Source organism: Dromiciops gliroides, chromosome 3 (assembly GCF_019393635.1).
Source record: "Dromiciops gliroides isolate mDroGli1 chromosome 3, mDroGli1.pri, whole genome shotgun sequence".
NCBI classification, from domain to species: Eukaryota; Metazoa; Chordata; class Mammalia; order Microbiotheria; family Microbiotheriidae; genus Dromiciops; species Dromiciops gliroides.
In genome coordinates, this window is record NC_057863.1 from 142921873 (window position 1) to 143066051 (window position 144179).

The window sequence follows — 144179 nt, forward strand, 5'->3', positions numbered from 1 at the left end:
TCATGGGAGAATTAGAGAAAAAAATAAAATCAATCCAAGAAAATTATGAAAAGAATGTTAACCAATTGGGAAAAGAGACACAATCTTACAGAAAAAATAACTCTTTGAAAACTAGAATTGGGCAAGAGGTATCAAATGACATTATAAGACACCAAGAAATAATTTAACTAGAAAAAAGAAGATAATATGATGAAATATTTCATTAGAAAAGCAACTGATCTGGAGAACAGATCAAGAAGAGACAATATAAGAATTGACAGACAACACAAAACTTATGATTTTTTTGTTTTGGGTGAGGCAATTGGGGTTAAGTGACTTGCTCAGGGTCACACAGCTAGTAAGTGTTAAGTGTCTGAGGCTGGATTTGAACTCAGGTCCTCCTGAATCCAAGGCCAGTGCTCTATCCACTGTGCCACCTAGCTGTCCAAAACTTATGATTTTTTAAAAAGAATCCAGATACAATATTAGACTGTCTACTTTTTTAAAACTATGTAATAAATACTCAAGTTTTCAAAGCTACTCTGTGTTATGATGCTTCCTTCTGAGTTTTCTTTTATACTATGTTGTGCGCTTTTCTTTTCTCCTTCACTACCCATCCAATCACAAAGAAGGCTAGAGTTGAACTCACATATATGTGTGTATGTATATGTATGCATCTATGTATGCACATATGTATGCATGCATGCACTGTGTGTTTGTAAAACTGTATGATACATAATTTTATTACTCAGTTCTTTCTCTGGACATGGATAATAGCTTCTTTCATAGGTCCTTTTTAGTTGGTTTGAGTATTTATGATACTCAAGATAAATTGGTCATTCAAAATTGGAGATCAGGTATATTAGGGGAAAATTTCTGGTACTATATAAAACATTTTTTTGGTACTACTCGGGTCACTTTTCATTATTTCATGCCAGTCTTTCCATTTTTTTCTAAAATCAACCAGCTCATTATCACTTATAACAAAATAGTTTTCCATAATAATCATATACCACAACTTGTTTAGCCATTCCCTAACTGAAAGTCATGTATCATTTTAGTTAATCTGAAAGGTGTAGGATGATATCTCAACATTGTTTTACTCTGAATTTCTCTAATTGGCAATGAATAAGTACATTTTTCGTATAGCTATATTTAATTTTTTCTTCATCAAAAAGCTACTTGTTGGGGCAGCAGGGTGGTGCAGTGGATAGTGCACTGGCCCTGGAGTCAGGAGGATCTGAGTTCAAATCCGGCCTCAGACACTTAACACTTACTAGCTGTGTGACACTGGGCAAGTCACTTAACCCCAATTGCCCTGCAAAAAACAAAACAAAAAACCAAAAAAAAGCTACCTGTTGTAAAGAATTAATTGTTATTTGAGGTTTTTATGACCCCATCTTTTGGCTAGAATTAAAAAAAAAAAACCTCCGTGTGTACTGGCCTGGGGCTCCACAAACTGCATGGTGCTCCACCCACTGGTTGTAGCCCTTTCCATGGAGCTGGCACCTCCCGTCATCACCACTTGCTGACGCCTACAAGAGCCTAGCAAAATTATAATGATTGTAAACCTAGTGAGGGCAGTCATTTGACTGTCAGAGTGGCCAGCCAATTGGCTGGAGGCTGTGTGGAGTATGCTGAGAAGAAGGGAGCTTTTTCCGACATTCTAGCTGGAAGCTGGAAGGTGACAGGAGTGCTGCTGTGTTTTCTCAGATGATACCTGGGCGGTGGTGTATTTCAGGTTGTATAATTTCCCTTTCCCCATTTTATTTCCTTTCCCTTGATCCTACTGATCCTGTTTGTGTTTTTTTTTAAGTTAGTTCTTGTTAAAAATAAATCCTGCTCTGTTTTGAGGGAGGCTGTTGGTCTCCTCCTTTGCCCCAATATTGCGGCGAGCCACTTAGCTAACACTCCTCACTTAAAAATTGGTCCCCACATTGTTCATATCTTTTGGCCATTTAGAAATTGAGATATGACTCATATTCTTATAAAGTTGAGAAGGGTCTTTATATATTTGACAAATGAAACCTTTATTTGACAGAATATAAAACATTTTCTCTTATGTTCTGCTTTCTTTCTCATCTTAGCTACATTGCTTTATTTTTACAAAACTTTCTTATTTTAATGTCATTGAAATTATGAATGTTATGCTTCACAATGTACTCTATCTCTTGTTTATTTATAAATTTTTCTCCTATCCAGAATCTGATGGGTAATATGTTCCACATTCCTCTGATATCTTCCTTTATATCTAAGCTATGTATGCATTTTGACCTTGTCTGGTAAATGATTTAAAGTGCTGGTCTATGCCCAAATTTCTGCCACACTGCTTTCCAACTTCCCCATCAATTTTTGTAGAGGTACACATTTTGTGTGTGTGTGTGTGGGGGGGGTTATGGGGGTTAAGTGACTTGCCCAGGGTCACACAGATAGTCAAGTGTTTGAAGCCAGATTTGAACTCAGGTACTCCTGAATCCAGGGCGGTGCTATATCCACTGAGCCACCTAGCTGCCCCCTTCAACATATCCTTTTTTTTACAAATAATAAATTCTTAACTCCAAAACTTAAGTCTTTATACTTGTCGAACATGTCTACTATAGTCATTTGCTTCTGCAAATTTTATGTCTACTCTGTTCCACTGATCTACCTTTCTATTTCTTTGCCTATATTAGATGGTTTTGATTTCCGCCCTATTATATACTTTAGGACCTGGTACTGCTAAACCTCCTTCCTTTACATTAGTTTCTTTGAAATTCTAGAATTTTTGATCTTCCAAATGAATTTTGTTATTATTTTTTCAAATTCAGTAAAATATTTTTGATAATTTAATTGGGATGTCATTAAATAAATAAATATTAGGCAAATTTGTCATTTTTATTCTATTGGCTTTGCATGCATTGGAATGAACAATTAATATTTCTCCAACTATTTAAATTTTACTTTATTTGTATAAAAAGTGTTTTTTCATTTTGTTTATTGTAGTTTACTGATCTGTTCTAGCAGATACACACTCAAGTATTTATATTATCTATGGTTACACTAAATGGAGTATCACTTACTATGCCTTTTAAGGTTTTATTGGTGATATAGGAAAATACTGAAAATTTATGGTGGTTTATTTTATATTCTACTACTTTGCTAAAAATTGTTACATTGTTTCATATATCTACAAAAAGAGATAGGTTATTAATTTGTTTCCTATTCTGATTCCTTCAATTTCTTTTTCTTCTCTTATTTGTATTGCTAGAATTTCTAAAAGTAATATTGAATTATGTTGGTGACACATATTATGGTTTCCTTGATTATCTATTTTAATTAAATCTAATTAGCATTAGCTTTGTCTGAGATCATGATTGCTGACCTTGATTTTTTATATCAACTGCAGCCCAATAAAATTCTTTTCTAGGCACTTTTCTTCACTACTGAATGGGTGAGCTAAGGCTAGTAGTACCTAAGGCTAGTACCTCCAGCTATGTGCTCACTGCAGATGATTTTGTGCCATTGTGGTTTCTCTTGCATCTGGAAACTTCAGTTCACCCCTATATCTGGAATCTGAAACTAAAACCACAGATTTAATCCTCTTCCAGTGCCCACAGCCAGAGGGGTCTCTGACTCTTGGCTACCTAACTCACTACCTGGCAAGTGGATTCCATCTGGTCAGTTAACCTGTGCCTAGCATCTCTGGACAGCAGATAGTCCTTCAGTCTTCCTTTCTCAGCTTTCCCACAACCCGCCCCCCCCAGGCTGATAAGTGGAGCAGTGGATAGAGCACTGGTCCTGAAGTTGGGAGAACCTGATTTCAAATCTCAGGCACTTACTAGCTCTGTGACCCTGGACAAGTCACTTAATCCCAATTGCTTTAAACATCTGGAGCCATCTCCAGTCATGCTGATATATGTCTTGGCACTGAACCCAAATGGCTTTGGAAGAGAGTGAGGTTGATGACCTTGTACAGTTCTCCGTTGCTTAATTCCAATTCACTGCAGGTCATGACATCACCTTGATGTCATGGTCCTTTTCAAGAAGGACAAAGAACAATGTGCCACCCCTACAAGATCCATAACTTGAAAGTTTCTGCATAGGTTGCTGCCTGTCCCTAGGGTTTGTTGTTTGTTGACTCAGCAGAGTTGCCTGGAGGTGTTTACACTTTAATCAGGCCAGTCCTCTGCCTCTGAAGATGGGATTTTCCTAAGGTTCTCCCAAGTTTGAACAACTACTTTACTCCAAATTTAATTGTTTCTGCTGCTCTAACTTCACTTTGAAGCAATATTTTTATTATGTTTTTGGAAATTTTCCGAGAGGTTGGTATTTACCATCTTGCTCTGCCTTCTTCCCAGGTATAGCTTCTTAATATACAATGCTATTTCACCACCACATCCTCTCTTTTACCTATCCTATTGATTTGATAATGTATACTCTTCCAAAACCCTTTTCCAATCATGACTTACCCTTTCAATTCTCTGTGACATTAATGAACTCAAAATTGCATCCTTGAATTAGGATCTCTAGTTAATTTTCCTTGTGCACTGTTATATACACATCTGAGTTCATGGGTTTTATCAATGGCTTCTTCTTTGAATTATCTCTCTTTTGAGTTTGAAGATGTCTCTATTGCTATTTTATTTCCTGCTCCATAGCTGTCTTCTCTGGTCTCTATCTTGAGGAATTATACTGTCTTTCTTGGGGCATCCAGACAACACAGGGGATAGAGTACTGGACCTGGAACTGGCCTCAAACACTTACAAGCTGCGTAACCCTGGGCAAGTCACAACACTTTTTGCCTTAGTTACTCATGGTGGGGTGGGGGGAAGAGGGGAAGGAGGGAAGAGAAAGAAGTTTGGGGGAGGGAGCTGTAAAAAGTAAAATAAGATAGAGAAGAAAATGGCAATACATTCTAGTATCTTTTCCTAGAAAACCTCAAATGAAGTAGTGAAGAGTCAGACACAACTGAAAACAACTCAACAACTTTGTACTAGTGCTGACCTACTATCAAGGACAAGTTTAAGACAATGTATGTTGATTTATAAATTGTCTGGTGCCCCATGTAGATTTTATTTCCTGCTTACCATGAGGTGTAATGTCTATTTTGAATCTTGATAAGCATCTTTTGCTATGAACAGTTGTCTCACTATTTTCAATTCAATATGCACTTCATAAGACTCTTGAAATATAAGAATAGGAAAGCAAAGGAAATAACAGCTTTACATCATGTTTCTTAGCTGTTTTATAGATTTTTTCTCTGAATTTCTTATTTCTAGTTCAGTTCTTTTATCTGTTAAAGACACTATGCCATTTTTTTCACTCTTTTCAGTTCCTGACCATGTGCAATAGGTGTAATATTGGTATATTTCTCTTTATTCATTCAATTTAGCCATCATCTGTGATGAAAGTTGGCTTCCCCTCCAGGTGTGGTCAGACTTTTAAAAATATAATTGTTTACTTTGTAATTGTTGACTCAGTCTTGTACCCATGGAATCAAATAATTTTCATTTATCTAATGTAAGTTATGAAGATTTTTAGAGGCATAAGACAATCTTTGCAATTAATGAATTTACAGTCTAATTAGAATGCAAAGTGAAAGTTCCTAGTAATTTATTGTTATTTCTTTTATTGTCATATTATTATCATTTGGACCAGAAATATTATGTCTTTGGAGACTTCCCAGTGTAGAAACTAAAGCAATGAAAACTGGCCATTCATCAGTAATATATAGTCTTAGAATGTTGACTGTAGGTCAGAAATAGGACTTAAACAGCTACACGGCTTCTCATTTACAATACATTCCTTCCTCCCTCCCTTCTTTCCTTTTTTCTTTCCTTCTTTTCCTTCCCTCCTCTCCCTCTTTTTCCTTCCTTCTTTCTTTCATTTATTTCTTCTTTCCTCTTTCTTTTTCTCTCTTATTTTTCTTCTTTATCTTTTCCTTCTTTTCTTCTTCTTCTTTCCCCCTCTTCTTCCTCTTCTTCCTTCCCCTCCTCCTCCTCCTCTCTTCTCCTCCTCTCTCTCTCTCCCTCCTCTCTCTCTCTCTCTCTCTCTCTCTCTCTCTCTCTCTCTCTCTCTCTCTCTCTCTCTCTCTCTCTCCCTCTCTCATGATTAGAGACAATGTGGTATAAGGAATATAGAGATGTCCTTAAAGTGTGAGCATTATTCAAATCCCAAGCTACGATACATCCAGGTTCTGGAAAATGTAATCTTCAAGTGTCACAGGCAACTTTCTCTGAGAAGAAAAATTGCAGATAAAGGTTGCATCTCCCTTATTAAAGGAAGATCTTCACTGTGAGCTTCATTTTCTATTTTGTGTGTGTGTGTGTGTGTGTGTGTGTGTGTGTGATTTTTTAGTGAGGCAATTGGGGTTAAGTGACTTGCCCAGGGTCACACAGCTAGTAAGTGTTAAGTGTCTGAGGCCACATTTGAACTCAGGTACTCCTGACTCCAGGGCCGGTGCTCTATCCACTGCACCACCTAGCTGCCCCCCACTGTGCCACCTAGCTGTCCCCCACTGCGCCACCTAGCAGCCCCCATTTTCTATTAATAATAGCTAATGCTAATAGTTAGCTTCTCCCGTCCATATGCTTTTCTTTATTCTGAAATCACTCTGGATTTAAGAATATTTAGTTTGCAGGAATTGTCATATTCTTAACTGAATTTTTCCTAATTCTTAACTTTAGTAAAAGGTAATTATTATATTCTCCTTGCTTGTATTCATTATGAATACACAAAGCAAAATATGCATGTTAAATTAGATATTCCTCAGTTTATTTGTGTCATTTACCACTTTCAAGCTTTGGTGAAGTCTATGAAATCTTTCTCCAAATAATATTTTAAATGCATAAGATGAAAGAGATAGGATCTCCAAGGAAACCAATTATATGGAAATGCAAATATCAAAATATTATAAAATAAATAAAAAGAACTTTATTGACACTAGATTAAGAAATGCTAAGCTAGAGTAAGAAATAATTTATGATCAGTTAACATTTTTGTTTGTTAATTTTATGATGTCAAGATACTATGAGAAAAATTTCAAGAATATACATGGATGTCACTAAGGATATGCAGGTATAGATGGATTCTAGTCTACATTAAGTCAGGGATCACTCACATCAATAAGAGAATATAAGTACATTATGCATATAATGTGAAATTTTATAAGAGGCTGGGCTCTTATAAAGAATAAGATGACATATTGATATTTAACTAGGAAATAAGCTGTCATTTCCAATCTAGTGGGATGAATGAAATAGTGCTCCATTAAAATGTTTTGTACCATGTGATTATAGTATGTTTCTCCTCCATCAAATATATACTTCTGGTTTTAAATAGCTAACTCTAATAAGTATCTATCCTGATGCCTAAGAAATACTTTTTTAAGCAGGGTGAAAGCTTAGAGATTGATATCTAAAAGGATGTAATATACACATATGTACTTAGATATGTCTGTATGTGTGTGTACATGTATATGTGGGCGAATGGATGGATTTGTGGACAGATATGTATGATGATGATGAGGAAGAAACATATTTTAATAACACAGTGAAAAAGTTTTGATGCAGGACTATCTCAGCAAAGCTACTTGAGTAGAAAATGTCAGCTTATTTGCCAGTTATATATTCATATTTTAATGGATCTGGAATATCATTTCACTGGTACAAGTGATAGGTCATCCATGCCTTTTTTCCATGATTCTTGTCTTTATTCTTCCATAAAACATCGCTTGAAGATTGATCAAATATACAGGATGCCTTGCTACATGACTTTTAATAGTTTTTTATATCAAGGCAGAGTAGTAGGCAGTTATCATTCACCCTTCTTACATGACCAGTCTATTTCCATTTCTTATCAAAAATGTCTCTAAGAAGTTACCATATCATTGATTTGTTTATTTTTGTTCATTTAATATTTTTTTAATTAATAAAGCATTTTATTTTTTTCCCGTTACATGTAAAGATAGTTCTCAACTTCCATCTATACAGGCTTTCCAATTTCAGATTTTTCTTCCTTCCTCCCCCACCTCCCCCAGACAGCAGGCAATCTGATATAGGTTATACATATACATATATATATATATATATACATATATATATATATATATATGCAAATAATAAAATTAATCCTATTTCTGGATTAGTCATATTATAAGAGAAAAATCAGAACAATGATGAAAAACCTCAAAATAGAAAAAACAACAGCACCAAAAATCTTGGATTTGGAGATCCTCTTCTATCATGAGTTCCCTGGAACTCTTCTGTAACATTGCATTGCTGAGAAGAATATAGTCCATCACAGTAGATCAGCACTCAATGTTGATGATACTGTGTTCAATGTTCTTCTGGTTCTGCTCATCGCACTCATCATCAGCCCACGCAAGACCCTCCAGGTTTCTCTGAACTCCTGCTCATCGTTTCTTACAGCACAATAGTATTCCATTGTATTCATATACCACAACTTGTCCAGCCATTCCCCAATTGATGGGCATCCTCTCAAATTCCAATTCCTTGCCACCACATAAAGAGCAGCTATAAATATTTTTGTACATGTGGGTCCCTTTCCCCTTTCCATGATTTCTTTGGGAAACAGACCCAAAAGTAGTATTTCTGGGTCAAAGGGTATGGACAGCTTTATCACCCTTTGGGCATAACTCCAAATTGCTCTCCAGAATGGTTGGATCAGTTCACAGCTCCACCAACGATGCATTAGTGTTCCAATTTTCCCACAGCTTCTCCAACATTTATTATTTTCCTTTTTTGTCATTTTAGCCAATCTGATAGGTGTCAGGTGGTACCTCAGAGTTGTTTTAATTTGCATTTCTCTAATCATTAGAGATTTATGGCATTTTTTCATATGGGAATAGATAGCTTTGATTTCTTCATCAGAAAACTGCCTGTTCATATCCTTTAACCATTTCTCAATTGGGTAATGACTTGGATTCTTATAAATTTGATTTAGTTCCCTATATATTTTAGAGATGAGGCCTTTATGAGAAGTACTGGCCACAAAAATTGTTTCCCAGCTTTCTGCCTCCCTTCTAATTTTGGATGCATTGCTTCTGCTTGTACAAAATTTTTTTAATTTAATGTAATCAAAATTATCCATTTTGCATTTTATAATATACTCTATCTCTTCTTTTGTCATAAACTGCTTTCCTTTCCAAAGATCTGATAGGTAGACTATTCCATTCTCTCCTAATTTACCTATGGTATCATCTCTTATGTCTAAATCGTGTATCCATTTTGACCTTATTTTAGTATAAGGTGTAAGATGTTGGTCTATGCCTAAATTCTGCCATACTAACTTCCAGTTTTCCCAGCATTTCTTGTCAAATACTGAGTTCCTATCCCAGAAGCTGGAGTCTTTGGGTTTATCAAACACTACATTACTAGTGTCATTTACTACTGCATTTCCTGAGCCTAGCCTATTCCATTGATCTACCACTCTATTTTTTAGCCAGTACCAGATAGTTTTGATGACTGCCACTTTATAGTAAAGCTTCAGGTTTGGTACCGCTAAACCCACCTTCCTGTGAATTTTTTTTCATTATTTCCCTGGATATTCTTAATTTTTTGTTTTTCCAGGTGAATTTTGTTATTATTCTTTCTAGCTGTATAAAATAATTTTTAGGTAGTCTGATTGGTATGGCACTGAATAAGTAAATTAATTTAGGCAGCATTTTCATTTATACTATATTAGCTCTGCCTATCCATGAGCAATTGATATCTTCCCAATTATTTAGATCTGATTTGATTTCTGTGAAGAGTATTTGGTAGTTGTGTTCATAGAGTTCCTGGGTTTGTCTTGGCAAGTAGACTCCCAAGTATTTTATATTATCTACTGTTACTTTAAATGGAATTTCTCTTTCTATCTCTAGCTGCTGGACTTTGTTGCTCATGTATAGAAATGCTGATAATTTATGTAGATTTATTTTATATCCTGCTACTTTGCTAAAGTTGTTAATTGTTTCAAGTAATTTTTGAGTTGATTATCTAGGATTCTTTAAGTATACCATCATATCATCTGCAAAGAGTGATAGTTTTGTTTCCTCCTTGCCTATTCTAATTCTTTTAATTCCTTTTTCTTCTCTGATTGCTAAAGCTAACATTTATAGTACAATATTAAATTGTAGGGGTGATGATGGACATGTCTGTTTCATCCCTGATCTTATTGGGAAGGCCTCTAATTTATCTCCATTGCATATAATACTTGCTGATGGCTTTAGGTAGATACTGTTTATTATTCTAAGGAAAGCTCCCCCTATTCCTAAACTCTCTAGTGTTTTTATTAGGAATGGGTGTTGTATTTTGTCAAAAGCTTTCTCTGCATCTATTGAGATAATCATATGATTTTGGCTGGTTTTCTTATTGATGTGGTTGATTATGTTAATAGTTTTCCTAATGTTGAACCAGCCCTGCATTCCTGGTATAAATCCCACCTGGTCATAGTGATCACTTGCTGTCATCTCCTTGCTAATATCTTATTTAAGATTTTAGCATCAATATTCATTAGGGAAATTGGTCTATAATTTTCTTTCTCTGTTTTTGCTTTGCCTGGTTTTGGTATCACCACCATATTTGTGTCATAAAACAAATTTGGTAGAACTCCTTTTTCACCTATTTTTCCAAATAATTGGTATAATATTAGTTTTATTGATTAATTCTATAGGTTTTTTTCTTTCAATCTTATTAATTTCTCCTTTAATTTTCAGGATCTCTAGTTTAGTATCTAATTGGGGATTTCTAATTTGTTCTTTTTCTACCTTTTTAAGTTGCATGCCCAATTCATTAATTTCCTCTTTCTCTTTTTTATTCAGGTAAGCATTTAGAGCTATACATTTTCCCCAAAGCACTGCTTTGGCTGCATCCCATAGATTTTGCTATGTTGTCTCATTATTGTCATTCTCTTGGATATAGTTATTGATTGTTTCTATGATTTCTTGTTTGGCCCATTCATTCTTTAGAATGAAATTAGTTTCCAATTAATTTTCATTCTACTTTTCCCTGGCTCTTTCTTACTGGTAATTTTTATTGCATCTGAAAGGATGCATTTGCTATTTCTGCCTTTCTACATTTGACTATGGTGTTTTTGTGCCCTAATACATGGTCAGTTTTTGAAAATGTGCCATGTACTGCTGAGAAAAAGGTATATTCCTTTCTATCCCCATTCAATTTTCTCCAGACATCTATCATGTCTAACTTTTCTAGTAATCTATTCACCTCTTTCACTTCTTTCTTATTTATTTTTCCAGTAGATTTATCTAATTCTGAGAGGGGGAGATTCAGATCCCCCACTAGTATAGTATTACTGTCTAATTCTTCTTGTAACTCATTTAACTTCTCCTCTAAGAACTTGGATGCTCTACCACTTGGTGCATACATATTTAATATTGATATTACTTCAGGGGGCGGCTAGGTGGTGCAGTGGATAGAGCACCAGCCCTGGATTCAGGAGTACCTGAGTTCAAATCCGGCCTCAGACACTTGACACTTACCAGCTGTGTGACCCTGGGCAAGTCACTTAACCCCCATTGCCCCACAAAAACAAAACAAAAAACAAACAAAAAAAATTGATAATACTTCATTATCTATAGTACCTTTAAGCAAGATGTAATTTCCTTCCTTATCTCTTTTAATGAGATCTATTTTTGCCTGCACTTTGTCTGAGATAAGGATTGCTACCCCTACTTTTTTTTTTTTTACTTTAGCTGAAGCATAATATATTCTGCTCTAGCCTTTTACCTTTACTCTGTGTGTATCTCTCTGCTTCAAATGTGTTTCTTGTAAACAGCAGATTGTAGGATTCTGGTTTTTAATCCACTCTGCAATCCACTCCATTTTATAGAAGACTTCATCCCATTCACATTCACGGTTATTATTACTGACTGTCTATTCCCCTCCATTCTATTTACCCCCTTTGTACTTTTCCCCCTTCTTTCACCCTATTCCTCCTCACCGATGTTGTACTTCTTACCCTGCCTCCCTCAATTTGCCCTCCCTTTTTATCACCCCCATCTCTTTTCTTTACCCTTTTCTCCCTTGCTTTTGTCCTCCCTTCTCTCAGCCCCCCCTTTCCCTTCCCCTTTTGCTTCCCTAAAGAATGAGCTACGTTTCTTTATCCCAATGAACGTATATGTTATTCCCTCTTTGAATCAAATCCAATGAGAGTAGGGTTGAAACAATGTTCACCCCTCCTTTCTTTCCTTCTATTGTAATAGTTTTTTTTTCACCTCTTCATATGATATAATTCATCTCATTCTACTTCCCCTTTCCTCTCCTCCCCATCGACTCCATTTTTATCCCCTTTCTTTTTGTTGTATCATCACATCAAAGGCAATTTATATTTATACCCTCCCTGTAAACTCCTTCTCTCTGCCCAAATGCATTTACAATTCTTTTTTTTTGTTTGTTTATTTGGTTTTTTAGTGAGGCAATTGGGGTTAAGTGACTTGCCCAGGGTCACACAGCTAGTAAGTGTGTGTTAAGTGTCTGAGGCCAGATTTGAACTCAGGTACTCCTGACTCCAAGGCCAGTGCTCTATCCACTGTGCAACCTAGCTGCCCCCATTTACAATTCTTAAGAGTTACGAGTATTATCTTCCCGTGTAGAGATATAAACAGTTTAACCTAATTGGGTAACCTTTTTTTTTTCTCTCTGTTTACCTTTTTAAAATTCTCTTGAGTCTTGTATGTTAAGATCGAATTTTCTATTCAGTTCTAGTCTTTTCACCAGGAAAGATTGAAAGTCCCCAATGTCATTAAATGTCCATCTTTTCCCCTGAAAGAGAATGATCAGTTTTGCTGGGTAATAGATTCTTGACTGCAATCCAAGCTCCTTTGCCTTCTGGAATATCATATTCCAAGCCTTGCGGTCCTTTAATGTTGAAGCTGCCAGGTCCTGAGCAATCCTGACTGTGGCTCCATGATATTTAAATTGCTTCTTTCTGGCTTCTTGGAGTATTTTCTCCTTCACCTGATAATTCTGGAATTTGGCTACAATATTCCTTGGAGTTTTCCTTTTGGGGTCTCTTTCAGGAGGTGATTGGTGGATTCTTTCAATGATGATTTTATCCTCTGATTCTATGATATCAGGGCAGTTCTCCTTAATAATTTCCTGGAATATGGTCTAGATTCTTTTTCTGGTCATGGCTTTCAGGCATTCCAGTGATTCTCAAGTTGTCTCTCCTTGATCTGTTTTCTAGATCAGTTGTCTTTCCAATGAGGTATTTCACATTTTCTTCTATTTTTTCATTCTTTTGATTCTGCTTGACCGATTCCTGGTGTCTCATGGATTCCTTATCTTCCAACTGTCCCATTTTAATTTTTAAGGCATTCTTTTCTTCAGTGAGATTATGCATCTTTTTTTTTCCATTTGGCCAAGTGAATTTTTTAAGGCAGTGTTTTCTTCAATGAGATTATGCACCTTTTTTTTCCATTTGGCCAAATGAATTTTTTAAGGCATTGTTTTCTTCAGTGAAATTATGTGCTTCCTTTTCCAAGCTGCTGATTCTTTTTTCATAGTTTTCTTGTTTTGCATTCATTTCTCTCCCCATTTTTTCTTCTACCTCTCTCAATTGATTTTTTAAATCCTTTTTGAGATCTTCCAGGAAGGCTTTTTGTTTTTGAGACCAATTCACCTTCCCTCATGAGACTTCACATGTAGGCAATTTGAGGCTATTGTCCTCATCTGAGTTTGTGTTGTCTTCTTCCCTATTGATACAGAAGCTCTCAATGGAGAGTGACTTTTTTGCTTCTTACTCATTATTGCAGCTTGTTTATTTATTTTTTAAGTTGAGGTCTGCTCTGGGGGCACCAGGGTCCCTGTTTTGGGCTTCTTATGCAGGTGTATAGGTGTTGTGTGATCGGCTTTTTACTCTGAGGCTTTTATAGTGTGTGCAGTTTGACCCTCTACACTTCCTGTCTGGGTGCGCTCGGCCAGGTACCCGATCCCGCTTGTCCCATTTGTGACGCTACAGCCCACCCTCCTGGCCAGTGCAGGCAGGTTTTTCCACTGTCCTTCTTGGCCACCAGATTTTTGAGCCGGGTTCCAGGGACCTCAGTTGTTTGGCTATGGCCTGCAGCTCCTGCTGACTTTCCCTTTCCCCCTCAGTGCTGGGCTGCTGCCTTGCGCTGGGCCACCCTTTTGCCCAAGTCAGACCGACCTTTTCCTGAAGTCTTCTAAATTATGTCTGGTTGGAAGACGGTGTCTCTTTGAAGGTTCTGTAGTTTCAGAATCTGTCCAGAGGCTTGATTTAATATTCTTTTTGAGGGAACAGAAGGAGAGCTCAGGCAGCTTGCTGCTTCCTCTCCGCCATCTTGGCTGTGCCCCCCATTTCATATTTTTCAAGTCAACAACTTTCTAAAATATTTTGGGTTGTCAGGTGTGGTAGTACTCATTTGCATTTCTTGTGGCTGGTAGATTGCTTGATTTTGAGAGTTTTTAACTACATTAAGGCTAAAGCTGATTGGATATACATACTATGTCTGTCACTAATATGGTAAGCTTTGAGAATAGAGGGCCAAGAGACTGCCTAGGTAAAAAGGTCAAGGTCAGAAAAACTAAGCAGGATAAAGTTACTGTGCCTAACAATATTGTGATTGGATTGTAGTAGCTTCTGAACTTCCAGTTCCGGGGACTTAGAGTAACCTTGTCTAAAAATAAACAAATAGATAAGCATGTAAATAAATAAATAAATAAATTGTCACAGATATGAGAAAAAAATTAAAATTTGTCTGGGGTATATAAGGAGAAATGCTTAATATTGCTGTCTTCAGGTATTTCAAGGATTACTTTGTGGAAGAGGGATTATAGATGTTCCATTCAGCAAAACAAGAAGCAAATATGACAGTTGAAAAGAGGTAGATGTTGCCTTAGTATCAAGAGAAAAAAATAGTTATCTGAGTTGGAAGATCATAAAATGAAGCTTATATAAAATTTTGCTGGAGATAATATACTTCTGCTTTATATACATCTAACTCTCCCATGCAGCAAAGGTATTTGTGTCAGTGTCTTTCTCTCCTACTAGATTTTAAACTCATTTAGACCATGTCGTTTTAAATATTTATTTATCATTATATACCAATTCCTAGCACAGTTTCATGGCCATATTAAGTGTTTATTAATTTTTTTATTTGAATTATAATATTAGAGATAATTTGTAGTAAATGGTATTAAATGTCCCTTCCAACTCAGAAACACTGAAATGGGTAAGAATTGTAACAAAGAAAAGGGCTACTTAATTTTTGCACAGAAAAATCTCTAACTTGATTTCAAGTAGAGTAATAGATTGTTAAAAATATATTTTTTTAATTTTCATTACTGTTTTTACAACTATTTCCACATGATTAAAATATAGTCCATGTTGTTTTTAAAAAGAGAGAGAATATCTTTTGAAGAAAATTCAGTTCTTTTCCAGATTGGTTAATTGAGTAATGAAATAATTTCCCAAACCACAGAACAAATCATTGGAAAATATGGAAGATTTATTGATATAAACCAGCAATTCTAACTGCTTGTTAATTTTTCTAGGGAATACTCCCTCCACATGAGTAAATGATGTCCTTCTAATCACTTTTTAATGTTAGGTTCAAGGTTTTGAATAATTACATTTTTTTCATGTTAAGTTTTTTAATAAGTTTTGACATATGCAACTGAACAAGACTGAAATTAACAGTTGGTGATATGATTTACCAGTCAGAAGAAGAGTAACTTGCAAAAAAATCTTTTTTTTCTGCCTCAGTAAACTCAGATTACATGCTAACATTTTATCATGAGGCATTAGCTTAAATACAAGTATTAAAGGCTTTTGACAATTTGGAATCTGTAGATACAATTGTTTGTTTTTTTTTAATTTTGTTTTAAGTATATAAATAAACAAATTCTGTAGAATCATCTATTGCTGTCAACTTAGCAAATATGAGTGCAAAGAGATTTCTGGCTGAGTCTTTCAATTAAAGAAAAATGTTATGGAGAGGAACTTGCTCTTGCAAGAACACTAACCAAAAAGCTGTTTTTCCCCTGTGGGTTATGTGGTACCCATAAGACTAAAAAGAGCATGATTCTTTTATAGATAAATGTCTAGATATTACTGATTACAAACCCTGAGCAGGCTCAGATTTATTCCTCAATGCCATAGCTTCTGATTCGAGTTTGCCATTGAATTCAGTTCAATAACTATTCATTAAGTGAAGAGTACATACTTGGGACTGTGACACAAGACAAAAAAATTAGATATGGTCTTTGTCTCACTGAGTTTATATTATTTATACTGATTTAAGTGACACCACATCTCCAACATAAGAGTTTTAAGAGATACTTTTTATAATGAGTCTTTTTGTCTTGTTTTCTACCTTCCCTCATGATATTGTCTTGATATTTACTACCAATCGAGAAGAAAGGGCCTTTAAAATATGCACTGAATTTTCGGTGATATTCTCTTCCCCTCTTATCTGACTTGAAATCCATAAACTCAGTTGTTACTATTGTCAATGACAAAATCAGTGATGCAGCCTCCTAAAGACCACTATATATATAATACTTTATAATATATTATATTAATATATAACATATATATTTCATAAAAGACTGTGAAAATTGCAGAAACAATACCTAGGTGTCATAGACAGCATGGAAATACTAAGGCAGAACCAGAGAGATGAGAAACATATGTGTGTATACATGTATGTGCATATATCTATACATATACATTTATTTATATGATCTTCCATGTACATATAGGTGTTGCCACATGCTCCTATATATGTATACATCTATGTGCATGCATGTTTGTGCATATATGGACATGTACACACAAGTTTCTCATCTTTTGTTCAGTAGTATTTCACATTATTGTAGTTATTATACCCAGTGCTAGATGGCACAGATTAGTCTGTGTGTGATAGCACAGACTATATGCTGGTGCGATATCATAAATCAACCATCTAGGTCCATAACAAACTGTCATACACATGTGCCATCTAGCACTGAATCTAATAATATAATAATTTGAAGTACTGCTGAAAAAAAGGATATGTTGAAGGGGGCAGCTAGGTGGTACAGTGCCCTGGATTCAGGAGGACCTGACTTCAAATCCAGTCTTAGACACTTGACATTAGCTGTGTGACCCTGGACAAGTCACTTAATCCTTATTGCCTCAGAAAAAAAAAAAGGATATGTTGAGATGTCTAAACAACTATAATATGTTATAAGGATAAAGTGATTTTTATTAATGACAGTCATGGGTACTGCTGATACTTCTGTGGTATGTTATTTACATTCATAATTTTATAAAATGCTATATTTTAGTTAGAGGCTAATAAAAATAAAGTTGCATTATTTTTTTCTCCTTATTCAAAGTTTATACAGAAAACCCAAGTTAAGAACCCACAGTCTATATGAATATGGAATATATCCCCTACTGCATAGTAAATGGGGGTGGATAGTACTTTTTCCTGTCACATAATCAGCATAGACAAAAACAGTCAGGTGGTTCTTACAAGTCTTTATAATACTTTGTGCTTTGAATTAGAGTGGGCTCATAATTTGGTAAGTTAAAAAAAACAATCACTGCCCTTAGAATAGTGGTGTGTTTGTGTATGTGCGTGTGTGTTAATGGAACTTGGTGTTAGTTTCCAGTCATGGTCAATTTCATTATTGTTGCTATAATCATTAGATTCAGTCATGTTAAATTCTGGTCCATTACCAAAGAAATTGGCCTAGGAAAAACAAAGATCTGTGAAAACATAAATCTGGAGAAAAAGGCAAATTCAAACAATTTGGGTACATAAAAGCCTTAAATAATAATGGATGGAAGATTAGGTAGATTTCCAAAGTGTTAAGGAATTTATTCCAAAAGATAGTTTGGGGATAGAGCACCAGCCCTGGAGTCAGGAGTACCTGAGTTCAAATCCAACCTGACACTTAACACTTACTAGCTGTGTGACCCTGGGCAAGTCACTTAACCCCAATTGCCTCACTAAAAAAAAAAAAAAAAAAAAAAAGATAGATTGGCCTAGCATTGTACCTAGAATAGGAGTGATTCATAAATATTTGCTGAATTGAATTGAAATGGATCAAATTATGTTGAATTGAACCTACCCCTGATATTATAAGAAAGGCCAAGGCAGCCTTTGTGTGAGCCTGTCTGTGGCTCAGTGTTTTTAGAAGATTAGTTGGAATGGAGATTCCAAGTTAACTGCCACAATCACACTAAGTTTCTAGTGTTTATTATCAGCTCACTTACAATAAGTAGATGTGGCAACCAGAAGAATGGTCTATCAGTATATCTAAGAGACGTCTAACTACTTCATTCAATAATAAATTATTCACTCAGGGATATAAGTTCTAAGGGATGACAAGAATTAAGGGGGTAGAGAAGGAACTTATATATTTTGAATAGGAGCATATAACAGGAATTTGTTGTGTCAGTTGTGTCTGACTCTTCATGACCCCATTTGGGGTTTTCTCAGGAAAGATACTGAGGTCGTTTGCCATTTCCTTCTCCAACTCATTTTACACATGAGGAACTGAGTCAAATAGAGTTAAGTGACTTGCTCAGCGTCACACAAGTGTCTGAGCCTAGATTTGAACTCAAGAAGATGAGTCTTCCTGAGTCCAGTCCCAGTGGTCTATTTACTATACCACCTAGCTGGCCTATGGAACTAAATACAACCATGGAGGATAAACTGAGGCATTTATCCTGATGGAAGACCTCACTCCATTCATTCTGAAATTGGCCATACCAAAAGATATACTTTCATATTTAGTGCAAAGGCCTATCAAAGAATGTGGTATCATTTGGTCAGAGACAAGATAAATTAATAAAATATTGAACCAGATTATTTTCCAGAGTAAAGGCATGCTGCCTCTATAGCAGTAGGAAATCCAAGGCAAAGGAGTTAGCTGATCTTTTCTAACTGTCCGGATGTCTCTCTAATCATTAACTGGGAGACTGGTAGGGAAGAGGTAGGGAAGTTCAAAGTCTCTGAACTTGGCTATGCATTGTAGGGCATCAAAGTATAACTTTCGTCACCTGGGAGATATAGCAGATTCAGAAACTATATCATTTGAAAAAAAAAAAAAAAAGCAATTCATCATACTTGTTGCTGGTTTTATTTTCAACTAAACTTGATGTGCTCAAGATTATGTTAGACATTCCATACGATAAGTAAAAAGAGATTCCTTCAAGTTGATGACCCTAGATATCTTGAAAGAATCCTTAAATATGAGCAATTGCTCCTCCCAAGCCATATACGTATACTTTATTGCTCACTCATGCTCTCGCACTCTCTGTCTCTCTCTTTTTCTCTGTGACTGTGTGTGTGTGTGTGTGTGTGTGTGTGTGTGTGTGTGTGTGTTAGTGAAGAGAGTACAAGACTAAAGCACAGTGCATTTAAAGTTCATCTGGGAGAGATTGACACTTATGACTACATTTCAGGCATTATCTCCATCAAGAAAGTATATTTGAGATCGTTTTTTCAATTTCCTCATAAAACACAGCGCCCAGAATGAGCCACATTGTTCCACCTATGGCCTGGTTACATAGAATACAGTAGAACTATGTCTTCTATTTAAATATACATATATATATATATATATATATATATATATATATATATATATATATATATATATATATAATTTTAGTCTAAAATCTGGTTAGCTTTTTTCCTCTACTATATCAACTCATTGGTTTACACTTAACTAAAACCTCTCCCAAAATTACCTTCACATGAAGATTTTGTTGTTGATTGCTGAAAAGTGTGTCCTTCCCTAGTATAAATAGGAGGTGAAACCATGGGGAAAAATCAACCAACAAAAAAAGTTCAAAAGATAATAAACAACTTCAAACTAGAAATGCTAAAAAAAAAAATCCTCAAAGAAAATGAAGGCACTTATAAGATTCACTACAGTTATGACTTTCAAAACAGTAGGAGTGAAGTCTGGATTGCCCTCAGAAAATTGGCAAATACTTTCAGTGACCCCAATCCCTCCCTTAAGCAAAATCCATAATGTTAATAAAAACATTGAAAACATCAGGGAGATATATGCTTCTTAAAGTCACTTGCCACTGGAATAGAGGAATACAGCTCAGAATCCAAGTTGCTGAGAGTTTCTCAGTGGATGGCGAGGAGGTCTTCTCCAGGTGTTACAGTGTGAAACATTGTGTTGGTTGTGTCAAATCCTGGGATCCTGCTGACACTCCTGAAAGAAATTCATAAAGATTCAGTAGTATGGTTTTACCATCCAAACAAAAAAACCGAAATGGATAAATAATTCATATTGCCCAGATTACAGCATGTATTTGGTTGAATAGCAGTCCAATAGTATATGTGTATGTATATATGTGTGCATGCATGTGTGTGCGTGTGTATATGTATATATATGTATATATATATATAGTTTGTGTGTGCACACATATATGTGTATATATGTATCTTGTGTTATAGTATATGCACTCATTCATACACACATACATAAATACCTCAAACAGAGAATACAGATAGAACATGAGTTGATATCAGGTTGTACAAGAGAAGGAGAAAAGGGTGCACTACCTTCAGGAAATTTTGAATCTCCTTTAATAGCCCCTACCTTCTCATATTAAAAATCCATATTTTAATACTGTTTATACAATTTAATATTATGCCTATAGGCAAAATAGGCAAATGTACACAGATAGGCATAATATTCTACTGGTGATATGTGGCAGAAAGAGATAAAATATAATAGTCTCTGAAAAATTAAAAACACATATCTTGTGGAAGTAACCAACAAACAGAAATGAAGGGAAACATTTAAATATGAAAGACTAACCATATCATATATGAGACAGCAAAAGTAAAAGCTGTCATCAAATAAATTTACGAAAGGAGAAGAAGATGGGATGATCATAAGTGTCAGAGGTGACAAATAGACAGAGTCCCCTACTCTTACTATCCAATACCTGGAGAAAGCAAGGAACACCTCTACTACAAGAGTAGGATTCCTGTGGACATGGAAAAGAAGTTTCACAGAATGGGAAGGCATAGGTGGATAGTAATCTGTACTGTTGGACAAAACTTCCAAAAATCACATTGTTATTTCAGTCGCGTCCAGCTCTACCAGATACATTTAGTGTTTTAATATACTAACATGTGTACCTCTTGGCTTTGTATCTCAAGGACAATGCCTGAAATGTAACAGATGTTGAATAAATGCTTGATGATTGTTTGATTAATTAAATTGTAGTCTGGAGAAGTAATGGTAGGGAAATTTCTTAGAATGCATTCTTGGTAGCATTAGGGCACTAGAAGATATTGTTTCAGCTGTTTTCAAGTCAATTAGAGAACAGCTGATGTAAATTCCATGTTGAAGTGATGGCTGTGCATGGTGAGTCACAAGGATTTCTTCTGGTCCTCAGTGTTTACAAAAGTTATATACCTCAGGACACTGTCTAAAGTACATATCCATGGAAATTTTGTTGTAGTGGGGTGAACAGAGATGTGATTACTTTCACTCTCAAAAGTTTAGCCCATATGAAGAAATGGATATATCAGTGAGGGTTCATTCTTCACTAGCAGCCCAAAGTAATGTAATAGTCAACAAATGGGTTCACTCTTGTCAGAGTTGCTGGATCTCTTTGTTTCGACTTTGTATCCAGAAAAAATCTCTAGAAATATTTTAGAATTCCAAAACAATATCTAAGAATTTTCTCAGAAAGGGTTTATTTCAGTTATAAATTATATTATCCATGAAGATGTCTGCACAATGAGGCAGAAAATCACAAATCCTGCCCCTTTTTGATCAGTAATGAAGTCATAAGACTAGAGTAAGTATAATTAAGAATTAGTCTTATTGGAGCAGTTAGGTGGCACAGTGGATAAAGCACTGACTCTGGATTCAGGAGCACATGAGTTCAAATCCATCTCCAGACACTTATCACTTACTAGCTGTGTGACCCTGGACCAGTCACTTAACCCTCATTGCACCACAACACCCCCCCAAAAGAATTAGTCTTATTGTCACTCTAAATGCTAGTAACTCCCCAATTTTGGTGTCAAAGTATTTTTCTTTTATAGTTTTATTGAGCTATCTATAGCTACCTTTAGCTATCATATCGAGCTATTTATAAACTACAATCAGTGCCTACCAGTTTTAATAACTCCATGTAGTAAGTGTATATCGATATGTATATATACATATTACACATTCACATATAGAATATGGATATATAGATATATCATATATTTGTGAATATGTACACATGTATACATGTATGTGTGTATATTTACAAATTGTTATCCATTGACTAAATAGGAATCTGTTGAATGGTGTTTGAGTTTTGAGTCTTTTTTTACTCAAACTCACTGAGTCTTTCTTTAGTGATGATAAATAAATGCTGATTCATGCTCATCCTCTCACTTTCTAATCTGTTATGGTTTATTACTATTGACACATCCTTATGAAACTTCCAACTAGATCTGCATTTCAGTCTGTGGATATGAAACAGAATAATGGTAATTCTCATGTAGATATCAAACTACGGTTTGTATATTAATCCAATATCTATTAATCAATTAACCAATTAATGACCATTAAAAAAAATTTCTACTGTATGCCAAGCATTGTGCTAGGTATGGAGGGTAAAAATCAAATGATAGTCCTCCAATCAAGTTTAATTTGCCTACACAGAAAACTTTACAAAGACATGGTCTGTTATAGAACTCCTTAATGCTTTATTTTATCATATTTATAATTTTTGTTTTCTCTTCTAAGGATTATTTTTTTAACGTCTTGTCTAGTTCTCACTAGTTTTACAGAACTTTTTTCCCAAAATGATTTCTTTCTTGTAGTTTACAGGATTATAGGATTTAAACCTGGATGATACTTTCTACAACATCTAGTCCAAACTTTTCATTCTTGAGAAGGAAGCTGAGATTCAGAGAGGTTAAATGACTTTTTAAAGGTCATGTCAATATATAACAGGACAGAGATGAGAATTTAAGTCTTCTACCTCCAAATGCATTACTATTTCTATAATACCATGGTAAGAAGTTAAAACTTTGAGTAACTACCAGGATATAGTTTTCTACATGGTCTATGCTGAAGGAAATCAGAAGACAAAAGGCTTCAAAATTACTATGGTTTTTTTTTCCTTTCTGAAACTCTACTGTTATGTATTAATTTCTCGGGGTTAATATAATTAATTGCTATCATTTTTTAAAGAGAAGACTTGTTAAAATGCAAATGCTCCTGAAAGGGCAACATTTTATACCAATAAATCATTTATATCTCACAATAACTTAGTGTAATCTTTAGCTAGTTGTACCTTTGAAAAACAGAAGTATATGATAATAGGAAAGTTAAGTTTTGATGGCAAAGGAAAGGCAAAAGCTGGGGCATTGTAACCACATAAACATGGTAACCTTTAACTAGACACCATAATAGGACACCCTAAGAAATATGAGTAAAACATTAGGGCAATGGGTTGTGATGGTACCAAGAATACTGATAGGTAAATAAGTGAAAACCTTCTGAAATTTGCTTAAGATGTACACTAATGACTGAATCATAAACATTTGGATGAAGGTTTATTACATAAAGTATATCACAATAAGCATGAACATCACTCCTCATGGATGAAAGGCCAAGCTGACCTATTCATAACATTGAGTTTTCGTATTCATTTATAGGTATCCTTAAATTTCATTATAACTCAACCTTTGATATCCATGTCATGTGCACATTTTATAATGAAAATGCTTTATAATGAAGTCTCTCAATACTTCATTTAGCAATTAGTTTTTGAATGTGGTCTTTGGTTGACCCATCAAATCAAATTCCAGTCTGGTGAGTTGTATTATTTTGAGTTTCCAATCTGCAAGGAATTAAAAAAAAAAAAAACTAAATAAAAACAATTTGCTAAACTTATCAAATTCAGGTTTTATCACTAATCTAGTTATTACAAATTACAAATTGTGTTCCTAATTAGAAACAACTAAATTTAATTTAAAAGTTAATAGAAGTCTTCTTACATTCATACATCTAAATTGTTACATTTTGAAATGACACATTCCCTTTTTGATATTCAGCTCTGACCCAAACCAGGCAAATTAGAGACACAGACATCTGTTCCCACTTCAGTGATGAAGAATCACCACTGAATTCAGACTTAAATTACAATTTAGCACAGGAGAGAAGATAAGAATCCTGCTTTTTTTTTCCTGAAAAGAGAATAGATTTGTGTAGACTGCAGAACTTAATTGACAGGGATAAAACCAAGCACCCATCATTCTCTTTTCTATAGATAGGCAGCCTAACATTCTACCATCTATAGATAGGCAGCCTAACACTCTACCAGTAGAGATTTTTCCAGATACCTAATCTGATTTGAAGAGATATATAAAGGTAGGAGGGGTTTGGTATAAGAAGCAACTAAGATCAAAAACAAAGAAATACAGAAATTCTGGCTTATCCCAAACTATCTTGAGACCATAAGATATATCTGTCACTAAAGTTATGGTATCAAGTCCTCTTTTCTCAAAGATGGAAGAGGAATATCCACCATTATCATAAAAAGCTGAAGTAGAAAAGATAAACTGTGATTTAAGGGTTGGATTGAGGAATCCAATTAGAATTCATTTTAAATAATCCAAAATTACTTAATCTTTAATTTATTTGTTTATTAAAAATGAAATGAAGTTAATAAAATCATCCAGTTAATTTTCTTTTTTCAAACAACAAGGTGGACAATTCAAGCATAAATATTATTGGGTTCTTTTTGTGGATTATTTAAGTCTTCACATTCTAATTCTTCTTGGTAATAAATTGCATGTATTTATTCATGTTTTCATTAACTTCACATGTATTTAATGAATACCTACTATGTAATAAACATGGTGCCTTTTATTTTTTTATTTTTTTTTTCCGGGACAGTGGAGGTTAAGTGACTTGCCCAAGGTCACACAGCTACTAAGTGTCAAGTGTCTGAGGCCAGATTTGAACTCAGGAACTCCTGAATCCAGGGCCGGTTCTTTATCCACTGCACCAACTAGCCGCCCCCTTATTTTTTTCAAATATAACTAAAAGATGTAACATGTAAGTTTGGATTTTCTCTTCCTTTTTGTGAGGAGAAGTGAGAGAAAGAGCTAATAAAGGTTCATTTATTGGGGGAATTTTTTAAAAGTATTACAATGTGACAGTAAAAAAAAATTAAGAAGAAGTTCTGGGTTTAATTTGGACTATATTAAATCATGGCACACACACACACACACACACACACAAAACATTTTCAGATTAATCAAAAAAATACTTGTATATTGTAAGTAACAGGAGAAAAAGCACAGCCAAGACAGAAACAAGAAAAGAAACTCTTTATTTTTCAGCTAAGGAAATTGAGGCCCAGAGAATTTATATGATTTGTCCAAGGTCACAGCTAGCTTAGTTGGGAACTTACTTGTGAGTCTTCATTCATATGACCAGTAATCCAGTATTCTACCTAGTATATAATAATAATCTTATTGTGCAATATCTTCAAAGAATGCAAAAAACAATTGTCAAAGACTCATGTTTGTTATGATTTAAAATATAGGTAGGGTTGCTTATTGGATAGTTTTGGACTTGAAGCCAAGGACACCTAGATTTTCATCCTCCTTCAAGTACCTATTTATTGTGTGATCCTGATGAAGTACCTTAATATCCTTTGGCTTTGTTATCCTAATCCATAGTATTGGAATAATAACAATTATAGAGGTTATTTCATAGGAGACAATGCGTGGAAATCCCTTTGCAAAACTTAAAGCTATATAATTGTCTAGTTATTTACATAATATAAGGGTTATTTTTAAGATCAATTAATTGTTTAATCTTGAGGGGAAAAGTCATATCTTTAATAAACTTAATTTAAAGGCTTGGCTAGTAAAATGTAGTTCTAGTTGTTAAAAAGAAGTTAACAATATTATTTAAATATCCTCATATCTTTATCCATATTTCCAAAGGATTTATTTTATAATGTGAGTTTTTTTAAAACATTGGGCATTGATAAATTGTTGTCATGGTTTCTCCAAAGTTTTCTGTGCTCCTAAGAGTTAAAACATCCTTGCCAACTTCAATATCTTAGGGATTCATTTGAAACATGAGTGTAATTAACCAGGTTGGGGGGAAAAAAAAGGTGTCAATAAAGTCACTTTCTCTGATGAATTTAGGAGTTGGTTTCTATTAAGGCACTCCCCAGAATGTGTTTTTCAAGGTTGGATCTAGGCAAAATGGTAAGATAAAGTATATTTAAGGTACTTAATTTATCATGCCTTTTCTAAACCACCTAGATTCCACCAACTTTTAATACTCTTTCCTTCCCCCTTAATAACCATATAAATAAACACAGGAATAAGTAAAATCCTTAACCTGCCTTAGTGTGAAAATGCTGGGGCCTCTATGTAAGCTAGGATTAGTTTCTAAAGCCATTAGCTTTGGAATCTGTTTGCTCTCTATCCACATCCTTCAAATCCTTTCTGATCTCTGAATTTCATTCAAATTTAACACTATCTATGTAATTAGACAAAAATTAAACAAATACTTTTTTTTTCAAAATCCTTGTTTGTACAAAAACCCAGCAGCATTTTCATTAAATAATAAAATATATGTCCACTGATCAGCAAACGATGGAAAGAACTGTGGTATGTGTGTATGATAGAATATAATTGTGCCATACCACAGATGGATATGACTTATATGAAGTGATATAAAGTGAAGAGAAAAGAACATAAAAAACAACAAATGGCTGGCTTCACAATGCTAAGACAGTGCTAAGACAGCAATAAAAGCAACAGAACTCAGGTCAAGGAAACTGTTGGTACCAAATATTAAAGGCAAAGCATGTACCCCTTCTTGGTGATTAAAATGTGAAACTACAAAAGCATAAAGTAAATTATATAATTAATCCCTTTAATTCTTTCAGGTGGTCTTATCTAACTATTTTTCAGGAATGTACTAAGTGGAAGAGTATTGGATTATTTGACAGGTATTAATATTAATTGCTTGAAAAACATAATGCATCAATAATTATTTTTAATATTGCCTTGACCTCCTAACTCAGACTAGATAACTAAGAAGCAAATTTTAAAAAAAAGTCATTGCTAATGTAGCAATGTATTCTCAAGTTACCATTTACCTTTTAACTTGAGTTTGGAGAATATCATGACTTAATCCAAATGAATACCTTTAATAGGAGTTTCAAGCACTTTGGCAGGTTGTTAGGAGGAAAACTGGGGTCCAAGTGGACATTAGTAACTTGAAATCAACCTCCTCCCCACCCCCAAGTGAGGAGGGAGTGCTCAGAGATGGGAGATGAAATACCACGTACATGGAAGTAAAAGGGAAAGTTTGAACTTCAGAAAATACCTGATAAGTAAATAGTACTGTTTCCGTTTTACAAATAATAAAAAGTGGTCTATACATGGTAGGCTTTCAAGAAAAGTTTCTTGACAATGAATTTCAAATGATGTTTCCTTTTTGTTTAGAATTGTATTTTTGTACATTTACCAAATGCCAAATAAAACAATCATTTCCAGAGTGGTGTTAGTCAATCATTTCCCTCATGCCTGGCTCTTAACTAGTTAGAGTTTGAGGATTTTATATGAAATTGTTAATCCCTATTATATGTAATTTTTTTTCTGTTTAAATATATAATAAATCAAACATGTAAATCTCAAAGTTGTTTTGCTTACCTATGATTTTTCCCCTCCTTTCTCCTGTTATGGGCCTGGGGTACCTCAGAAGTTTTCTGGGGGAAATCAAGGAACCTTCTCCTTGAGAAACTAAACAAAAGACAGAAGTACCTAAAGAGATGAATGGCACAGTATCTGACCTGAGAAAACTCCACGACCACCACCCTTCATTCCAGTCTTCCCCACCCCTGAGGGAGATAAGATTAGGTGTGGCTGCTGCCTTTGTGGGATGACAGGGATAGAAATGGCTGGAGAGATCTGAGCCACCTCTCACCCAACTTCCCCCAGCCACCATCAGTGGGGGATGGTTCTCCCTCAATAAGGGAATTTTCCACAGTCAAAATTATCACTTCATAGGTCCTATATAAAAAGTATCTGCCTGCCTCCTGCTTGAGGAGATAGGTATCTCAGAGAGCCATGCCTCTGTGCCATGCTGTCTCCCCATGAGAAGTCCAAGGACTTTTCTCTTGGTTTCCTTTCCCTAGCACCTAAGTAAACTATTATTTTATTCTAACTGGATCTGTGTGCAAAAGGTTGTAATTTTTAAAGAGAAATTCCTAAGAACCCCTACCCCAAACTTCCACCAATTTCCCCCCATAACATAATTGGTGCCCAATGTCGCAAGGTATGGGAAATTCCTCTTTCCTCTTACCATACAAAACCTAGAGGTAGGAACCTCCCTTTGGGGTTTGTTTTGTTTTGTTTTGTTTTGTTTTCTCTCTCTCCTACCTGATTCAACCTCTTGTTTGAGTCACGGGGAGGCAGAGGTGGTCAGCTTTTGCATGAGACAGTGTCAGACACCCTGGGTCTCCCTCCCTCCCTTGCCAAAAGCTTGGCCAGATGTCCAAACCACTCTAAGACCCTGGACTCCATGTTTCTAGGTAAGAACTTTTGTTTTTGTGTGTCTATATCTTGCCAGCATAAGACTGGAAGATATCTGGGTACACCCATGGGACAGAAAGGGAGTGTTCCAAAAGGTTCACCTCTGGGTTGCATCCTAAGAAATTGGACTAAATTGGAACTTAAAAATTTGAAAAAGATATGTATGATCTATTATTGTAACATTTTGGTAAAACATCAGTTGGAATCCCAAGAAAATTGGCTTTTGCATGGAACTTTTAACTATAATACCATTTTGCAATTGGACTGGTTTTGAAAGCATGAAAGGAGATGGACAGAAGTCCCATATGTACTAGCCTTTGTGACCTTAAGTCACCAGGCAAAACTAACCAAGCCTAAGGAGGCTATTGATAACCCTAAGAAGCCTTCTTCACAGGATGTCAATGATTTCTTAATTTACTTTCTCCTGCTGTTAAGAAATCACCAAAAATGATTAGCTAACCTTTCTGACACACCCTCCTCCTCTGGGACTCCATCCCCTCCTGTTCCTCAGCCTCATTCCCTACCCATTCCCTCCTTCACCCCTTCTTCCCTGCCCTCTTCCATCCCTATGGGTCAACCCCTGTTATACCACTCTATGACTGGGACTCCTCTTTGCTCACCAGCTGATCTCAGAAGCAATCTCCTATGCCCTCCAGAGCTGAGCTCCTGCCACACTTGAAGTAGATGTCAGTATTCTTCTATTTGTCCCACCCAACAGCTGTCTCCACAATCTGTCCAGCTATACCCCTCACAGCTGTGCCCCTGTCACAATCTGGGGGAAGGGGGGGGGCTCAAATACATTCCCTATTCTCCTATTTTTTTTCCATTCAGCAGTCGCTCCCATCTACTTTACCTAATCTGCAGTTGCTTATACCCATTCCCCTAGTTCCCTTTATCCCTCCACACCTCTGCCCCTGCCACTCCACAGACTACCCTGGATCCTCCACCTGATCCTCTGGTGTTACTGTACCTATTCCATCAGCCCCCTCCTCCCCTCCCCACTTCACCCAGTGCTTCCACTGCTTCCCTTCTTTCATTATGGGAATTTCCCATTGGGGAGGATACAACCTGTATACATGTTCCTTTTTCCATGAGCAGTTTGTCTCAGATTAAAGAGAAATTGGGGTGTTAGTCAGAGAACCCCACAAAGTTTGTAGATAGCTTTAAATCTGTGACAATGCCTACCTGCAAATGATTCTTGTCAGCTGTTGTACCCCTGATGGGCAAAAATGGAATTGGGAACTGGCTTTACAAGTGTGTGATGAATACTCACAGGTTCTATATTGGACTGGGGTCCCTGGAACTACAGCAGTTCCAACTGTGGACCCAAGATGGGACTATTATGATAGAGTAGACAGAGCCCATAGAAACCACATGATCACTTGCCTTGTTGAGGGAATAAGAAAGGGGATTAAGAAACAGGTTAATTATGAGAAAGTGAAAGAGATCACTCAGGGCCCTGATGAGAACCCAGCCCTCTTTATGAGTCACCTCATGGACTCTCTGAAAAAATATACTAATCTAGATTCAGAAAGGCATGTATGAATAACAGTCCTCAATATACATTTTATCAGCCAATCTGCGCTTGATATTAGGAGAAAACTCCAGAAATAAGACTGAGGTCCCCAAACCCCACCCTCACAACTCCTTGATATTGCTTTTAAGATTTTTTTATAAGAGGGACCTTGCAGGAGCCAAAGAGAAAGAAAAGAAGGATTGTGCTTACTCCATAGAACAAGCCTCCCTAATAAAGTCTGCCAACAGAATATTTCTGGGCATCTGAGATCCTGGCAGCTGCAGTAAACTGGGACACTGGAGTAAGGAATGCTCCTCAAAATTGAGGCCACCTCCCCTAACCCCCTGTCCCCAGTACAGCCCCAAGAGTTTGGCCTAGTGAAAACCCAGATCTCTGCAGTCCAATCCCCTTTGGACATGGAATTTGGGGAGCAGGAGAATGGCCAGCCCCCTGTTATTGATATCTCTATGGTCAAGCTCAGGGTCATATTGGATGTAGGAGGTAAGTCTATGGATTCCTTAATAGACACAGGGGTGACCTCTGCCTTACTCTCTCATTCAGGTCCCACTTTTTTTTAATCAAAGCAGCAGGTTGTGGGGAGAGAGGGAAGACCCCTTAAATATAGACCGACACTGCCTTTAATCTGTATACATGAGAATCACAAATTCCATCATCCCTTCCTGGTTTTACTGTCTTCACTTTGGCCCTTAATGGGGCATGATGTCAAGAAAAAGTGAACATAGGATGACAGCTTAGTGAGAAATTCCTAGTCTATGGGCTCTTAGTTCACTGCATAGAAATCTTTCATAGTAAAATAGTTTAAAATCAGGAATTATTTGTAACGTGTAGAAGTTGCAAAAAAAGAATATTTTTAAAATCCCTAACCATTGAACTGCACTGAATTAAAAATTTTTTTGGCTTTGGTTTGATTACTTAACTCTGGTATGTTAAGGGCTAAAATTCTAGCTAAACTGTCTAAAATATCTAATGAGTGGTCACCAATCAATTACAAGCTTTAGCAAGAGTTAGACTTTTAAGCATTTATTAAGGAGAATAAGAATTTGGTAAAGAGAGAGAGAAAGGCCTAGATTCCTATCTATTAAAGGGAGAGCACATTTCTAGCTCCGCTCTCCACCAGAGTCCAAAGGAAAGAGCCCGAGACCGAGCGCCAGTCTCTTCCTTCCTCCTCCCACTCGTCCGCGTCACTTCCTGATGCCTGGTCTTGCCCTCAAAGACCTTCGCTTCATGGGCAGAACTCCTCCACAGCAAGTCTCCAGCAGGTGGCATCATTCCAATCGTTACAGTCCCCCCTGTTGTTCCTCAAGAAACAAAATGTTTCCTTGACGGAACAGTAAAAACAATATAATAACTATTGCTAACTAATAATATGTGAACAACAATATAGAAAAGGAAGAGAGGAAAGTTTTGTCCAGAGGGGCGATTTTTTGTCCTCATGAACCGACGCTTTGACATTAGTCTTGCAAAGGGAGGGCCTCTGCAGAGAGTACATATTACAGATGGTGTATATTATAACAGAAAGAGAAAAAAAAAACAACAACAACAACACAAAACTGTTCATTTAAAGTCTCTGAAAGTCTTTTCTTAGATGTCCTCTAGGTGTAGTCGTGGAATGGAAGTCTTTTCAGGGGTTGAGGTGTGGATGCTGGTAATCAGCCAGGAAAACTTCCTACAAAATTGAGCTTAACACAACTTTAAAATAGCTTTGTCAATAATCAAATCAAACAATGAAAGTTCTCAAAAACATGTCTAAGGGAATTCAGAATCTTGGTTGTTACACATGAAACATATAATAAAACAAAAATTGAAACATTCTTTAAAATTATAATATTACTATAGTCCCCCCTTATGGAGGGTAATTGAGAAGACAATTGCTGCCATATTAATTTTTAAAAATAATTTTTATCGTTGTTTCATCACTTTTTGCATCATCTGCCTAATTATCCTCATGCCATCATGAGAAATTAAAAAAACCTAATATAATTGGTAACAGATGTCAAGGCCAAATTCAACACTGTTATTTATCATGACATCTGAGATAATTATGGGGGTTACCATAAAAGAACAGAAAAATGATGGGATATGAGCATTCCCACACTTGAGCAATATGTACTGCTCATACAGTATGCCAGGCTTAAAATAGGTGGATGGAATATATGTCCAAGCCACCGAACATATTGGAAGAAACTGAGTCAGACTTAATCAGATGCATGGGATTGAGATGTCCATGGCATCAGGCATATAGGAGGGAGCATAGAAGCCAGGTGTAGAAGTGAGATGGGTGGGATGAATACTTCCAGCCATCTGTACAATATTGTGGGGAAAAATAAAATAAATATTAAACCAAGAGAATCCAACCTCAACATTTTTCAAAAGCCGTTCCCTCAGCCATACCTTAACTTCGTGCATGTCTCCCCTCATGTAACAGTTCAATGTCTGCTCTTTGCATGTATTCCTCTTGTGATTGGATGGCATCTTGGCCAACTGGCATCTGATAACTCAGAATAAAGGCAATTAATGTCTTAAATGATAAGTTCCCATAATCCAAGTCTCATATGGATTTAAAAATTGAGGATAGTAAATGATTGCAAAAAATGTGAATACATCTTGACTCAGAATATAATATATAATTATGCAACAATTTCAAATAATACCCCTTTTTTTTACTTAGTATACAATTTCTTTTTTGAAAAATCATAACATTTAAATATAAGTTAAATCACAACACAATCTCAAAGAAAACTTCTTTTTTGAAAAAAGAAAACTTTTACAAACGTTCCCCTCTTTTTTTTTTTTTTGGAATATGCTTATCAAAAATAATACTTCTAGAATCAATTTACACTTGCCATGGCAACCAATTTGCCAGGGAAATGCTTTGAAGAGTTTGATCAAATAATCAGTTGAGAAAAAAATAACAAAAACAAACAACTCAGAACATGGGAGCACAATACTCCTAGAATTAACATTGTATTATGAAATCAAAACCATCTTGCAATTTTTTAAAATTAGATAAATGTATAGAAGAAAATACACATGGAACAATAAAAGACAGTGAAATTCAAACTAAGGAAATCTAAATGAGCATGAACTTAATATTAATGAGTATTATAAAATATAAACTTGATCACATGACTATAAAAAACTTTTACAAATATTCTCCTTGTTTTAGAAACTAAGTATAAGACACAATCTCAAATGCATGAAAATCTCTATGAAAATAAACCCATACCATTAATTTCAAAATGTATATATAATAGCATAGAAATCCTATGTAACCTCTGAACTGACATTAATAATCTGAGTGAATTCAGAACACTCTTGATTCCGATATCTAAAATCCCCAATACTCATATCAATACCTTGCTGCTTACTTCTACATTTCTGTAAAATATATACCCTTCCATGGCAAAAGAAGCAGAGTCTTGAACTATGTTGATTGTCATTCTTATTCAGCTTAAGTTTTTCTTCTTTAACCCCTCTATATTGTCTGTCGGGCTTTTCACCATACAAATGCTTTATAAGATTACTAATTAAAGACAAAAGCAGGTTAGCAAAATTATGAACAAAACGAGCATATCTGGAATTTAAAGAGTTTTCTAAGATTGTCTCAAAAGCACAGCCAGGCCGGGGAAGGGCTGAGCCTGAAGCTGCAAATGCAGGTAGAAAAAGTTGAGCATGCGCACCAGATCTCTGGACTTCCCAGGCAGGGGAAACTATGGGCTTGGCCATAGGAGGAGTAGAGGGTGGGGTCTGGAGAGGAGGGGAGGGACCAGAGCAATTTGAATCAGACTTGATTTTGAACTCAGGCCTGGATTCCTCTTCCCCCACTTTGCCTCCAGGTGCTAGGGGATTAAAAGCTTCTAGAGGGTGGGTCATTGCCTCCAGGCATGCAAAATTAAAGCAACAATTACTGTTAGAACTGGGAAAAGCTGCGGGAATCTCTTCAGGTTTCTCTGAAAAAGCATGGTTGGGAGAGGGAGAGATATTTCCTTGTGTGAGTAAGTTGCTGGCTCTTTTAACAAAAATAAAAAGAAAAATAGAAAATCCACAAAAACAAAGCATTAACATGATCTTATCTCCCATTTGTCTGGTTAAACAGACTAAAATCAAAAATAGGGTAATTAGGGAGTTTAAAAGGTCCATTGGAAAAAATTTAAAGGGAAAACACAGCCAGTGCGCCAGTACTTAGCAGTTAAAGGGAGAGGGAGGGGAAATTTCTTACCCAACCAGAAGATCAGAAGAAGACTGAGGTTTAGCTTTCCTCTTCGTGGTCAGCCATCTGTTAAGGGCTAAAATTCTAGCTAAACTGTCTAAAATATCTAATGAGTGGTCACCAATCAATTACAAGCTTTAGCAAGAGTTAGACTTTTAAGCATTTATTAAGGAGAATAAGAATTTGGTAAAGAGAGAGAGAAAGGCCTAGATTCCTATCTATTAAAGGGAGAGCACATTTCTAGCTCCGCTCTCCACCAGAGTCCAAAGGAAAGAGCCCGAGACCGAGCGCCAGTCTCTTCCTTCCTCCTCCCACTCGTCCGCGTCACTTCCTGATGCCTGGTCTTGCCCTCAAAGACCTTCGCTTCATGGGCAGAACTCCTCCACAGCAAGTCTCCAGCAGGTGGCATCATTCCAATCGTTACAGGTAAAACAGGCCATGTCCCGTCTTGCATTAGGTGGGGAAAAAAGCACCTACTCTTTAACTCTACTCTTTATCTGATAAGCTTCTAAGGTATGGGCAGAAAGTTTTCTGTATGAAGTAAAGTCCATGTGACTAAATTTTCTGAATTACTTATCCTTTAGCAGAAGTACTAAAACCAGAGCAAAGAGATAATCCTTTCTCTATCAACCAATTAATTAACATGCATTTTATGAAACTTATTTTGTATTCTTATATTGATTGGGAAAAGAAAACATGCAGCACTTATCAAAGGGAATTACTTTAAAATAAAATTCCTAAATCTTTTTTATCAATTTCAGTGGGATTAAGACCATCTCTGAAATCTTTTCACATGTCCAAAACCCTTGACTTTCAAACCCTGAATTTATGCTGTCAGTGCAAACAAGTTCCAACTTTCTTCACGCATCTACTAGTTTTTAACTTTTATTATTTCCTTTTGCAATACTACTCTTTCTTCTACTTAATTCCTCTAGCAAACCCTTTTTTGATTTTTTGGTGGTTATAAATGCACAGTTCTTACCAATTTCCTTAAGGGCTTTTTGGAAAGTAGAATCAGTTATAATCACATAGTTATTTGGGAGTGATAGGCAAATAGACTCAGAACAACTCACTCAGCATAAGTTCCTCATTATAGGGTATTCCAGTAAGCAGGATGGCTTTGGAGAAGAAATCATCTACCTCCTCAGAGTTAACCTCTTTTATGCTGGAAAAGCATTCATTCAGCTATTTTGGCAATGTCCAAGGGGATCGGCCAAAGCCCAGCTATGACAGAGAAATGTTACAGATATTGGTACCCTAAAAGATTCTCTGCTATTCTTCTCACAATAGTAAGTTACTATTTTTACTCTATTATGAACTCAATGAAACACTGAACAGTTTTCTCAAAGGCAACTTCCATTTTTTTGTTTATTGACTGTGAATGATACATACTGTCTCTTTCTTTTACAAAGTTTTAATATTTCCCCAAATTGTACTTTCCCTGTTAGGAATTTTATGTTTGCCTCTCATCAAGAGGAGCTAATTTCCTAATGGTTATAAATTAACAAAAATGCTCTTTACACTAATTTAATTGAATTTACCTAAATGAAATATAATTAAATAATTTTAAAATCTCAACTTCAACAAAAGCCATTAACTGCCAAGATTTCAAATTTCAGAGCACAATATCATCCATATGATCCTGCATATATATATTTGACATGATTTGAATTAGAAATATCCTTTTATTTGGAGCATAGCAATTTATTGATTTAAAGTTTCTTTTTTTATTAAACAATTTTTTAATTAATTTAGAGTTAACAGGAATTGCACTACCTAAAACTATCTGATGGAGATTGTACTTTTTTTGAAAGGTTCAAGGTACAAAACTATTTTACCTATTTACTTTCAAATCACTCAAAATTAAGTCCATTTATTTTGTGTTTTTTTCACCTAATACTATAAGGTATCATTTAGTAATGCAAAGCACTGTTTGTTTCATGATTTTGCAAGCTTTCAACTGAGAATTTCTTTCATATTGTGTTTCCTTATTTCATCCTATGAAATATTTATTAGTTCTGAGATAAGGTGGAAGTTCTGCTTTTGGCTCTTAAGATTTCAATATTTTATCATTTTATATGCCATATGCACATTTTAATTTGATCTTTTGTGATAAGTATACTTGTTCATTTATGACTATGATCATTTATGGCTTTTCATGGCTTTCAGAATGGCCACCTTACTTAATAAGCTGCTATCACTGAGAGCTCTTCAAAAAGGCCTTGTTGTGGCTGTAATATGCCCTAATACCATGAAATACATGAAAGCTACTGAAGACATTTCTGTTCTGTTCAAGGGTTACAGGGCTCTACCACTAGCCCTTTCTCTCAGGAACTGGAATCACAGTGCCCTGCTCCTCCAATCATAGGCCAGGCTGCCAGTAGCATTCTCCTTTCCTCTTTTCCCTTTCTACATAAACTAAACTATTCCCTGTTATTGTTAGGGTTTGTGAAATAGGGGTCCCAGTCCTGAAGAGTCAAGTGGTTCAATCACCTTCAGCCTTTACGAGAGGTTTCCAGAGATCTAGTCATAGACTTTCTGTCCAGGCTCATAAGATTAAAAGATCTCCAAGGAGGCCCTAAATGGTGGCACCCTCTATTAGGTGTTCACAAATTTAATTTATTTCTATATCTATCTTTTTTATATATTCTTGTTTAGCTCTATCTGCAATAGTTCTTTCTGTAACTTACTATAGCTTTATTTATACAATTTGAACTTATTTCACTAACCAATTGATTCCAGCACAAGTTTTTGTTGGCTTTCTAATTTACCCAAACAATTGATTTAAACTAGAGTATAATGGTTAAATTTCACTTACCTTCAGTTTCTTTCTGATTTCAAAATAAGTTTCCTTCTTTTGGGAGCACTTTGGGATTCACCTTCAATCAAGAGTCCCAATCAAGATTTACTTGGGCCCCATAAATTGGTTGTTTAAAAGCAGTAAACAGCAGAAGAATAAATGAACTCTGATTCTACACGCATTTATTAGTTTCTGAAGAGGATCTAACATTTCCCTGTTCTGCCTTCTAATAATAAAAATTCCTTCCTATGATAAACTTATCCCAACTTTAAGTACAGTTTTAAAGTATGCCTTTATTTTACACAAAAATTAAAACCAGTTTCACAAATTTATACTAAAAACTTCAGATTTAGAGATTGGCTAACTGTAACTTCTTTAGGCTTAGCAAATGTGTTTCCATTTTAAATTTTGGGTTGTGAAATTATTTAAGCTCACAAGTTTTAATCTAATTTTTCCTATACTGTTTCCTAATTTTTTCTTATTTTAACACTTCCATGAATTCCTTTTTTACTGAATCCCTCCTGAACATATCTCATGACTGAACAGACAGTTCATAAAATGCAAACTTCAGCTTTAAATCAATCCCTAAGTCATTTAAAATGTCTTTTTTTCACAATAACTGACCTTCTTGTTGTTTTCATTAAATTCTACAAAGTTTGGTAATATCCTATAAGATCATTAAAGTACTTTCTAAAGAGATAAAATTATAATTTTAGAAAAGAAAGAAATTTAATTATTCCTTTCTCACAAATTTGGTTTCCAATCTTTTTTTAGTATCTTAGTTTTCAATTAATTTCTGTATCTGTCTTTGATCTCAGCAATCTCCAAATGGCCAATGTTGGAAACAGAGAAAAAAGAAAAATCTGTCCTCTTTTAAGCCTTTTTTGAAAGTCTATTTTTTATACACTGTTTATTTTGGTTGATTATGCCAAAAGAAAAGACATAGGTAAAACACCTGTTGGGTATGGCTTAGCGCAAAGCATGAATAGCATAGACAAAACAGACACTTATTTCCCATTCTCTTTAAGATTTTTTAATTGTATAAGGTTGCTTTACATCTCAAATAATGAATACACTATTCCTAAACTTAGTTTCATCATTTACAAAATGGGCATACACAGAATATATAACAACACATAGCATTAAATCAGGACTGAACTTCTAAGTTTTTCTCTGGTAGATTTTGAAGTCAAGATCGTACCTATCTCCTCTATTAAGTATAGAACTTGTGACTGGGGTCAAGCTGTCAGTCAAAGATAATTCTACTGTTTCCTAATTATGTTACTTCTTTTAGAATCTTAGCAAGAAATTAATTTAGTAACAATAAAAAAATGCTTTAGTTTAATTTGCCGATTGGGTATACCCATTAAAAGTGCACTTTGTATTTAGCACAAGTCCCTAATAGATAGATCTGATTAAAGTTCTAGTCCTCTAGACTTTTTGCCAAAGTATAATCAAAGGAAGCAAAACAGACTGATTAAGGATTCAGCAATATCAAGAGTAATTTTTTTTAAGTTGATTTGGGAGATTATTCAATAAAATTCCATAATTTTCTAAGGAATCAAAAGTTCAATGCATTGGCCAAAATAATCCCCTAAACTCTTTGTATTCTCAAGCCAAACTTTACAGAATTTAATTGCTCTTTAGTCATCCCCAAGAGGAAGTTCAACCTAGTCCCAATAGGGATGCTACAGGACCTGACCTCATCTCTTCTGGGGGCATCCCCAACCAGGAGTGGCACTCCTAGAAAGAACTTCTCCTGAGAAAATTGGACTAGATTCCTGAGGTACTTGCCTTTTGGGTTATTCCTTCTGGGAAGTTCCCCACTGAAGACACCAGAGATAGCTTCCCTTTGATTATTAATTGATGGAGGTAATCTAAGCACCTGAGTTGCACCTATATGGAAGTTCTTTTCCAACAGCTAACACTGCAATATTCAGGGATTTGTTTTGGCAAATTCTACAATACTTCTGTAATGATTGGAATCATGCCACCTACTGGAGACTTACTATAGAAGAGCTTTGCCATGAAGTGAAGGTCTTTGAGGGAAAAACCAGGTGTCTTTTCTTTGGTGTCAGGAAGTGATGTTTGCTTGTGGGAGGAAGAAGGGGGAGCCTGGTGCTCTGGCTGGGGCTCTTCCCTTTGGACTCTGGCAGAGAGCGGAGCTAGAAATGTGCTCTCCCTTTAATAGATAGATAAATGTAGGCCTTTCTCTCTTTACCAAATTTTTATTCTACTTAATAAATGCTTAAAAATCTAACTCTTGCTAAAGCTTATAATTTATTGGCAACCACTCATTAGATATTTTAGACAGACTAGCTAGAATTTTAGCCCTTAACATTTCCAATTCTTAATTTCTGGACTTAAACTCTAGGGTCTTAAGACCTGTCAAGTAGAGGTTTAAGGTCCTTTATAAGTGAATACTCAGCAAAATTTATACTTACTTTTTAAAAATTTACAAAAACAAAATTAGCTTTGCTTGTCAATGACTGACTTAATCCTAAGCAAATATAAGTAAAAATAACCTCTTCCTTCCCTCATTTCTGTAAAAATAAACAAAACAAAACAAAACAAAAAAAACTTCATCTTAGGTCAGAAATGGGTGGGGTTGTTTCCAGGGTAGTCAGGCACCTAGATAGTTTGCCACTGAGGTGGGGAATCTCTCCCTTAAGGCTGTTAGGTCTAGCCCAAAGTATTGCTCCCTCAATGTGGTGTCAGAACTCTAGAGTGAGGAATCACTCCCCCAATCCCCCATCAAGGGACTGATCATAGGTTCCTCTAGATGGGTTCCTTGCCCCACTGTGATGCACACTAAAAGTTCCTTCTCAACCAATCTGAGAGAATTCCCTACTGAAGGACAAAACTGCTTTAATTACTTGTAAAGAATTTAAAGGCAAAAAGTCAATTTTAACCGTGACAACAGGAATTTTAAAATTAGCTAGGTAGCCAGCTGGCCAAAAATGAGAAACTAGAAATTCCATTGCTAAATATCTCTGGTCTTAACAAAATGAAAGTAATGTGAGATTTAGAGCACTATCAACCTGTTGAGAAAGATATGTCAGGGAAACTCTGACATGAGAAGAAAGCATGTGACTTAGAAACTATGTGACTTTAGTATCTGGAAGTTACCTTCTGTTAGTTGTGTCAATCAAAGTTACCAGCCAATTAGCTTGGAGCTCTGAGTATGTGGATGGCCCTGTTTCCTGTTTCACAAGAGGTTCTGGGAGAAGCTGATGAGGTGAGGGCCTTTTGGTTCCTGATCTTGGCTTTGGTGGGTAAGATGCAGGGCGCTCTCTGAGATAGTTAGATGAAGTTTGATTTTACCTCTTTCTCTCTCCTCACTAACTTCTGATGCACTTTAATAAATACTTAAAAGTGTAAACTCTTGCTAAAGCTTTTAATTTAAGATGACCACTCATTATATTTTAGACATCATAGCTAGAATTTTACAGTAAAGAAAATTGGCGGTGGGGTGTGGGAGGGGAGGAGGGGAATTTATATGGTGATAAGAAGTAAATAGAGTTGGTTTAGTAGTATGGTCACAAGGTCCTATCTGCATTTAAGCAAGAATACACAGGAAGCAGGGTTTAGAAGGAACTGGAACTTTAAGAGACATAAGGAAGGGAGATCAGTTAAATTGTTAAAATACGCTAGGAGAAATATGATGGAGCCTGAACTAATAAGCTAGCTGTATTTGTAAAGAGAAGTATTCAGATGAAACATATATTAGAAATGGCAAGATTTCTAGAGGAAAGAAAGAGTTACTAGAAATTCATTCAGCAAAGAAATAACACAATCAGACCTGTGTTTTAGGCAAATCATTTTAACAGCTATGTGGAGAATGTATTGGAGAGGGGAGAGATATGAGGTAAGGAGATCTCTTATGAGGCTAAAGAAGTTCAGGGAAAAGGTTATGAGAGCTTAATTAAGTGTAGTGGATGTGAAAGTAGAAAGCAAGGAAAAGAATCAAGTAATGTGGAGCTAAGATCTCTTTTTATTTATTTAAAATTTTATTTTTTTACCCAATTACATGTAAAAACAATTTTTAACATCCATTTTTAAAACTTTGGGTTCCAAATTCTCTTCCTTTCTCCCTCCCTCCCCTCTCCCCCTTGTAAGATATAATGGGCTTTTTTTTCAATGCCCAAATGCTCCAACAAGAGTAGATTAATCTAGACTGATTGAATTAAGTGAGACTGACTGAGAGCTAGTTGACTTTGCTGATTAGCCTAATTAAAGTTAATTAAATTAAAACCATACTTGCCTAACTCCCAAGAGGGAGTGTCCTCAGAGTCTGTAGACTACAACATCAATATGAGACCACCCTCAACCAATCAGCTTCAAAGACAGCCCCTTCTGGGGTGGGAGACAGAAAGTAGGAAGGGAGACTGGCTCCATAGCTCTGGCCTCTTTTATTCTGGATCCTCGGGTTGCTGGCTGAAGTAATGAGAAGAAGTCCATTCTGAACCCTAGGGTAAAAAGGTTTTCTTTCTCAATTTTCTGAACTCCACAGTTTCTCTCTTTACTAAACCCTAATATACTTTAATAAATGCTTAATGCCTAAACTGTTGTTGAAGCTTCTAACTTATAAGTAAATCCTAGCTAGTTCCCCCCCAACCCCCAACACTGGGGGCAGAAAAGGGCGACCACACACATTAGATTTTAAATGTCACACCCTTAAGAACTCAAGTAATTCAATATAAGTTATACATGTAATAGTCATGAAAAACCTTTCAATATTAGTCAAGTTGTAAAAAAAAAAAAAAGAAAAGAAAAAGAAATGAAAAAGAATTATGTTTCAATCTGTATTCAAACACCATCAGTTCTTTTTCTGGGGATGGGTCACATTTTTTCATAAGTCTTTGAGAGTTGTCTTGGATAATTGTGATGCTGAGAATAGTTAATTGATTCACAGCTGATCATCTTACAATATTGCTGTTACTTTGTAAACAGTACATTTCAGCTCATCTTAGTCTTTTCCATGATTTTCTGAGAGCATCTTGCTCATCATTTCTTATAGCACAATAGTGTTCCATCATAATCTCATCGTACAATTTGTTCAACCACTCCCCAGTTGATGGGCAACTCCTCAGTTTCAAATTCTTTGCACGAGAAAATAGCTGCCATAAATATTTTTGTACATATAGGTCTTTTCACTTTTTGGTTTTTTCCTCTTTTTAGATACTGACATAGTAGCGGTATTACCAGGTCAAAGTGTATACATGGTTTTATAGCCCTTTGGCCATAGTTCCAAATTGCTCTATAGAATGCTTCAATCAATATACATCTCCACCAAAAGTGCGTTAATGTTTCATTTTACCCATATTCCCTACAACATATGTCATTTTCCTCTGCTGTCCTATTATTCAATTCAATAAATATGATGTAGTACCCAGAATTATTTTGACTTGCATCTTTCTAATCAATAGTGAGTTGGAGCATTTTTTTTCATGACTATAGATGCCTTTGATTATTTCATTTGAAAATTCTTCATATCTTTTGATCATTTATCAATTGAGGAATGGCTCTTATTTTAAGAAATTTGATTCAATTCTCTTTGTGTTTGAGAAATGAGGCCTTTGTCAGACAAACTTGCTTCAAAAATTTTTCAGTTACTATTGCTAAATGTATTTCCCTCCAACCTATTCCCTCCCCATGACATTTACTATATTCTCTCTCTCCTTTCACCCTGTCCCTCCTCAAAAATTTTTTGCTTTTGTCTCCTCCTCCAATCCGTCCTCCGTTCTATCATGCCCACCCTCCTTATCCCCTTTCCCTCCTACTTTCCTGCAGAGTAAGATAGATTACTATACCCAATTGAAGTATATGTTATTCCCTCTTTGAGTCAATTCTGATGAGATTAAGGTTCACTTACCCACCAGCAACTCCCCCATCTTCCCCTCTACTGTATAAGATTTTTCAATTTAACCTTTTGCTATCCCTTATGATTACTTTTTCCTCTTTACCTTTTTTACACTTCTCTAGAATCTTGTATTTGAAAGTCAAATTTTCTATTCATTTCAGGTCTTTTCATCAAGAATGCCTGAAAGTAGGGGCATCTAGGTGGCACCGTGGATAGAGCAATGGCCCTGGATTCAGGAGGACCTGAGTTCAAATCTTGACACTTACTAGCTGTGTGACCCTGGGCAAGTCACTTAACCCCAATTGCCTCACACACACACACACACAAAAACAACAACCTGAAAGTCCTCTTTTTCATTGAAGTCCAATTTTTCCCCATAAAGATTATATGCAGTTTTGCTGGGTATGTGACTTTTGGTTGTAATCCTAATTCCTTTGCCCTCTGGAACATCATATTCCATGCCCTCTGATCCTTTAATGTAGAAGCTGCTAGATCTCGTGATATCTTGACTGTAGCTCCACAGGACGTGAATTGTTTCTTTCTGGCTGCTTGAAATATTCTCTTCTGACCTTGGAGCTCTGGAATTTGGCTGTAATATTCTTGAGAGTTCTCATTTTAGGAACTCTTTTAGCAGGGGATCAGTGGATTCTTTCAATTTCTATTTTACCTTCTGGTTCTATAATATTAAGGCAATTTTCCCTGACAATTTCTTGGAATATGATTTCTAGGCTCTTTTTTTGATCATGGCTTTCAAGTAATGCAATAATTTTTGAATTATCTCTCCTGGATCTATTTTCCAAGTCAGTTATTTTTCCAATGAAATATTTCTCATTGCTTTATATTTTTTCATTCTTTTGGTTTTACTTTATTGTGCCTTGATTTCTCATGAAGTCATTAGTTTTCATTTGCTCTATCCTAAATTTCAAGGAGTTATTTTCTTCAGGGAACTTTATTATCTCCTTTTCCATTTGTCTAATTTGACTTTTCAAGGAATTCTTTTCCTCATTGGCTATTTGTAACTATTTGACCATTTGACCTAGTCTCTTTTGTTGTTGTTGTTGTTTTAATTTTAATTTTTTGTTTCATTTGGTTTTCATTTTGGTTTTGGTTTTTAGGGCAGGGCAATGAGGGTTAAGTGATGTGCCCAGGGCCACACAGCCAGTGTCAAGTGTCTGAGGCCAGATTTGAACTCATGTCCTCCTGAATCCAGGGTCGGTGCTTTATCCACTGTGCCACTTAGCTGCCCCCCAGTCTGTTTTTTAAGGTGTAATTTTATTCAGTATTTTTTGTCTCATTTAATAAGATGTTTACTTTTTTTCATGATTTTCTTGTATCACTCTCATTTCTCTTTCCATTTTTTCCTCTACCTCTTTTGCTTTATTTTCATAGTCCTTTCTGAGGGCTTCCATGACCTGAGACCAATAAGTATTTTTCTTGAAAGCTTTGGATATAGGCACTTTGACTTTGTTATCTTCTTCTGAGTGTATATTTTGATCTTCATTGTCACCATAGAAACTTTCTATGGTCAGCATTTTTTTTCTGTTATTTCATTTTCCCAGCCTATTACTTGACTTTTAACTCTTTGTTAAAGTGGGGCACTGCTCCCTTGGTGGAGGGTGAACCGTCCCAAGCTTCAGGGGGTTCATGCAGCTGTTTTCAGATATACTTCTAGGGATTTGTAAGTTTTCAGTCCTTCCAAAGTGGTATGATTTAAGGAGAGATATGTTTACTACATTCCTGGCCTGTGTTCTGGTCTGCAAACATCGGCAGGTCTGTTTTTCTGTCCTGCAACTATGAACAAAATCCCACTCCACTGTGTCCAAAATCTTCAGGGTGCTTGTGCTGCTCCCACACCTGGGACCACCATCCAAGGCTGTGATCTGAATCCTAGTAAGGGTAAAGTAACAGGGTCCTGCCTCAGTGCTGGCAAAGAAATCCCTGTAATCTCCTTCTGGCCAATTGTTTAAGTCACTTCCCATCTGTTGGCTGAGTTCCAGAAGCAGTTGCTGCTGCTGCTAATTCAGAGGCTCCCAAGCCCTGCTCCGGGTTTGTTGTGGTTGGGACTGGGTCTGTACTGGTTGGCCTGCATTGGGCTGTACTCTACTCTCAAACCCATACAACAGACCTTTCCTGACAACCTTCTTTTTTTCCAGCCTTTTGCTGGAAAATTATTTCACCCTGTCTTTCTGTGGGTTCTGATGCTCCAGAAATTGTCTTATGGCATTATTTGATGGTACTTGGAGGAGTCTTGGGGAGACCTTGGGCAAGTCACTGCCTTTCCTTTGCCATCTTTGCTCTGCCTACCTCCCCACCCCCCATGGTGTTAACATCAATAAGATACGGAAAATGTTTGGAGATGTGAGTTAAGGAATTATCAGGCATCCAAGATGATGCCTGTTTCTCTGGTATAGGATGATCATGCTCTCAAGAGAAATGGGGAAATTTGGAAGAGAAATGGGTTTGAGGGGAGGTGATTGTGAAGAATATAAAGAATTCTGATAGAAATGTAAATGAAAGAAAAAAAGGAAAGTTATTCATAAATATGTTTGAAGGAACCCATGTATTAGGTTGAATGTCACACAGTAAAGATATGGTGACTTTTTAAATATGAAAACAGGAATATATTTATGTGTGTGTTTGTGAGTGTGTGAATGTGTGTATATGTGCATATACACAAGCATAAACAAGGTTGAGAGAAGAAGAAAGTCATATTGATCCACATATTATTTATTTTAAACTGACTTCCACTTCATTTGGATTTGGGAAGTGATTTACAAAAAAAGAGAATAAGGGACAACTAAGTGGTGCAGTGGATGGAGCACCTCAGGAGTACCTGAGTTCAAATCAGACCTCAGACACTTAACACTTACTAACTGTGTGACCCTGGGCAAGTCACTTAACCCCAATTGCCTCACTAAAAAAAGAGAGAGAGAGAGAGAGAGAGAGAGAATAGCATGTGAAATTGTATCAGACTAAGAATAAAATGAGCCTGGTCCCCAGGGACATGAATAAAACAATAAGGTGTGAGGATTTTCATCTACCAACAGCCGAAGAAATCATGAGCAATCTAGCAAAGGCAATGGAATTAATAGTGCTGGCTGACATCGAGGCCTATGACATATTTGACTTGCTTAAGAAAAACATTTAGAACCTTTTAATGCTATATAACAATGTAATTGTAAAGATGTTTCACATTTTTAAGGACTAACAGTATATCAGAAATTTAATGAAGCAAAGACTCAGAAACAATGCATTCTACCAAAGTTCACAGATTGAATTCTCAAAGGTCAAGACACAGGAGAACATGGAAATATACTCAGAGAGGGGAAAAATATTTTGGATACTGAGCAGAGATCAACAATTATGATATTGTAAAAGAAATTCCAATTAATAGAAGTTAGGAATGTGGGAACCCAATAGAGGTAGGAAGTCCTAAGTTAGAAAGACCATGGTTACCCATTGCAGTCAATTTACCTTAAGTTTCACCACTCGTCTTTAATGACTCTGGATGAGAGAATGAGGCTGATAACTTTACACAGCTCTGCCTCACTTAAATCCAATTCAAGACATCACCCTCATTATGTCACTGGTCCTTTTTGAGAAGAAAGGACTAACAATGCCATTGTAGATCTCTCTGTTGAATGATTTGATATTAGAAACACAAGAAAGAAAATAAAAAGTATTTTTATATAAACTGACATGTCCTTAGAGTTAGTCCTTACTAACTCTAACAATAATGAATTTTCTCTGTTAAATATCTATTCTCAAATTTTAAAGAATCATCATCTCAGACTATATTACATTTGTATTTGTAGAGTGACTAGGAAAATTCAGTAAAATATAAAATGAAATCTTAGGCCTTATTCTCCACTTTTGCCCACTGAAACACTGCTACACATATATCATTGTCAGTGTTTGATAGACAACACTGTTAATGCTAATCAGGTTGATATCTATGTTGAAAAATGACATTTTGATCTAAACACATTAAATCCTGATATGGCATGCTTTAATTAAAAAATATTTAATATTGCAATAGTGCTCTGGTATGTAGCTTTTTAAATTGTAATTTATAATGGAAAATGTTTATAATTTATTTAAAATCTATCATGAAGGCAATCTTTTTCAATTTATCCTCCAGCATTTGAATTGTGCTTATTCGAGCATTTGGAAGACTCTAAAATCATAACCGGAAGTATCCCTGATTGCTCAGGAAGAAGATATTTATCATGATGTTTTGGTAGTGCTGACATACAATAGTGAGATATGGGCTTTGCTTGCAATGATTGAAAAGAAATGGAGGAATGACACAAGAAATTTTGAAGTCTTAAAAGTTTGGCATATAGTAACAGATAAAATAGCATAGAATGATTAAATAGCAGTCCAAAGCAGAGGATCCAATTTTGTAAGTATGAAAATGAACCACAGAGAACTGAGAGCAGTATTTTTAAAGTGCTTTAGAATAAGGACTTTCTATTATCTGAAAATGACTGGATTTGAGTTATCAGCCTTAACAAATTCAATCAATCTCCTGTCATTTTGGTGCTTAAGGGTAACTTGGGACCATTTCTCCAAGTATTCATCATGGTCAACCAGGAAGAGTTTTGAACTTGGAGTCACAAGTCATTTGAGTTAAAATCCTAATTCTTACCAGAAAATGCCTGAATGACCTGGAGAAACACATTTAGCCTTCCTGGGCCTTATTTTCTTTATCTGTAAAATGAAGGAATTGAACTCAATGATCCCTTAGCTACCATCCAGCTTTATAACTATCACCTCCTTCCAAAGTATTTGAACTCATTCTGTACTGCAGGGAAATCATATAAGTCCATATATTTGTTACTATTTCTTAAGGTATCCAGAAAAAAAAAAAAAAACAACTGATAATTTCAGAGACTAAGGTAAATATTTATAGTTGTAATAGGAGTTATAGAGAGTTATATATTCACCATCAATTATGTGTATGCAGATTCTCTGCAACAATATTTGTATCTCAATCTAGTGGCACATTGGAGAGTGTGCTGCGTCTGGAGTCAGGAAAACTCATCTTCCTGAGTTCAAATCTGGCCTCAGATACCTATTAGCTGTGTGACCCCAGGGAAGTAATTTACCCCCATTTTTCCTTAATTTCCTCACCTGTAAAATGAGCTGGAGAAGGAAATGACAAATCATTTCATTCTCTCCACCAAAAAAAAAAAAATCACTAAATAGCATCACAAAGAGTTGGACACAACTGAAAACAACTGAACAACAACAAGTTTTTCTACCATCTCCCAAATATATTTCTGGCCATCTTTTTTTCCTATCTCTTGTGGGTGCTCAGGTAATTCAAATTATTATTAGTATTAGTTTAAATTAGGAAAGCAAATTACTGCCCTTCGTCAACTTCAAATTAATAACTGTATCAAATATAACATTTTTGTGGCTGATCATAATGCAAAACAAAAGTTAATAATGTTACTGGGAGGAAGAGGGTCAAATTTATCAGCCCTTTTATGCTTCTCCACATGGCCTACACTTATGAGTTGCATAGGATACAAGGGGACATGTTGGAAACTTAAATACAATCACCCCACCATAGTTTCACCCCAGTACTTTGCAGCTTGTAAAGTAGAACCCTGAGAAATGACTTCCCAAGGCCAAATGCATAAGAAGTAAAAGAAATTTTACAACCATAACTTCATGGCAGATAGAAAAAAATGCCCTCAGAGACAGGAAGACCCTGGTCAGGTCCTGCCTTTGTCATAAAGGCACTTAATCTCTTAATTCTCTAGACAGCTCTCTGACACTATGATTTACAATGAAGTTGCTGACCTGAATTGGTAGAGGAAGTTCCTCACCAAGAATTCCCTATGCCAATTAGATCACAGTTCCAACCACTATCCCTAAACTGGAAAGTTAAACTGAGAGATTCAAGAGATGTAGCACAAGAAACATCACTTAAAAGACAGACATAAAATGCTGAAAGGCATTCTTTAGCTAATTGGCTCAATAGAACTATCTGGAGTGTGGCACAGTGAAAGGAATTTGGGATACGTATTTTGAGAACCCCAGTGCAAATACAACTTCTGACAACTAACTGTGACCTTTGGAAAATTACTTATCCTCAATGAACATTAGTTTTCTCAGAAGATATATGGTTGGGGCAGCTAGGTGGCGCACTGGATAGCGCACAGGCCCTGGAGTCAGAAGTACCTGAGTTCAAATCCGGCCTCAGACACTTAACAATTGCTAGCTGTGTGACCCTGGGCAAGTCATTTAACCCCAATTGCCTCACTAAAAAAAAAAAAAAGATATATGGTTAAAGGACGTAAAAAAAAAACACTTTTTTTTTTTGTGAGGTAATTGGGGTTAAATGACTTGCCCAGGGTCACACGGCTAGTAATTGTTAAGTGTCTGAGGCCGGATTTGAACTCAGGTCCTCCTGAATCTAGGGCCGGTGCTCTATCCACTGCGCCACCTCCTGCCCCCCAAAAAACAATTCTTAAAAGAATTACAGACTTTTAATAACCATATGAAAGAACACAAATGAAAATAACTCTGATGTTTTGCCTCACAGGCAGAAACTTGGCAAAGATGACAAAAGATAGGAATAGTTCATATTGAATGAGTTGCGGAAAGACAAGCCCAATGATACACTGCTAGAGGAGTTGTAAATTGGCCCAACCAGGCTGGAAAGCAATTTGGAGTTATGCTAACTCAGGCATAGATCCACTGTTTTGGTATATTCCCTAAGGGAGTGAAGGATAGAAAGAAAAGTCCCCAATACACCAAAATGTTTATAACAGCACTTTTTGAAGCAGCAAAGAACTGGAAATAAAGTAGATGCCTATTGATTAATGTGTTATGTAAATGGAATTCTATTGTAACATAAGAATTAATAAATATGAAGAAGGTAGAAAAGAATGAGAATATTTTAATGTATGCATATATGTGAAAAATATATATGTAAACATATAATTGTATGGATTATGAATATATGTATGTACGTATAATACGTATATGTGTATATATAATTGTAATGGACAATGATCTTATTGCATCTGATGAAGCAAAGTAAAGTAAGTAGAATTAGGAAAAGAATATGGACAAAGATGACAATAATGCAAATGAAAATAACAACAGTAACAAAATTGAAACTGAATACTGGATAAATTCAGTGGACAAGCTTGGTCCCCAAAGTAGAGCTAAAACAATGAGTCTCTCTCTCTTCTTTGCGGAACTTGGAGATTATGCAATTAGAATACAACATACATCCTCAGGAAAGATTAATATTTGGTTAGTTCTACTAAACTGATCTATTTTCCATAAATTTTTATTCATCATTATAATGTAGTTCTAATTAGAAAAGGAAATAGGAATATTTTGCACAATGAATGTAAGGTAAAAAACAATGAAAGATAAAAATTAAAAATTAAAAAATAGACTAAATTAGTATTTAGGGAAAACATTGAGTCAATTAAATTACTCCGTTAGGTTTTGAAACTAAGGTGCAAGGAAGTTAAGTAACATATCCAGCATCACAGATTTGAATTCAGATCCTACATTCCAGAGTCAGTTGTTCTTCTACTGGACCACTCCAAAGGTAGCCCCTATGTTGTGTGGGACCCTGGGCAAATATTTTGGGGGTCCTTGTCTGGATAAATAATTTGATTAAAACATATTATATAATCGATGAGCCTATGTGAGACATACTGATTTATAAATGAAGATTTAGAATAATTAGTTTACAAATAATTTACCTTTTCACAAATATTTTTGAGATTCAAAACATTGAACCATACAGAGCTGAAGTGATTCTCTAAATTTGGATTATTATTTTAGTTCACCTGGGCACTGATAATTATAACATAAATCCTATTTATCCTCCTGGATATTCTCAACACTATTCATAAGATATTCTGATAAAATAACTTACAATGGAACTGTTCACCTCACTCCTCAGAAGCATACATTCCCTCAGGATATCACAAATATACATAGCTTCATTTTCAAAAATGTTTACAACATACTTCAATGGTTAATACTGGAAGTTAGAGTACACTGAATAACCACTATCACTCTATTATAGTACACATTACGAAAAAAACTGAAAATGTTACCTTTTTTGCAATATGAAAGAACAAAACACAATAAATAAAAACCCCATTATAGAATGGAATCCTGTTTTAGACATTAGCATGAAAAAGATCCCTGAATAGAAGACCCTGATAATGATATTCATTTTCATGAAATAGTTCATTTTAAAGATAGTTCTACATAGTCAATAAAGTTTCTTTTTAAAATAATATTTACTGTGTTGACAGTAAAAGTAAACAAGAATGGAAAGTTGATAAGATCTTTATATTTCATATTGTCCTGTTTTTTGAAACCTCATATAATTAACTTTCTTGAAGTTAACAATTGTTTTATGTTAAATATAAAATGCATCAAATTATAATTTAAGAAAATGAAATCAAGAACTTACTTTTCAACTGTTGAAACAATAATATTCTATTAAAAATACCATTATGCCTTGTTTTTGCACTATTGTTTAGGAGAGTCCAAACACATATAAACATGAAAAATATAAAATTAAAACATTCCGTTCTATCTATAAACCATTTCGCTTCTATAATAACATTGTGTTATTTTTTTTTAATCACGTGATGAACTAGTGCATGTACACTTTGGTGGCAACTGTCAATCTGCGCATTCTTTAAACAGGAAAAGTTTTAATTGAAAATTTACTACAATCATAATGTGAATGCTTATGTTATATAACATATATATGTATATGTATGTGTGTGTGTGTATATATATATATATATATTGGGGGGGGGCAGAAATGAGGATTAAGTGACTTGTCCAGGGTTACACAGCTAGTAAGTTTCAAGTGTCTGAGGCCAAATGTGAACTCAGGTCCTCCTGAGTCCAAGGCCGGTGCTTTTTCCACTGGGCCACCTAGCTGCCCCCATAACATCTATTTATGATATATATGTTAAAAATAATTTTGAAGAAATAGGGACATATTTTTAATTATTGAGAATTTAGGTAAAGCACCCAAAACTTTTAATCTGCCAATGAAATGCATATTAAATGTTCTAAGAGGTAAATATGGGACATCAATAGTAGTTAGCTGCACACAACATAGAGAATATGCTATTAATAAAAATATTTAAATGCAAATTTTCTCAAATTGCAATGTAATATGATACCCCAGTATTGAAGGAAGCCTCCACTATCTTAGAGATTGCCAACATAGAATATTCTGATCAGACTAACCACTAAGAAAAGGGTTTCCGACAGAAATAAAATTGACCCTTCACAACTCCTGTAAATCCAAACCTGGAACATTTCCCTCATTTCCATTTTGCCTTAGAATGACACTGATTGGCTGTGTACTCTAAGGGCTCTTAAAAAGCTCTGAGATCCAATCTTTACCCTAATAATATAAAGCTGCCACTAGGCCAAGCAGTCTTCTTTACTGCACTAATAATTTTCTTTCCCATATTCAATCTCCCGACTAGCTTTTTTGATCCCTGGTTTTGTAGATTTCATGACAGGCAAAATTCTCCCTAGGGTCTCATGGAACCCAAGCTGACAAACCTTCTCAATGATGCTTATTGATCAGGCATTGACACTACAAAGATGGAGATATAATCTTTGCCTTCATGAAGTTTACAAGCTATGAAATGTGTTAAAAATAACTTATGCAGGATAGGTTATAACATGTGAAACGTTTAAATACAAAGAACTCCAAAAAAAAATCTGTGGGAGATTACTTAATTTAGGAGAATCATGGAAAAAAAATACCTAACATGAACCTGGAAGTAAAAGAAGGCTTTTGATAAGCCTGAGATAAAGAGGGAATGTATTCCAGGCTTGGGGGACAGACTGTAAGCATACATGAAGGCAGGAGGGAACAAAAAAGAAATTTGGAGAATAGCTCCTAGTCCTTTCTGGCTGGAATATAATTACATAACACTAGTTTTGCAAACAAACTGTAATAACAATACAAATAACTTTATCAAAGAAACCACATAAAATGAAGTTTAAAAAAAAGGCAGAGAACCAGTTTGGCATTATAAATAGAGAGCTGTTCTTAGATTCAGCAATATCTGGGTTTCAAATCCTGCCTCTGGCACATGCAAGCTATGGAACCCTGGACAAACCTCTCAGAGCTTTAGTAAATTCTTTATTTCTATAAATTGTGGAAAAGATGCAAGTGTACATGATTAGAGAGGAATTTTCTCACCTCAGGGCTCCCAATACCAAGGAACTCCCAAGTTAAATCCCTATCCTAACAGTGATTACTCTGACTAATATAAAAAAGTTCACTGATGTTTTTTATCTATTACTGATTATTAGCTTTTCTATCTTTTGATAAAATAGATTTTAAAAATCCACATGACTGGCTAACTACATAAATCAAATTAATAGAATAATTACCAAAAACAATTATTATCTGAAATTCTCTCCTATCTGCTAGGACATATACAGGGTATTTTTTAAATCATAAAATATTTTGGATATATGGTTCTCACTAAAAATGTTTAAGTGAGATCAAAAGGGTTTTGTACCATTAATAAATAAAATATTTACAGTCATTTATTTTACTTTTATATTTCTTTTAATGTCTATTGTTTTACAGTAATACATGCATATGATTCATAAATTAACACATTTATTGTTGCTATTGTTATTTGCAGATGGAGAACACTGGCCTAGGGCACTGAGGTTTAAATAACTCACACATACAGCTATCATGTCAGGGACCAGGTGCTCTAAGCCAAAGTTTCTTAAACTGTAGGTCATGTTCCTATATGGGGGGGGGGGGGGGAGGATGAGAAAAATTTGGCAACAGTAAAAGATGATGTATACCTATTTTAGACACCCATATACCTGGGGTCACATAAAAATTTCTTGGGTTAAATTGGGGTCATGAGTGGAAAAAGTTTAAGAAGCCCTATTCTAAGCCAAGCTGTCCCTAGACAATTTACATTTGAGCTAAAATCTACCTTCTTGCAAATTATACCCACCACTTCTATTCCCCCCTCAACTCCTGTAAAGCAATAGAGAATGAAGGAAAAAAAGTTTCCAAATCCAAATTTACTACTTCTGAGGTTTCAAAATTTAAATGTCTAGTTTAAGTAATATAATGGATACAAAACCGGATGTGGAATCAGGAAGGACAAAGTTCGAATTCTGCTTACTCACTGTGTGACCCTGGGAAAATCACCTAACTTTTTTCTTTCCCGTTTCTTCACCTGCAAAATAAGGGTAATAATAATGTCTACCTCCCAAGGTTTTTATGAAGATTCAATGATATAACATAAGTAAAGCACATCCAAAAACTTAAAACACTATGTAAAATGGTAGCTATTATTATCATTATATATCCACTGTATACTTGATCCCGTTCCACTGTTTTGTAGATGGGAAGGAAAGAGGAACTCGGAACAGAAACACAACACTGAGGGGTGACTCCTACACTTACCTTCTTTGTCCTTCTATTTGAGTGAAAATCCATAGTGCTTTTGACCTGATTGTCCCCCATCCCCACCCCCATAGGGCAAAGGACTCCAATACCTTCAGATGAGCTAAAAGTTTGACCTGGAGAACAGGGCCTGAAAATTTGGACCAGACACAGTCCTGCACTCCAGGTCATGATCCTCATCCCTAGTTTAGACCCTTGTCCTGGGACCACTTTACAGGTGATGCAAGGTAAATAGGTTCTGGGGCAGGGTTTTTAAATCATTTCCACTCAGGCTCAAGCATTCTGAGGCAGTGAAGGGGTTCCAAGACATTGCAAGGGTTTCTTTCAATTTTTAAAAACACTTTTTTTTTTTTTGGTTTTGGTTATTTTTTGTGGGGCAATGAGGGTTAAGTGACTTGCCCAGAGTCACACAGCTAGTAAGTGTCAAGTGTCTGAAGTCAGATTTGAACTCAGGTCCTCCTGAATCCAGGGCCGGTGCCATCTAGCTGCCCCAATGATTAATTTTTACTTCTTATCTGATAAGTCCTTTTTCATTTTTGCTCTGGTCTCTTAAAATTTTCGTTTAAGTCTGTTCCACCTAGGCTCAAGGATTCAACCTCATGGCAGCTACCCACTGTGCCTAAGTGCCTCCTCCCACCCTCTGGAGCTCACATTTCACACTCCAGACCAAGCCTTTTCCCCACTTCCCCACTCCGCACCTCCCCCCCCTTACTGCGCCATGATTTCTTTGACCCTGCTCAGCATGAAGCATATGAAGCAGTTTCAGAAGAATCATAGTCCCTTTTCCTTATATATAGAGAAGTGGGGAATGTTATAGGACCAAGCACCCCAAAAGTTCTTTGGGATACATTAAAGAACTTTTTCCTTGAGAAACTAAACCAAAGGACAGAAACACCTAAAGAGATAAGTGGAACCTGATCAGAACTGAGCTAGCTCCAGGACCATCACCCTTCATTCCAGTCTCCCCCACCCCTGGGGAGATAAGATTAGGTGTGGCTGCTGCCTTTGTGGTGGGAGGAGAAGAGAGAGATGGCTTGAGAGATCCAAAGCTGCCCCTCACCCAACTCCTCCAGCCACTACCAGTGGCAGATGTTCCTCCCTCAATAGGGGAACTTTCCACAGTCAGGCAATCAACTCATCATACCTCTATAAAAGTATCTGTCTGTCTCCTGCTTGAGGAGATTGGTATCTGAGAGCCATGCTCTGTGCCATGCCTTCTCTCCATGAGAAGTCGAAGGATTTCTCTCTTGGTTTCCTTTCCCCAGCCCCTAAATAAACTACTATCTTATTCTATTGGATTTGTGTGCAAGAGGGTGTACTTCTTTAAAGAGGAATTCTTAAGGACCCCAAACCCCTACCCCGACCTCAAACCCCTACCCCTATCCCAAACCCCCTACCCTAATTTCCCCACAACACCTGCTTCTTTCCTTCCTTCCTCTCTCTCTCTGTGTATATGTATATATATATGTATATATATATATATATATATATATATAAACATATGTACCTATATATATACATATATATGTATATATAGTGAGAACTAAACATTTACTGAGAGCTGAATGATCCCCACCTACTCCCCTTTCGGAGACAAATGAATTGCCTGGGGCTAACCAATCTTTGTCATTTCCATATTCTTGATGGATTTATGGATCTCCCCCACCTTCCCCCCCCAAGCAAATTATCCCCTTCCAATGTTTCCCCACTTTACTCCCTGGACTTTATGTTATTGTCTAAAAAGTTTCTATTTAGAGTTAGTAGGATCTATACTTAGGAGCAGTTCTATTGTTTCTTTTGTTAAAGGTTTGTTTACATTAAGTAGTTTTAGCAATCTTTTGGTTCCCTTTTTGTTCTGTTACCCCATAAAAACCCTGTCCTCTGTTCCCATCTTTGGGTATTCCTAGCTTCCAAGCTTTGAGATACCAGGAGCTATAGTTTCTCTGCCCTGATTAAAGACCTTGTTTCTCCTACATTGTTTCCTTAATTTCCAGGTTAACAATATATGTGTGTGTGTGTATGCATGTGTGTATATATGTTTATGTGTGTCTATGTATGTATACACACATACCTAGAATAATTATATACATGCATACTTATGTTTGTGTATATTATGTGTGTGTGTATATTATATATAATATATATTAAACCAAAATAATTAAATTATTTGCCCCATGTATTTTCATTTATGATTTCTTGAAATACAGCACTGGAAAACTAAGCTTTGATAAAGCCCTTTGGGATTGAAATGAAGCTACTTGACTATGCCTTAAATTCAAATCACTCTGGCTTTCACTGACTGGGGAACAATTGGTCCCAACCCAATCCTCATTTGCTCATTGTTTGAGTTTTCATGGCTATAAGTAAGTGTAAATAGCATTTGTTTATGTTCTTGCTAGATACCCTAAGAGTCTTCCCTGCCCGGATTGATTTTTTTTTTTTTGCCTCATTTCTTACCTAGCCTTAATCATTGAATGGAAGTTACCTCAGACAAACTGAGACCTGAGCAAGACCTTAAGCTTAAAAAGACCAGGTTCTCCCACTGCTTCTAGGACCAGCTCTAGTCTTTCTGATCTGTATCTTGCCACTGGACCCAAATGGCTTTGGAAGAGAGAGTGAGGCTAATAACTGCACAGCCCTGCCTCACTTAAATCCAATTTGCTTTTGAATCAAGACATCAACTTCCTGATGTCATTTGTCTTCAAGAATGAGGAACAAATAAACAATAAAACGTCAAGTAGATGGCCTGAGGGGCAACTAGGTGGCTCAGTGGATAGAGCACCGGCCCTGGAGTCAGGAGGACCTGAGTTCAAATTCAGCCTCAGACACTTAATACTTACTAGCTGTGTGACCCTGGGCAAGTCGCTTAACCCCAATTGCCTCACTAAAAAAAAAAAAGTAGATGGTGTGATACATGGCCATAAGTATATTTCCCCAAAATTTCTAACAATTTTTTTTCCATTCTATTTGTTAAAGAAGCTGTTTTACAATTTACATTCCTTTAAACTTACTAAATGCTAAGCTTTCAAATATTTTTATTTCTATATCTGTTATTTTAAGTCTATGAGAGGAAGCTGACTCCTGCTCAATAATTCTCTGGAACTCAGCACTGGTGATGTGTCAAAGGCTCATTTATTGTCATTCTTGTGAGAATGGTCACCCATGTACAGCTGGAGGGTGCGAAGAATGGGAGTTCGCAGACCCTGTTTTAACCCCTAGTCCCTAACACGAATGGACCTTCCCCTGTTTCATTACTGGTCGAATACGCAAGGGTTACAATCTCACAAAAATTAACTAACCAGAACACAGTATTCCTAACTCTAATTTCCATGATTATTCTTTGGGTTCTTAGTCAATGGGGGAGATGACACAGGGACATTACTTCAATCTTCCCTTATATGGACATAGCCCAGGAGAGGACTTTATTGAGACCAGCTCAAGGCTCCTTCAACCACGTGATCTGATTGCTGGAGGGGAAGGAGGGGGACTGAGACCTTTGTCCTCAAACAGGTCCAGAGGAGTGTAATTTGAATGGTCACTGTTATATCCTTATTGAGAGGAGATCATTCCCCATTTCCTCACAGTCTATTCTATTGCTTTATTTTGCTCAATAGTATTAGCTAGTTTTGGTGATGAGTATTAGATAAATTGATTAAATAATAAAGAGGGCAAAGCACTTCATTAGCTTTGTCTTTTTTCTCTTTTTTTTCCTTTTATATCTTTTGGTAGCATTGACAATTTTTTCTCCATCTAACTTTGCTTGTGCTTTTGTTTAGTTATATAAAGAAAAACCTAGATATCTTCACAGACTGCATTAAATGTATGGATTTATTTCAGAAGTATTGCCATTTTTACTATATTAATCTGACCCTCCAAGGACATTACATCTCTATTCTTTTTTTTTTAAGATTGTCTTTGAATGAATAGAGGTGTAATGGCCTTATTAACAAATTCATTATTTAAATATTTTATTTTTATATTGGATAACATTTATAGTATTTCAGTTATTGAATTGTGCGACTGATAGAAATCTTGTTTGCTTGTGAATGATCTTTTAAACATACATGGACACACACACACAGACACACATTAAACTCCTTAGAAAACAAAGGACAATGTTCTGGTATACAATAGTCCCCAGAATCTTTCAGTTCTCTCCCCCTTTCGGTATTCATATGGTCACCAAATTAGTTCATACCCTCATCACCTCCTGCCTGAATTATTATAATGGCCTCCTAATTGGTCTCTCTGTGTCAAATTTTGTTCTACTCCAAACCCATTTCCCACATAACTAAGGTTATTAGGAGTGACTATGTCTTCCCATTGCTTCATAACTCCAGTGGCTCACTATTACCTCCAGCATTAAATACAAAGTTGCCTATTTAGCATTTAAAGATCTTTATAATGTGGCCTTATGCTACTGTTCCAATCTTCTTAAAGTTTAGTTTCTTCCAAGGACTATTTATAGTTGAATAGTTTCAGTGATGTACAACTCTGTGACACCATTTGAAGTTTTCTTGGCAAAAATACTGAGATGCTTTGACATTTCCTTCTCCAGATCATATTACAGATAAGGAACTGAGGCAAATAGGGTTAGTTAATTTGCCCAGAGTCAAACAGCTAGTAAATGTCTGAGGCCAGATTTGAACTCAGGTCCTTCTGACTCCAGGCATGGTGATATATGCAGTGCACCATGTAGCTGCCCACTCCAAGGTTTCTATCATCCAAAAATTCCACCATCCATCAATATTCACTTATTTGCTGTTTCTGGAACATGATACTCCATCTTAGATCACCATGATTAAGTACTCACTCTCTCTCTTACTTGGAATGAACTCCTTTCTAATCTCCACATCTTAAAAAATAGCTAATTTCCTTCAAGATTCAGTTCAAGCACTACCTTCTATATGTGTTTTTTTTCTGATGATCTTAGTTCTAGTAACATCTCTCCCCACCTTCAATAAAATAATTTGTATTTATTTTGTATATATCTACATACCTATTTACATGTTTTCTCTCCAGTCTAGATTGTAGGTGTCTCAAGGCTGAGGACTTATTTTCTTTTATATCACCAAGAACTAGCATGCTATTTGGCTCATAGTATTCTGGTGCTTATTTAATGGTTGTTGATTACTTGATTGTTGGTTATTGATTATGTATACACATGCATGTGCCCATATTTTTTAGCATCTGTTTTATTTAGTATTTTTGTATCTGTATCCTTTAATTCTATTGTACTATGATTTTCTTTTTTAGTTTCATCTTCAGCAGGATTGAAAACCAACACCACATTTAAACTGAGTAGGGTTCTAGCTCTCTAAATATTTATGAATAATTTACATAATATAATAGTTATTTTTTTCCTGCAATATTTGAAAAAAAATTCAGCCTGTGAATGAATTCAGGAATGCCAGGTTTTTTGGTTGATGAGCACTGAAGGGGTAATTATTTCACAACTCATTTTATTTCTTCTTCCAAAATTGGTCTATTTAAATTTTGAATTTTTTTCTACACAATATTTTATACATACCTCAAAACTTTAAGGATCTACATTTTCGTTAATATGAATAGATACTTGACCAATGCAGATTTCAGACAGTGTTCATGAGCTGCTAAGGCCAAAAAAAAATGTTTTTTAAATCTCACCACCTGATGGTCAGCCTTCTGGTGAGGAACCTCTCCAAACTTAACTAGGCTGGTCCTCAGACAACCGACATACAGTCTCCTGCTGAGCCCATGTTTGAAGCATTCCCTGCTTGGTAGGACTTGCCAGAGCTAGCATTATGTTAGCATAGCCTTCAAGAATCCAGGGTCACCACTCTCTCAGAATGAGACATCAGAGAAACACAGTAATGGAAGTGTTTTTTAGGCTATATTCCTTTATTTGCATTTATTTGGTTTCCCTACTATGTTTAAAGTTATTTGAAGGTGAATATCATTCCTTCTAATCTTACTGTGAACTCTCCTTTTGGCCTGTAAGTATTATGCTCCGTAAGGGCTGAGTAATTGTTGTTGAATGACAAACAGTGTTTTGTGTCCTTCATATAAAATAACTAAAGAACTTGACATATGAGAATATGTAGACAAAAAAAGGTACTTAACCTCAAGAGAGACTTAAAAAAAAGAAAAATTTAATAATGAAAATATGTAAAGTAACATAATGTATTGCCTTTTTTTTCATAAAGTGTACAATACAGTGTTGAAAGAGGTAGAAAATGGGGCAGCTAGGTGGCACAGTGGATAGATCACTGGCCCTGGACCTGAGTTCAAATCTGATCTCAGACACTTGACACTTACTAGCTGTGTGACCCTGGACAAGACACTTCACCCCAGTTGCCTCACCAAAAAAAAGAAAAGAGGTAGAAAAATTAATTTTGTCTTAAGTTTTAAATCAATGTGTAAAGATGTTATTTTCTCTGACATAGATTAACATTTTGTTGCATGTAAGGAGTAGGAAAATAATTTTGATTTCATATAAAACTGCTAAAATATGTGTGTAAATGTTAAGGGTTAAAATTCTAGCTAAACTGTCTAAAATATCTAATGAGTGGTCGCCAATAAATTATAAGCTTTAGCAAGAGTTAGACTTTTAAGCATTTATTAAGGAGAATAAGAATTTGGTAAAGAGAGAGAAAAAGGCCTAGATTCCTATCTATTAAAGGGAGAGCACATTTCTAGCTCCCTTCTCCGCCAGAGTCCAGAGGAAAGAGCCGAGACTGAGCGCCAGTCTCTTCCTTCCTCCTCCCACTAGTCCGCGTCACTTCCTGACTCCTGGTCTTGCCCTCAAAGACCTTCCCTTCATGGGCAGAACTCTTCTACAGTAAGTATCCAGCAGGTGGCATTATTCCAATCGTTACATAAAGAAACAGCTTGCAGTTCATATTTGAGGGCAGAAAATTAACTGTGGAATAAAAATAAATACTTAAATCACTTTGTGACATCTCATTTGTGAAAATGTTTTATGGTTTAAAGGGTCTTGAAAAAAACTTTCTTTACTAAAATTCAGAAAGATGTGAATATGAATAAACATACTTTCAGGGACATAATATAATATGGTGGACAGTTGGGTATCTTAGAGCTTCAGTGATTTGTGTTTCCTCAGTTCATTTGCAAATGACTGTTTTAAGACCTAAAAAGGTAAAAACTTTAAGAGGGGCAGCTAGGTGGCGCAGCAGATAGAGCACCAGCCCTGGATTCAGGAGTATCTGAGTTCAAATCTGGCCTCAGACACTTGGGCAAGTCACTTAACCCCCATTGCCCAGCAAAAAAAAAAAAAAAAAAACTTTAAGAAATGAGAAATCATATTGCTATGTGGAGACTGAGAGATAATTTTTAAATGATTGTTAATTTGATAGAGGAAAGCGGGTAAATTGCTAGCTTTTAAGAAATAAGTGTCGGGAGACTATAATTTAAGCCATTGAAAGATGAGAAGCTGAGAAATCAGCTCTGTTTGAATGGTATGTAAAGAAGTGTTATCTAGACCATTTAGCTTGCAGAAGACTTCAGCTACTTGATTCCTTATTGATTATAGAGGCTCAACTGCATTAGACAAGAGATTCAATTCCAGATACTGCTCCAGATTATATCCCTGAGAGCTTAAGACAGGTGAAGCCACTCGGAGGTCCCTGTTTTCCTTCACTGACCCACTCTGATTTGGGAGAAAATAACAAAAAGGAGAAAGCCAGATTTTGTACCAGTTGTATAGAAAATAAAGATGTTGAAATCAAATTGGACAGCACAAAATCCTAGTGAGTTAAGAGCTGGTCAAGCTTTTTTTTTTTACCTTGCTCAATTTGAGCTATTTTACTATAAGTTTTCTTTGCTACAATTCAATTAAACTATATAACATTATGGTTAGTAAAATGCTGCCTTGATTTGGTTTGTGTTGAACAGAGATTACCAGCTTGATAAACTTTGTAGTTCTCTGTCTTAAAGAGGACAGTTATACAAATTAAGAGATAACAATTTCTCAAAGTCCTTTTGACAATTATTATAAATTTTAAAAGTTTGCAAATGCCACGAAGGTCTGAGTAGCAGAGAGAAGAAAATTTGCTCAGGAGGAGACTTCAAGGCCTAACAAAGAAGCAGCTTTTATATATGAAACAGAGGTTCCTAAATGGAATAATGCCTCCAAAGACTTCAGTTTGGAGTAGTAAATTACACTGAGTACAAGGCATTTCTTTCTTCATATAATTCCCTGACAGGTTTTTATAAGTATGTGCCCACTCTTCCCTGACAGATATATATATGGGACAGTGTAACCCTAGGTGGGGCACTTAAGTGGCACAGTGGATAGAGTACTGAGCCTAGAGTCAGGAAGACTTGTCTTCCTAAGTTCAAATCTTCTATCAGATACATACTAGCTGTATGACCCTGGGCAAGTCACCAAACTCCATTTGCCTCGGTTTCCTCATCTGTAAAATGAGTTGTAGAAGGAAATGGAAAACCATTCCAGTATATGTCAAGAAAACACCAAATGGAATCATGAAGAGTTGTATATAACTGAAACACAGCTGAACAACAACAATAACCCCAGGTATATTTGTGGATTTCAATGTATTATTAATGTATTTATTCTAATATATGAATGCCTATGATATTATTTTTCGATTTTTTACTACTAAACAAATGGCTATATTTAATTTTTTAAATGTCATCATTTTAAGTGGTGAGTTTGTATAAATGGAAATGCATCAATCAGTGTTCCAGAGCTAAAGTGGTAAACAGAGAGATTATATTAATATACAATAGAGTTTACTCTAGTTCATTGAGAAAATTTAAGAATAATAGCATGGTAGAGGTTCTTCTGTGGTTACTTTTTCATTCCTCATCAGATTTCCTATGGCTCCCCCTCCACCCACCCTTTCAGCTGAGAACATTTCCTTATATTTCACTGAAAAAAATGGCTATTTGCTGAGAGCTTTCTTTTCTCCCCCTCCTCCTTATTTCACATGATTCAGATGCCTTCCCCTACTATCCCCTTCTTTGCCCATCTCAATCAAAGATATAGCCCTTTTCTTTGCCAAGGTAAACCCTTCTACTCGCACTGGTGATCCCATTCTATACCATCTTCTCCAAAAGATTAACCCATCATATCCCATCTATCACTTATCTTCAATCTCTTCCTTTCTAATCTCTGCTTTCCTACTTTTTACAAACATGCCAGTGTTTCTTTCATCCTAAAAACAAATAAAAAACAACACCATCCTTAACTGATCCCTTGATCATTAGATCTTTCTATCCCATCATACTATTGTGTGGGACAATTTTGGATTTGAGTCAGATTAAACTCTGAGGATGGAGTATGAAAGATACCTAGCCCCCCCCCCCCAGAATAGCTAGCCTCTCGCTTTGCTTAAAAGTTAATTGCTTGTCGAATTCTCACTGTCTCCTTTAAATTTTATTGTGGAGATAATGGACTTGGGACAGTTTCGTAAACTTTGGGGATGGGGTCTGGGAGATATCCAGTCCCCCAGTAAGTTTTATTACTTGTCACAGTTCTACCAATTAACACTATTTACTTTACTTCTGCTTAGTTCCCACATGCCAGCTACACCTTAGTTTATGGCTTTTAATAAACCAGTCGGCTTACTCCTCTCTCACGTGTGAAAACCCCAGTCCCTGTCATGGATTAATTGTAGTCAGATAAGGGAGTGATTTATGCCTCCCTCTTTCTTTGACATTCCTCAGACTTGTACCCCTTCCCCTTCTCTCCTTTGTTCTTGGACATGTCTCCATACATGGATCACGAGCTGGGTATGCACCTTGGGTGAGACAGGATTGGATGTTAGATTGTGAGCTCATCCACCCTAGGTGCACGTGGGGACAGTCCTTTTCAAGATTACTATAAAAACCTAGAGGATTGGGCCTATCTTTGCAAGACTTCAATGTGTAATTGGGTTTTGCCCGTCCTCATGAGGATGTAATAAATCTGTCTCTGCTTGACTTGGTGATCTCCTTGAGTTATTTAGGTAAACTGAGGCAGTTTGTCCCAAACACTATCATCCTATATTTCTCCTTACTTTTATGGCTTAATTTCTTTAGAAAGTCATTGAAAATCACTGCTTCCATCTACCTTTCCTCTCACTCTTTTTTTTTTAATTTTCTATAGTCTGGTTCCAACCTCATAATTTTATTGAAAAAACTCTCTACAAAATTGCCAGCGATCTTTAGTTGCCAGCCTTTGATATTACTGATTACTTTTCTCTTGATACTCTCTTTTCTCTAGGTTTTCATGACAAAGTTCTCTCCTAACTGTCCTTCGATTCCTATGACTGCTCATTCTCAGGCTTCTTTGCTAGATTTTCAATTAATTTGAGCCCACTGATGATGGACATTCACTAAGCAAAGTCCTAAGTCCTCTACTCTTATCCCTTTATGTGATTCCTTTTGGTGGTATCATCAACCCCCAAATATTTAATTATCATCTCTCTGCATTATTTTTGCATCTATTTGTCCCATCCTAATTTTACCTCCAGTCTAGCATCTCCAACTTCCTATTAGACATCTCAAAGTGATTTCCCCTATACATCTTTTTTTTTTTTTTTTGCAGGGCAATGAGGGTTAAGTGACTTGCCCAGGGTCACACAGCTAGTCAGTGTCAAGTGTCTGAGGCCGGATTTGAACTCAGATACTCCTGAATCCAGGGTCAATGCTTTATCCACTGCACCACCTAGCTGCCCCTCCTTATACATTTTAAATTCAGCATGTCCAAAATTGAACCCATTATCCTTTCTCTAAAGCCTTCACCTGACCCTACATTCTCTATTACTGTTGAAGGGACCAACCTGCTCCCAGTCAATCAGCTTTACAATCTATGCATCATCTTTGACTCTCCACACTCTTTAAACACCTATTCCCAATATCTAATTTGTTGCAGAGTTCTATTGATTTTGCCTTCATAACATCTCTCTTTTATGCAGCACTCCCTTCCTTTGACACTACTACAATCTTGGTTTAGGCCTTCATCTCTGCACACCTGAATTATTGTCAAGGTGTACTGGTTGATTGCTCTTTCTAAGTCTCCAGTCTATCCTCCACTCAGCTGATAAATTGATTAATAGGTGCCAGCCCAAGCCTCAATTGCTCATTATTTGGATTTTGATGGCTCAGAGTGAGTGTAAATAGCAATTGTTTCTTTTCTGGCTAGAAACCCTTTGGGTCTTTCTCTCCCGGACTGATTATTTTAAAAAGACAAAGTAGGCCATTTTTTGCCTTAATTCTTATCTAGCCCCATTAATTACTGTATGGGCATTGCCTCAGGGGAAAAAAAAACTGAGACCTGGGAAAGACCTTAGCTTAAAAAGGCCAAGGTCTACCACTCCATCTGGGACCATTGCCAGTTGTCTTGACCCATGTCTTGCCACTGGACTTCAATTGACTCTGGAGGAGAGAGAGACTGGTGACTTTGCATATCTCTGCCTCACTTAAATCTAATTCACTTGCAAGTCAAGACATCACCCTGCTGATTTTATTGGTCCTCTTCCAGAATGAAGGATGAACAACAACAGACTGATTTTCCAAAAGAGAAGTTATAACCTTGCGATCTCCACTTCTTCATTCAATAACCTCCAGTTACTCCTTATTACCCCAAGGATAGAATATAAAATCCTCTGTTTTTAAAACCTTTAACAATTTTTCCCTGTCCTTCCTTTCTAGTCTTTTTAAACCTCAATTCCCTCCATGTACCCTGTGATCCAGTGACATTGATCCTTTCTGTTTCTTGCACATTACACTATCTCTCACCTATGGGCATTTTCATTGCCTCTGCTCCATACCTAGAATACCTTCTCTCCTCTTCTCCACCACCTGGTTTCCCTAGATTTCTTTAAGTCTCAACTAAAATTCTACCATCTCCATAAAATGCTTTTTCTTGTGCAAGATTCTGGGATAACCTTCTTTTCACCAAACTTCTATCCAGGTTTCCTAACACTTATTATTCAATGAAGAGTTCTTTCTGTGTTCAGGGATTTATTAGAGGCAAGATAGCTGTACTTATTTCTTTCTAAATCTTGTTTCTTTGAACTATTTTACTACCAGCTTTACTATTTTTTTCTAATACCAGTTTCAATAATTCATTACTTGAATGCATCTATGATCTCATTAATATCTGTTAACCCTGCAACAATGAAGGCAGTAATCCATTCATAACTGCTTAATCTGTGCAAGTTCTATGTATATTCCTATGTAAATTTTTATGGGGATTCCACCCAATATGCTGAGGCCCTTTATCTAGATCTGAACATGGATTCCATAGAGCAAATGAGCTGTTCATTCCTCATTCTCAAAGCATGATAAGACCACTTTCCCCCCAACTCATTTCCCTGATGTATAATTTATCCTGCTTCTCTTGCACAATTCTTCATTAATTATGGGTTGCAGCATACTCACATTCACAATGTACTTTTCTTGTTCAAAAGAATAATTGAAAACAATCATATACATATAGACATATATAAGTATGTCTATATGTACATATTTATATACATATATATATTAAAATTACCAGTAATCAGATAAGTACAAATTAAATAGCCCTAAGACCTTATATTCATCAAATTTCCAAAGATGGTTAAGGATGGAAAAATTCAAGTTGGAAGAGCTGTGGGGAAAAGGGTCACATTAATATACTGTTTGTGGCACTGGGAACTGGTCCAACTGTCTGGAAAACAAGTTGCTATTATGCAAGAAAAGTTCTTGAATTATTCATACCCTTTGACCCAGTCATCAACTGTTAGATTTATACCCCTCCCAAAAGGTTAATGACAGCAAGAAAAGTCTCACATATACCAAAATATTCATAGTGGCACTATTTGTAATACTACAAAGTTGGAAACAGATTGTAGATGCAATGATTGGTCAATGGCTAAACAAACTGGTACATAAATGTGATAGAATATCACTGTATTTGTTATGAAGATAAATATGAAGAATTCAAAGAAATATGGGGAGATTTGTAAGAGGTTATAAAGAGTGAAGAAAGAACCAAAAAGCAACATACACATTAACTACTCTAGACAAAATATAATTTTAAACTGCAACAAAAATGTAAAATCAAATATTATGGTCATAATTAGTACTAACAATAAATGGAAAACATCCTTTTTCCTTTTGTTTCAATGGTAAAATATTAAAGTGAAAATTTATATATACTATTTGCAGAATCACAATCATCTTGAAAAATATACTTTGGGAGGTAAGCATCAAGTGTGGGTTAATGTTTTTTTTTTCATTATATGAAAACAATGTATTAAAATATTATTATTGTGCATGCTGGGTTTGTATGTGGAAGGCATAGATAGTTTTGCTGAATCTCTTGTGGTTGAGATACTGTGAGAAATATTCTGAAACCATTTTTTTCTTTTTTAAAAAATCCCTGATTTGGGGATGAAATTAAGGTGAACAAACATTCATCTTTTTTTCCACTTAAACTATAAGATCCCCATCATGGATTCTTTGAAAATAACCCAGGGACTATTTTAATGGCAAATATATGAAGATTTAAAGAAGTAAAAAAAAAATGTTGTATGCCATAGAGACTCTAAAATGTCTTTTAGAAGATATACTCAATGGAGTATAAAAGAAGTCTTCAGGGAAACCTTTGGTGAAAGCAAAGGCTGTTATTGTAGCAGGTAGGACCCATTCAGACAACTACCAGAAGATTTTTGCTATATTTTGAGCTAAAATAACTCAGATTTGACTACTTAGTGTGACTCTCAAATGACAGCTCCTCTGAGTTTTAAATAGCTCTTATTACATCTCAGATCTATCTCCCCTACTGCCAATATACAATTGAAAAATCAAGGGTATTTGCTCTGAATGTATAAGGAAACCTCGAGGTTAATCTGAATTTTCCAGCACTGTCCCTGTGTTCATGCTTTTTCTGCTGTGCACCATATTCTCTTGTCTGGGTAGATAGTAGTAGAAATCAAGAGAGATATGGATGTTTAAAAAGAAATACAAATACAGTTAAAAGCATAGTCATAGATATATTTGTCTGGATCTGTGATTTCATAAGTATAGGGAGCTCCTGGTAAGGAAACCCTCCTTACCAAAGTAGAGCAGCAACTGCAACTCTTCTGCAGTTTATAATCTTAAAGAGTTGCCTAGGGCATTGAGCTTTTAATTGACTTGCCTTGGCTCACAGGTTTAAGTGTCAGAGGCAGTTCTTCGACCAGATTTTTTTCTGCTTTCAAGATCAGAGGTCTGCACTCTATGCAATATACCACAATGAGCATTCATTCATTCATTCGTTCATTTGTTTGATTGATTTATTGTTTGTTTGTTTTTAATCTGTGGTCCAGAAGAACTCTAAACTCCAAAATTCTACTGATACCTTAAAAAAGATTCTCAATTCCTGTGTGCACTTAAGGGAATAATAAATATAAGACAAAGGAAAATATTTTGATTACTTTACAGAAAACACAATACATAAAAAGGAATCAGAATAAACAGTTTATACATTTCTCTTCCCCATTTCTGAACACTCCTCTTTCATCTAGCGAACTCTACAAGCTTCCACCTTTATAGTTTTATGCTAAGGATTTGGAATTTCCCTAGAAAGAAAATAAAATTGAAGATGCTGGTCAATTGGTGATTCCCAGCCTTTATTCCCAGGATCCAGACTTATATACAGCCTACAATATTTCCCTTAATTCTTTGGCTCTCCCAGCAAGGAAAGCGTACTTGGAGTTTCATGAGAGCCAATCCCATGTCTGAATAACTCACTATATAAATGAAAGGCTAAATCTAGGCTCTTTTATTTTTCCTGTGACATGTATCACTTTCTTAGCACACCGTCTCTAGGGCAACATAGTGAACCCCTCAGTGAAGAAGGGGGAGGGGGAATTATAAGCCATTGGTCTTTTTCTGCCCCCAACACCGAGGGATTCAGGAATTTAGTTTCAATGTCAGTACTGGTCCCTACATTGAATTTCATCTTCTCTGGCTTACATTTCTCCATAGGGTCCAGCACAATATTCATGATGTTCTTCCCCAAAATAAAATATCCTGAACATCCAATAGGCCAGTGGGCATATTCATTCACCCCAAACACATAATAGTACAAGGGTTGTTGTTTTTTTTTTTTTATTTTAACTGTATTATATTGATTTTTCAAGGATCTATTGCAAAATCAAATATGAAGAGAAAAAAATGAAAACATGATAAACAACTAGTCCTCCAACCTAGGAAAGTAGGTAGCAGAGAGAAAACAGTGAGAGAGGACCAGGTACCAGGAGGAAAAGTGGGTAGGGCTGCTGATGTTGTTGTAACTTCTTGTCTTCTGCTCTTACCCCGGCTACAGGAACCTGGGCTTTAGAGAATGTGGTGAGAGGTGAGGGGGAGGGGCTGGTGCTAAGTATACAGGACCCACCCTCAAATCCCAGGAATACATGTTTTCCTCTGAGCTGCCGAAGGCCTTGTACTGGTGCAATGGACCCAGGGTCAACTATGTCAGTATCATGTAGAATCAGGGCATCCCCCTACTGAGGCTCTTGCTAGGCCCTGGCAGATGGAATCAACATCAAGAGGAAGGGAGTCTGATAATCTACACTCCTTTCTGTTCAACACATAATTGACTGTGGCAATGTTGTTCCTGTGAAAGGGAGGAATGATTTCCCTGTGTAGGAGTATGCTCACACGCATGGCATTCCTGATGAGACCTGCAACAACTCCCAGGCCAAAGACCCAGGAATGTGACAAGTTTAACCAATGTGGTATGTGTAGTGAATTCCATCAGTGCCATTTCATACAGAACTATACCTTTAGGAAAGTTCAGGACTATGGTACTGTTTTGGGGGAGAAAAGATGATAGCAGAAATATATGCAAGTAGTCCTGTCAGTTATAACATAATAACAACAGAAAGCTTAGATAATCAGTTAAGTCCTTCTTAATTCCAGCTATATTTAAATGATGAAGCCTAGTACAGTAAAGAGGAAGCTACATCTGCAATTAAAAGACCTTTGTTTGAAATTCTGGCTCTGACTTTTGAATGCCTATGTGACCATAAATGAGTCAGTTAGATTTTGTCTATAAGAGTGATAATAACACTGTCTCCTAGGAGAGCTGTTTTATAAACATAAAAAAACAATATAAAAGTGAATTATGATTATAATACATTTATTTCTCTATCATTTTGATTTTCCTCCCATTGAAAGAGAAAGAAGGGAGATTCAAAAGGAAAACATTTACTTTTAGAGTGCGTTTTTATTGGTCATTTGATCCTAAAAAAATAAGAATAATTTTGCATCTAGATTCCAACAAGCATCATTGAATAGAAATTGCCAGATTTTGCTTCATTTCCAATTAATAGGGCAGGAAGTTTAGAGAGAATGTCTCTTGTGTCCTGGTTAAAATCAATAAAAATCTATATGGCAGCAAGACAATGACTTCAAGTAGAAAATGTTATATAAATATTTAAAATATAGCATATCTACTACATTTAAATTAAGATATCAATAACAAATTTCAATGCATCTCCAAACACAAAACTCAGTCTGGCCTTATGATCTTCTTTTTAGCTTTAAAGTTCATGCTCACTGCTGAAAATCGACTCTGATACCATATGCTTATTTCAAGGGTTATACAAATAACATACTGATCATGGAGACACATATAAGAAAGGTATAATTAAAACTTTTCCAGTGATTAGAAAATGTGTGTTTTATATGTTTCACAGCCTTTGCCTCATCCCCACACACCTCAACTTGGACCTCTCATTACCTATATAAATATATACATCCATATATATTCTATTCCTATATATATGTGTGTGTGTATACATATATGTATATGCATATGTTCCTTATAGCAGAGGAGAAAACCAAGGTACAAGAGAATAATTTCCTCTTGCATTTCTCATGCTCAAGCTGTTTTGGAAGAATGTGCATGAATGGGTTTCAGAAAACTCATTATTTTGAACTGCTCTCCTTGCCAACATTCTCATTTCCCTACTTACAGTGGCCAAAATGCCATGTGAAATCCACAGGACAGCAAATGTTTAGTCTTGTAGATGGCTACTGATGATACAAACCTGTAACAACTGAGGATCAACAGAGGATGAAAATGACTTGGCTTAAACAACTCCACTTTGGAGGGGATCTCTTCTGCCTTCCCACAAAGCAGCCCCTTCACTGTGTGCTACATAGCAGATGCCCTGGGCTGCTCTGGCAGCTGCTCTCCTTTGGTAACACAATTCTAATTAGCGATAGCATAAAAATCTTTGATGTACAATGTTAATGTCAATATAGGCCCACATCTTGGTGGCTGATAACAAATAAGTTTCTGATAAACAATATTTGAGAACAGTGTATCTAATCTTAAAAGTATAATGCTTAATCATTTCTCTCCAGCTTCACACAGGTGTGGGTTTTCTTTTAATGTATTTATTAGAGCCTTTTGTCATTACATAATCATGTCTGGAGATCTGTCCCTACTCTAGATCAAACCTGTCTCTGTAGCAAAACAAAACAAATATCCCAAAACAACCAATGCAATTAACTGACTATGCATGATCATATTTATGTCTTCCTCGTTAGCTCTCAGCCATAATCTAGGAAGTACTGCATGTCTCATTTTCAGATGTCTAGGACCTGTTTTTTAGTTACTCAAAATCAGACTTCCTCTTAGTGATCTTATCTAGTTTTATTTTAATCATTACATATAATGTTATTTTGCATTTTGTTTCACTCTGTATCAGTTGATATAAATCTTCTCATGTTTTTTTTCCAAATTCCTGTTTTATTGCACCAAAATGTGATTACATTCATAAACCAAAGAGTTCTATCTTTTTTAGCTATTCCCACAATTGACAATCACTCACTTTGTTTCCAATTCTTTGCTACTATAATACAGATAATGTGAATTTTATATATATAGATTGTACCCTTTTTCTTTGTCTTTGAACTCCTTGGTATATATGCCAAGTAGAGGGAAAAATGGGTCAGAGAGTAAAAAGAGTTGATGATTTTTCTTGGCATAATTTCTATTTAAAATTCAGAATGAATGGATAACTTCATACCTCCACTAACAGTATTATCAGTGTGCCTGTCTTTTCACAGCCCTTCCTACATTAGTTGTTTCTATTTGGGGGAGAGGGGGGTATTGGTGCCAATAGACAAGATGTACAGTGAAAACTAGGGGTTGTCATTTGCATTTTTCTTAAAATAATTGATTTGGAATATATATTCAAATGTCTACTTATATGTATAATTCTGTTGAAAACTGCTCATATATTTTGCACACATATTTTGAGAAATGGCTCCAGGTTTTATATATTTTTATTAGTTCTGCATAGAGTGTGGATATCAGAGTTCATTAGTTTAATCATTTTGTTTTCTTTAGGAATTCTGTGTTTGGTTTTGTTTTTCATTATATATTATATTTTGCATAAATGTATTACTTGTTATTTCCATTTTACCATATTCATGATAAATATACATACATCTTATATATGTACATATGTTATAAATATACTTATATGTATCTACTTAATGGTTTCTGGGTACTGTTATCTGACCAAGAAGAAATATTAAATTATGTCATATTGATAATACCCCAATTGAAACTGTATCTCAACTAAATCTAAAGTGCTTTGATTGAATTGGTCAAATTTGATGGGATCAAATTTATCATACAAAAATAGACATTAAGAAAGTAATTAAAAATAATTGGGACAGCTAGACCCAAATCTGGCTGTTCAGTTTTATAGCACCTTCAGAAGAACTTGTCCCATAAATTCAAAGAATGTGAATGACATTTTATATCATCTATATGGTTCTTCAGTTGTATGACCTGGACACAGAATCATCAGATTATGTGCTATTTACATGACATCTGTAATGCCTATAGTAAACTAAGCACAGTATTCATGTGGTCCAAAATTCACAATATCATAGTCATATGGACAAAGGCTTGAATGTTGCAGAGGTAGGTGACCAGTGGGAATTTTAAAAGATGTTTAATGACTAAAAATTGTTCTGTTTTTAAAAAAAGTTTCAATGTTCATGAAAATCACTAAGTTGACTTAGAGAACCAATATCGTATACTGAAAATGACCCTAGACTGAGAGTCCAGAGATATAGTTTCTGTTTCAATATCTGCTACTAACAATGTGACCCTGAACAAGTTATTTTCTCCTAAAGGGTTTCAATTTTTCTTAATCAAGAAGTTTAAGGGGTTGGACCAATTCAGTGTGCCAAAGTCAAATTGAAATGATGGGGGGGTGGGGAGGTGTCAATAACTTTATATAAAAATCCCCACATGTGGCAGATTGATTTAGAAGATCACTTATTAACATTCTTTGTTTTAGTGTATTTTTATTTATTTATTTTGTTAAATATTTCCCAATTACATTTTAATTTTGTTTAGATGTCCTTGAGATTGTTGTAATATGTTCATTCAACACTTCTGGAATAAGTGATCTCTAAGGGTTTTTCCCATCTCTAAAGCTCAATTATATATTGCATTCTATTTTTCTACCACATGAATAGGTGACTCCCTTCCCTAGTCAGCAAACACTTAACTTATTTAGATAGAAAGGACAACCAAGAGTAACACAGGTTTAAACTATAAACTAATTTATAAAATCTTACAGAGAATAGCTGGCACATAGTAGGCACTTAATAAATGCTTATTGAATAAATGAAGGATGGTAGAATGTAATATTCTATATCCCTTTGTAAAATAGAAAGAGAAGGTGAAAGGATAATTCACAGGAAGCCCAACTAAGAAAAGTTATACCAAGGTCATTTAAGCATAAAACTGGAAGGGTTAGAACCATCATAAGAAATTTGGAAATGCTCTACAAAGATATTTCTATGAAACTTTGTACCACAAAGGACAGAGAAGCCAGTATACTTATACTCTAATGCCATAGGTCCAGATACAAAGAAGGTCAAAATGGCTCTAAATAAGAATTATAGCTTACACTTCCATCAGTCAATCATCAAGCATTTATTAAGTACTCAATATGTGCCAAGCACTAAAACTGAGGATCCAAAAAGGGGGAAAATGCTCAAACAATTTACCTCATAATGTTACCTTATGATATTTCTAAGATGTACTAATATAAGCATATAGAAATGCATAAAAAGTAGATACAAGATAATTTTAACAGGAAAGGTGTTGGCAACTAGGGGATCCCTATAGATGATGGCACGTGTGCGAATTGTTGAAGGAAGACAAATAGAGAAGTGGAGGTAAGTATGTCAAGCATTTCAGGTCTGAGAGATAGCCAGTGCAAAGACACAGAGATGGAGCTTGTTGTGTGAGGAAATCAAGTAGTCCTGCATAAATGTATTGTGGAACATTCAGATGGAAGAGGGTATGTAATGTGTAAGAAGATTACAAAGATACGTAGAGGCCAAGTTCCAAAGAACTCTAAATGCAAAACAAAGCATTTTATATTTGATCCTAAAGGTAATAAAGAGGCACTTGAGTTTATTGAGTGGGAGAGTAACATGTTCACACCTCTGCCTTAGGAAAATCACTTTGGAAACTGTATGGAAGATGAATTAAATTGGGAAGATGCTTGAGGCTTACAGGGAAAACAATTATCAATCAATCAACAATAATGTATTATGTATTTATTTTGTGCTAGGTACCATGTTATGTTAGGGGTTTGGGGTGGAGGAAAAAAATGACATAGAAAAGGAAACAATGCCTTCTAAAGGAACTTAATGTCCAGATATGAAGTGGTGAGGATTTGAACTAAGAAGGTAATTCAGGAATGGAAAAGGAGGGAATTATGTGAGAGATGTTATAGGGAGAGGAACACATTGGCAACAGATTGGATATGTGAGATGAGTAAGCCTGGAGTTGAGAATGACACTGAGCTTGAGAATCTGGTACGTGGAAGAATTGTGCTATCCTTAAAATAAGAGGAAAGGTTAAATATGTATATGGATTTCTGGGAAAGATAAAATGATTTCTGCTTTGGATATATTGAATTTGAGATGCTTATGGAAATTTGAAATGTCTAGTAGGCAGCTTGTGATACAGAACTGAAGCTCAGGAGAATAAGTAAGCCTGGATATATAGTTTTGGGGGCCATCTACATTAAGATGGCTCTAGATTGTGCTTTAACATTTGCAAGGAATATTCCACATGTAATCTCTTTTGATCAACGTTTTAAAAATACTGAATAGGTGTTGTTTATTACGTTCATTTCATAGACGAGGAAATTGAGAATAAGAAAGAGAAAGTGATTGTCCAAGATCTCTAGCATCTAAGGTTGAATTTGAACCCAGATCTTCTTGACTCCTAGTCCTGCCCTCTATTGACTGATACATGCTGCCTTCCAAAAAGAATAAAGATGAGAAAAATAGATGGAGACTCCAAATAAGCATAAAGGTAATTCGTTCTAGAAGTGACACAGTTATGAGGACATTCAAGAATCATTCCTCAAGGTATCTGAAGGTGCAGAAGATAACAACATACTGGGAGAAGTCCCAGGCTTTGTGAATACTTGCCACAAAAGAAAGAACACTGATAACTTCCACCCTACCATATATTTCTACAGCTATTTACAGTTTTATGGAAATAATCTACACATGATTCAGGGGTATCCTTGATGAGAGCATTATTAGGAAATATTTAGGCTTTCATAATTTCTATCATTCAGATCTTCCACAGTAGACAATATCTTTACCATCATCTAATTGACTCAAAAATGAAAAAAAAATTCTGCAGAATCATACTGTACTGAGTTTCTACTTTAACACACACATGCACCCACACACACACACACACATACACATTTATTTTATTTGATAGATAAAATGCCACCTTAAAGGCCTTCTTCCAATAAGATATTTTTGTGAATAGTTAAAGTTGTGCTAGATTCCTGGAAAGAAATAACAGGGATAACCTTGTTTGATGATTAAAATCAGTCAAAGCATAAACCAGGAAGCCATATGCTCATTAAAGGCATTCACCTCTGAAATTACATATGCGTTATCCATTTCAAATTGAAGATATTCTTTATAGACAGTAAGATCTTCTAGTTGCTCTCATTAGCTTATGATATTATTCTAGTTGCACCACATTCCAGAACATTGCAGAGTGTCCATAGTAAGGACTATGACCACTTTTTAAATTGGTCTATGCATTTACACAGGAAAAGCAAATATATAAAAAATACCTATTGCTCAGATTATGAACTCCAGTTAGTCAATCTGTAGACATCATGCAGTAATAGGAATAAGAATGATGATGATAGAATAATCACAATACCTAATATTGATATCTTAATTTAAGGTTTGCATAGCACTTTGTATATATTATTGTATTTTGAGTTTATAATTTCTTGGATAGAAATCCCTACTGGACAATGACTTAAGTCCACAAATAAACTAGGAGAGGCAGACTGGAATGTTTGGAGAAATAACAAATTTTGTTCGATAACCCCAAACTTGTCTTTGAAATAAAAGCCCATCTTCTTTAATACCAGTATTCTTCTGCTGGTTATGTTTTGTAAATACAAGTCATAAAAATTTTAGTTCTCTGAAACATTTTAAAAAATCAGCAAACCTCAAAGAACAATAGAGAAGCACATGGGTCAACGTGGGCAAGTGGAAAAACACTAAAAAATATGCACAAACCATGGAAAACTGGCAAGGAACAGAGAATGGTGAGAAAACAAGAGTGAAAGATAAATAATGGACAGTCCATATATTCCAGTGTAGCCCAGATGATTTCAAAAGAAAGCAAACCACCAACTGACACCCTCTCCATCACCCCCATCCCCCATAAACTAAAAAGAAAATATGAAAAATTGTCCTCCAGGATTGGGCAATCATGGATGGATTGTGATCTACATGAAGGGAGCCAACATTTGTATCAATGGGATTAAAGATGCATTGGAGATTTTGAATAAGCGTATGATTATGGGTTCAACTAAGGCTTCCTGTATATTATTTTATAGATGAGGAAACTAAGGTCTACTGAGGTTAACTAACTTGTCACAAGATAATACAAATTATGATTAACAGAGAACAGGTTCAAACCCAGACCTCTGACTAAATTTGTTGTCATTTTCACCATGTTGTTATTATTGTTGTTGTTGTTGTTGTTTTTGTTGTTGTTTGGTCATTTCAGTTGTGTCGAACTCTTTATGATCTCATTTGTGATTGTCTTTTCAAAGATACTGGAGTGGTTTGCCATTTCCTTCTTCATTTTATTATATAGATGAGGAAACTAAGGCAAATACTGCTGCTATTTGTTCAGTAAATAATATAAAAGTAACTAAAAAAACAGGAAAGATAGAAATCTTCTAGTGATTCCATTGAAAAGCTTAATACAAAAGACACCCTTATAATAACTCAAAAATTATGAAATGGCATAAAGGACCACATCTTTATATTCTGTTGATTGGGAAAGAATCAATTTTCACCAGAAAATGTATAGTTCAAAATGATTCTTTATTAGGATCAAACAGGTGAAAATAAACTTCTAGTGGTTATGTAGTCTCAAAGCAGACCTAATATAAAACATGTCAAGTAGATGCAGCTTCCTCCTGATCTTAGAGAACAAATTTTAGAGAGACCGGCAGTCTCTCTAAAGGAAAATACATTAGGCTCATTAGCTTAACACTTAGTTAAACAAGAAAGGCGATGTAGTAGAAAAATCCTGGAAATTACAGTAAAGAAATTTGCTATCCAAATCTACCTCCACCACTTTACCTGCATGAACACAGACAAGTCACTTCACCACTCTTGGGCTTTAATTTCAGCTTCTAAAAGGTGATAATAATAATTACATCATCTAAGCCCAGTGTTGCTGTGAGAACAGTCCTTTGTAACATTCGTAAAGTGCTAAATATATGAGTGATCATTAAGCCAATCTAAGTTCCTGAATGAATGGTTGCTTTCTATTTTAGAAAATGCATTATGTGGTATTTAAAGAATATGGAATTTAAAGAAAGTTAAATATGACTAATTTTACATCACATCAATCAACTGTTCTAAAATGGCAAATTAGGAATTGATGATCCAAAAGAGTAGAAAACACCACACTTCTCTTTTAACTTGCTTTGCTAAGCAATAATAAACCTTGCTGAGGTTTTTTGTTAATCTTCTTATTTTATAATGTATAAATGTCAGAATGCAAATACTTCTGCATCTGTGCTTGCAATCATGCATGAGTACAAACACTCACTCACAGCACTGCTGTGTATAGTTTGACTTACATGATAAATTCTGTAATCCTGAAGCTTATGTTTGTCTGCCAGCAGGTGTCCACAGGTGTTTGCCTACAGGAAGTTCCCTGACAGTTGAGGAGTAACCAGGGGGTTTTCCTTGACAGTGGAAATTAACTGCAGAAACCTTACAGTTAGAATAGAGGTAGAGGCCAAGTAGGACAATGATGCTTCATGTGTTATGCATCTCTAATTCCTAATTATTTGTTATCAATAGGCAAAGATACTAAAGGAGTAAGCAGCAATACTCTCTGGTTACATGTATTATTATTATTAATATACATATGAAAACAGTCACATTGGTATATATGCATGAGACCTACATTTTTTTCTACATGCCTATAATTCTAAAACTATATCTACACCTTTATATCTGCATCTAGATGGGTATCTGCACCTATATTTATGTCTATCATTATATCCATAGGTATATATTTGTATCTGTATCTATATCATCTATATCTCTATCTGTCTATCGAAGTGAACCAATTCTTGTTGCCATGGATGTTTACAGTATACTGGAAGTACTGCAGCTGTAAAATGAGTCCCATGAACATTTAACTTCTGACAGCTGTGAATGCTTCTTTGTGAAGGCAGACATTGCTCTTTGACTCAGAGTTTCTGGAAGAACTCCAAGATGCCTTCTCTAGTGCTATGGCAGGCTCTTTGAGTGCATATTAGAAGGAGATGTTCAGAAAAAGCATGCCTTCCTAAAAGTGGACAGATCCTGAGATTCTTTCTGTGCATCTGAACTTAATATCTAAATAGAGTATAAAAACTGATTGATATTAGGCTGGTCAAGTTTGCAACATTAAGAAATACATAATGATTTTCAGTACTTCAAACAATCTACAACACTGACATGAGACTACCTTGTAACAAGTCAGATTCCATATTCTTCTCATATTAGTTAGTGATTTTTGTGAGTTAATGTGATCAGATATTGTCATCATCTTTTGGCCAGCCCTTAATTTCTGAGCTAAGATGATTCAAAGATATCAGATTATTTAAAAAAAATAGAATAGATTTTTATTCTATAAATTGAGTAAATACGTATATTTATTCCATTCATATAATCATTTCACAGGCAGTATCATGCAACTATATGAGATGTCCCAAAAATCTTACTGCTTTTAAAAATTTTAGTAGTGATTAAAGCTGCTAAATCTACTTTCGTTTAAGTGTTAAGTTTTAATTTTGTCATTTTAGTCATGACCAACTCTCCATGACCCCATGTAGGGTTTTTGTTTTGTTTTATTTGGGGGGGGGGCGGGCAATGAGAGTTAAGTGACTTGCCCAGGGTCACGCAGCTAGTAAGTGTCAAGTCTCTGAGGCCAGATTTGAACTCAGGTCCTCCTGAATCCAGGACTGGTACCTTATCTACTGCGCCACCTAGCTGCCCCAAAGTAGGGTTTTCTTGACCGAGAAACTGGAGTTGTTTGCCTTTTCCTTGCCCGGGGTCACATAGCTAGTAAGTATGTAGGCCACATTTGATCTCAGGCCCTCCTGGCTCTAGACCTGGTGCTCTATCCTAGCTGTTAAGATGTTAAAGAAAAACAACAACAACAACAACAAACAAACAAACAAACAAAAAACCAAAGCTTTTTAGTAGCTACTAAAGCTTTAAAATGCACTAAGATTTTTGGGATGTGCTCTGTTGGGACAATGCTTAATAATTTGAAAGCTATAAATATTCTAAAATACATAGTTAAATGAAAATTTGGAAGATATGAAAGTATTTATTAATTTATTTTAATTTAATATTTTTTATTTTCCCCAATTATATATAAAAACAATTTTTATCATCCATTTTTAAAATTTAGAGCTCCAAATTCTCTCCTTTCCCCACTTTGAGAAAGCAAGCAATTCAATACAGGTTATGCATGTGTAGTCCTTCAAAACATTTCCATATTAGTCATGTTATGAAAAAAAAGACAAAAAACCTCAAGAAATATAAAGTTTAAAAAATTATGCTTCGATCTATATTCAAACACCATCAGTTCTTTCCCTGGGGAAGGATAATATTTTTTCATCATAAGTTCTTCAGAGTTGTCTTAGATCATTGTATTGCTGAGAATAGCTAAGTCATTCACAGCCAATCATCTTATAATATTGCTATTGAAAGCATTAATTTCTTTACAGAAATTTATACTTAAAATCCACTAAAGTCCTGCTCTGGTATCTTAATGTGGAGGTTTCCTTAGGTTTTGTATGCTGGAAGGAGTTGTTTTGAAAGCCCAAGAACTAATCACAGAGAAGAGGAAATAAGATATAAAACTAACTATAAAAAAACTGCCAAAACTGTGGATGCCTACAAGTCCTGTCCTTGTTCCCCTTCTTTTCCCTGTATAAATCATCTCAGTTGCTTATCTCGTTATTTCAAATGGATCCAATTATTATCTCTATGTAGATGATTCTCAGATATATTTATCCAGCTTTAACCTTTATCTTGACCTCCAGTCTTGTTTCTTAGACATCTTCAAACTGGATGTCCTAAAACTCAACTTGTCAGAAACAGAACTCATTGTGATTTCCCCAAAACTCTCTCTTCTTCCTACTTTCCCCAGTACTGTCAAGAGCACCACCAGTCTCCCAGTCACCCAAACTCTAAACTTCAAGTCTTATCCTTGACTTCTCAAGCTCCAACAAATAAATGCTTGTTAATGATGATAATGATGGCATGCTTATACCAGATGATTCTTTTTTGAGGTGAGAATAAGTCTCTTTAAAGAATTAAAATCAAGGGGCAGCTAGGTGGCGCAGTGAATAGAGCACCGGCCCTGGAGTCAGGAGTACCTGAGTTCAGGTCCGGCCTCAGACACTTAACACTTACTAGCTGTGTGACTCTTGGCAAGTCACTTAACCCCAATTGCCTCACTAAAAAAAAAAAATAATAATTAAAATCAAAGTAATACAATGGGAAGAAGAATTATAGGCCATACTTAAAAGTGACTTTTTTAAATCATCTCACTGAGTCCAGGAAACATATTTAAAGAAGAACCTGGCTCCTGATACAAGTCAAAGACAAATGAAGCTAGAAACAAGGAATTGGAAGAGTAGAAGCTGAGGCAGAGGGAACTAATCACTCAGTCAACAAACATATATTAAGCACTTAGTATGTGCCATGAATGTTCTAAGTGCTGGGGCTATAAAGAAAGGTAATTAATAATAATAATATCCACTCAAGTGAGACAACATGTAAAAAACTAGGGATATATGAAATATGTGGAGTAGATGGGGTATAATTTGGGAGGGAAAGATACTAGCAGCTGTGGGGACTGGAAAAATGCTGAAGGAGGTGGCATTTGAACTCAGTTATAAAAGAAGCCAGAAATATCGTGAGACGGAAGTGAAGGAGAAGAGCATTCCTGGAATTGGACATAGCAAATGAAAAGGCATAGAGATGAAATATGAGAGTTTTGTGAAAGAAACATTTAATAGTAGGCAGCTGGAGTGCAGAGTATATAGAGGGGAGCAAAAGGTAAGAAAACTGTAAAGGTATGAAGGGCCCCATTTATAGAGATCTTTATATGCCAAACAAATGACTTCATATTTGTACACAGGGCTAATAGAGAGCCACTGGTGTTCCAAGAACAAGGGGTAACATTCTCAGATCTCCATTTTAGAAAAAAAAATTATCTTGGTAACTAAGGGGAGAATGGATTAAAATGGGGAGAAGACTTGATGACTTTTGTAGCTAAACTCCTTGAAAAGCCCATCTATAATAGTTGACTCCACTATATTCTCACTCTCTTCTTAACCCTTTACAATCCAGGTGTTGACCTTATTCCACTGAAACTGCTCTCTCCAAAGTTACTAATAATTTATTAGTTGCCAAATCCAGTGACCTTTGCTTTATCCTCGTTCTCCTTGACATCTCTGTAGCCTTTGACACTAATAATCACTCTTTCTTCCTTGATTGTCTTTTCTCTTTAGGTTTTCAGGACACCATTCTCTTTCTGGTTCTCCTTCCACCTATTGGACTAACTCCTTCTCTGTCTCCTTTACTGGATCCTTTTCCATCATGCCCTCTAACCATAGGTGCCCCTCAGGGTTCTTCTGGGCTCTCTTCTCCTCTCCCTTTATACTTAGGGATTTATAGGCCCTCTTCACTTGGCGATGTCATAAACTCCCATGGATTTACTGTCTCTATGCTGATGATTCTCAAATCTACCTTTTGCTGCCCCAAACTCTCTGTTTACTTCCAATCTTACATCTCCAAGTTCCATTCAGAATCTTAAACTGGAAGTACAGTAGACATAAACTAAACATGTCCAAAACAGGACTCATTATCTTTTTCCCTAAACCCTCCCCTCTCCTAGTCCTACCTTCCCTATTAATGTAGATGGCAGCATTATTCTCCCATTCTCAAACACTTGCAACCTAGAAGTCATCCTGGAAACCTCATTATCTGTCAACCCCCATATAGAATCTTTTGCCAAAGCTTGTCAATTTCACCACAGTGGGATCTTTTGAATATGCTCCCTTTATTCCTCTGACATTGCCACCACTCTAGTGAAGGCACTCATCAAATAATTTCTGTACTATTTGAATAGACTGGTGCAGGATCTGCTTGCTTCAAGTCTTTCCCCACTCCAATCCATCCTCTTTTCAAACACTAAAGTGGTTTTCCTAAAATACAGATCCAAAAGTGTTACACTCCTACTCAATAAACTCTAGAGGCTACCTATTTTCTCCAGGATTAAACACGAAATGCTCTGTTTATCATACAAACCTCTTCATGACCTAACTCCTTCCTACCTTTTCAGGCTTCTTATACCTTACTCCATGACACATAATCTTCAATCCAATGACGCAATCCATTTCTCACCTAGGGCATTTTCTCTGCCTGTCTTCCATTCCTCAAATGTTCTCCCTTTTCTACTCTCCCTACTGACTCTAATCCCTTCTTTTGGACAGCTAGGTGATGCAGTGAATAGAGGACTGGTCCTAAAGTTGGGAGGACCTGAATTCAAATCTCACCTTAGACACTTACTAGCTATTTGACCCTGGAGCAAGTCACTTAACTCCAAACAGCTTGGGCCATATTTAGTCATCCTGATGTATATCTTGCCACTCGACCCAGATGGCTCTGGAGGAGAGAGTAAGGTTGGTGACTTTGCATGGCCCTCCCTCACTTAAATCCAATTCACTGCAAGTCATGGCATCACTCCAATGTCATGGTCCTCTTCAGGAATGAAAGTCAAACGACAAATCCCTTCTTCTACTAGAAGCCTTCCATATTGCCTATTAATTCTAGTCCCTCACCTCTACACGTTATTTCCTTATCTTTTATGTAGTTTCTTTGTATGCATGTATACATAAACACACATATTTATACACACATATATTAGTATTATATATATTATCTTTGTATATACATTTGTATATATGTATATGTGTCTATAGCCTCTTGTCACCTCCACTAAATTGTATGCTTCTTGAGAGCAGAGACTCTATTTTGCCTTTCTTTGTGTCCCCAGCATTTAGCATAGTTCCTGGTACAGAGCAGGCATTTAATAAATGTTTCTTGATTGATTGAATCCATCTCAGGTTAAAAAAAGACGCAGCCAACTAAGTAAATACACAAGCAAACAAACAAATAAAAATAGATGTAGAGATGCATATCATCATCAATATAGTTATATAAATGAATTAACAAATGAATGAATGTTCCAAGAAATTTTCTTTTATAATAATCTTCCACAGAGTTCTAAAGTAGTAATAATTATGATGATGATGATGATTGTTTTTCATTCTTGACCTTATGAAAAATATTGTTGCATAACTACAATCCTTTTTCTCACACATAATAACTAACATTTACAGAGTTCTTAACACATATTACCTCATTTACTCTATGCAAGAACTTTGGGCATGATTACCCTACTTTTACATATGGGGAAAATAAAACTAGAAGACATCCATAGTTATACAACTTTTAATTGACAGAATCTGAATGAGAATCCAGGCATCTGTTGCATTTATGTTTCTTGGTCTTTGCATTACCCTTTAATACCTTCCATCATGACAATGACAATGGCAAAAAGCATCAAGTTTTAATAAATCCCTGATTTGCAAATCGGAAGTTATTGCTAATAATCAAAACTCCAAAATTAAAGACAGAAATCCACTTGGAGAAGCATTTTAATAGTTGTTGGGGACATGTGTAGCACCTATGTACAAATGTATATTACCTTGTTACTTTCTATATAGTATGTTAACTATAAGAATGATTTTGGGTCATTAATAATTTTCCAAGAATTCTTGTAGATAGTTAGATAGACATAAATGATAGGTAAATTGACAGAGTCTAACATATAAAAAGCTATTTTTCTAATGCTTTAGTAATCTCATGCTGCTATTTGTTGCCTTTCTAATGGAACATAAGATGTATGTGACATTAAAGAAATGCTTAAATAACTGGAAATAAATCTTCCTAAAAGTATGATTAGTCCTGGATATCATTTCCTTTTGATTCTCCCTGTTGGATCATGAAATGAGTATGTGTTTCACAATGCAGATGGCAGAGCTTTTTGTCAGCATGTTCAATCCTTTTAAAATTAACTCAGTGGAATATAACTCCCTATAAAAGCAATGTTTAATATTTCCTCCTTCACTCTTGAATTATATTATTCTGATATTAGTTATAGTACTGAACTTTGGTAAGTATCAGCATTCTCTAAAATTGAGTTACTCAATTTTAACTGCCTACTCAAGTGGAATAAAAATAAATAAATAAAATTTGATAGGATATATCAAGACAGAAACACTTCCTCAAAACAAGGCCTCAAGGACAAGGTATTTTGATATCACAAGTATAGCTATTAGTTCAGGTTTTCAAGTAAGTACAGAACTATCTCTTGAGTGCGTGTGTGTGTGTGTGTGTGTGTGTGTGTGTGTGTGTGTATTTCCCTACCAGGTTGGTATCTCTTGAGAAAGTTTAGAATTTGTAAGATAGGTCACATGGACATTAACATAAAACTATACTGTCATTATGGGGACAGATGACCTAGTAACTAATTGAAAGGTTCAGTTTTAGATGAGAAATCTAGTCAGATAGAACTTTTGGTCTCTGAGACTTTTTTCCCTTTTCTTTTTTTTTCTTTTCTTTCTTTTTTTAGTGAGGAAATTGGGGTTAAGTGACTTGCTCAGGGTCACACAGCTAGTAAGTGTTAAGTGTCTGAGGCCAGATTTGAACTCGGGTACTCCTGACTCCAGTGATAGTGCTCTATCCACTGCTCCATCTAGCTGCCCCAAAATCTTTTTTTTTTTTTTTGGTTGTTGTTTGTTTGTTATTTTGTGAGGCGAATGGGCTTAAGTGACTTGCCCAGGGTCACACAGCTAGTAAGTGTCAAGTGTCTGAGGCTGGATTTGAACTCAGGTCTTCCTGACTCCAGAGCAGATGATCTATCCACTGTGCCACCTAGTTGCCCCTTTCCCTTTTCTATAATGATTTAAGTAATGGTTTAGATCAGTAAATGTTCTCACTTGATTATTTCAATTTATTTACATATTTTCTGGGAATGATAGTTTCTGAATTTCAAGAGGGTGATTCCCAAAGTAGAAGAATTCTGATCCAAATAACTCAGCAGAATTTAACACTGAAAAACAGAATATTTCAAATAATTTGTTCTCTTCAAACATGTTTTAACCCAGGAATAATTTTGGAAATTAAAGGAGTCCAATGAAGCAAAAGATAGCATAATGTAAAAAGCCCTGGCCTGGGATTCAGAAGACCCGAGTTCAACGACCATCCTACAACTCACCATCTGTGTTACTTTGTGCTAGTCATTCTAGGTGTCAATTTCTTCTCATGAAATAAAGAATTTGGGCTAAGTCATATGTAAGTTCCTTTCTAACTTTAAAACATTCTATAATTATGTAACTACATCAATGCTACTATGATCAGAACTTAAGTAAAACACAAAATTCCAGAATTTGAGATTTTTTCTGAATTATGTGATATTATTTCATTAACAAGGAAAAGTACCACTTGATTAAAAGTTAGTTGATTGTCAGTCATTGCTATTGTCATCTGGAAAGTAAACTGAGAGAAATTTACTTTATCATAAGTAATGTATATTATACAGATGAGAATTAATTGATGATACATTCAACGAATAGTAATCTGAAATAAAGTATTTTCATGAATAAAAGTATTAATAATTCAGATATATTACAATAACTAAAGGTCACTTTTTGTTTGTTTTTTTGGGCAGGGCAATAAGGGTTAAGCGACTTGCCCAAGGTCACACAGCTAGTAAGTGTCAAGTGTCTGAGGTTGGATTTGAACTCAGGTCCTCCTGAATCCAGGGCCAGTGCTTTATCCACTGTGCCATGTAGCTGCTCCCTAAATGTCACTTATTAAGGTAAAAGTGACACCTTGACCATCAAATGAAATTTTTATTTAATATTGCTCTTATAACAAGAAGGAATAATCCATAAAGAACTACCAACCATTTGTTTTACCAAAGTTGCAGCTTTGAGCTATTTGGAATTTTGCACACAGTAGAATTTACGTCAATTAAGTAAACTTAAGAAGCTGTATTAGAAAAATACTTATGCATGATAAATAACAATGCAATTATATGTATATATTATTTACCTTCTAAACCATTAAGAATTTTACAAATATAAATATGTTAAATATCATAATATATGTCTGGACTGGAAAAAAGTGAAGAAACAATATCACACTGACCAATTATTCACAAATTATTTAATTTGTGCCACAGCTAGGCACAAGTTTGACAATCTTTTGTCCTATACTATGTGGCCTCTGATTAACTTAGTTTGGGCTTAAAAACCTTATGTCACTGAAATTCCCTCTATATGCCCAAGTAAGGGGCATAGTATCATCAATACAAATAGGCAAAGAGTTTGATGCTTCTTTTAGATGGTCAGGTCCACTTAAGACTGGAATTAATTCTCATGTTAACGGATCTAGAGTAGATGGAACCCTTAGGAGAGAGGGTTCAACACTCTTTTGGTACTAGAAGTCTTTGAAATTTATTAGATATAGAAAAAAAATCTAAAGACTATGACAAAATGGAGGGTTTTTTCCTAACAATTCACATAAATTTAACAGCCAATATTAGTGTTCTATGACTGTATCTTTGTCTATTTTTCCTAGTTAAAATGGTGTTATAGAAGTTTGTACTACTATTATTCAACTGAAGCCTATACTGAAATGCAAGTCAGGACCAGTATTAAGTATCATTCAGCATTGCCCTTATTCATTGTAATTATTATCTTTATTAAATAATTCCTCTTAGGTTCAGGCCCTAAGAAGATAAAAGGATAAAAATTAACCAGATTCTACCTTTTAGTTTACTGGGCAAGAACAACATGTACATGGATAATTAAATACAAAATATAGGACTGGACCCATGGTGTTATTGTTTTTGAGAACTTCCAGAGGAAAGTCCCTCCATCTGTGCACATCATCATTTTCTCTAAAACTGAGTCTCATAGAGTTGTTTAAAAGAGGTTAGAGTCAAGAAATGAAGGAAGGAAGGAAAACATTTACTAAATGCTATGTGCCAAGCACTGTGCTAAGGTTCGAGGAAACAAATACAAGCAAAAACGATTTACATTCTAATGGGGGAAGACAATACAAAAAAATGGGATCTGAGGGGGATGAAAGGAAAAGGAGGATGAAAATGCCCAGCACAGGGGTATGGTTTTGAAGTCTGGAAAATCAGTAAAAAGATTAGGAAGGAAATTAAGGCAGACCAGTCTGTACTCTTTCCTAAATTGGAGGGACCAGAAGTATTCACTAATAGGAAAAAGGAAATAGGTCTTCCAGAGGGATATTCTAGGGTGAGCAGGCCTTGAGCATGACAGGATGTTTAAGGGCAAGGAAGCCCGTGGTACTAAGGGAAGTTACACAATGCACAAAAACTAAATAAGGCAGGATTTTGCAGGCCAAAAGGTCAAGAATGAATGGAAGAAGATTGGAAATAAGCCAGCCTGGCCCTTTCATAAAATGAAGTTGTCAGCAGCATTTAGTAAGCTTCTACTACATGCTAGCCATTGTACTAAGTGTTGGACTTGACAGTTCAAGTGACTTGCCTGGAGTCCAACAGAAAACATGTCAGATCAACACTTGAACCCAAGTTTTCCTGCATCTAAAGCCAGCTCTCTATCTTACCACATTATATCACATCTCAATAGAAAATCATACAAAATAATTTTAATATAAAATGTAACTACTTTAGGAATCAGCAAAGGTGTCTTCTGGGAGTTGGTACAAGATATGAACCTTAATGGAAGCTAGGAATTCCAAGAGACATATTGTGACATTTGTTAGACATTCCCTGTATCCTATAAAAGATGTCATATCTTCCCCCTAGAAATTAATATTGTAAGGTGACATACTTTCCTTATATGACTTACACCATATAAAATTCATACTAAAACATGTATGCATAAGTAGTCATGCTATTTTATTTTTTTTCCTCTTGGGGGAAATTTACTAGAGATAGGAAGTATTATCACTTACACTATGTACTATAAATTGGTTTCCTAGAGAGAATGAGTTTAGAACATGACTGAATATGGAGAGAGAATAATTCATTCATTTAATGTATACTGAAAGCATAGCACCGCTCTGGTCATTGAATTTATTCCTTCATTCATTCATTTTTCTAAAAACTCTATTAAGTGCCAGCTATATTCAAGGCATTGTACTAGTTACTGAGAAATAGACAAAAGTAAAATACAAGGAAGTATGGCCTAATCTGAGCCCTAAAAGGATTTACAATCTGTTCAATGCTGCTAGGTATCACAGTGGATAGAGCACTGGACCTGGAGTCAGGAACAGCTGAATTCAAATCCAGTTTATTAGCTGTATGACCTTGGGAAAGTCACTTAACCTCTGTTTGCCTCACTTTCCTAAACTGTATAATGGAGATAATAAGAGCACCTACCTCCCAAGGTTGTTATGAGATAATACTTGTAAAGTCTGCATAATCATGAGGGTAGGGAATCATATCTTATTTATCTTTGTATTGCTATTTATGATAAAACTTTGTACTTGATAAATCCTTACCATCTATGTACTGAATGGAATTGCAGCTGCTTAAAGGTGAGGCTACACAGTTTTGAATGTGTCCTGTAGACAATGGAGACCATTTGAAAGTTTTTGAGGAAAGAAATGAAATGATTAAATAATTATTATAGGAGGATAAATTTCTTCAATTAAACAAACATTATTAAGCACCTAGTATATGAAAGGTACTATACTAGCTGCTGGGAATACAGAGCAAACAAACAAACAAATTAACTCTTTGTCCTGAAATAGTTTACATACTGGGAGATACAGATAAATAAAGATGATTTCTAGCGGGAGAAAGAACTACTTAAACAAATGGAATAGCATATGAACTGTTCATTGATGGAAAATTAAGAATCTGATAGAGATTAAGAGGCAATATACTATAGGCATTTGCAATGACATACAAATACAAAGAGACAAGAGGTGGTATTTTGAGTGTGGGAAACAGGGGGTAGACCAGACTGACAAGAATGTAGAGTATATAAAGTAAATTAATATTTAATAATTCTGGAAGGGTCAATAGGAACTTGATTGCAGCAGGCTTTAAGTACCAAATTGAGAAGTTTGTATTTTACCATATCAATAATCACTTGAAAGATTTTGAGCAGGAGTGATAGTCAGATTTGTCTTTGAAACATTAATCTATAAGATGTATAGAGGATGGATTGAAGAGGGGAGAGAGCAAAGTCAACCTAGAACACAAGAACAGAGAGCAGACAAATATGATATATCGTGGAGGTCTGAATGTATATAGTCTGGGGGAGGGAGGATTGAGGTAAATAAAAAGGAGACAAGAATTTCTCCTGACGAAGAAAACCAGGGTGATGAGATTGAGGGAGAACAAGCATTTATTAAGTGACTACTGTGTGCCAAGAACTGTGTCAAGCACTTTACAAATATCATCTTATTTGAGCCTCACAACAACCCTGTAATTATCTATTATTACCTACATTTTATAGTAGAAGAAATTGAAACAGAGTTTAGGTGACTTGCTCAGGGTCACACAGCTAGTCAGAGGGTGGATTTGAACTCAGGTCTTCCTAAATGCAGGCCAACACAGTGCTCTAGTCACTGCATCACCAAGCTACCTCTAAAAAGGAATTTAAGGGCATAATAATAAGTTCTATTTTGGACACATTAAATTTAATATGTCAATAGACAATCCAGTCGTAACAGTCACCAAAGTAGTTGGTTGAATATTTAGCAATGTTATATGGGGAAAAAATAAAATTCAATATTATAATCATATCCGAAGGAGGTTTGTTTGTTTGTCCTTCTCCCTCTGTTCTACCTACTGGCTTCCTTGGTTTCCTTTACGTCCCACTAAAGAAACCAAAATTCCACTTTCTACAGGAAGCGTTTCCCAATCATTAATTCCAGTGTTTTCCCTCTGTTGATTATCTCCTGTAACGATTGAAATGAGGCCACCTGCTGGAGACTTACTGTAGAAGAGTTCCACCCATGAAGCGAAAGTCTTTGAGGGCAAGACCAGGAGTCTCTTCTTTGGCGTCAGGAAGTGACGCGGGCAAGTGGGAGGAGGAAGGAAGAGACTGGCGCTTGGGCTCAGGCTCTTTCCTTTGGACTCTGGTGGAGAGCGGAGCTAGAAATGTGCTCTCCCTTTAATAGATAGGAATCTAGGCCTTTCTTTCTCTCTTTACCAAATTCTTATTCTCCTTAATAAATGCTTAAAAGTCTAACTCTTGCTAAAGCTTATAATGTATTGGCGACCACTCATTAGATATTTTAGACAGTTCAGCTAGAATTTTAGCCCTTAACACTCCCAATTATGCTGTATATAGTTTGCTCTGTGTATATGTGTGTTGTCTTTCTCATCAGATTGTAAGTTTCTTGAAGACAGGGACTGTCTTCAAGAAGCTTCTTTTTATATCCCTAGCACTTTGCACAGTATAAGGCATATAGTAGGCATTTAGTAATGTCGATTGATTACTATTTCAGTCCTGGAACTCATACCTCAAAAAAATCACATTTCTGCCGCTTGGGTTTCTTCTTCTGAATGGAGGGTGAAAGGCTTTTCCATTTTAGGATGACACCCAGAACAACCATCTCAATTTCTTACCAGACTACACTTCTCTGGACTTATCAGTCATGCCCCTGAGCTGGGTACCTTCCCTCTGCTATCTACCCTTTTCAGTTTCCTTTTATATGTTGTCTTCTCTGTTATAATGTAAACTCTTTGAGGGCCAGGGCTATCTTTCTTTTTAGTTTGTGTTTGTATTCCAATTAGTTTGTAGTTGTATTCCAATTTGTACAGTAAGTGTCTCTGAGTTCTTGAAGGCTATCTCAAAATCTAGGAAGTTACAGGGGCAGTTAGGCAGCATGGTGGATAAAGCATTGGTGGCCCTGGATTCAGGAGGACTTGAGTTCAAATCCAGCCTCAGAGACTTGACACTTACTAGCTGTGTGACCCTGGGAAAGTCACTTAATCCTCATTGCCCCACAAAACAAACAAACAAACAAACAAACAAACAAAAACCTAGGCAGTTAAATGGAAAGACTTGGCTTACATACTTGGAAGAATTCATTCATTCATTCAACAATGATTTCTTAAATATATATTATATTCCAGGAACTGCATTAAGCACTAAGGATACAGAGACCAAAAAAAGATAATTTCTACCTTTAAAAAACTTACATAATATCAGAGGAAAATAACATGCACACAGATAAAAAAGGGAAAATAAATTAATAAAGAAATACAAAGTAATATATTAGTAGACAACAATAATCCCTCAGAATTTAGGAAAAGTCTCATGTAGGAAGTGGCACTTGAATTCAAGCTTCAGGGAAGCCAGGAATTCTAAGAGGCATAGGTGAGAAGTCAGTGAGCTTCAGACATGGGGGAAGGCTATGCAAATGCATGAAGGCAGGAAATTGTGTTGTCCAAGGAAGCAGCAAGTTGTCTAGTTTTACTATAATAATTCATATTAAGCCTGGACAAGTGGGATGCAGCCAGATTTTGAAGAGCTTCAAACACCCGATAAAAGTGTTTTTATTTTATGCTGAGGGCAATAAGGAATTTTTTTGAGAAAAGGAGTGACATCTTCAAACCTGGGTTTATTAAAACTCAATTTTTCAGCTGTTATGAATGGACTAGAGAGTGCAGTGATTGGTGGCAGTGGCTATATGTTGTCTGAAGGTCAGCTTAGTTAACTACAGAGACTTTCATCAGCATTTGGTCACAGGGTGAGGAAGTTTTTTTTGTTTAGTTTTTGTTTTGTTTGTGTTTTTTTTTTTCCTAGACACCCTGAATTTTGCCATCAAATGAAAACTGTTCTATCCAAGCTAGAAAGACCTAGTGACAGTCTGTCTTCCATGTACTATCACAGGCTAACTTCAGATAAGCTCATCACCAGAAAATTGGCTTCTAGAGATGAAGATTTTCATCCACAGCAACTCAAAAAGATTGTCCACTAAGGCATAGAGTGGTTTTAATCTGTCAGTGAAAAAAGTATGTTTGAATGAAATAACCAATTCTTGAAAAAAAATTGTTAGTCACTGCCTGTTATTTTCAAAACAATAAATTCATAATGAGAAAATATTTTAGAAGATAAAGGAAATGGTTAGCAAGCAAAATAGTCACTTTCCTTCCCCTTGTGATTTTATATCTATAAACTCTAATCATCAATTAGACAACTCTAACAGAAACCTGCTGATTATGTCCAAACAAATATAAAAAATTCATTTGGTTTAATATTCATCATTTTGATAGTTAATCCATATCTCGTGATGATCAGTGAGGTCTGTGACAATTGAAGAAAGAGTAGACTAGACATGAAGAATCTGCTGAACAGCGTTGGTATGTCATTGGTCATTTTATCATTTAGAGGCATAATCTCAGAAAATGAGTCATGTTTTTACTATATTGGAAAGATTTTTGTTTGCTACTGGTAGAAAACATAAAAGCAATTTTCCACTTCATGGAATTAATTTTTTTTTGTTATTTAATGGTATCATTTGGTTTATCCATGAAATAAATTATAATTACTTAATATCAGATGGTACAAAACCCTAGCATTTACCATTCTCATAGTTCACCTATTAAAAATGAGAACAGTTAAAACTGATCCTGATTCACTAAGCTCATAAATCTGAAAATTCAAGAATAGATGCAAGCTGTATTTCAGCACTGGTTTCTAATTCTTATCAAAGACTAACATGCTTTCATAGATAATAACCAAATACTAGCTTGATACTTCACCATTCCTATCCCCTTATCAATATGTGTTAGACTACCAACCTTGTCAAAAAACAAAAAACAAAACAAAACAAAACAAAAAAGCCTACGTATTCAAGTTTTCATTATTATAAAGGCAAAAAGACAGATCATGTAGAAGATGAAAATTATATAATTAGCAGTACAAAAGAGATAATTTAATTTAAGAGGTCATTTAAGATGCATTTCATATATGGATTCTTCTCCTTAATCTAAGTGCTTAGGGATGCCATGACAATATCTCCACTAATCAAAATGAAAACACAATATATTTATATTGTCATCTTAAAATGTATTATAAATTCTAGATGATCCATATGTTAGTTGTTGCTTGAATTTGCATTGGGATATTCAAGGGTCAAAGAAAAGCCACATGTTGCACTAATTCTTGCCAAAAGCTTTTGTATCCATGTGATCTATTTATGAGAAGACTAGAAAGCTAGCTAACCACAAAATGAAGGAAAAATTCTCAATCATAATCATTTGAAAAGAAAATTCCATTTCCCAGTAACAAATATTCATCATTCCCTAACAAAAAAAAGTTTATTTCTTTGGCATTAGTGACAATATTCTTGGGGGAAGAAGTTTTATTACCTTATGCTTTTCTGCTTCCAAAATGTTTATAGACTTTGTATATGTGTGTGTGTGCATATCATTGAATATGTATATGATGTAACTATATTGCATACTATGCTGAGGATTTAAAGAAAGATTATTTGAACTTAAATTGAAAAATGCTAGGCTCAGATTGCATTGATAAGTTTTGTATAATTCACTTATTGTTTCTCCTGCCTCTGCCACATTCAGGGGTCAAAGTCAAATAGGACTTTACAGATTACTAAGGAGGTTTTTCCTTATTTCTTTGATATTATCTCCCCTCCCCCTCTCCCTATTATAGTCCCCCTTTAGTGCTTAGCCCTTCCATATATAGGAATTTCCTGTAAAGGGACATGTAGAGACACCTAGTGGTGATAGGTAAAAATGCCTTCTTATTTAAGGCTTCAGAAGTAGGCTACTGGCTAGAAAGTTATCAGCATATATTTAGTTGACACATAAAAGAAAACCTGGAATTTGGCTTAACTACTCTCTCTCATTAAATACTTAGAAAACATTTTAAATTCCATTTTTTGGTAGTATACATTCCCATTCTATACCATGATTTCATCTGAGCAGTTATTCCCTCTATCCAAACAAATTACAATTTCCCTATGTCAGTAAACAGTTTTACAAATTGCTGGCCCCCTCTCAAACAACAACAGTGACAATAACAATTACCTTGTGGACAATCTTATGATGATGAGAAATCACATTTTTATTGAATCAAATAAAATGTTTTCAAAATTCTCAAAGATCATCAATTTTTGAAAGAAGGCAAATATTTTATCATAAATGTAATTATGCTGGCTTAATAATGATTTGTAACTAAGTGCCATAATTATGTTTTCTATATTCTGTATAACTGAAGAAGCTACTTTATCAGACTAAGAAACTTGATCATCTTTAATATAGACCATTTTAGTTTGTGTACCAATATCAATAATCATATTTTGATAGAATTTCTAAATATTTGTTAAATACATGTTTAAATTGTCATGAAAATTCATTAGGTCTAATAAAATGGCCTGATAATATTTAGTTTATTTTAAAAATATTTGATTTCTTTACACCTGTTGAGCAATGTTAATGATCAGTTATTGATGAGAAAGTACAAAGCTCTTTAATTTAAGACAGAAATGCTCGAATAAATGTCTAGTATAACCTGTGACATTCATCCTTGGGCCAAATGTTTACAAAGAAAAAGGAAAGTTCCCTCTTTAATTATAATTTAGATTGATATGGCATACCTGATGATTACCAGTTTGGTGCTATCATTTTTTTTCTCCTTTTTTTTTTTTTTTAAATCCAGGGGTTTGATCTCCTATGCTAAATTTCAGCCCAGGTGAAATGCTCATGGATAAAACAAAAGCCTCCATAGAGAAAATTCTAATCAACCTTGTGACATCTCAGCATAAAGAGATAAATCTGCCCACCTACCCCTATACATAGTGTGCTCAGATATATGACAGTATGGGATTAATATAAAAATTGATTTTCCACGGTAAATACTGCATCAGACATGTTGCAAAGCTAGCATTAGGTAAGATCACACTATCATAAAAGAATAAGTATAAATAGATTTTCTCCCTGACGAAACCATTCAATTATTAACCATACAGGAAAATATGCAACCAGTATGTTCTAAATCAGGTTTACCATTCATCATGATCAATTTATAACTTATATTTGGTAGACAAAACTACAGCAGACACTAAACTGTTATGCCCGAGGTATATAATGCTAAGTTAGCTGCCCTTCAGCAAGATATGTTTGGTAAGGGATGGGAAGAGTCTGATTTCATGAAACTTTCATTTATTCAAAACTACTTACCGTGGAGCTGAGAGTAATGGTATTTAGCAGGTAACTCTTCAAGGAAATTCCCTCTCCATGCATTCATTTAAGGGCTTTTCGTTTTGTTTTGTTTCGTTTTAGTTATTTTTTTTAAATATCTCCATGTGGATATACACAAGAATTGTCTGGAAATCATTAAAATGACAAAATTCTTTTATGTTGCCCAGAAAACAATAACAATAACAACAAAGAAACCTACAACTCTTTTTTTTTTCTTTAAGTTTTTCTTTTGAGCTATAAAGTACTCTATGTACCTTTTCCTCCCCCCACCTTTTGTTTTTACACTGTTCACGATATGAACTACAAATCTAAATGGAAGAAAAGGAAGAAAGGCAATCAACACAGCACTGTATAGTCTGTTCCTGAATATCACCAACTCTTACATTGTCGCCATTACTTCCACTCTTCCCTCCTTTAGGTAGTCTGTACAGTCCCACGCTTGGGTTGTGCACATTTTCTCTCAAGGCTCATCGCCTCCGCACAAATATGATACCCAAGGAAGCTTTGGCTTCATACTTTGCAGTGCAGCCCAAGGAGATCTGTCGCCCTATACTCCCATCTATTGGTCACCGAACGCCATTGCTCTGCCCCAGCTCCAGCATGTCTGCAGCAGCCTGGCTAGAACTGCGCTCCATAATAAACAAGTGTATTAGACGGGGCCCCATGCTGGCTCTTGGTGAAAAGGCTTGAGATATCGAAATCGCTTACACTGCAAGCCTCCTCCTTTGCGACGTGGGAAGAGAATAAGACTTTCGCAGACTTTTACGCAGCGACCGGCACACAGCATCGCTTTGCTTGTGCTCGAGTCCCCAAAGGGGATAGAGAATCGCCGGATAGAGAAAGAAAGCTCCAGTAAAAGAGAATAACGACATGAATCGTTTAACGAGTGAATCTTGAAAGGCGCTCCTTTCCCCCTGCACAACTCCTGCCCGGGATGAAACGAAAAATCAGTAGACGACCGAGTCACCCAAATATTGATCGGGAAAAGAGGCTGCAACAACCTGAGCGGCAGCGTCTGCAACCAGAACAGCGGCGGCTGCAGGGGTAGCAGCGGTGGCAGCGGTAGCCGCCACCACCACCGCTGGACCCTGGAGCTTGGAGTCGTCAGCTGTGGCATCTGGGGAGGAAAAAGGAGCAGCAGCAGCAGGAGCTGCTGCCTCCACTGTCGCCGCCGCCCCAGCCGCTGCCAGCGAAGGGGACCAGTGCCATCATCTCCCTTTTCCCCTCACTACCATGTACAGTGTGCGCTGCAAGAAGAAGCGGAGAACCATGCAAGGACACCGTTACTTTTCTCTCCCTCTGACCAGTCCCTGGGCGAGTGTGACTGACCAGGGAGAAATGGTGTGAAGAAGAAAAAAAGGAGGAACGGGGAGGGGGAGGGGAGGAAGAGAAGGAAACGAGGTCGGAGTCTGTATTTTGCCCCTTTTTTTGCAAGGAAACCAGAGGAGGAAGCTTGAACGTGTGGCTTGCTGCTGTTAGGGAGAAAGTTGATGCCTATTTCAATGGAAAGTGTGAGTACCATCTGGGTTTGCTTGTAAGGAACGCGAAGAACTGGAGCTGTCCATTATTAAGGAGGGTGTTGTGCAGAGGGGTTTTCGAGTGTGTGTGTGTGTGTGTGTGTGTGTGTGTGTGTGTGTGTGTGTGTGTGTGTGTGTGTGAGTGAAGTGCTTGGTGAAGCTGACCGTCACGTTGTCAGCTAAAGGCTGTCTGTGCAGCCCTCTCTCCTCCCTTCGCCCCCCTCCCACGCTCTCTCCTTGCCTTGCCCCTCCCTCACGGTTTCTCTCCGGCTCGCCCTCCCCCCCCCCCTTTTCCCTCCAGTCTCTTTCGATCGCCCCTCGCTTTCCCTCTCCCTTCCCCCCTCCCCCTCTCTTCTCCCTGGTACTGGGGAGAGCGCCGAGAAGAGCAGCTCCGCGAGCCCCTTGGACCTCCGCCTCCGTCTATGTGTGTGTGTGGCGGTGGCAGTAGAGGTGGCGGTGGCGGCGGCGGCGGCGGCAGCGGTGGTGGTAGCAGTGGCGGTGGCGGTGGCAGTGGCGGTGGCGGTGGCTGTGGGGTGGTGGTGGCGGCTGCCGTGGAGGCTCCTTGTGTGTGGTGGTGTTTGTGTGCATTTCTTATCCAACCTTTCCAACTGCATTGCTTGCCTCCTCTGGTCTTTGCCTTGGCTGCATACACGCAGCACACACCCCAAATAGACATTTTTTAAGGGTGGCTACGATGATTGGGCCCTGGAGATGTAAGAATGAGTAAGTATGAGGTTTACTTTTTTTTTAAAGGAGGCTTGGTGGGGGGGGACATCTCCCCCTCCTCTCCCATCCCCCTTTCCTCCCTCCTTCCTTTTCTTTGGGGCGAGGGTGGGGGAGGGGTGGGAGTAGGGGAGGAATTTCTCTCCCTGTAACTCTGGGTGCTGCTGCCCCGGCCGCTGCTGCTGCTGCTGCTGTTCAGTTTGGTAGCAGTGTCCGGCCAGGGTTTCCGCTACTGCTGTCGGCGGGACTGAAAGCTCCTTAGTGCAAGATATGCAGTGCGGTAATCCAGGGTCTGAACTCTTTGGGGGAAAACCAAATACAGTACCTCCCTCCACCTCCACCCCCAATTAAAAAGAACAATGTGAATCTCTCATATCCGAGAAACAGCAGCGCACCCGGGCATTTAAACCCAAGGTGCGTCTCCGGGTCAGAATTTCAGCCTTTAAGATCACATTCAACTTTATGTTCTTTATTTTTCTATCTCCTTAGCGGGAAGGGGGTTGTGATGAGGTTGGGAAAGCTCCTAGATCCTTACTAGTCGTTATTGAATTAAAGTTGTAAATGACTGAGAGTTTAATACTAGTCGAGCATATTTTGCAATGATTTTTTTTTAAAGGGGGGGAGAGAGGGAGTGGAAAGGGTTGGGGAGGGCAAGGAGATATGGAGGGGGGAGGGGAGCAAACACCCGCTGAATGGATGAATGGATTTGATGGAGCGGAGAAAAGAAATTTCAAGGTAAATGTTTTGCTTTTATGGAGGATGTCTATGCTGCCTTTAGCAGTGAAGCTGTTTGCCTTTTGTGATTCGGAGCTACTGAATACTTGAAATGTACTATGTTCATGTATGTCTTCAAATGTTTGCCTGAATACACATAAATACATATGATTGTATCTTTGCACATTTAAATATAAATTCAAGAGTTCCTTCTAACGTGTACAGAGTACTAGGTATACAGCTTTGGATTCGTGTCACAGAAATCCTTTGGCAGTAATGAGATTTGGCTTCGGGGTACTATTCTGGACATAAGATTTCAGTAATAAATATTAAGGCTATGGCAAGGTTGACCAGAGAAAACAATTTTTTCAAGAACATAATGTTTTAGGGTGGAATGAAAATGGGTTATTTATCTTCCTCCACCAACCCAACCAATGTAAGGATACATAGACATTCCTCTTCCTATGTTCTTCCTTTTTTTTTTTTTCCTCCGTGTTTTTGACATCCACAAGTAGAAAGTAGGAGGAAGCGTCAAGGAGACAGAAAAGGGGGGGGGCGGGGAGAAGGAAATCGGATTTGTTTCTGGCTAGATGAAATTCGGGTATTAAATCACTGACGTAGGTCACTGGGTAGTTTTCTTCTTTTTCTTCTTTCTAGTTTGGCTTTTAATCTGCTCAGGTGTCTTCTCCCTTGAAGGATGAAGATCACTGACAGCTATCGGTGCTTTATAATAAGCAACTCCAATGCGCGGAATGTTGGTAAGGAGGTATTTCCATGAGATCTATTTAGATCTCTCCCCCGCTATCAAGCTAGTTTTTAATAAACATTGAAAGTAAACGCTGTTAGATAGGGCTGAGATTTTGGTGACAATACTAGCGATTTTCCTTTTTGGACAGATTCTAGATGAGTGATTAGAATGTGCCCTTTAACTCTAGATATCTATAGGTGCTCAAGAATTGCGGAAGTTTTTTCTTAGTCTTTTATAATCATTCCATGGTTTGCAACTATTTCTGTAGCTTTAAGTCTCAATTTGGTAACTGCTATCATGATCAAAGATGGAAAGTCGACAGTATGCATTCTCGGGAAAGAACTGTTAAGTGGTACGTGCAATTAGAAGGCTGATGTGCTTTATAGCTTTATTGGAAAAGTCTATCATAAAAATGAATCTCTGTATGCATGTGCATATATGCATATACATATATACACACACACATACACATATACATACACACATATATCCTCTACAGATTTGAAGCTCTATAAGACATTAGGTGATTTAAGAGCTGATCAGGGATTATTTTGCTGCATTAACTTTTCTTTCCTTCCATCCTTCCTTCCTTCCTTCCTTCCTTCCTTCCTTCCTTCCTTCCTTCCTTCCTTCCTTCCTTCCTTTCATTCTTTCTTTCGTCTTTTGAAACGTATCTTTTGGGTCCCCACATAGACATTTCCAGCAACTGTCTAAAATAACCAAAGTACTGTATGTAGCACTTTTACTTCTCTGGGGAGGGGGTTGGTAGGAGAGACTTGGGGAAAGACCTTAACCATGCGCTGTTCACTGAAGAGGTTCTGAAAAATAAGAAAGAGTGCTGGGTAGTAGGTGAGGTGGGAAACCTCATAAAATGGTGCTCTTTTTCTCTTAAATTAGAACCGTGAAACTGAACTGACAGCCATCTTATGTATATTTATGGGTTGATCTTGGGGGATTGGGGGAGGCAGGAAGGATAAAACTCTGAAATGGAACAGTATAACAGTATAACCTTATCTTTGAAAAGATACCTTTAACTCACCCAGAGTTGCAAATCGACCCTTTAATCACTGACAGTCAGTTTTACGAAGTCTGGGGAATTTAGATGAGCTTCTAGATCTTCCTAGTTTCTAATAAGAATAAATAAAGACCAAAAAAAAAATCGACCCCATACAAACAACCTTCTTTTTTTCCAGAATGTAGAGAAAAATACACTTTAAAAAAAGACCTACTAACCTCCTGTCTAAAATTTTTGGTCATATTCTGTTGTTTTCTTTTGTTTTCCTTACAGGAGGTAAAATGTACCCTTGCTGCTCCACATTAACTTTGGAACAGGACCTCAACAGAAAAATGCATATCTGGATGCTGCAGACTATAGCGTTTGCTGTAACATCTCTCGTCTTTTCGTGTGCAGAAACCATCGATTATTATGGGGAAATTTGTGACAATGCATGTCCTTGTGAGGAGAAGGACGGAATCTTAACAGTGAGCTGTGAAAACAGGGGGATCATCAGCCTTGCAGAAATCAGCCCTCCACGCTTTCCAGTCTATCACCTCTTGTTGTCTGGCAACCTTTTGAACCGTCTCTACCCCAATGAGTTTGTCAATTACACTGGGGCTTCAATTTTACATCTAGGGAGCAATGTCATCCAGGACATTGAGACAGGGGCATTTCATGGGCTTCGAGGTCTAAGGCGATTGCATCTGAATAATAATAAACTAGAACTACTAAGGGATGACACTTTCCTTGGATTGGAGAGTCTGGAGTATTTACAAGTCGATTACAATTACATCAGCGCCATTGAACCTAATGCTTTTGGCAAACTGCACTTGCTGCAGGTGCTGATACTCAATGATAACCTCTTGTCGAGTTTACCCAACAACCTTTTCCGTTTTGTGCCCTTAACGCATCTGGACCTTAGGGGCAACAGGCTGAAACTTCTGCCCTACATAGGGCTGTTGCAGCACATGGATAAAGTTGTGGAATTACAGCTAGAAGAAAACCCCTGGAATTGCTCTTGTGAGTTGATCTCACTCAAGGATTGGTTGGACAGCATTTCCTATTCTGCCTTGGTAGGAGATGTGGTTTGTGAGACGCCTTTCCGGTTACATGGGCGGGACTTGGATGAAGTGTCCAAGCAAGAGCTTTGCCCAAGGAAACTCATCTCAGACTACGAAATGAGGCCCCAGACACCCTTGAGCACTACGGGGTATTTACATACGACCCCTGCCTCAGTCAATTCGGTGGCCACTTCTTCCTCTGCTGTTTACAAGCCTCCTCTGAAGCCCCCTAAAGGGACCCGCCAACCCAACAAACCCAGGGTGCGCCCCACCTCGCGCCAGCCCTCCAAGGACTTGACCTACAGCAACTATGGCCCCAGCATCGCCTACCAGACTAAATCTCCGGTGCCTTTGGAGTGTCCTACTGCGTGCACTTGCAATCTGCAGATATCTGACTTGGGCCTCAATGTCAACTGCCAGGAGAGGAAGATAGAAAGCATCTCGGAGCTTCAGCCCAAGCCCTACAACCCCAAGAAAATGTACTTGACAGAAAACTACATCACAGTCGTGCGTAGGTCGGATTTCCTGGAGGCGACCGGACTAGACCTGCTGCACCTTGGCAACAATCGCATCTCTGTGATCCAGGACCGTGCTTTTGGGGATCTAACCAATCTGCGACGACTCTATCTTAATGGCAACCAGATTGAACGCCTGAGCCCAGAGTTGTTCTATGGCCTACAGAGCTTGCAGTACCTCTTCCTCCAGTACAATATTATCCGGGAGATCCAGGCTGGGACCTTTGACACAGTCCCTAACCTACAGCTTTTGTTTTTAAACAACAACCTCTTGCAGGCCCTGCCCGGGGGCATTTTTTCAGGCCTCACGCTGCTCAGGCTAAATCTAAGGAGCAATTACTTTTCTTCCCTGCCTGTGAGTGGAGTGTTGGATCAGCTGAAATCTCTTATTCAGATCGACTTGAATGACAACCCTTGGGATTGTACTTGTGACGTGGTAGGCATGAAGTTGTGGGTGGAGCAACTTAAAGTGGGGGTACTTGTGGATGAAGTAATTTGCAAGGCCCCTAAGAAGTTCGAGGAGACTGATATGAGGTCTATTAAGTCGGAGCTTTTGTGCCCAGACTATTCTGATGTGGTGGTTTCTACACCTACTCCCTCCTCCATACAGATCCCACCACGAACCACCTCCTTGCCCTCCACAGTCAGATTCAACAGCACAGGCGCCACTGCAGGGGGTGGCTCTGGCAACAGCGCCTCTTCAGTCCCCTTGTCTGTGCTGATCCTTAGTTTGCTGCTTGTCTTCATCATGTCAGTTTTTGTGGCGGCTGGGCTCTTTGTTCTGGTGATGAAAAGGAGAAAGAAGAACCAAAGCGACCACACTAGCACCAACAACTCCGACGTGAGCTCCTTCAACATGCAGTACAGTGTGTACAGTAGCAGCGGGGGCAGCAGCCACCACCATTCGCATACTCACCACAGGGGCCCAACACTCCCTAAAGTGAAAACCCCTGCGGGCCACGTGTATGAATATATCCCTCACCCACTGGGCCACATGTGCAAAAACCCTATCTACCGTTCCCGGGAGGGCAATTCGGTGGAGGATTACAAAGATCTGCACGAGCTCAAGGTCACCTATAGCAGTAATCACCATCTGCAGCCTCAGCAGCAACAGCAGCAGCCACAGCAGCAACAGCAGCAGCAGCAGCAACAGCAGCAGCAGCAACAGCAGCAGCTGCAGCTACAGCAGGGAGAAGAGGAGAGGCGGGAAAGCCACCACCTGCGGAGCCCCGCCTACAGTGTCAGCACCATTGAGCCGAGGGAGGAGCTGCTGTCACCAATGCAAGACGCTGATCGCTTTTACAGAGGCATTTTAGAACCCGATAAACACTGCTCGGCCACCACGGCTGGCAGTAGCCTCCCGGAATATCCTAAATTCCCTTGCAGCCCTGCTGCCTATACCTTCTCCCCCAACTATGACCTTAGGCGCCCTCATCAGTACTTGCACCCGGGTGCAGGGGACAGCAGGCTCCGGGAAACGGTGCTCTATAGTCCCCCCAGTACTGTTTATGTAGAACCCAACAGGAATGAGTATCTGGAATTAAAAGCAAAACTAAACGTTGAGCCGGACTACCTCGAAGTGCTGGAAAAACAGACCACATTTAGCCAGTTCTAAAGGCAAACAAACTCCCCATAGAGCATTTGTATTTAAAACAAACACACGAACAAGCAAACACATGATGAACCGGTTTGATTAATTGTGTTATTTCAACGTTTAGGGTGAAGTGCCTTGGCACAGGATTTTCAGCTTCGGCGAATGATACTGAAAGGGTGTGCAATTTCATTTTATTTTTACAAGTAGGAAACGTTTGTGTGAGCTGGGCACAACTCTTGCTCTTCTTGTGTCAGTGGGGGGAAGAGGAGCTGTATGGAGGGTCATTTTTTGCAGGTGACTTTTAAAGGTCAATGAAGTTTTTTGGTGGTGGGGAATACTTCTGTTTTTCAAAGATTGAAGGGCACAGATTCCCCCTTTCCTCCTCTGATCCCTCACTCCCTCCCCCTTCAAGCCATGGGTGGGTATAAATGGCTTTTATGAAGAGAGATTAGCACACCCCGACTTTAATACAAGGTTTCTTTTTCTTTTCTTTTCTTTTTTTTAAAGGATGTGTTTGTATGCTTTCTGGACATTTGAATTAAAAAAATATTATGATCTTGAAAAGGATCAGTATAGATGTGGAAAAATCATTAAAGAGTGCAGAGCTATATGATCCATAACTGGTTAGTCAAAATAACTTATTGATGAAATATAAAAATATTTTATTGTAGCACCTATTTTTATATGCACATTCCCATTTTCTCTTCCCTTCACTATTTTAGTCTATAATTTGTTTGGAGCTTTATTTCCAAAGCTGAAGTGGTATCAGGAGGGCATTCTAATCCTAAAATTTCAAGTAGAGATGACTAAATCTTATAAGACAATCCAATCCAAACAATTTGGTTTGCATTAAAAAAAAAAAGTAACGGTTACTTTTTCCAACAAGTTAAAGCATTTCCTCTTAGGGAATTTTGGACTAACTAGTGAGCTATATATGGAAATTGTAGGTTTCAAGAGAGAGAGAGAGAGAGAGAGAGAGAGAGAGAGTGCCTCTCTTTTCATTTAACCAAACATAATAATTTGACTACTATTGTAGTCAATTTCTGATTGTTTAGGCAAATATAATTGCACTTGTACAGATTCATTTACATATTGGCCCCTTGGAAGACCAAATGATGGACTGTGCAAATTTATATAATATCTTTACCCCTTTGGGCAGCAGGCAATGATAATTGATCACCATGAAGATAGGATCACTGTAAGATGGGGCTACTGGTGTCCCATATGTATTTTAGCACATGAGATTTTTAATAATTTATGAATACATACTTTGAAACTATTTCAAATGTGAGGATATGAAGTAATAATTACCTGAAGTTCAAAATATCTGACCCATAGACTAATGATTTTCCAATTTTAATCAAGATGGAAGGGGTAGGAGCTAATCCACTAGGCCTAATTTAAACAATTTGTTGCATTCTTATGGAAAGTTAATACACTATAATGAACAGTTTTGTGCTTGAGGGAATTAGAAATTTCTAAATGTGTCACTAATATGCTTATTAGTGAAATTTCAAGTTGATATTTTGTTTCAATTCTGAAGTGTTTATTTAATACATGAAACAGGGTAAGTAATGTTTCTTTACACAAGTTTTATTGAAATATTATGTAGGCTATCATGATTGCTTTTTTCTTATTCAGTCATCAGTTTGCCATTGTGTCCATATCTCAAATTATGTAAATTTCTATTCAAAGGTTATAATGAATTTTGCGACTGATTTTGAACTTTCCTCTCAAATGTTCAAAATACAGGTGACTATATATATGCTATCTATTCACCTTGGGACAAGGTTTGGCCATCACATTGGTCTTTGTCTTACAGGGCTTAACCTGCTTGTTTGAAGTAATTTGGATTGTAAAGGTCTTTAGAGTTCATTCAGTCTTTGGTGGCTCTCTCAATAACCAATAACCTTAAATGGAATGTGTCAGAAGATCAAGGGTAGTCCATGAACCTGAATGTACAAGAAGCCCTTTACATGGCATCCTGCCACAAAGAGGCAGCATCCACCAGTGAGTAAATTGACAGCAGCTGATTGAATTTAGAATAAATGGATGGTCACATCCTCCCTGAGGAAAAATTAAAAAAAACAAAACAAATGAACAACATCCCAGTCCCCAACTGAAAAACAAAAAACTCATACTACCTCTTCCAGTATCAGTATACCCCTATATTTCTTTTATTTTGAAAGAATTCTTCTTTGTATACACTTTTTGGCAAGGGGGAGGGGTAGGATTCGTGCAAAGATCATGACAAAAATATTCCTCCTCCTCATCTGTCTACTCAGTATTTGATTCATTATTAGGAAAGAACAATGAAAAAATATTATTTGGTATCATAATGGAAATGTGTATAGTCTTTCTTTTCCTTTGAAATAAAAGGTACAAATAAAAATTCCTTACTCTTTCATTATCCTGAAATACTGTAAAGTTCTGTGGAAAATTGGACGGAACTGGAAAAGAAGATTCTCAACAAAACTAAGCTTTGTTTAAAAGCATACATTTGTCTATTTATATGTGTGTATATATGTATTTACATATACATATATCTATATATACACACACACCTACACAGAAATAAGAATGAGAAAAAAAACATGATAGTGGTGGACAAAATAATAAAAGATCTTCCAAAAAATGTTATATAAATTTAATCCCCCAATATTTCTAGAATGTTGTGATATTAATTAGAGTTCTATTTTGGTCAAATCTGACTATTTAGCATTTCTCTCTTGATTTTCTATTTAAAGTAATCATTTCTGCCCCTGCCAATATCTAATATTTCATTTTCTAAGTTTTCCAACATGTTTTATGAAATTATTAAGTATGTTCATGATGAAAGACCACCTGTCTCTATATCTTCTCTCTGTCTCTGTGTGTGTCTCTGTGTCACTCTATCTCTCTGTGTGTCTCTTTCTGTCTTTCTCACTATCTATTCAGTGCCAAGAAGGAAAAATAAGAGCAGTTCAGAAATATATGGTTCAAGAAAATAGCAGCAGTAAAGAACTAGGAAGTGGCTACCAATAGAATATGGAATATGTGAAAGAAATAACTTTTGATTGATTTATTTTCATTATTAAAATGTAATAAGTTAACTGCAGAACATATGCAAAATCATATATACTAACTTTGGGCCAGTCACTCAAAAAGCATTTATTAAGAGTAATTCCTGGGAAGATTTGATTTTTGATACTCCATATTAATATTTATTGATGCTAATATTTCAAGAATGAATCAAGAAGCCTTGTGATTTCTATCCCCAAAGTTTTAAAATATAATAGTATGTTGTTGTCTTGTGCATCAATTAAGATGTGGATGCAAGAGAAAATTTTATTTTCTACTGCTTTAATTTCCTGTTTCCCTCTGAAACAGACTCAGATGTATGATTCAATAAAGAGCCCATTCTCTATTTTATCTTAGCATTATTACAATACAAATACGTAAATTAACCAAGAGAAAGGAATAATGTTCAGCTTCAACTTTAAGTGGGTTACATGCTAATTTACAGAAGCCCTTTGGAGCTAATAAACTATTGACTAAGGTTATGAATTAAACAGGATTCATTTTAAAATAGTACCCATTTGTCCATGTCTAAAAATACATTTACATTTATTCTCTTCAGGTTTAAGCTCTGATATTAGAATCAGGTATTTTCATTCAGGCCAGATACATACTACATGAAAAACATGAGACAATTAAGCAGAAAACTCAGTTTCTTTATCTTTTTCTAACATTTGGCTCTCCCCCACCTCTACCCCTCCAAAAAAAGAAAAACAAAATCAAAAATATTAATTATATGATGATGTATAGACCAAAAAATGAGTCAGAATAGCTTTAATTACACATTTAACTGCACCAAACTTTAATTCTCCCCACCCCCTACTATGCAGGCCACAGTACCACATTTTTTGCATTAAATAATGCTAAGATTTCCTTTCTTGGGGGTGAATGGAAGATGAAGGACAAGATGACTGCTGTTTCTTTGAAATGTCAAAAAGCTGGTTACTTCTTTGTAGAACTCAATGGATGGTCCTAAAGAGCTGCGCAACTGCAAAATAATATGAACAATAGAGAAAATTAGTTCTCAATTTACAAGCTTCATTTAATATTTTTCATTTTTTCAGAAGACCCTGAATTAACATATTTGACCAACTTGCAAAAATGCCATGTGTAAATATTTTAAAGTAATGAAGTTTTTTTTTAAATGTAAAATTAAATATTAACCCCAAACAGGCACAAAACACCAGAAACCACACGTTTCTAATTAATTTGTTTTCAAAGTAAAAAAGTATGATGTAGTAAATATATCATTAGGAAATTACTTTATTATTTTCTTCTAATTACTATATACATATGATCGAAAAAAGTATTGTATATTATAAGACATCCATCAATGTCCTCCCAAATCAGGCACCTAGGTCATTAAAATTGCTCATGTATGTTGACTTCTTTTGCTATTTTTATAGAGATATAACTCTGCAAATTAATGAATTTTTCATTGTTTCTTGAATTGTAATAGATATTTATGGCTTTACTTCCATATATGTATACATGTACATATATGTGTTAGAAAAAATTCAATACACCTCCAATTCCAAAGTTATTTTTTCCTCTTTGCAAATGCTAATAACTACTTGATGTTATTCATTCATAGACCAACTTTCAGTAATGTGAGATGAGGGGAAGGAAAGAGAAGAGGTTTATAGAGTATATTGTCCATTTGAATATGAAACAATATAACCCTATGTTCCCACTCTTGTTTTTGTCATTCTATTTAGCTCATAAAAGACAGGCAAAGTATTTTGCATTGGGAATGTTAGCATTCTGAAGTGGATTATTTTTGTATTAATTTTTGAGAATGGAGAAAGATTTTTCATCTATTGCCTGTTTCATCTGAATGTCAGAGCATTAAATACCAGTTAATACAAAGATTGAATTAAATCATTTGTAGTTAAAACAAACTTTCAAGATTACATAGCATTATTAATTTGTAGTTACAGAAGGTATAACTGATATTTCATGATCTCAATCAATGTGAAATAGGAAAATCAATATTGGATTTATTATACATCTTCCTCCTAGATAGTATTTAAACCTATTCTTGTGAATAATTCCCTGAGTTATATGGAATGGGAATATACTTCTACTCTTTTAAAGACCTTTCTAGGAATCTTTATCAATGAACATGGAAAAGTTTATTTCTTTATCTCCCAAAAAAGTATAAGTTTTTAAAAGTAATAATTAAAAGCTTGTTTTAAGAGATGAAGTCCTAAAATGACACATTTAAAGGCCTTTTAATTTCACATATTTATCTGAAAATTCATGGATTATTGTTCTAAGAAAATACTTATTTGTAAGTATTGTTTTTAAAGCAAAATATTTGCATACAAAATACCATAATTTGTATCAGTTTTAATTGAAGTGTAATACTTGCATAAGCATTTAAGTGAGATGTGCATATTTATTTTTTAAAAAACAGCATGCAAAATCATGCTTCTTAGACTATGTTCAATGTATTATGCACATGTCAGACTTTAAGTAAATCATTAAAAAAATGTGTTAGTAAACACATCTCTGTACTATAACTTGACTAGCTCCTTAAATAAGGTTGATTATGTTTCTATAATAAATTTCACTTGAATGATCAAAATGTCAGTACTTGTACACCTGAGAGACTGCACTTTTTCATAATATGGAAGGTCATAAGAATTATCTTTTTGATCAATGAAAATATTTTTTATAAATGTATATGCTAGTCAGAAATTTTACACCCATATGCTTAATTCTTATTTAGACCATTGGAAACATTGTAGATTATAAAAGACCCTAAATATAAAACACTTGACACTTCAAATTGTGAAGAAATCACATGTATATAGAGATATATCATCTATATCTTCATATCTGGATACAAATTCCATGAAGAATCCTATTTTGAATCATTGAAATTAATTAAAATCTTGATTTAATTTGGTTTTTATTTTGTAGGTATTTATTAAACTCTTTTTATGCACACATATTGGGAAGATTTCCTTATGACTAATATTAACACCAGCATTTAGCTCTCAGGCACTGACTATTTTAATGTTTTTATAAGAACAATTACAATTTCAATGCCTAAATTTTAGAGTTTCCTGACCAAATTATCTTTATGTCCATTTTTTCCTATTTTCCTTTCAATTTTTCTTCTCAATCCCGTTTGCCTTATAAAGTGCTGTTTGTGTTATTGCAAATTTAGTCATTATGACAATCATTCAACTAATGCATTTATAAAGTTCAAGTCCACCTGTTTTACTCAATTTTCAATTTTTCCAAATATCTTCTCAGTATTAAAAGTTCAGAACTGTCAAGCTCACCTGTGTTATTACCAACTGCTCATTTGGTGCTAAAAATCACACATTCCACTGAGAAAACAAAGCCATTGTTTTCACTGGATATATAAAGCCTGAAATGATAAATTTCATAATGTTATTTTTATTGGTTATATTTAAATATTTCTAAATGTAAATGCTATTTAACAATCAGAGCCAAACTAGATGGTGAGTTGAAATTTTAAATTTCATTTAGAAAGGGATTTTTGTTAGAATTTATTATGAATTACTTCCCTAAATCCAGTATGATCTAATACAGTATTATAGTAGGAGGGAGATTAAAGGTACACATATATTATACAGATTTCTATAATCATTCTACCATAAAAATCAACTAATACTGCTTTGTTTCAATTGTAGAATAAACTAAATGAAACACATTTTGACGATAGCATTATGTAGTGATCAAATCATACTTTTATATGCATGTTATCATCTTAGCTTTGTTTGTACTACTGACCATGTGCTTATTCTTGCAAAAAATGATGCATTTATATGTTCTCCAGATGTTTCATTAATACATTTTACAAACATGCTGTCTTTATACAAAACTAAAACTAGGTCATATAACCTTTGCAATTATAACATATATCTGAGTTTAAAATTCCTTATGTTGCAATGTATATATATAAAAAGAAAAATACCTTGTGGGGCAGGGGTGTTGATTCATATGAAACCTACACTGTCATCACTCTTACAGGTTTCCTATCAAAATGATGTGAAATTGTCTTATATGTTAGGGTATATTTTACCTAGGTTCATACATTAAAGAGTTATTTACTTAATTATAATACTAAAAGGAATTGATTCATGCTGACTAATAGAAACACCTTTGAACTTGATTCAGGACTCCTGTGTTCTAGTTCTGGTTCTTTCTTTTATATCCTCTCTGAGCCTGAACAAGTCATATAGCCTCTCTTATATTGCTTTTCCTCACCAGTAACATGAGACCATTACTCTTAATGTTTTGGGTGTTTGTTTTTTTTTTGTCCACTCAAGAAGCTATTACTATTGTATACTTCACTGGGAGTAATTTCATATTATGCCAGCTCCTAGCCTGATAAAATTTCTAGGTTTGCCTTTCATCTTTCTTTGCTATATATACTATGTACTATGGGCTATAGTAAATTTAACCAACTAAGCTTTTGAATACAAGCCTAATTCAAATATGGTGTGTCCACATAATCCCTAGTACAAAGTTTGATTTGATCAAGCTCTTATATTTTTAGAGTCTGTATCACAATATTTTTATAAACTTATTACCTGCTCTTACAATGAGCATTCAACAGCTTTAAGAAAAGCATCTTGTTAGACTGAATTGTGTCTAGTGAACAGAAGACATGTAATATCTTTGACTCCTTTTTATCTGATATGCAAATCTTATTTTATTTCTCTGTATCAAAAGTTACATCTAGAATATGGTCACTGCTATTCCTTTTGACTTCCAAAAGCTTATTGATAATATGACTGATGTAAGTGTAAATGATAAGGAAATATGTTAACAAAAAGACTCATCTATTGCATCGAGTTTGGTAATATAGGTTTAAACAATCATATTTGCCAATTCAATGCCAGGGTTTTTATAGTGTTCAATGACTCTATGCCATCATTTCAAGTTATCATTTTTTATGTTAAATTATTTTATTTTTAAAATCTTAATAGTTATTAATTCAATCTATATATTTTCCTGTTGCTGAAAAATGTTGAGCTTATCGAGGTTAATCATCCTAAAAGTTGAAATATAAAAATGATGTTTTAATATATATAACTTGATTAAGAGGTCAGCATAGATTGGTGAAACATAGGAGGCAATTAGACAATGTAGTGGATAGAATACTTGACTTGGAGTTCAGAACACCTGAGTAAGGATCCTGACTCTGGTACTTACTAGTTATATGACTGAGCAAGTCACAACCTCAGTATCTTCATGTGTTAAATGGGAATAATAACACTACTTACCTCACAGGGTTGTTGTGAGAATCAAATGAAATAATACATATAAAGTGCTTTACAAAACTTAAAAAGTTGTCTAAATAGCAGGCATGATTATATAGGTTTTCAAAAATTTACATTCAATCTTCTAATTCTTATATGGAAGATTATCAAGTGTTTTAAATGGTATGTCATGATGGCAAATATTTGAAATATGATAATTTTGGCTTCCTGCTATTTTTGAGACGTTGAAAATATTTCTACTATGCTTGAGCAACATAGGTGTGTATGTGTGCATATTTATATATGTGTATATATACATATACAAGTGTATATATATGTTTGTATATGTGTATACATATACATATATACATAACTAATAGGATTAGTTTAAAGTTTCATTATTATAAAATTATTGTTAAAAAGGATATTGAAATAGTTTCAGGGAACATCATCTAAATCATCTATTTTACTTTTTAAAAAAAAAGTTGTATTTCCTTTTGGAACTAGTTTTTCTTTGATGAATGCCTATAAAGCTTATATCAGATGTTAATCTCCAGAGTTAATTAAGGTAAGTGAGTCAGATGCTCCCAGGACAGACTCCTTCTTGGGAGTAAGATAAGTGCTTTTGGCAACTGCATTAACTCCCTCAGGCCACTAGGATAGCATAAAGTGATCTTCAGTGGTAATTTACTAAATGTGGTAGCACATATGGTCCCACATTTAGTAAATTACTACGGAGCAAAAGCTGCCCTAATGGCCTGAAGGAGCAGTTTTCAAAAATGCCTAAACTTGTATCTATAGCACAGCAATACAACTAACTGATCATTCCACTTAATTGGAGTAGAAATTAGGGAGGGCTTAGAGGATGGTAGTGGAGAATACAGCATATTGGTTGTGTTGGTGTCATTTAGAAAGAGCATGATTCTCAAGGCAGATTTTCTACTCTGAAAAAGTTTGGCCCATTATATTTAGGTGCCAGAAAGATAAACCTTCCAAGATATTTAATGTTTGTTTGTGCTTTAATTTAGGTTAAATGATGGGAAAAGAAGTTATTTACTCTTGGAGAGCTAACAGAATTGGCAATGTCATTTGTAAACATTTAAAAATTTTACATACTAGTGGTTCTTGGAGATCCCAGAACTCAGTTCCTATGCATTTCCATCTTTAATAACCTTTCAGATAATTCCCTCTCTCACTTTTATTCCTTTGATAGAATGAAGACTGAATTTTAATCAGACAACTGAAAATTTTCTTTTGTCTCATTTTTTTTTCTTTTGAAATATAAAGGCTTTACTTACATGTGGTATTAACTCATTCAGTTAATCATTAACTACACTTTGTTTCTTTCTTATAGATTAACTTTTTGAGGGAGTAAATTTATAAAGATTATTTTTTTTCTACTTTTAATGTGAATTTCCATATGACAGAAATAACAACAGACTATTTTGTGTTATTTCCTATAGAGGACTTGGACAAAAAGTTGGGCCTTAATTATATAAGTTCCAGATTCTGTTCTTGGTCCTGCCACTGACTCACAATGTGACCTTTGGCAACTCACTTCACCTCTGTGCCTCAGTTTCCAATTTGTAAAAATGAATACAACACTTATTTGTAAAGTACATTAAGCTCTTTAGATACATGGTTTTGTATATATGGCGAATTCAAAATGTGATTCTTGTCCAACTGAAATGTGCAAAAAATATTAATATTAATCACATTTGCTTTTTACACTATACATTTATCCTTTCTATATTATATCCCATGAATATCTTTGACATCTATGCTGATGAAAAATATTTCTAGATAATTTTTTAAAGATGTTGTATAAATATTAGTTTGAAATGTATTTTTTTCAATTTTGATATCAATAATGCATAGTCAAATTAAATGGTTATTTAAAGAACAAAACAGAAATTTAACATTTATAGTTCCTTTGAAAAAAATTTACAGGTAGTAGAATATGCATTTTACATGATAGCGCCAACTTTGAAAAGATGTTATTATTTTGATATACAAAACTATTTAAGCTGAATAATTTCCTCAAAATATTGTGTGTTGGGGCAGCTAGGTGGCGCAGTGGATAGAGCACCGGCCCTGGAGTCAGGAGAACCTGAGTTCAAATCCGGCCTCAGACACCTAACACTTACTAGCTGTGTGACCCTGGGCAAGTCACTTAACCCCAATTGCCCCACTAAAAAAACAAACAAACAAAATATTGTGTGTGTGTGTGTGTGTGTGTGTGTGTGTGTATATTTAAAATTAGCTAATACTTCCCCACTTAAATTTGTTTTTTTGGGTCCATATTCACCAATCAATTTCCAAATGCTGAGTTGAATATTTTTCACTTTACTTATAAATATTCATAAATATATGAATATTTACATTTTTGTTATAAATGATTGAAAAATCAGAAATATCATTATGTACAATGTAGGATCTGCTCATATTGGACAATATGTAAGGATTTTTGTTCTATTTAAATTAGTTTCTTAGAAAAATATCATAAGGATACAGTGAATATCACACCTCATTTGTCATTTGAATATTCTAAGATTCTCTCCTTTATCATCAGCAAAAAATGTCAGCATTTCTCATTTATTATATTTTGGTCCTACATAACTGGAATACAATTGAATAATGACATACTTTCCATTCTTCATATAGTTTTGAATTGACTATAACCACTAACTATAGCCACTGTTATTTACCAGTTTCAGTAGATAATCTTAAGGCTGTCTCTCAGAACACTTAAGGGAATTACCAAGACCCCTTAGGATTACAGGGTTATAATGAACACAATTTTAAAATAACAGTGATGACAAGAGTTCATTTCACTGAAATAAGTCAATTTCTTGCTTCTAACATGAGGCGAATACAATACAGGATATTATGACTAAAGGTCTCAACAACACTGAAAAGAAAAGTTATTGTGCCATATTTAGACTTCTATATTTGGAAAACAAGCATTACTTAATAATGTGTTTAATATTAATGTTGTTTTAAGTTGAAGTGTTGTATATTTAATTGCAGGAAAATAGGAGTTCTAGAATTATTTTAAACGATAGTCTTCCAGCAAAACTGATCCATCACTGTTTACCTACATGTTTCACAAGAGGAACAAATCAGAATTGCAATTCTTTGCCAATTTTGCAGAATGCAGATTTCCTATAATTTCTCAAAGTTGTTGAATACTAAATCAATTTCCTTACAGATGCATAAATTAACAGAATCTCTCCAGACCTATCAGTAATATTGGATTGACTCTATTCATATCCAAGCATTGTCATATGACTTCTCCTTTCAGTAGAAAAAAATCTGGATTTTTTAAAATGAGTTTTCTGTAGATGTGTATATTTCATAAAGTGGTTTCCTGCCTGGTGACCTAGCTTTAAAAAAATATTCTTAACACAAGGGAATCCTTCGCAAATGATAGATATTCCCACTGAAAACTTTTAAATATCATCATATTTAAAATTCCATAGGATGGAATTTTGCTTCAATTATACAGATAACAGTCTAATTCTGCTATACTGTTTGCTGTTATAATTTAAGAAAAGACTCAGATAAACTAATAGAGTCATTATTGATAAAGGCATTTCTTCCTTTATGGATCTATTAGCAAATTCGAGGATATATTTAATGGGATATTTATGATTTTTCCCAATAACTTCAAGAGAAATAATCCAGTTATTTCTATATCTGCTGAGGTGTTTTACAACAACAAATCAAATCAATATGATCACATAAAATCACTTTTTGATAAACATTAGAAGGTTACTCTCTTGAATTTTTGACCTAGAAAATATAATAATTATAATATAAAATATAATATTCATAGCATAAGATTGAACATATTTTCTGAATATATGTTGAATACATTGTTTGAAGCTTTTCTTATAAATAAATATGAGTTCTGGAAAATTTTGTTACTGTGAAACCATTTTACAAATATTTACAGTTGAGCTTCAATTAAACAAATACTTGTTTGAATGTAATTTAATTTTCTAAATTTTCACTTGAGGTCCAAACAAAAACTTCTAAAAAGTGAGGATTACTGAGAGGAGTATCTAATTCAAGAATGAAACAACACCAATATTCTTCTGAGCTCTTTCCTTGTCTTGTGTTTACAATATGCATCTCCCTTTTCATAGCTATCTAATATTAGTCAGTCATGTGGTACAAAGCAAAAAGATAATCGTAAATATTTTGTCATGGTGCTTCCCTTCCCTTTCCCGGGACACCTTGGAGACTGAATGACTATGAATTGATAGCTCTTTGATCTCTGATCTGCGTGTTGACCTTACGCATAATATTGGATGTTACATCCAATTTTATTGAATATACTATTACAAGGCATCTGTTTCCAAAATCTTGGATACTTTGATTTGATTTCTTCAATTTCTGTAAAATCTGCAATTTCCCTGGAGTATGCTATGCTGATTAGACCTACTTTAGGCCTTCTAATTTTGTATAATTATTCTTCATAATATCTCTATAAAGTAATTTACTTGATGTCCAGGAGACCTTCCTCTTGTCCATTTACTATCTCACAGGTACCAATGTACCCCTGGGACTGGTTAATTTCTTTTTAAAAAAGATTTTTAAAATTTACATATTTATGTCTACCACTTTGCAATTGGTAGAGTTTATGAAAAATCCATTTGCTATTTGAACGCAAATATATTTATACTTTCTATTTGGATGTTGCTCTATATTCTGACCTTGCAAAAAGGATATGCATTTTTCTGCTACATCATGAGGTTATCATAAGATTTTTATACAGCCAATTGTAAATCCTTGCCCCCTCCATAATACACATGTATATACTTATTACCGTATATCATTATAATACTAATTACTTAATGAATTCATACATTATCATATTGTGTCTTTGTATCACATCTGTAAAATATAATTATATAACTATGCGTTTTACAAGCCTTAACTATATATGTGTGTATACACATATATAAACATGCCATTTTACTAGATACTTATTATGATGAAAATGTTTTTATTCTATTTTAATTTAAATATGTAGAAGAATATTTTATGTCATACTGATACCTTAATTTTACTGACTTTAACTCAAGTGTGCAGAAAAAGAGCAAAGAAACAGTTGTTCAACATGGTTACATAGACTATGATAATCCAAATGAAGATTGTCCTTTTCCATTAGCATGGGCTTTATTCCCAACTTTTAATTTATAATTTAAATATGTAAATATGTTACATTTTTATTTAAAATTAGTAACAGAAATTAAAGCAATGTTTAGTTTAAAAGAATATTGCAAAACAGGGAGTCATTAATACAAAGACTGAATGAATAATGTACTACAGAATTCACATAAATATTTCACTGCTTTTAAAAGAAATGATAATTTTAAAGTTTATAAACAATCCTAATGTAGATATTTATTTATACTAATATTCAAATATTTATGCTAATTTATATTTTTAAAGGCTGTATTGCTGTGTCCAAAAATGACAAAAATATAAGTTTTATAGTAGGGAGTAGTATTAAAACTACTTTTTTTGTTTATATACATCAGTGCATAAACTTTTTTTTAAAGCGTCCTATTTCAAATTTTTTGTATTCATTACAAAAAACAAATCTGATAATATTCAAAATCTACAAATAGAATTTCAATTATCCAACTTTGTATATGAGAATTAAGGTTCTTATATAGAAGGTTCTAAATGTTCTTAACTGTTTAGAAATTGTGTTGCATTTCATGGGATGAAAAAAAAAGGATATCAGATCTCCATATTTAGAATGAAGATGATTTAAATCCTTAATAGATCAAGTAAAATGAATTGTGCACATGACATTTATATCATAAACATCTATATAGAAGTGACTTGAGAAAATATGTCTAAATACATATTTTCATAAGGCACAGATATTTGTATTATAATATGCATAACTTGACCTTTAAAATTTTGTATATATTCTTGACATTTTCCAGTTGAGGATATTTTAAAATAAAATTTCATAAAAGCTGACCAATAATGTGATGTATGTATAGTAAAAAATGTCAAGTATTACAGCACAGAATTAGGACATAGGCATATTACATGGCAACATTTTACATTTCAGTATTATTTTAATTAGTCAGTGAAATGGTATGTTTATGTGGCATACATATATGGTTGCTGAAAATTGTTATACATAAAATAGATATATATTTTAAAGTTTCTTCTCTGTTCCCCACCCCAACTCTCCCACACAATAAGGGAGAGACAAAAACTTTTCTCTAATTAATTGGCCTTTTGTGCTCTAAAATTTAGTTGTGGGTAATTTGCATATTTGTAAATGAAAATGAGTGCTTTGCACAGGGCAATACTCCCTTGGTTTAGAATTTTTTTTTTTAAACAATGTTTATCATTAATGGAAACTTTTCCTCAACTCAGGTTTTAAACAATTGTCTTTCTGTAAAACAGGGAATTCCCTATGCAGATGGAATGGGGCTACAAGGAAACAAAGGAAGACAAGATTGTGGAAAACTGATTTAAAGAATACAGATTTAGAAATCATAAACCTAAAGAGGATTTAAATGTAGTTTTGAGAAGCCCTAACAGTTCTTTTTGTCAGGTAAATTCACCTGACAATCAGGAACATTTCAATGGAAGTTTTCACTAGGTTTTGGGTATGTATGTGTGATTTTGCTTTTCAACAATCTTTCTTTTGTCAATTTTTCATATACTGTAAAAAAAAAAGAGCTATAATCAAGGTTTCCCAATCTTCCTTTTAATCTCGATGTCTTAAAACAAACCTAATAATAGGCTTTATTTTTAAATTCAATGTGTAAATTAAAATATTACATTGATCTGATTGTTTCACACTACTACACTCATTTGAAGGTGCTCTTAAGACAAGTCACCCTATAAATAAGTAATGGTTAAGCTATTTCTCATGTCAAGGTGAACTAGTAGCCAATTCATAATTTTGTCATAATTGCTACATTAATCAATTTTTATTTCATTAAAATAGATTAATATTATGTATGCTTAACATTTAATAATATAATTATTCATAATAATCTGTATGACCTATATATTTAGTGGAGAGGGGACAAAATTAAAAATAAAATAAAATATTCAAACAGATGATGACTGACCACTAGACTACTAGTGCAGAGTCATGGACCAGTTAAGAACTAGCATGTGGCCTTGGAGTCACACTCAGTTCACAGTTAAAGATATAGTAAATTTACTTCTCTGGCCCCCATTTTCCTTACATGTCAAATGTGGAATTTGAACTAACTGATCTTTAATACTTCTTCCAAATGTAATATTTTATGATTCTATGATTATATTAGTTAAGGATATAGAAGGGATCTATCTATTCACAGGGTTGGAGGTGGACTAGATGACCAAAAAGATCCCTTCAAGCTTTAGGATTTTACAGGCCTCTATAATCTAGAGTTTGTCCATTGCTTAATTTACTTTTTTGGGGGGTTTCTATTTTTAATTCTACTTAGAACTTAAAACAGATACCATCAAAAAAGAAAATCAAATGGATAATTTGCATCTTGTTCTTTTTCCTTAGTCTTAAAATGTTGTATGAAAGTTACTCCTTCATCAATTAATAAATAGGCCACAGAGGTCAAAATACAGGTAATGGATGATCTGCAAATTGATAATTAAATACATAATTACTATTCATCACATGTAATTTTTTTCTTTTCTCATTGTTTGATTTTTCTAAAGGTGGCTTCCCATAATGGTGTTTATATCTTTCTCTGGCCTCCTTTTTATTTATTGCAAATGTCTTCTGTATCTACAACAAGGGATTCACAATCTTTTAAATAAATACCAACTCCTCAGTTTCATAACTGCATATTTTCATTTCCTAATTTGAAAGATTCATTAGACTAAAAAACTAAACTTTTGGCATTGGGTCAATGTTCTTTTCCCAAACAAATTAATATGTCTGGATCTTTTCAGAAGACCTTCCAGCATAAAAATATAGTCACCTACACTTAGAAATAAGAGGATGTTTTGTTTTGGCATGGGGACACAATATATCAGCCAAGTAACAATTAACACTAAACGTACTAAAGTAATTTATTAAAAAGAAAAATGTCTTTGACAATATTTCACATTCACAGAATGAAAATATATAGCTCTAAATGGAGTTTGTAATATTTTTGTTTTCTTTCATTTTTAACAGTTTTCAATTTTTCATCTACATTTTATCCTGGGAATGAAAAATCTATATATAATGATTTATAGTTTTTAAAACTATCATTTTCTCCACTAAAAATCTATATCCCCACCAAATATAGACAATTTTCTCTTCAATAAGTTGGCAATTTACACACAAAAAACTTGTGCCTCCTAACAATGTAACTTGAGAATTTTATCTTTCTTAAATAAGAACATTTCGAGAGTGACGATGTATGTATTCTGGGTTCTTTGTAAATGTGATTTAAATATGTCAAAATATTTTCGTTTATATCCTCTACTATATATGAGATTACTTCTTAGTTAGATGTTCCTATTATGTATGCATGTGAAACTCCCATGTAAGTTTCACTTTGTTGTGTCTACAATGAGTAAGTGACTGAATACATCACTAAGCCATATATTTCAGTCAGAAACATGTTTGGGGGCAATAGAAAACATTTTCAAGAGCATGCATATATGTGTGTGTGTGTGTGTGTGTGTGTGTGTGTATGTGTGTGTGTGTGTGTGTGTGTGTGTGTGTGTTTGAATTGAATATGTGTTGTATTCTGCTTCCTGAATTCAAAGTACCAGTATAAGTATAATTGATAGTGGAAAGACTTAGGGCTTTAGATTGAGGTGTAAGGTTTATCTATCTTATAAGTTCATATTGTCACATCTTCATTAAAACTGAAACGGACAAAAAGGTGACTTCTCAGGTGCCTATCTGTTCCATTTCTGAAATTTTTTACATATCAGGCAGTTAATGGCCAATAAAGATGTTCCTCTTCCTTTGGGTAATTGGGTTTTTAATAGTGAACTTTGGAAGTGCTGGGGAAGTCCTCAAGACCCCAAATAATGAACATCTAATAGTGAAATTTCAGGCCTTCTGATAGACAATAAGAGCTATGATGGCATGGTGGATAGATATCCACTCTTGCAGTTAGGAATATTCATCCCACTTTAAACATGTAATGACTATGTGACCCTGGAGAAGTAAGTTATTCAACTGCCCATTATCTCCAGACAGCTCTAAGAAAGTAAAGAATAAATCTGCTTTGTTGGAGGTAAGATGATCAATGCAGCATACCTAAAAGTACAATATATACTTTTATTAGTGTAACCTGCCAATCAGATAGCAAAAACAAAAGACAATAAACAAGAAGGGAAAATAATAAGAATACTTTCTTAAAGAGGTTAAATCTTCTTATCTATAGGAAAAAATAATGATAATTGGATTTAGTCCAGGTTGAAATAAAAAGTCATTTGAATAGCCCTCTAAATCACTGCTTTTTTATTGATTGTTTTTACCTTCCAAATTGTTTGGGTATTTTTTCTAATCCAGTCTCACATACTTACTACCTGTGTGATCCCAGGCATGTCACTTAACCTCTGTCTTTCTTGGGTTCCTAATCTGTAGAATAGGTGCAATAATAACATACTCCCGGGATTAAGGTAAGGATAAAATGAGATAATATTTGTAAAGTGCTTTGTCAGGCTATTATTAGTATTATTTCTTAAACAGTGCCATTGTTCTTATAAAGAAGCTCTGCATTCCTGACCCTTTTTCTCCCTAGAATATTAATGAAAATATTGTGTTTAGAGTGTCAGCCACATAGGCAACCTCTTTCATAATGGCAATGGTCAAGTCAGTATAAGATAAAATCAAATAAAGATTTAATTCATTTACAACTATCATCATAATTGAAGTGTTTATGTAGGAAGATGTAATTGTTATCATTGTTTAAAGTCCATAAGAATTGAAGATATTTATGTAGAGAAAGATTTATCAATAGATACCTATCTTAATTGAGTGTATTGCGAATTTAGAAGTCAATATTTACCACAATGACATATAATATATTCAAGAATGAGCTGAAAATTCTTTAAATTGGTTCTGCCTTCATAGGTGTAGTGCCCTTCAATAGAAACTATACTTCAGTGACTGTTTAATGCCTAAAATTGACTTCTTATTTCAGAACTCCCCAGTTACTCTCTTTTTAAATGACCATAATGCAAAGAAAAGAAAAAAAAAAGACTTTTCTTTGATAACAGGGAAGAAATGCCTACGTTTTCTGAATAAAACAAATGTTCTATTTGTTCTACTTCTAATGTGAACTAGCCTGAATATATACTCCAGGCTTTTGTGCTTGTAGGTTAGCAATGTCTTAGAAACTGTCTCAGGGCATTACATGCCCTTTCTGCTAGATTAATCAAAACAGGTGCTATACAAAGATTAAGTATTACCTCCTTTCTGTAATAGTACAGTGTCACTGAGATCTTTGTTCTGTGTCTATTCATTAGTATGGCTATAACAGAGGGATTCTACATGGTAAGTATTTCCAAAGTAATGCAGCAGTGGTCTAGTGGTCTAGCTGAAAAAAAATGCTGAAGTGGACAGCATGTTTTCCAGATCTTTATGCATGCTTTTGAGCCATCATGAATATTCAAAATGAAATTTACTTAAAAAAAAAAGAAAAACTGATAAAGAAAGAAAGAAAGAAAAGATGAACTTGGAATGACTGACTTTCTTCTCTATTCATATTGAACCTATTGCCTGAAGAAAACAATGCAGAGGAGAGGATGATGAATCATAGCCTCTTCACTGAAGGTCAAGGCAAGTTAATGTTTCTTTGGAAGAAAAGACAATGTCCACTGACCACTGCCATCAACAGTTTATTGCTTGATTAGAATAATGAAAATAAAATCATATCTTCACAAAATCCTATCATTTTATATATTTCATAGTGAAACCACCAAGATGACTACACACAGACTTGTTCTAACAATTAATTTTCATTGAAGAATTATTTTTCAACATTGGAATTGCATTTGACAAAAGACCCCTTGATTTCCCCTGAAGAATTTGTATACTTAGCCTGGATGTGCTGAGACTGAGTACCTCTGCAATTAGGAAAGAAATGAAATGAATTTCCACTTCAAAGACATGTCTATTATTGATCTATAACTTTGATTACAATATATACATACATATGTGTGTATAAATATATATAGTATGTGCCAAAGTATATTTTTAGTTTTCACTTGGTCATTCACTGTCTTTTGTTCTGTTTTGTTTTGCTTTGTTTTCCTTTTTTTTTAGAAACAGCTAGGTGGTACAGTGAATAGAGTGCTAGGCCTGGAGTCAGGGGGACCCAAATTTAAATTCATCATCATCAATCAGCAGTAATGTGACCTTGGTCAGGTCACTTAACTTGCGTCTACTTTAGTTTCCTCATCTGTAAAATGGTGATGATAATAGTACACCACTCTCAGAATTGTGAGGGTCAGAGAGAATATGTGTAAAGCACTTTGCAAATGTTAAAGCACTGTATAAATAGTAGTTATTATTATTTTAAACTTGATTTGGCAATTACATTCATTCTTTATATGGATTCCCTTTCTCATATTATTTCTTAAACAATACAAAGTTGGAGTTACTAAAATATTGTCCAGTACCTGTTTGACTTTTCAGGTTACTTATAATTATGTTTTAAGGAATGAAAACCTTTTTTTCTTTCCTCTAGGTTCAAATGTTTGACTTGGTTCACTGTTTCATTAGATTTGTGATAATCTGTTATTTTTTCTCATTTTTCTTTGATTTTTTTGCATATTCTTCCTAGCATAATTTTTTTTTCACTTCTGGATGCATATGGAGATCTGTAAGTACCAAGTAATGAAGACACTAAGAACATCCATTTTTTTTTTCCAGAGCCATGTTTTGTTTCTTATACCTAGTTTTGAATGAAAGAATGAAAGGAAAAAAAATATTCCTATTTGTCAAGTCAAAGGGATATAAATATAAACATGTGATCATCTCTGCCTTAAAGGGACTTATATCCCAATAGGAGGAGACAATATGCAGAGGAAGATGATAGTCAGGGAGGGGTATTTTGTTATGGGAAGCTAAAAGGATGTGGAGCCACCGTGTAATGATTGGTATTCTCTTTGTAATAGTAAATGGGAATATTGGTTTGAATAGAGTTCTAGAGCTGGAAACTTGGGAAGGGGGCAGTAGAGGAAGGTCAAGATAGCTTAGATGGCAAGAAAATGGTAGGGGCTAAATGGGAAGCATATCTGGGGTCTATTAAATGCAATGGACATGTGACAGTCACCAATCAGAATACTACTTTCCCACAATAGGAATCCTGGGGATGAAAGGATAGCATCTCCTAGGCCATAAGCTCTAGAGCTCTCATTCTTAGGCACCATAGTGATAGGCAGGGTGGATGGAAAGAAAATAGTCACTTTAGAGGTGTTTGTTTTTCAAAATAAGATAAACGGATATTATATTTTTACTTCAGCACTTAAGGGATAAGTGATTTTTTTTAGACTGATTTTTTTTCTCAACAGAAACAGATCATAATCCCTCTACTATACCCTATGAAAGAGTATTAGTAATTTACTTTGGGGAAAAAATCATCCCCTAGGGGCCAAATTTTTAATGATGAAATCCTCCAGTTTTAACTATACACAACAGACAAGGTCACACCTCAAAGTTGTTCCAGCTTTCGGGGCCTCCTATTGTTTGTCTATCTTTGCTATATCTTTGGAGGTTATAGAATCACTTCTATGCTATGATGAGGTATAAAAATAGAACTTTTGACCTCTGTTATCCACGATCAAAGTAGTTTTCAATTCTTACTTAGTCATATATAAATAAAATTTATTTTAATTTTACTTCAGAGCATAGAATATGGCTAAACTTTCCATTACTTATTGAATTTAGTTCAGTTCCATTTTCCAAACATATATTAAGTAACTACAGTGTGCAAGGCACTGTGTAATTTGTGAATAAAGTAACTTTTCACTTTTTCTAAATGTCTTATCTTTTATTTAAATGGAAATACTGGCATTTAGCTTTTTAAATTTTGTATGTTGTTGGCTATAGTATATTTTTAAGAAAATCAATTTATTAAGATGTTAAAGTTTTTCATATTTAAAATTATGCGAATAAGCAATCATACTATGAAATAACAAAATTCATCTAAGTCCCTTAAGTAGAAACTATTTCTCCCTCCTAGTTTCTGTCATTTAGGCTGTTCTCTTGATCTTTTTTCTCTTCAAAAGCTACTGCATGTGTCCTTTCCCTAACCACACATCCATAGTAGCCCTATGACAGGTACAAATGAATTTAAGGTGGCATGACAAACAGGTGGAGAGGGGGAAAAATATGTATTTACTTATTAGATGCTATGATGAAAATTTTACAAATATTCTCATTTTATCCTGTGAGGTAACTCTGTGAGGTATGTACTATTATTATCCTCATTTTTCCTGTGAGGCAACTGAGGCATTGAAAAGTTAAGTGACTTGTCAAGGATCACATAGCTGATAAGTGTTTGAGTCTAAATTTGAACTCTGGTCTGGTCTTCCTGACTCCAGACACCGTATTCTAGACAATGCACCAACTTAGCTGCCTCTTTTAGTTGAAAAAAGAATATATGAATAAAGTTTTTATACCTTTCCTACATTCTTACATCTCCACTGCTGTTATTCCTCACTAGCTGAAGTCAGTATACTTGTCAGCATTACCAGACTTTGTCCAATCTTCTCATAAACCTATATTGTAACTTAACCTCATCACCACAGGATTTTTACTTCAAAATACCATGATGAAATGGTCAGGGTTCACTGAGGCCTATTTTTCTCTGACATTTAGATAGATAATTAATCTATCAGGTTTTTGTTTACATTTGTTTTTTTGACATACACAGTCTCACTATTAGTCTATGTGATACTCATATTTCCTGAAAGCATCTAAATTTTTAAAAAGACAAGAAAGATAGAGGGAACCTCAAGGAGTCTTTGAATCCATTGTGTTTCTCCATCATTGTTATCAGCAATATATATATGTATATATATACATATATATATTTAAATTTTCTAATCTTTTTTTTTTTTTTTTGGTGAGGCAATTGGGGTTAAGTGACTTGCCCAGAGTCACACATCTAGTAAGTGTTAAGTGTCTGAGGCCGGATTTGAACTCAGGTCCTCCTGAATCCAGGGCCAATGTTTTATCTACTACACCACCTAGCTGCCCCAATATATTTTTTTAGATAGAAAAAACACTCATGAGGTTGTATCAGTATTTCTTAAAGGGTTATTATACATTGAAACATTTCTCACTAGGTGAGCTTCAAATGATATAGAATTATACTTTCACTGTGAATGTGCTGGGGGCAGCTAGGTGGCACAGTGGATAAAGCACTGCCCCTGGATTCAGGAGGACCTGAGCTCAAATCCAGCCTCAGACACTTGACACTTACTAGCTGTGTGACCCTGGGCAAGTCACTTAACCCTCATTTCCCCACAAAAAACAAAAATCAATGTGCATGTGCTCCTCTCTTGATTTTGTGCCTTGAATCATGCTGGCAAAGAATATTACTGTGTCTATGAGCAGAAACAAACAAACAAAAGAAAACCTTTGAGAATCACTGGATTGTAATCTGCCTTTATGAAAGGAGAGTATGTGAAAAGCTGGCATACGGCTTTTCAGTCCCATAGGTATCCACACATGAGAGAAGGGATAGACTCAGATAATCTCAAAAGATGAAGGGACTTAGAGGTCATATATTGTGACCCCTACCTGGATGGAATGAACAGGGCATAATGATGGAAAAGGAAGCAAGCAATGACATCTCTGTTGCTAAAAGAATATAACAAAGTGATCAGAAAGTCATTCTGGGACAAAGATGTATTTGGAGGAAGAGGGAAAGGTCAGTCTCAACAGATGAGAAATTCTATGCCCTATAGCAACTGACCCCTAGTTTCACCAAAATGTCTATCATTTGCCCTTTACTTTTCTCCTTTCTTTTTCATCCTTCTACTCTGTTCTTTATTCCAAAGTCTCTATCCTAAACTTCCCTCACAACCCACAGTACATAGGAACTCAGAATTAAGTGAATCCCTTTTAAAATATTTCTGGCATTAAAATTTTTCCACATCAAAATTCTTTTATACATGAAAACTAGGTCCTATAGAAATTTTAGTATAACCTATACTTCATGTACATTAGCTTTTGTAGTATTGAAAAGATACCAAATTGACATTATAAACATTCTTTCTATAAGAAAATTTATTCAAGGTTTCAAACAACTGCCTCACAAACTTTTGAAATATAACTTATTTATTTTTAAGTTAGAAAGTAAAATTTTTCATAATAATTTAAAAAATCATTCTAGCAAAGAGTTAATGTATAAAAAGGGAGAAGAAAACATTGACCAAAGACTGGGAATATTTGCTTTCTTGACCTGATTCTACTACTTTTTAGTTTCAAACCTTGAGCAAGTCACTCAAACCCTCGAGTTTCTTAATTAGAAAAACGAATAACAGTAATTGCTACCTTCATTAACTCATATTAGATGAAGGGATTATTTGCTCAGTATGTGCCAAGAACAGTACTAAATTTTGGTGATTCTAGTACATAAGTTAGACAATTCCTGCCCACAACAAGCTTTTATTCCAATAACGTTAGGGAAAAAAAAAACAAACTTAGAGGAGTGCTAGCATGGGGTTGTGCAACCTATATCAGTAGGAAAGAATATGGCTGGAGTATAAAGATTTGCATGCCTGAGGATAACTACATATATGTTGGCCATGTGAGGTATTCAATAATCAGGACAGCCAAGACCCCAAGGCAAAACATCATTGTGATGATCAAATTGGGTAGCCTATAAAAACATTTTGTGCATAAAGCCAAGGCAATTAATCAATTGATAAACATTTATTAAGAGTTGGACTGTTTCAAACACTGTGCTAAGCATTATGTACTAGGTGCATAAATATAAAAGTAGTTATTACTTTAATCTGAAAGGGGAATGATTACACAAGTTTATACTATGTGTACAAAATTTTAGTTTCTTGCTTACTTTCTGGAAGTTTATTCTCTTTATTATCATTGCGTAACTGATTTCTTTATAACCAACTACCAGAGTAGGAAAAAACAATATACCAGAATGGCAAATGTACTTTTATAAGTTTATTGATAAGCCTAATATATAGAGAGGGAAAATAAGAAATTTGAGGGTCACTACCAGAAAAAAAAGTCAATCACAATTTCTTGTTTATATACATGTGTGTGGAGGAGGGGTGCTCAAGGTGCTCAAGGTGAACAATTTATGCAATTTCATATGAATATTTTGCTATTCAAGTCAATCATTTCCATGCATAAAGAATCATATATACGTATGTATATATATATATATACACATACGTATATATGCACATTCTCAAAAAATACACTTGTGTGTATGTCACACATCTCTCTACACAGTGTGCTCTCTCTCTCTCTCTCTCTCTCTCTCTCTCTCTCTCTCTCTATGTCTCTCTCTCTCCACACCACAAAACAATACCCAAACTAATCTGGAACTTTGAAATGTCAAATTGGCATACTGAATGTGGACTGGGAAGTCCTGATTTCCAATTCTGATAGTTACCAGCAGTGACTCCAGGTATGTGTCAGCCATGAGTATAAAATTTTGTTTGGAACTAAATTAGAGTAAGACTATTAAAACTAATGATATTAATGTAGTATGTCTGTTTGTGCCAAGTTGTTTTACAGTCATCTTCAACTCTTTGTGACCCCATTTGGTGTTTTCTTATCAAAGATACTAGAGTGGTTTGCCATTTCCTTCTCCAGATCTTTTTACAGATGAAGAAACTGAGGTAAACAGAGTTAAGTGACTTCCCCAGGGCCACATAGCTAGTAAATATCTGAGGCTGGATATGAACACATGAAGATGAGTCTTCCTGACTCTAGGCCCAACACTATCCACACCTAGCTGCATATCCATACATAATACACAAGTATATATTACTTATTGTTTGGGTACATATGTGTGGAGGTGGGATTTATGTCATTTTATATTAATATTTTTGTACTCAAGTCAATAGTTCACATGGAGAGAGAGAGAGAGAGAGAGAGAGAGAGAGAGAGAGAGAGAGAGAGAGAGGATCATTAAGTATCACTCCTTAAAATAACTTTTTTTGGTGAAGTTTAAAGGATGTGTGTACAATATTTGTATATTTTACTTTCCTGAGACTCAGTTTCCTCATCTATAAAATGACAGAATTGAAGTAGATGATGTCAGAGTTATTTCCTAGCTTTAAATCTATTATCCTATTAATTTTCCACAAGAATAACATCTAGTAACACGAGTAACATCTAGTGACCAATACTTAATATTTGATTGTCACTAATGACAAGGCCAATCAACTAGCAATAGAATAATTATCATAGTAAATGAACAATCTTGGAGCAGTATAGATTTCCAAGCAATGGTGTGCTGTGCACAGGCAGTTGAAACTATAAGGAACAAATTAAGTAAAATAATTGTTCTGAGAACACCAGGAGCCTAGCTTGAAATAATGTATCTAGTCCTATGAAATAAAAGCAGAGGCCTGGCTATATTGGCATGCAACAATAACTTCATGGAGGGTTGAGGAGAGTTATGTAGAGAGGAAAAAGGGATTCAGATATAATGGGAGTTGATTCTTTACAGAGTAAAGGACTTCCTCAAAAGAGAATATAGCTCCTTAGCAGAGCCAAGTTCTATGCAGTGGGCATGAAATCAGGCATTAGTCTTTCAATTTTTGGTTGAACAAGTTGGAATAATTTTGAAATCACTGGTTCATATAAATTCAAAGTTGTTATTGTTGTTGTTTGTTCTTCATTCTCTGAGATGACCATGACATTGGAGGGGGGAGGAGGGGTATCATGACTTTTCACTGAGTTGGATTTTAATTGAGGGGGAGCTGTGCAAGTTCAACAACCTCACTCTTTTCTCCAGAGCCATCTGGATCTAGTAGCAAGATATGACTAGAGATGGCCCCAGATGCTTAAGGCAATTGGGGTTAAGTGACTTGCCCAGGATCACACAGCTTGTATGAGTCTGAGGGTAAATATAAACTCAGGCCCTTTTGACTCCAGGGCCAGTGCTCTATCTACTGCACCACCTAGGCGCCCCCTCTGTGAATTCAAGGTATGTTATGATAAATGTTCAAAACCTAGAGTCTTCATATATTCTTCTTACTTCTGAATACAAACTGGTGTTGGTAATTAGAATTGGGCAAGGATAGAATTTCTGTGTAATGTCATTTATATCATATCATTTAACTTTGGTTATTTGTGGTCACTGAAAAAAATTCCTAGTGTAACTCGGCTAGTGATTTCAGAACAGGGAAACACAAATGAAGGGACATAAAAGTTATAAGAATTTAATTTATTTTTGAGTGTGAATGGTTTCTTTAAAAAATTCTTACGACTGTTTAATTTCATAAGAAGAAATTTCACCAAAATACAAAGGAATCATTTTAGTTATCTGTGAATCCAGTCTGTTAAAAAATATTGACTATCAATACATTTGCATGGTCTTAATCAAAATAATTATTTTAATTATATTGACAATAATAATATTCCACAATATATACAACTCCTTTTTATGTTCAAGCTTTAAATATTGATAGAAATGGAACAATATTGATATGAATTGAAGTTATTGGTGCTGCTGGTTATCACATTCACATATTCAGAGGCACTATGTAAATAAAAGCTATCAAATTCATTTGATATTCAATTATGTTTTGAAATGCATTTACCTGATTAAAATGCAAATATATGCATCTCTGTTGATTGCTAGAACTTCAATAGGCATAGAGATATATTTGCAGCTTGAGTTTACCATTTTCTACTCATCTTTTATTCAAATTTGATTTTATCCTAAACCACAAGTTAGTCTTGATCCAAGACCTCTCATATGCCAGTTTTAGCACAAGTCTATGTTTATCTATTAATCTGAACCTCACTGTTTCTCATATGGAAATGTTCTGTAAAGAAGGTCTTAGCTTCCCTACTTCTTACCATAAATAATATGGTTTGCTACAGAATGTTATAGCTAGTGAAGAACATGAGCTAGTTTTTGCCAAGTCTTGTAGCACACTTCATCCATGCCCTTATGCAAGCCTATGCTTGAAACAGAGTATTTTGGTTGGTCAATAAAAGATTACTAAGAAAAGTAACAAGGACATTGATGAAAATCCAGTATTTAGCTAATTAATATTTAGAAATTAACCATTCACCTTGTGAAGTAAATTAGGCACTTGAAGGCATTGGAACCAATTTGCCTGGTGACCTCTTCTAATCTAAAACATGAAATGGCATCCCTTTGCCTTAGGAGCATTTATTAATTTCCTATAGGTGAATAGTTTATTTCCAGAAAAGTCGACAGTCAAAAGAAGATCAAGCCTAGTAAAAATTAGCCATTAATTTTTTCTTTTTAATATCCTTTACATCTTTTGTGCTCTTCAAGCTAAAAATAACCTAGACTTTATGTGTACATGAGCTATTTCCTCTTATGGTCATGATTACAACAAAATGAATCCTGACCAAAAGACAGCTTGATTCTTTTAATCAGTTCTGTCTAAAGAATTATTAAGATGTTAAGGATTTCTCATTCTTTTTCATTTGTGAATTTATCTTCAAAGTTCTATTCTGTTAATGAGTCAACTCAGTCTCTATCTACAACAGCTTCCATTTGTTAGAAGATTTAAACATTTTTATTAGTCTTCAGCCTTATAAAAAGCCAAGCATAGAATTTATAGAAACTAGATAATTAATTGATCTTTTCACTTTATTTATTTTTGATTGTTATATAGATGTTAAAAATCAAGGAAATAATTTCGATATATGTAACTTATTTTTAAACACCCTCATGGCAACATTGTTAGGGAGAGTACATTTTTACGTTTTGGAAATTTAGTTTTGAATTGGCATTTTCTCATAAAATATGCATATTTCTCTTTAGCAGAGTCTACATTAGCCTTCCAGACATATATAGAAGCATACTATAAATGTATAATAGATTACATTTTTCCAACTTCTTCACATACTTCAAAATTATAAAATTTAATACTAGAAATGAATAACAATAGGCTAAATTATCAAAATAACCCAACATATTTAATTCCCATTATTATTATCTATGACAATTCTTACATATATGTGCATATACACATATAGACATGTATGCATTTGCATACATAGTTTCATCAGGTATGTGAGATTGATTTTTTTTTTGGGTGAGGCAATTGGGGTTAAGTGACTTACCCAGGGTCACACAGCTAGTAAGTGTTAAGTGTTTGAGGCTGGATTTGAACTCAGGTACTCCTGACTCCAGGGCTGGTGCTCTATCCACTGCACCATCTAGCTGCCCCCTGTGAGATTGATTTACATATCTAAATAGTCATTTAATTGAATCCTAAACCACAAATATTCATTTTTTGTGAATACTGACTTTAAAATGATCTACAATTAATAATAATGAAATCACCAGATAAATGTAATGTAAAAATAGGAAGCAAATGCTAGAGATGTAAATAACTTTTAAAAACAGGCATTTAATGAAATATTAATTCAAAATCAATAATGAGTACATCATATTATTTAGTCATATATGTCTTCTATGCAGACATCCATTTACGTAAAGAAACATGGATTTGTATAATAATGACATCTTTGAATGCAAAGAAGAGAAAGATAATTGAAAATTTCAGTCAAAATTTCAAATATTTGTAAACATCTGTAATGCAGGGACGTATTTATACCTCTCTATAGTTGCTTAATCACTATATATATATATATATATATATATATATATATATATATATATACATGTGCATATTATATATGTAAATGTACCAGACAATTTTCTAAGACTATAAATTATAGAGTAATAGTTCTTTGTGACCATGGTCACATAGTAAAATACTGAGATACTGAGTAAAATACTGAAGAGAGGGTTTTTTGACTCCAGGTGGGTTTGCCATGTTATGCATATATTATCATATTATTTGTAGTGTACATTCCCTATGTATAGATAATATGATACATATAAAAACATTGGTGTATATACATAGCATATATAGAGAGAGTATATATGTGTATATATATATATATATATATATATAAAATCTCTACTGAATGTCTCAAGGAGATTATGTATATATTATCTCTCTATATATGCTATGCATATACACAAATATGTTTTTATATGTTATCAAATAAATTGACAACTTGTAGTAGTTTTCCTTAGTGTATTCTTCCTATAAATTCTTTAATTTGTGTTGAAAAAATATGTATGGTATCTTTAAAAAAACACACAGGTATCATCACTATTCTAAAATAGGGAAACTGTATGAAATATTACTTGTCTTTTATACTTAAAACTTGCAAAAACTTCAAAAACTCAGGGGATTGGAAAAGTCTATGTATCTATTTGGAAATATAAATATATAAATACATGTGAGCCCATGTATTTGAATATTAATGTATAATATAATATTCATACAAATTATATGTATCTGTCTTTAAATACATGACAGCAGTATATCTATACATATGTCTTTTTATTGTTTTAATGATGAATAGTTTTTAAAGTAATTTAGTGATTATCTGTGAGTATTTGTTTATGTTCTTTTAGGAAAAGAAACACTAAACAGTTATCATATTATGAAAAAGGAAAGAGAGCCTGCTAAAAGTGAATGTAGTCAATGGAAATTTTCCAAGCATTTTAAAAAATCCATATTTTTTGAAGTATTTGGAATGCTGAAAAGTATGAAGGATGGTCAAAATAAATTTGTATTTTTCCCTATTCTTTTAGAGTAGTGATGACCCTGTGTCTTTTTTAAAGGTAGCATATATATTCTTTGAACACAAAGAATTGGCCCTCTATTCCCTACCTCCCCCATAGCACAAGTGAAACTGGCACAAATAGTTAATGTATTTTTTAAATGACTTCCCTCATGGAGACACTCAATAGAGAATGTCACAGTCCTCACCTCATTCCTTGCCCTTCATTCCCAATTTGAGTGGAAAAAAAAGGACCTTGAATTAAACGCATGTATCTGTCAGAGTCCGGAACTAGAGAGTGGGGAATGGAGCAGTATTGCTTTCTCTTTAAAAACAAACAAACAACAACAAAAAAACAAACCTTTGTTTGAATTTTGTAGGACATTAACATTTATGTCTAATTGTGGGAGGCTTATTAGGCTTTTGTTTATTAACTAATACACTCTATTGTCATAAGCATGCATAACGACAACTTAAAGTAATTTTATGTAGCCTTTTTCTTGGGTTGAAGGAAGCAAAGAAAAATCATTATTCTTTCGTTCCCATATTTTCTAATTAAAAGTAAAAAATGTTGTGTGATAAGAGAAAAAGTTCCCTATGTACAGATTATTTAACAGGACATCTTATCTTCTTTAAATTAGAACTGTTCTAGAGAAATCAGGACTGCTCTAGTAAATCCCATTGTAGAACTATTCCTTTTTGAAAAAGAAACTAAAGCTACTCATGACTAAAGGAAGAGGCCTTTGCAGTCTTAGCTGCTGCTTAGGGACCACAAAGAGGCACTGTTTCTCATGAAAAACACACATTGTATTTTCATGCAGAGGGCCTTTGGTAACCTTGATTAGTGCTTGTGTCCTCAGTCCTTGCCCAGTTATTTCACATGATCCAATTGAAGCCCCGCCTCCAGGCTGATTTAACATTCCACCAGGAGCTCTGCAAATAGTAAGCAATTAATAAATGTTTGTGGAATTGAACTTGAATTACATTTGCCTGGGATTCTTTCATTCCTTTCAGCAAGTAAGGAGAAACTGAATTGTATTAGCATTGTTACAATATATTCGATATATTCTCTGGGATCAGCAGGACCTCCTTAGGAGACTTTTGCCTTTCTGATTCTTTTCTACACTAGGGCTCAGGCAGAACAATCTTCATGTTTTTCTTATGCTCTTATAGCCTTTCATCAGATCTCATCTTCTTGGACTGAACTTTCCAAGCTGCCTGAAACAACGCACCACAGGGAAGCGTGCCTCTTCACTATATTATTTGTCTCTTTTTTACTACCCAGAGATCATTCAGCATCTATTTTTTTTTCTGCACCACTTTTTCTGCTGAATCAGACAAATGTTTGAGGCATGATGTAGCAAAACATGTCAGTGGAGCTACCCATGAAAATAAACAATAGAAGTAACTACTCTTTCAGTGAGTAGGTCTCATTGTTATACTTTACCTGGACTAAAGCCACCTGGGTAACATTTCTTCTTTAAGTGTAGAGATATGTCCCTAGGCACTGATATTAATATGTGGAAAAATTAAGGGATGTAAATTTCTCCCAGGAATCTATCACATTTGAGCCACATGCAATCTGATTAAATGAAAGTGAAATATAAAATGATCAACAGTGTTTGGAAGGAGGAGCTGTTAACAAATGGTTACTAAGAGTGAGAATGCAGGGCAAAAGAAGCCAAGTACAATAGAAATATGGATTTCTAAGGAGCATTTCTATGCTAAATTTCAAAGAAATTAAAGAAAAAGGAAAAGATAAAAGGCAGATCTTGAGCTAAATATAATATTGGTATAGGTTGCAGAATATGTCTTGACAAATCTGCCCATAGCAATAACAAGTGCATCAACGACTATAGGTTTATTTCTATAATTATAGCTCTTATTAAAGAAATGAGGGTACCATCCAATAGTAGTCCAGTCCTTTGATCATGTGTCATCAATTCTGCCTAGTATCAGTCAACATACATACTTGGGAAGCCTGCTTCTAGACATGTGTGGAGGGCCCAAAGCTTTCACTATATATTATTATATAGCTTTATTATGACATGTATACTAGGATTTTTATATACAGAACTATATACATGTGTATCATATATACACTCAATATTTGTTTACCTATATGTGAATATGTGTGTATACACACATGGAGAGAAAGGGGGAGACACAGAGAGAGAGAGAGAGACAGAGAGAGACAGAGGCAGAGAGAGAGAGAGAGAGAGAGAGACTTTAGTAAGAAGCCTACTTTTAGAAACTAGGAGAAAAGAATCATTATTTTTTTCGATGCTACAGCTCTAGTTCTGCTGACACCCCTTACTAATACCAGATTTGAAAGTAAACTTTGAGATCACTTAATCTAATCTAGGTGATTTAAAGCAAGTTCCCTGGTTACAATACTTGTCTTGGATGAACAAGGACGATCCTTGTGACATGATTTTCTTAAAACACTACTTCTATGTTCTTACTTGTCTGTAGATACAATTAAATTATCTGGATCAAGATTCCCTATTATGGAGTCCCTGTGCCAGTTAATTAGCTGAAGACCTATACCACAATCTGCTTACAAATACTGTACAGTTAAAGTAAAATCTAAGCCAAATCAAGAATCTTTAAAAGCTATCATATAAAGATTCAGATTGCACCCAATAGTTAGCTTCATGTGTCATTTTCATCTGAGAATTGAAGCTATTCTCCACTTCCTGTTACATATTTAGACACAGCATGATCCTTGATGCTATGTAGATAAAGACATATATAAGCACAAGAAGATGTGCCACTAGTAGTAAAACAAGAGCTAAAAAGACAGGCTAAGAGCTATATGAGTACCACTGACACTAAAAGAAAAAGAATAAGATATTCAGTGTACTCTGTGTGAGAGCAAACATGATCAAGAATTATATAGTATTGGGGGCAGCTATGTGGTACAGTGCATAAAGCACCGACCCTGGATTCAGGAGGACCTGAGTTCAAATGTGGCCTCAGACACTTGACACTTACTAGCTGTGTGACCCTGGGCAAGTAACTTAACCCTCATTGCCCTGCCCCCCCCATCAAAAATAAAACAAAACAAAAACAGAATTATATAGTATGGGAAGTCATGGAAGGAGGTGTTGTGATCTACATTAACAATAGAAGTAGCCACAATAGTAAAATCACTCATATACCAAAGTGCAAAAACAGAGCTGAATCCTGAGGTTCCTGACAAATATCCAGATGTTATTAATTTATATATTATTCATGAAATACCTTTTCCTCTTTTAAGTTGTTAGGGAATTTATAGTATTTATAGTGTCTGTTATTTTGGTACTGTGAAAGAATTGCAATTTCATTGTTGGAGTTCCTGTGCCACTAAGGCAAATCATAGTCCATACAGTCCTCCTCATTTCATGAATTTTTGCATCTGAAAAACTCCTATCAAGCTTGTTATATGTCAATGAATTTATGTACAGATAATAATGAACACTGGAACACTGACTTTAAAATGATTGAAATCCTATCTTACTACCAGGGTGACCATAAATAAGTCATTTAACCAATTTGAGACAGATTCCTCACTTATACAAAGAGGGGTTAAGCAATATGCTCTGCTATTTTCTATTCAACTTAAAATCTATTAAATTCTAACTATATGAAGTGCTATAAAAATAGAAAAAAGATTAACATTTTTAGAGACTTCATTGTGATATTAGCATGAAATTTAAGTCATGGAGAGGGGTGCTAGGGAACAACATAATTTTTTAAAATTTTAATTAAAAGGTAAAGAAGACATAAGAAATGCTATGCTTGGTCATTAACTAGAATGCCAATTCTGATTATATAGGCTAATAGAATTTGCCTGTCATTTGGGAATTCAAAAATTAGAAATAGGCCATTAACAGTTATGATGAACATTAAACTTCCAAAGTGACAGGTCCTGAACCTATTATTTCATTGATTTAGCAAATTCCCAAATGATGAAACATATACTATACACACACGCGCACACACACACACACTGACAGAGTTATTTGCTTTTATATGTATGCATCTTCTTTTCAAGTTATAATCTTGGGCAGCTAGGTGGTGCAGTGGATAGAGCACCGGCCCTGGAGTCAGGAGGACCTGAGTTCAAATCTGGCCTCAGACACTTAACACTTACTAGCTGTGTGACCTTAGGCAAGTCACTTAACCCCAATTGCCTCACAAAACAAAACAAAACAAAACAAAAAAAACAACAACAACCAAGTTATAATCTTAAAGAGTAACCTAGAAGAGTAAAAGGTTAAATGATTTGTCCAAAGTCACACAGTCATTAGATGTTAAGAGATGGGCCTTAAGACCAGACCTTTCTGGCTCTGTGTCCTTATAATGCTATTGAAATACATGGTTCATTACCACTCCAAGACAATTATGGAAAGATGAGGACTACCATATCAAAAAGGAGGAAGAGGATTATTGGATATTCTCAGAAATAAGATAAACAAATGCAAATTTATAGAAATACTTTTGAAACAAATAGAACTACCTTTACAAAGCAGTGGTTAAAACTCACATTAGGTATCTGTACTACATTTAGTGAGTATAACGAAAATTAGTTCACTTCTGGACAGATCCTACTTCACAGTTAATACCCAAGATTAGAATAAAACAGTACTCCATAGGCAACATCCACAGAACAGAGTGATGTCAATTTATTTATGGAACGAGGGAGATAATGTGGAAGGTTTTATGGTAGTGATACATGATCAGGTCATTGCTACCAGAAATTACAGGTTATTTTTGAGGAGTATGAATTATAGATTTATATGGATTAAACAATGAAGTAATAGAGACTACAGATTACTACTGGAGATTACAAAAATAAACATCTACCAGATAACTAGAAAGACACTAGCTTCCACACCAAAATTTTTCTCTCCTAGAAATTAACAAACTATAAATCTCTGTATTATAAATGCAAACCTTAAGAATTAAATACTAATGAAAATGCTAATTAAAATGGAGCATCATTACAGACTCTGCCTACAAGTGCTTGTATATAGCAAGGACCCATAAAAAATTAAGAACAACATTCTTAAAATATAAAATATATTCTCATACTCATAATCTCCAAACCACATGACATGAAAAGCTTTCAAAATATAGGTATCTAGGGAGGCAGCTAGGTGGCACAGTGGATAAAGCACTGGCCTGGGATTCAGGAGGACCTGAGTTCAAATCCATTCTTAGACCCTTGACACTTACTAGTTGTGTGACCCTGGGCAAGTCACTTAACACTTATTGCCCCACCAAAAATAATAAAATAGCAATCTAGTAGAAGTCAAAATGACATGGAAACAGCATATCAACCCTGTCTTTTTGTATGCTACTGTACTTATTCCAAAAATGATTTCAATAAGTCTAAAGATGAGCTTACATCACAGTACTCTAATTACAAAAGTAGTTATATTATCCATCTGTGTAACAGTCTACAGAACATTAAATGTAAAAGAATAGTAGTGGGGGCAGCTAGGTGGCACAGTGGATAGAGCACCAGCCCTGGAGTCAGGAGGACCTGAATTCAAATCTGGCCTCAGACATTTAACACTTACTAGCTGTGTGACTCTGGGCAAGTCACTTAACCCCAATTGCTTCACCAAAAAAAAAAAAATAGTAGTGACAAGGTATTCCAGAGCCTTTATCTTGGTGCCATTTATCTGAATTCCACCAAAAAAAGATAAATACAATATGATAATAATCACTGGCTTTTACATATTATGGCCTGCAAAATATTTTATATGCCTTACCTCATTTGATTTTAACAACAACAATGTAATATAAATCCTACAAGTGTTATTATCCTCATTTTGCAGATGAGAAAACAAGATTCAAAGGCCAAATGTCTTGCCCAGCTAATAAATGATAAAGGCAGAATCTGAAGCCAGATCTTTTTTTCACCTTAGCTCTAAAACCCTTTCCATTACAATAAACAATATCTATCATCCTGTTCTGAGTCAGTTATTTAAAACCTAGTAATTATAGGTAAGATGGGACAACCATAACTGTAATTTATAAGTATGATAATATCATTCTGGTAGTTCAGTTATCTAGTACTCATCATTGCTGATGAGGGAAAATAATAGAACTCATAGGGGCAGCTAGGTGGCGCGGTGGATAAAGTGCTGCTCTGGATTCAGGGGGACCTGAGTTCAAATTCATTCTCAGACACTTACTAGCTGTGTGACCCTGGGCAAATCACTTAACCCTCATTGCCCCGCGCCCCCCCCCCAAAGAATATAGAATTAAATGAGAAACTAGTAGGTCATTCAGCAGTCAACATAAGGATGTTAGGCCATTACAAGAAAAGGGTTTTCAAGAAGGAGGAGATTCCAGGTTGATTCATCAGACTGAGGCTGCCGTGATGCTGAATTGTTCATCATTGTCATCCAGTCTGGCATCAAACTGTACTTGGAGTTCCTCATGCTTGGTTTGTACTCAAGCAACCAGGAAAAGATTCAGTAGTCAGTGATACTGATACCCTGAGCCAAGTAGACCTTGAGGATAGTTTCAATACCTTGTATGCATTAAGGCTGAGGTTAGGATATTACCCTTGAAACAGGCAAAATAAATATTATCTTCCTAATATAGTTTATGAGGAAATTAAGCATTAGAGGCTAAATTTGAACTCAGATCTTTTTTTATTCTGAGAAGCAATCCACCCCCCCCACTGTAGCATATTGTTTTCCATGGAAGTATTCTTTACTCTGATGAAGATTTCAATATCATGAGAATTCAGTGAAAACCAATTCATTTTTATATATTAATCTTTCTTAATGTGAGAAATATGAACACAGTTAAAATGTAGCTCCTAATGGTCTAACAAAAATAATTAAATAAAAATTGTGTTCTAGGAATCCAAGTTAGTTGGAAGAATCTCACCTGTTAACATGGAGAATTGCCCTTTGAAAAGATGCTATGCTAATATCACCATTGTTGACACTGTTTTAAATGCTGGCATGATTACAGTGAGTGCAAGGGTTGGAGAAAGAAAATTGCCATAGGTGATGCCAGAGTAGGTTTTTGACAGCCCACTCAATCATCTTTAATTTTCCTGGGGGATAATATTAAAAATAAGGTATTGAAAGCTTACCAGACTGACTCATATTAAGCACATGTTTTGTTAATGAAGTTGCAAGCCATTTGATACCCTTGCCAAACAAGTTGTCAGGAACATAGAAAGATTATTAACCTGAATATAAGCAGCTATTTAGAACTTGAACACCATCCTAAATTACAAGAAACTCTGAAGTCATATTGTAACACTAGCCAGGTCTTTTTAAAAATGTGCATTTTAAATTCATTTTGATATGTTTGTTATCCTTTGTTTCATGAAAAATATATTTATAATACTCAAATTAAGAGATAACGGTTATGGGAGGGGAGTTATTTAGCTATTTTTTTTAATTTAAAAAAAAATTGATAAGAGGGGCAGCTAGGTGATGCAGCGGATAGAGCACCAGCCCTGGATTCAGGAGGACCTGGGTTCAAATCCAGCCTCAGACCCTTGGCACTTACTAGCTGTGTGACCCTGGACAAGTCACTTAACCCCAATTGCCTCACCAAAAAAAAAAAAAAAGATGATAGAGGTATGGCTATATTTCAAAAGTAAAATTCATTTTTTTCTTTCTCCCAAAATTACCTTGATACTAGAAATGTGAAATATTTAAAATTTGGCTACATCAATAGGATTGAAATAAATTGAATTCTAACTAAAATAATTAAATAGAATTATAGTTCATATATTAAATCAGCAATGATACTTACGCATTTTTGCATTTATATTTAACATTTAAATTTATTGACATGAGACTTACTGAGTGATATTATTTTAAAAGTTTTGCATAAAATAATATTTTAAGATATTCTGATAATATATAAGTTCCTTAAGAATTGAAGGAGTTTCATTTTTAGCTTTTTATCTCTATAGTTCAGTGGGCATAGTAGGTATTAATATGTGCTCATTGACTGATGAGAACATACTTAAATCAGCAAATTAGCAGCTTTCATGTAAATTTTTAAAGTCTTTAAAGTCTTGTTATTCAGTCCCGTCTGACTTTTTATGGTCCCATGGACCACAGCACTCCAGGTACTTCTATTGTTCATTATCTCTGGAAGTCTGTGCAATCTCCTCTTTATTGTTTCTATGATACTATCTATCCATCTCATCCTCCACTTTCCCCTTTCCCTTTTACCTTCAATTTTTCCCAATATCAGGATTTTTTCCAATGTGTTCCATCTTTTCATTTTGTGCTCGAAGTATTTAAGCTTCAGCTTCTGTATTTGACCTTCCAGTGAATATTTGAATTAGTTTATTTTAAGTATTAACTTATTTGATCTCCTTGCTGTCCAAAGGACTCTCAAAGGTCTCCAGTACCACAATTCAAAAGCATCAATTCTATGGCACTCAGCTTTCCTTATAGTTCAACTCTCAGAGCCATACATTGTGACTGGGAAAACCAAAACTTTGACAATATGGACCTTTGAAGAAAGGTGATGTCTCTGCTTTTTAGTATGCTGTCTAGATTTGTCATAGTTTTCCTTCCAAGAACAAGTGACATTTAATTGCATGGCTGCAATCATGATCTGCAGTAAGCTCTGAACCCAAGAATATAAAAAACGACCTTGCTTCCATTTCTTCTCCTTCTATCTGCCAGGAAATGAGGGAACAGTTGTCATGATCTTAGTGTCTCAGTCCTAAAAAAGGGAGAATGCCAAGGAATGTTCAAATTACCAAACAATTTTGCTCATTTCACAAGCCAGCAAGACTATACTTAATCTTCCACAAACTAAGCTTTACAAATATGTGAGCCAGAAGAGCTGACTGATTTTCAAAGACGCAGAGATCAATTGGCAATATTCACTGGATTATGGAGAGAGCATATTGATGTGAAATATTCAGGCCATGAGACATTAATGAATCACAGGAGTATCAAATTCAAAGCCTTGACTTAGCAGTCAGTTATCACAAAGGTGGTATCATAGATAAATAGGTTTCACAGAACCCCACTTAGCCTTGACACATTTATCAAATGAGAATACCTCAGGATTGTTCACTAGAAATGAACAAATTTTTCATCCCATCTAGGTGTGACAGAAAGTCAGCTGAGATTGGCTGAGAAACTCAGTGACATACTCCAGGGCAGGGCTTCTTAAACTTTTTCTACTCACAACACCTTTTTGCCTGAGAAATTTTTGTACAATCCTGGGGGAGGGGGTATATATGTATATAAAATAATATACATAACCTTTTACTATTGCTATTTACTATCCAGAACCCCCCCTTTTGGCTAGGTGACCCCATAAGGTATCATGGCCCACAATTTAAGAAGCTTTCCTGTAGGGCCTGTTTACAAATATCCAGTAATTAGGAACAGATTCTGAAGTGATGAGCCAGGAGAGATCTGACCAAATCCTTTAGTCTCCCCTCTTCTCTCTTAGCTGGAGGAGGATGCTATAAATTTCAAAAGTTTTAGAGGATCTTAAACTCCCCTTCTTTCCATAATCAAAATGAAATGCACATTGTTGGAGTGTGAGCCTTAACATTAGGAACCCTCCTCCACCATCACCTCTCAGGGATTCCTTTAGACTCCTTTAGACTGAAGGGAAAAGCTGTAACTTTTCTCTGGACATCTACTAATTCCAGCAGTGCAAGTTGGGGTTGGAGAAATTCAGAGACTAATTGTGGTAGAATGTAAGGACTTTTATCCATTGACTAGAATCAATATCAAGCCGGTTGTATTTGCACAGACTTACTGGAGAGTTTTCACCTGAGACTCCTTTATTGGATTACTAGTTTCGGGATACACTAAAGAAA

At 35.3% G+C, this 144179-nt stretch overlaps 1 protein-coding gene and 1 long non-coding RNA gene across 5 annotated transcripts; one reads left to right on the forward strand and one right to left on the reverse strand.

Annotated features, from left to right (window-relative positions):
- Nucleotides 1-41277: 41277 nt before the first annotated feature.
- LOC122748512 lies at nt 41278-96868 on the reverse strand. The gene is made up of 3 exons (XR_006355613.1): nt 96763-96868; nt 96359-96504; nt 41278-41565 (listed from the first exon to the last, which is right to left on the reverse strand). It is a non-coding gene; the product is annotated as an uncharacterized LOC122748512 (long non-coding RNA).
- An 883-nt stretch (nt 96869-97751) lies between these two features.
- Nucleotides 97752-111007, forward strand: SLITRK5 (SLIT and NTRK like family member 5). 4 transcript variants are annotated; one of them, XM_043994131.1, is made up of 3 exons: nt 98452-98619; nt 99991-100091; nt 101370-111007. In XM_043994131.1, the coding sequence occupies exons 2-3, from the start codon at nt 100031-100033 to the stop codon at nt 104267-104269; spliced, it is 2961 nt and encodes a 986-aa protein (XP_043850066.1). In that variant the 5' UTR covers nt 98452-98619; nt 99991-100030; the 3' UTR covers nt 104270-111007. The 4 variants fall into 4 exon arrangements, with proteins under 4 accessions (XP_043850068.1, XP_043850066.1, XP_043850067.1 ...); XM_043994133.1 differs by lacking the exons at nt 98452-98619; nt 99991-100091 and adding an exon at nt 97752-97890; XM_043994132.1 differs by lacking the exon at nt 99991-100091.
- The last annotated feature ends 33172 nt before the right edge of the window (nt 111008-144179 follow it).

What these genes read in the sequence shown, in the direction of transcription:
- SLITRK5 (XM_043994131.1), top strand. Translation starts at nt 100,031, where the DNA reads ATGAAGATCACTGACAGCTATCGGTGCTTTATAATAAGCAACTCCAAT. An exon ending in CTCCAATGCGCGGAATGTTG is followed by an intron (nt 100,092 to 101,369) that starts GTAAGGAGGTAT and finishes TTTTCCTTACAG; the next exon opens with GAGGTAAAATGTACCCTTGC.